The sequence below is a fragment of the Dromaius novaehollandiae genome, chromosome 8 (assembly GCF_036370855.1).
Source record: "Dromaius novaehollandiae isolate bDroNov1 chromosome 8, bDroNov1.hap1, whole genome shotgun sequence".
NCBI lineage: Eukaryota > Metazoa > Chordata > Aves > Casuariiformes > Dromaiidae > Dromaius > Dromaius novaehollandiae.
Window position 1 is genome coordinate 7,375,660 of NC_088105.1, and position 121,896 is coordinate 7,497,555.

The 121,896-nt window shown below is 38.5% G+C and overlaps 4 protein-coding genes and 1 long non-coding RNA gene across 11 annotated transcripts; 2 read left to right on the forward strand and 3 right to left on the reverse strand.

Annotated features, from left to right (window-relative positions):
* Positions 1-15,836: 15,836 nt before the first annotated feature.
* LOC112983745 (uncharacterized) lies at positions 15,837-21,161 on the reverse strand. The gene is made up of 3 exons (XR_003259326.2): positions 21,029-21,161; positions 20,107-20,176; positions 15,837-16,096 (listed from the first exon to the last, which is right to left on the reverse strand). It is a non-coding gene; the product is annotated as an uncharacterized LOC112983745 (long non-coding RNA).
* Positions 21,162-26,816: 5,655 nt separating this feature from the next.
* On the forward strand, positions 26,817-30,128 carry PDC (phosducin). The gene is made up of 3 exons (XM_026101068.2): positions 26,817-26,878; positions 28,525-28,685; positions 29,546-30,128. Exons 1-3 carry the CDS (start codon positions 26,818-26,820, stop codon positions 30,071-30,073), a joined length of 750 nt encoding a protein of 249 aa, XP_025956853.1. The 5' UTR covers position 26,817; the 3' UTR covers positions 30,074-30,128.
* A 4,839-nt stretch (positions 30,129-34,967) lies between these two features.
* Positions 34,968-52,735, reverse strand: ODR4 (odr-4 GPCR localization factor homolog). Of its 5 annotated transcripts, none has more exons than XM_026101069.2 (14): positions 52,485-52,735; positions 51,658-51,792; positions 51,090-51,221; positions 50,603-50,698; positions 49,298-49,404; positions 48,141-48,177; positions 47,880-48,020; positions 47,116-47,211; positions 46,518-46,583; positions 45,007-45,135; positions 44,268-44,358; positions 42,520-42,705; positions 37,394-37,486; positions 34,968-36,167 (listed from the first exon to the last, which is right to left on the reverse strand). In XM_026101069.2, the coding sequence occupies exons 2-14, from the start codon at positions 51,754-51,756 to the stop codon at positions 36,100-36,102; spliced, it is 1,341 nt and encodes a 446-aa protein (XP_025956854.2). In that variant the 5' UTR covers positions 51,757-51,792; positions 52,485-52,735; the 3' UTR covers positions 34,968-36,099. The 5 variants fall into 5 exon arrangements, with proteins under 5 accessions (XP_025956854.2, XP_025956856.2, XP_025956857.2 ...); XM_026101071.2 differs by having other exon boundaries at positions 52,480-52,735; XM_026101072.2 differs by having other exon boundaries at positions 52,475-52,735.
* Positions 52,736-52,825: 90 nt separating this feature from the next.
* Positions 52,826-95,675, forward strand: TPR (translocated promoter region, nuclear basket protein). 3 transcript variants are annotated; one of them, XM_026101015.2, is made up of 51 exons: positions 52,826-53,198; positions 54,375-54,479; positions 54,958-55,031; positions 56,419-56,515; positions 56,868-56,971; positions 57,678-57,842; positions 58,624-58,716; positions 58,835-58,915; positions 60,320-60,407; positions 60,942-61,082; positions 62,090-62,181; positions 62,940-63,137; positions 63,775-63,882; positions 64,414-64,640; positions 65,500-65,663; positions 66,128-66,267; positions 66,353-66,501; positions 66,821-66,983; positions 67,441-67,575; positions 68,278-68,418; positions 68,588-68,756; positions 69,653-69,819; positions 70,519-70,671; positions 71,391-71,507; positions 72,569-72,772; positions 72,857-73,041; positions 73,455-73,602; positions 74,007-74,144; positions 74,838-74,969; positions 75,262-75,392; positions 75,727-75,937; positions 76,291-76,437; positions 76,796-76,994; positions 77,645-77,850; positions 78,449-78,510; positions 79,445-79,653; positions 79,987-80,259; positions 81,049-81,197; positions 82,078-82,161; positions 83,538-83,738; positions 84,443-84,574; positions 85,145-85,235; positions 85,729-85,913; positions 87,480-87,548; positions 88,616-88,725; positions 89,398-89,504; positions 90,325-90,420; positions 90,624-90,780; positions 92,319-92,437; positions 92,999-93,097; positions 94,039-95,675. In XM_026101015.2, exons 1-51 carry the CDS (start codon positions 52,841-52,843, stop codon positions 94,092-94,094), a joined length of 7,329 nt encoding a protein of 2,442 aa, XP_025956800.2. In that variant the 5' UTR covers positions 52,826-52,840; the 3' UTR covers positions 94,095-95,675. The 3 variants fall into 3 exon arrangements, with proteins under 3 accessions (XP_025956800.2, XP_025956801.2, XP_025956802.2); XM_026101016.2 differs by having other exon boundaries at positions 88,631-88,725; XM_026101017.2 differs by having other exon boundaries at positions 88,634-88,725.
* Positions 94,208-113,791, reverse strand: PRG4 (proteoglycan 4). The gene is made up of 11 exons (XM_064515553.1): positions 113,777-113,791; positions 113,080-113,178; positions 107,140-107,259; positions 103,741-103,863; positions 98,554-102,444; positions 97,515-97,604; positions 97,269-97,408; positions 96,707-96,863; positions 95,668-95,844; positions 95,344-95,469; positions 94,208-94,395 (listed from the first exon to the last, which is right to left on the reverse strand). The coding sequence occupies exons 2-11, from the start codon at positions 113,171-113,173 to the stop codon at positions 94,295-94,297; spliced, it is 5,019 nt and encodes a 1,672-aa protein (XP_064371623.1). The 5' UTR covers positions 113,174-113,178; positions 113,777-113,791; the 3' UTR covers positions 94,208-94,294.
* Positions 113,792-121,896: the final 8,105 nt, after the last annotated feature.

The following is a 121,896-nucleotide window of genomic DNA, read 5'->3' on the forward strand; positions in this document are numbered from 1 at the left end:
GTCAGGTCCATTTATAAAAATCTATAAAACATTCTTGATATGCATGACCTTAGATTTTTTTAAAAAATTAGGTAACCAAGGCAATATTTAGAAATTTACTTCAAATCACTTTCTTTCCTTGAGTTCAGCATGCCACAATTCACCTAAATAAGATGTCTTGATATATTCTGTAGCTGAAAACAGGCTGCTGCAATGACACAGAGGAGGATTTCTGAGCAGAGGAACGTGCAACTCCCTCTGCTCAGGGAAGAGCACTCTGCGAGAGATATTCACAAATATTGTCACATAGAAAAGCTAACTGCTATAAGCTTCCTCCACAGCCAGTGAAAAGAAAGTAGCTATTTTTTGTACTATTGTTGCACAGAAGTTTTTAGAACTGCCATATGATAAGACATAATTTGGGTTTAGCTGACTAGCAGTAGAGAAGCCGACAGGTTAGATAGGCAGATAGTAAGACCAGACCAACTAGAGAGTTGCCATCATAGCCGTCATAGCCAAGACAAAGCAAAAAAAAAAAAAAAAAAAAACACCACAAACCAAAACAAACTGCCCACCACCCACCACCCAGCCTTAAGACATAGTTTCGATTAGGCTACAATATCAGGATAGAAAAGATCCAAAACAAACTCTTAGGGTTTGTTTCATCAAAAGAAAAGAGCCTTCAGCACAGCTATATTAACATCATATAAACAAAGCAAGAGTCAGAGCCAACACAAGTAGGATTTAAGAAATGTATTACTTAAAATAACAGAGAAAGTAAAAGCCTGAGGACACAGAGAAAGGACCCTCTTTCACTTAAAATTTGGAAACTGCCAGATTATACTGCTTTTGGGCTAAATGCCATTAACACCACGCCAGACAGTGATTGGCAGTTTTAACAAAGCAAGTCTTTCAAAAGTTAAATGAGGTAATATCAATTCCCAAAGGGATCAGGAAGGACCAGAGTATTTATAGCCAGTCCGTATCTAAGTCTGTGAATCTGTCATACCAGTGAGTCAAGGTCAGTTAGTCCACTACTTTAGCTGTACCTGAGCAAAGCCAAAGTCAGTGCTGACACTGCTTGGACCGATCAAAATCTTAGTGTTATCTCTTCATCGTTATTGTACTTTGTACCAAGAACCAAGCATTTTGAATTCCCAGAGCAAAGTTAATTATGAATATCTCCCCTCCTGTTCTTTTAGATCAAAAACAATACATTTCTACAAGATAACATCCAGCATTTCTGATCGCTCTGCCAAACCCAGGCAGATAGTAAGACCATGCCAAGAACGAGACAGTTGCCATCATAGCCAAGCCAAATCCTCGGAGAAAGCTAGAGATACCTGGGTGCCACACAGCAAAGCTTATTAGCCAAAGTCTCTCTTCCATCTCCAGTTCCACCATTAGACCAAACCTTAGCAGATGGGAAGAGCTCCCTTGGATGGTAGAATGGGAATTTGGACCCTCATGGGCCACAGGAAGGGAGAAAATAGAACATAAATGAAGGAAATATGCCCGAAGCTTAAATTTACACCACGGATCCATCTGACCTGCCGTTACAAAGCAAAGTTAGCACATCACCTCACTCCAGACTATCTTTCTACTGTCATGTCTTGAGCCACAGCTACTTTTAAGCCTCACTCTTACAGGATCTCTACACCTGTAGGAGGGCTCAAGTAGACATGCCAGAGATAACAACCAAGAAACTAAAGAATATCTTCTTCTGCAAAGAGATGAAATGCTACATAAACAAAACAAACTTAGTGGTGCAGGCAGAGAATTCTCATTAACACTGATATTACCTAGACAATTAATTGCTAAGATTATAAGAAACAGTCTCATACCATCCTCATAGTAGCTGAGCCTGTCCTGTGAATGAGGTTGAGAGGGCTGCAGAGGCCCCATAATACTGTAACACAGCACTATCCCATTTGCAGCTTAAAGCTGCAAGACTCAAAACTCAATATAGCCTAAAATGAAGAGGTGCAAGGCAATGTAAGAACGAACAGGGTTAGCAATTCCTATTTCATAACATGGCTTAGATTCAATAAGATAGTCATGAAAAGTCCTCTCCTGTCCCCCAGTCTTTACACAGAAAAAAATATATTTGAACACGGTTAGTCGGAGACTTTTTCACGGTGATGCTTGGGGAGGATGCTTGGTTGGAATGCCTTGTGTATCTTTTTTCTGTTTCTTTTCATAGAAAAAGAACTGTACTAGAATCAGAAGATTTGTTTATTCAAATGCATGCACAAAAGTGAAATTTGAATCTCAAGTATCCAAAGCATACTGTTCACAAAGGACCTAAAAGCTCAAAAATTTGCAAATTTTTATCAAGGTACAGACATGAAAAAGACATAATATTTTTCAGATAACTCACTAAACCAAAAAGGCAAATATTCACTGGAAAAGTCATTCTTAACTAAGTTTCTACTGTACTTTTCCATTCCTCCAAGGAAACAGAAATAACTCAAGAACTCATTTGGCATTTAAACATATGTGGAAATACGAACATACCCAGGTGACACATATGACAACATGTAACAACATTCACAGCTGAGCTAGAGAATCTTTAGTAAAAAGCTAAGACAGAAAAACACACAACTCAGACAGAATTTCAGCTCCCAGAGAACATTATTCTGGACTTCTGGTCAGGAAAGAAAACTACAATTTTACTTATCCATTGGATATATTTAGGTGGAAGCTACTGAGATGCAATAAATGTGGAGCTCCAATTACGCTATTTTTAACTGTCATTTTCCAGGGTTTACCAACATTACACTGCAATGCTTTTATTTCTGAGAGGTGGACAGTGCAGCAAACTGCCAAGAAATATCGTTGCTGGACATAATCACTACTTGGCATGATCACAGGAGAAGTGGCTTAGCATAAACAAACTCTTCCATGACGCAGGGGAATAGACCTGATGACCGATGAAGGGTTCCTTCCAACATGTTTCTGTGATTATATACTGATTAAATACCTGTGTGTATTGCCAGCTTATTTTCCCAGTTTGCTCAAAATTCATCAGGCAGACTTGGCTCTGAATCACTTCATGACGTACAGTATTATATCAGGACCTATGAATAACTGCCCACCTCCTTTGTATGTCTGCCCCGGTCGCTTCTGCTATTTTCCTTCCCCCTTGTTTTATAATAATTTACTCTCTCCGTGTCTTAACCATATCCCGTGTCCACAAAGCCTCCCACCTAATTCCCGCACGCAGAGAGCCGGCACGAGCCCTCTGAAATTCCCATGACACATTCCCCAAAGCACTGCCAACGAGATGCCCTCCGCAACTCGCAAAACGCAAGATTATCACAGGCAATTAGGAGCCGACCGTAAAGGATCTGAGCCAGGCTTTGCTACTGCCCGTGACATTCAACTTTAAACAAATTCAGTAAGAATAACTAGCTGAGAATATGCTTAAAGAGAGCAGCAAGCACTGCACTTCCCTCCCCCTTAGAGATGGTTTGTCTGGATTTTCTTCAAAAGAGGCAAATAGAACAGAGGTCCAAAAGGTCTTTTGGGGGTGTCAGTGAGGAGGGGACGCAGCAGGGGAATTACCTTACAGCCAGTGTGGCTTATTACGTGCAATGAACTGTCATCTTAACAATCGTCTCCGGGGCAAATCAATAGCTACATGAGATTACGTGCCCTACTCTGGCTCTGTTAGGCAAGGTCCTAAGGGAAAACAGCTCTTACTTGCTTTTAAAGTCTTCACTGAACAATGCATGGGGCACTGCTTAATCCTTGGGAAGGAAAACAAATGCATACGGGTAGCCTGTACTTGGCTACGGGAAGCATTTGAATCAGGTGATTTATGGGTCAATTTACTCAATCCAGTTTTCAAATGACCCTTTTCTCCAGGAAAGTATTTTTAATGTGTTATACTTGTTCACAACCGATTTCTGTAATGCATTCTTTACATTCACTTGTAAATGCAGAGGGACTCCCAGGATGGTAACATCTAGCAGATGTTACCATCATACTGAGGAAAGACAGTGTGAGGGGTATATATCATGCTCTGGAAAACTTAGCAAACCTCTAAGAGAGGTTAAAAGTAGATTCCTTCATCTTCCACCTGACTACCGTGCTATTTAGCAGGCAACACACTCACTATTAATGAGAGGGGTAGAAATGTCTTATAAAGCGGCAATACTAAGGGAGCCTGTAGGTGCATCATCAAACGATTACCAGGCTTAGCCTTTACCCACTGTAAGCTGATTTGCTACCTACACCAAATCAGCAGAAACTATCTAATGGATGAGGGGAACGTTACTTTGCCTTAGGGAAGGGTGCTCCCTCCTGGCTAGAGTTCTGAGACAAAATGATGTAGATGCAAATTCGGAAAATCTTGCATCATAATGTCCTAAGAACTGAATTTAAAAAAAAAGAAAAAAGAAAAAGAAAAAAACCCACCACCAAGGGTAGGGGACACACACTCAGATGCAAACAGAGCATCTCCACACTGTCAGAATCCCTCACCTATTCCAGCTAACTTCACTAATGTTAGGAGATAAAAACACCGTTTAAAGAGGGGAGAAAGGATGTGACAACAGATGAGTAAGCACTTTCAGTTGAACGTTCCCATTAATACGTTTCCAAAAGCACTAGTTATACCGCGCTTTCTGCCAACATTTTATTAATGATATATCATTTGTGTAAAGTGCACAATGAATGGAATAACAAATATTACCAGATTAAATGAATTGCTTTTTGTCGAAAAATAGTCACTGTTCAAAGCAGGATTTGGCCAATTTAAAGGGACACACAAAACTATTAATAGCAGCTTTTCTTCTATCAACAGGTTTAAAACACAACAGTTCAGACCACTTTGTGGCTAGTCAAACCACCCAAAATTATTTCCAATCACCACATCTGATTAAGCTTTTTAAGCAATGTTCATGTTATTGAGCAGAAAATTTTTGCTTCTAGATATAATAATCCAAGATTTTTATCCAATCAGTAACTTCATTTAATATTTCCACTTACAAACCATTTAGATAGCTGAACTGCAATACATAGTCTAGGGAGAGTTTACCAATGAGAAAATAACTAAAGGTGGTGGAATCCACAGATTCTTACCTCACTTTCTGTGCAAAAGCACACAGAACCTAGTACAAAGTAATACTTCTTAACAAAATGCATTTACACAAAACTAGCCATGGTTCATTTGAAAAACATTTGAGAAGACAGTCCTCACAAAATATAATCTGCATTCATTGTTTCTTTGAGTGCTTTAAAACTTTCCTGACCAGTCCAAGCACTCTCTCAGGACTACTCTACAGACTTCATTTCCCAAAATATCTTCCATCAACCCCGACAAGTGTTCATGTAATTACTCGCACAGTCTGCATACTCTTACAGCCATAAATATTACTACAATTGACAATTAATGTTCAGAGGTCCCTAGGTTACTAGGTCTGAAAAATGGTTCACAGGTATGAAAGAGAGAGGGATGGTTTTGTTCTACAAGCACATCGTTGAAAACACTCCATGGCATCAGACAGCAAATGACTACATACAATATACTTAACAGGATAACTGTATACGAGAGAGGTTCTCATACCAAATGGTGTTTTGTGTTCCTCTCGAAGATAGATATGCAAACATTTTATGAAATATCAAGAATTTCATCATTGCATTTCAGTTATAACTTTATATATATAAAAACATACACACACACAAGGTCTGATATTTTAAAATGTTAAAAATACGAAAACCTAATCATGTATCAAAATACATACTACCATTTTCCTTTCCAGTCACATCTTTAGAACTTTGAAAGGGACAAACAGAACTTTATTAACCCAGGGGAATTGGAGGAAATGAATGTGAAAGCCAGCAGCATATTACATGACAGACACTGCAGTTCTTCAGTCATACGATTCTGTTCCTTTCCGAAGGCAAAGGCTGACCTCTATGGGCAATGCATGTAACGGCGCAAAATACAGACATTTCTGAAGAAAGGCCAAATGAGTTTCCAAAAATTAAAAAAAGAAAATTAAAAGATTGTGCACCACTGTCCAAAGCTAAGCTAATAAACTGAAGTAGGATAAGTATCCTTTCTCTGGATGCAATGACAAACTTTAGAAGCAATTATGTCCCTTGTCAAAATGGGTCTCATCTGTTTTGTCCGGTGCCTCGCTGAAACCGGTTTTGCCTGTAAACAGACATAATTCAACAGAAAAAACCACTATCAATACTCAGGGAGTGATTCACAAAAGCAATACGCCAAGTATTTGAGCCACACCTGCTTATACAAATTGCAGCCTCACAGACTCCAGGTGGTACCGAGGCCTTAGGAAGGACAGGCAACAAATGTCTCAACTGCAGGCCAGTGTGGGCGATGCTGCCTGCCACGCAGAGGATGGGGATCCAGCCCCAGGATCACGTGCAGGACGCGCCTCGGGCGACCATGCCGAAAGGTCGGATGGCAAAGTGCCGGGGGATGACCGCTTGGGAACGTGGCTGCTCGTGGTCCTCTTCAAACGCGGCACCGCTATGAGCTGCGGAGCCGGCTGCAACATAGCAGACAGCTTCTCTGGCACAGGACTGCCTGCAGGAGACTTGGGCCAAACTAAGAAAAAGTCAAAGTATCACACGGCAAAAACGTGAAACAACGGCACGGCTGGGCAGTGGGAAGCAGGGAATCTCATCCTGACAATGTGGGGACAGCCAGGTCTGGGCTATTCCCATTGCGCCGTTCGCACCAGCTCCGTGTTGCAGGAGGGTGATTCTGACGTGGGCCTGTGCCCAGATTTTAAAGGCTTGCTAAGCTCAGAGCTGCACTAGAACAGGACACTGCAGCTTCAGCATCAGCTGCACACAAGAAATGCACTGTTCTTCCTGTTCTTTTTTTCATCTTAAGTTAATAACATGGACTTGAACAAATGTGAGTTTTCCTGATTGGTTTAGTATCAGTTTCCATACCAAGCTTTAATCCACCTTTTTGCAGTGCAGGACTATTTAGGCCAATGATGAACAACTATAATTTGGTAAATATTATTGCAAGTAGGAATTATTCATGATTAGATATAAAACTATCAAGAAATATCATTGGAAATCAATTTTTTAAATGGGTTTGTTTCAGAAATCACGGCACATACCCCACATATTGCTAGCAACAAAAATGCAATTTTACATTAAAGACATTAAGGGTATGTTTTAGCCTAAAAATTTAAAGGTGAAATCTCAAAAATAAGGAAAACAACTGCAACACCTCAAAATTTAAGCAAACTTACCAGATGGAGAAGCTGTTTCTAAATGGCCACTTTTTAGGCCACACAAAGCTTTTTGGCTGTGCTAAACATAAAAAGCTACCTCCACATGACATACTGGGAATACAAATGTTCCTGTGACTCGCAGTAGGGAGAAGCTAGAAGAGAATAGAGTTAAGAATGAGGTTGTCATATCCAGGCTTTGTACTAAGAGAACACTGTCACAGGGAAGGAAATGAATTCCCAGTCTCAAGTTATAAAAATGGATAAAACAGCTAAAAGTGCACGGTCAAATGTTTAGAAGTGATGATATTAACCCAAATACAAAGCACTCTCAAATCTAACACAACCTTCTGCCTTCAAAGAGAAGAACTGGAAGTTCTCATTCTAAAAATGAGTTCAGGGTTCCCAGGCCAGTGCAGCAACATGAATTTCTGCTATTCAGGAGAGTAACAGAAGCAGAAAAAGCCAAGCATGTGGTAGCTGAGCATTCAGTGTCTATAACCCAATTCCATGGTTCAGTCACAAAAAGGCAAATTCAAGGATGTATCAAAGAAAGTACTACCAGGACATGGAAAACAATGAAGCCAGGCAATAAGAAAAGGGAGGAAGAAAGCGTGTGACACAAGCCTACTGCTTCAAGGATTCTTTAATACATACACTTATAAATACAAAAATACACATATACACAATCTTCCTCCAGCTGGGCCTTGGGAAAAGCCCTGTCAACTGCTACATTTTTTAAAATAAAAACACAAACAAAAATACTCCAAAAAAGAGCAAGAGTATCTACACTGAAGAGAGTTCTGGCATACGTGTCTTGTTTAAAAGGATATCCACTTTCTTTCCTTCATACTTCTAAGAAGTAAAAATTCCTGGTTTTCTCCAGGAACGACTTGGGACTATGGCTAGTATCAACAGCCAGGTTACTTTTAAATCATAGGATTTTACTACAGACAGACAAAGCAGTAATGCTCCTAAGTAATTTGCTGCTAAGTTGAATTCTGCCTATATCCTACTTTCTGAAAAAAGTGATATTACATGTTTTCCTAAGATATGAAAACTGCTGTTTTAGCAATTGCCTTGCTTCTGCCCTTTGGAATAGAGCTAGTACTCACTAGCTCTTCCGAATTTAATAGGATCTTCAGTTAAAAAATAACAACCGTCTCATCAAAAACAATTAAATATTGCATAAGAAAGTGAAAGAAATGATGCATCTGGAATCTCTGAAAGCTAACGCATATTAGGTAGGAAATAGCACAGAGCAGTATTATCAAATAGAGACATAACCAAGCAAGAAACAAAAATAGGCAAGTAGACAAAGAACAAATGTATATAAGCTGGTACACAAATGCTAGAAATTGGGGAAAAACAGGTCAATGAACTGGAACATCTGAGAGATATTGCCCTTTAGGCTTCTCAAAACTGTGTGGATACTGTAACACTGGGGCACAATGCATATACAAATGAATAAGTGCGTAAGGTCACTGGAGAAATTGCACATGAATGAGCTTGGAGGCCACTGAGATAAATTAGCTGAAATGTATTGAGTACCTCAGAACTCCACTAAGGCAATGCTTAATCCTAAAGAAAGAAATGACATAAAAATAAAGAAGCCCTTTGGAAGGAAAGAGAAAAGAATAGGCAAAGAGGTAAAGTGTTTTAAGCTGCATGATGGCTGAACCTCCTATCTTTACCATGGTCTGTTAAGGCACTCTCTTCCGGACTTAAGATACCATCTGACAAATTCTTTGGCATCCCAAGAAAACTGTCTACCTTTCTATATACCACCATCAGCGCAGAGTACCAACGACAGATTGGCTTGCTACTGCCACCCACTTCTTTCCATACCAACTTATCCAAGAGCGACTTGCCTTCTGGCTGAAGTCCTCTTCATCTCTCCCACATCCACTGAAGCCTGATACTCTCTGCCTTTTCCTACTGTTTCAGCTGACATGGTACCATATTTGGATCCATCCTGCTTCTTTGGATAGTGCTCCTAGTTTGGGCAGTGACAGACAGGCAGGTCATCCTAGCTCTGTACAAACTCTCCAGCTTGGATAACCGTGCCCCTTGCTACCACACCTGCTGCTGTCCACGATAACATCCCATCAAACCTTGGTTAGGAGCCCTGGCTTGATGGCATTTCCTCATGGACAATATTCCAGTATTTTTCACCATGCCAGATACTCCAGATGCAGAGTCACTATTTCAACTTTCTGAAACTTGAGACATGGAAAAACCTACAACAATGCCTAGCTTTGTTCTCCTATGCGATAATCTCAGTGAAAGATTTTGGCAGGTCCGTGATACACTTAAAACATAGTTTCTATAGATGAAGCAATCTTTAGGATCAAATTCAGTTTAAAGATATTTTTAAGAAAATAGTGACATCATTTTTAATTATTTGCTATTGATCCTTAATTTCCTTATACGCAACTGTTAGATTGTTAAAACCCAAAATATTAAGGGTTAATAGTTCTTTGGCAAACTCTATTTTATCAAGGATCATTGCTGGGTGGATGAAAGCAAGACTGAAATTTGATCATTACTTTAATGCTGACATCAGTCACAAATTACACAAAATCGCTATTAACTCAATTTACCAGATGGCCACTCCAACAACCCCTTCAGAAGAGGGTTTCTGAAAGCTCTTCGCATCCTGCAAGTCATGGGCACTATCTGCGTAGGACAATAATCCCCACCTTGCACCTATTTGCCATGTTCTGTTTTTTGTTGTATTTTTTTAATATATTATTTTATTGCTGGGTCAAATTTGCTGCTGCATTTTGGTTTAACAATAAATTATTCCCATCACTGCTGCACAAGCACCTTGAATTACTTGCAAGCAGCTTAGATAGGTTTTGGCCAGTTTACAGTTCCTTTTCTTTTGGGTTATTCTGATTTATAACACCGCTACCATACAATTCGAGTTGTTAATCTTTTGTCTGTATAGGCATTTTCACGACCACCAGTTTTGTAAAGCAACCAATAAACAACATCTCCTCACAACAGTGTAGCTCAGTGTACCTGTTTATTTATTTAACCAGGCCAGAAATAAATGGGATGAAAGTCTTGTCTAAAAAGGGGTGAGAGTAGTAAGGCAGGAAGTTTGGCTCGTTCCTTTAGACAAACCTTTCCTTACCGCTTCCCTACAACTGACATAAAGATATCATGATCACTGATATCAATCTGGCCCCTTGGATTCACTCACTGAATGGGTGGGAATAGCAGGGAACATAGCGAGTGCTACAAACGTGAACCCCATTGCTAACGCTGGTGCTTGCATACGATCACTGCTCTCGCAGAACAGTAATTTATAGCCCTGTGGTTTTAAAGAAAACGAGGGCAGCTAGAAACAGAGGAAGGAGGTGGAAGCAGTGTGGTGTGGGAAAGCACGAGAGCATGCCTGCCCCTGACAACGGGGAAGGAACTGGAGGATGAAGAGTAGCACTCTGGGTGTCTGTGCTCGATGGGCTAAGTGGAGTCAATAGACTGAAACTGCGCTGACCATAACAGGAATTCTGTCCGCGTTAATTCTTTGCGTAAGCTTTACCCAACAGCCGCTATCAAAATTTTAGCGGGATAAACTCACCAGCTAATTCAGGGTATCAGCAGAGGAAGAACTCTAAAAATACAAGTGTTTCACATGATAGATACGACAGAGCGAACAGTGTTTCAAAGAGCTTAATACACAGCAGTCCCCGATTAAGTTAGCAACCTTTGCCTGCCTCATTAACCTCGAAGACTGCAGAGGAACACAAACCTACGCACACAGAACAAAGCCAGAGCCATGTGTGTTTTACCACTCATTCAGAAGAAAAGATTAGGGAGGCCCATGTAAACAAGCAACTCAAAGCAAAGCACTGCAGTTTACGGTAAAGTTTCTACATGGTATTGTAGGCCTCATTCTTCCAAACACAGTTCACACTCTTTCTTCTTTGAACTTTAAAAGACTTATTGCAGTATGCTTTCAGATAGAGTAATATGGAATATACTTACCATTTACCGAGGAGAGCTTGGTAGGTGACAGCCTTCCGGATACCCGGGTTGCCCCAAGTGCTACAGTTGCCCTTTATCGTACGGCTAAAGGGATGCATGAGCCCAAGGAGAGGCGGACTCTTAAGGCACAGTATTGCACAGGGTTCGTTTCTACGCTGCCTGCTCCAGGAGGCAGATGAAAGCCTGGGAACAGGGTCTCCGTCTCCTTCCCCCCCTCTCCTCCCACACATTACACAGGGACAACACTCCTGCTTGGCTGAGCAACGCTACGGGCGAGAGCCGAGAAGTGCTTGGTGCAACACATACTACTACGCGTCAGAGCCACAATTCCAGATTTTTAAATAAAAGCCTTCCATTTAAAGCTGTTCTGAACTTCACTGTTTCATAATGCCACCTAAGACATCATGCTTCTAGTTTTCCACAGAAGCAAATTCTCTCCCCATTTCTTTCCTTTGCACTCTATAAGCGCTTCCTTTTTTAAACTAATAGGTAGGTAGGTAGGATGGATTATTTATTTAGACATTAGTATGATTTGTGCAAATAGTTTTATCCTTCTTTTTATAAACAGGAGTCCTAGCACAATTCAGAAATATTTAAAAGGCAATCAGGGCTGTAAAGGTAGCCTTTCTGTGTACAGTAATGCATTCTTACACTGTGCTTATAATCCATCTGTATATCTTGAGCACTTCTAACACACCTTGCTCTGCAATACCAAGGTGCCATCTGTACCTCCTCTTTAGGCTGAGTTGTTTTTCTCCCTTCCCAATTATATCCATGCAATAAATCCTTTAAATCTCTATCCAGTCTGCAACTTCATTGGCTCCAACTAACGAGCAGGATTTTCTAATTCCCTTACGACAATCCTATTATCTGTCCAGAGTTATTTCTGCAAGGATCATCATTATACAGAGATGTAAATCTGAGACCAGATCCATCTATGTTCAGTTGTAATCCAGCTCCTCTCCTGGAACCCACCAAGGACGCTTGTCAGCACTTGAGCGTTGCTCAAGTGGAGCTGAGCAACTGAGCCTCTCAGGTACAGTGATTTAATATGTTGATTGCCTTTAGAGTGTCATTTTAGTAAAGGAATAAAATACTGTATTTCAAAGTTTGCCATAGCTGTGAAAATTTATTAGCAGTATATTAAGCATTCTAATTGATAAACTTAACTGGTATTGTCTCTCAGAACTTCAGCTTTGGCATCAGACTGAAAACGTAACTATTGAAATAAAAACTAATGCCAGATTTTTAGTAATTTTTGGCAGGCCATTTTCAATAAGCTGAGAATGAAAAGCTACAACAGCTGTCATTATTCATGCTTTAAATAAATACTGGCTTTACTATAGCACAGAAGTAAAGAGATATTTTACTCCAGATAGAGTAAATTTGGCAAAGAGGAAATCTATTACATCTGACCCTTGATCTGTTGACTTTGCCCAGACCCTCTGAGCAACTCTAAATTCTACCAACTTGAAAATAAACCCTCCTGATTCAGGTAGCTAATTTCAGGCATTGAAGCCTCTGCTCAGAATTGTTTGGTTCCAAAAGAATGTTTCAGTGTTTTCGTAAATACAAATATTGGTGTAAAAAAAAAAAAAAAAAAAAAAAAAAGAAAGAAAGAAATTGGACAAGAAATTTTACTATGCAGCTAGCGTGATGTCATTAATTTTAAGCGGGTTGCAAGGATGTAACTAAAGGCATCAGTGACAAGCAACACGAAAGGATGAAGAAAATGCCCGCTGTAGCTGCTGAGGCTATCCACTTTGAGGCCATTCTGTCATTGACAGCAATGGAAAAAATCACCAGGTCCGCAGTTCAGTGGAGATGCAGAGACCACTTTATTTCCAAATCAGTGTTTTGCCATTTTCAATGGTACATCTTTGTCTTTGATAATTTGTACTCAGATTTCGATTTGGCAGAGGACATAGCAAAACAAGAATAGACATTTTATATAAAATATCCATCCTTAAAAAATAACAATATCATGAGCAAATAAAAGTATATGTAACAGTTCATTAAGTCCCCATTTTTGATACTAAGAGACTGTTTTCTACAGATCAGATCCCTGGAACATGAGCATGTTGTGAATTGATATAGTTCTAAGTGGTGAAGAAACCTCAGGGCAAAATTAGCTTTGTTGGATTCTTGTTTCAATCTGCTCACATGCTTACACAAACATGATCTTCACAATCAACAGTTTTAAAAGTTTTGTGCAAGTACTTGAAAACATTGTGGTAGGAGGGAGCAGTGTGAACATAGTGACTCTCCAGCAGCTGATATCTGCCAGATTGCTAGAATTATACGTGACTACTACACATCCCATTTCAGAATAGGATTTTAAGCTGATCTCTGTTATTAATATTAATGTCTAATCCTAGCAATTCTAATTACAGCCCTGCTAAAATCATGGGGAACACATTAGGGTATGAAAGATGGTGCTCAAAATAACACCATTTAAAAGCAGAGTGCATGGCTAAAGATGATTGCTGTATGCCAGTGCTATATGCTGGACTTCGGTAATAAAGGGAATAAATCACCAGCACCAATGGATCTGGAAGCCACTAGAGGGTTCCCTGCCTTAATGTTGTAAAGGACTGAGTAATTTACTTATTCCTAATTTACAAAGTGGCTGCAAAAACCTTAACGGTATTTTATATCTTCGAAATGCTCATGATTCCATGTGTTCAGTCTGCATCTCAGCTGCAAAGTGTCTTCCTGGGTGAACCACATTAAAGGATACCCCCCGCCTCCACCCCTGAAAATAGAACAGACAGCATTAATTCAGAAAAAACGGCCTGACTGATATAGTTAGTAGCCCTACCTCGGTGGTAAAATAACTTTCAATAAACATTGCACCTGACAGTAAAACAGATTAAATGGATTAGTCAGCCTAGTTGTGCAGGTAACTGCAGTTACAGGAGACTAATTCTCACTAGATGCAGAAGCTGTGCAATTTCAGAACAGTTTTAAATGGGGAATATTTACCATGAAAAGTCTACATCGTCCTTAAATTTCCAGCCTCTCTTTTTGACCTATTCTCTTCTTAGACCACTTTCAGATAGCGAACTGCATTAAACCAGAATAATAAACCCATAATCCACAAGCCACTTCTGGAGAGAAAGCCATCTGGAGACGATACAGCAGCCTGGTTTGATACTTGGGAGCAAAGGAAGGAAAGAAAAATCAGGTTGCCTCCATGACATGATTTGTTTAATGTGGAAAATATGACCCAGTGAACTCAGCTAGAGAGTCCAGTAACTAGCCTTTCACTGCTATCCCATCTTAAACTACAAAATATGCTTTATTTTAAGGCTTACAGGAAGTCACACTTGGAGACCGAACTATAACCTTAATTTTGACTTCCTTGAAAGAGCACAAAAATTTAATCCAAGTCCTAATACAGTGAATTGACTCTGATTAAAATGTAATTATAGCTCCAATGAGCATACACCAAAGTTTTTGCCTTTAAATATTAATGTTCAACACCTACAGAGTTCAAGTGAAAGCTGTAGAGCAATTTTCACCTAAGTAAGTACATAGCAATTCCTATTTTGCTGCCTATCGGAAGGAAGAGGTCCAAGAATTATGAGCAGAAGAATATAAAATGAATTGGAGAAACAGGGTCTACCTGATGCTATATATGAGTAGAGTCAGCCAGTTAGGGGAATAACATTTCTTAGGTAAAAGAACAAAAATCAAAACCAAAAATAATCCCTGCCAACTAATTCAAGCGAACGACTTTGTGAATTCATGTCAACCCTTAAAAAACAAAAAAAATTAATTTGAAAGGAAACATTTCAATTTTTCATTAGCACTTTCATTTCAAATAGACATGCAAGACAGGGGCAACGACAAGTAGAGGAAGCATGATAATTCTTAAGAATAATTCCATATGGCTGTCTGCCATAACAAGAAAGTACATTTGATGACCCAGAATCTTTTCCACTCTAACTTCTAATAGATAAGAGGAGAGAAAGAAGGAAAAAGCAAGAAATCACATTAAACAAATACCACATAGACTTTCTTCTTGCATTTAGTCAAAAGAAGGGATGGCAACATTGTGGGAACGGCAATTCCTAAGCTACTGTTGAATGAGCTAGCTCAGTTGCTCCTGGCATATACCTGATGCAGCGTGAAACTCCACATGCTCCCAAAGCCCTTCCAGGAAATCCTCTGAATACTGATCGTTACCTAAGCCAGTTTTCCAAATAAGTCCCTATAAACTGTAACAGCAGTGACTTCAGAGTAAACACAACCATGCTGTATGGCAGAGCACATGAAAACTCAGTTCTTGGTTTTTGTCAGCCTCATACAAAATTGTTGGCTAACAAGTCTTGCAGAAAGTCAGTTGAAAATAGGTTATCAAAATAGCTCATCAAAATAGCTCTTAAGAAATACTATTTCACTGAAATTTCTGTTCTTCAGTTGTCTCAGGATCAATGAGAATTTCCACAAAAACAATGTCCTTGTTTTGAAAATATTAAAGTAATAAATTCAAATGTAATCTTGAAATTAAATTTATGTATATTCACATATTCTTGCTATTGCAGTAATATGATAGTAATTTACAATATGACATCATTAAAATATTGTTAATTGATTCTATTTATGCAATACTTTAAGGACAGTTGCTTTGCATGGAATTAACTATTTTATCTTAATTTGAGATGAACACATGTTAGAATAGTCTTGATATGCCGACACAAAGTATCAAATAAAATAATTTCTGTTGAGTCTTACCCTTCATAACTGATGAAGGTCTATTAAGATATCTGTGCCTCCACCAGTATCTGAAGATAACCACAGATTCCCATTTCTCCTTACAGCAGGGATGCTGTCTATGCTTCCAAGCAGTGACGATATCCCTTTTCTCCGAAATTTCTTAGGAAGGCCTATGAAATTTTTAAAATAAAGCTAATTGAGACTAAAAGAAAGAAATGATGAGATTAGGCCTTGCATCTCACCTCTTGAATGCATACAGTGATGACATGCCTTCACTGACCATTTTTAAAGACAAGCATATCAATATTAGTGATCATTAGGTTTAGTAGCCTTGTCCATGGATCCCTAATAACACACAAAACCAGTCTCAAGTAGACTTCACTTCTTTCTTGAGAAAAAAAATCCCAGAAGGTAACATTTGACAATTGCTCACCTTCACTTTCTTGTATGTATGATGCTGTCTAGGTTTATTTTATTAGATATCACGTTTAGTTTCCAGCCATGTCCATTGAAAACAAAACCAAGCTAAAGATAACCTTGCTAAGATTTAAGCCAAATGAGATGAAAGGAACCATCACAGGAAGAGTTATCAGAGGTCAGACTATATAAAATAAGGAAACAAGACAGCCATTTATCATTCAAGCTCTAAATATAGTCTAATTAGACCTTGGGGATTTCCTTAATGCCCATGCTACTACCATGGCACTTTTTGCTTTTCTGTACGACACCTTTCCCAATAGATGCAAAATTTTGTTACCATTATCCACGCCTGTATCCTCTCAAGATTAGTTATTGTTAAGTTCTGTGTAAAAAGAGTAAATTTCGTCCAGAAAAGATTTCAGGCCACTGAACCACCAAATTGTCTTGGAGATATCAGTAACCTACAACCTACATTAAACAAAATACTAGAATGCCTTTCTTCAAATCTTACTTAAATGACTTAATAAATCACTTTAGAAAATGGCTGTTTATTTAAAAAACACTAGTGATCATTTTGGGGTATTTATAATTTGGTGATAATTGTTTCATTTAGTATAAATGTGGATGTGTCAATGACTCTTCTATAATACAATATTTAAAATATAAGGATTGAGAAAAGCATACTGGCCTACTGACCAACCTACTGTTTAGCAACTGTTATATAATTACATGAATTATCATTTCATTTTCTTCTGAGAGCTTGTTATAACACATCTGTAATGAAGCTCTTACAAACTGATTCATATTTGTCTGTTACATCATTAACGGTCCCAGTAGAACAGATCATTTATCATGCAAAACCAAATAATTGATGTAATGGTAATCTGAAATAGCATGTTTCTTCTCTTATTTATGATACGATATACGTTTTTGTATCCGCATCTGATTCTCCCGAAGGGACAGTGCTCTGGCATACTTCTACATCTTTTTTTTCCAATGCCAGGGAATCCTCAAATAGAGCCTTTCCGAAACCTGAACCAACAGCAAAAAGCTTTTAGACACCAAAAGCATCAGAAAAAAATCCTGGAAAACCGGATTTCATTACTTCTAGCGCTCACAGAATTCCTCTCCTTTCACAAATACAGTACTCGGTACATATGGCTGCTGTTCTGTCAGCTTCCCATGTCTGCTACAACTAATTTCAAAGCTGCAGAGTCAGGTTCCTACAGTGGCTCAGGTTTAGCTGAGTGTTATACTCTGCTGCATAATCAAATCTGGAGGGAGGAGAAAAACCATCACTGGAACACCTTGACTATCTCCTGGTCTACATGACCAGTTGCTGAAACCAGATGTTTGGACCTGGCTCATCTTCTCCCTTTGGTCACAATAGCAAAGAGATGGAGCTGCTCTGACTCTCTGCAGGAAGTACTTAAATTCTGTAACAAGTTCCTACAATAGCTGCACCACACCCCTACGTAATGCTGTCGGCAAAGCTAGTTGCGGATGCAGCACAAGATGCCAGGATATGCGTTCAGACACTCGCCTTTCACTTACTGTCTTACCCACTAGAAACTTGTGCTGTTGACTATACTTTCAGTCCACCCTTGAGAATAGCACTGAAGAACCACCAAAGGAATTCACATGTCTGCACAACCTAAGGCTGCTGCATCCGTGACACCTATTTCTTTGGTTTTGGATAAGCAGCATTTCTCTTCACATCATGCAGGTCACAGTAACGCTGCACTTGGGTTTTGCTCCAAATCCTGTCACTAGAAGGTAAATTGGCATTCTGCTACTGTACTGGCATACGCACTGTGCTAGTGTGGCACAACAGAAGGGCATGAAATAAATCAAGGACATTTACAGCAAGATTTTTTCAGATAAGATCTTTTCATTCTCTCCATTTTTCTTTTCCCCATTCCTTTCTTTTCTTCCACTCTCTCCCAAGCAGATAAACATCCTGGTATCTTATGCTTCCTGTTACAACAAACCCTTTGCTTTTGCATTCAGATGAATGCTGGAAACCTTGAAGAAAGGATCACTACCAGATCACTGCAACAGGACTGGCTTACTGAAAGATGATAGTAACTCCAACCTGACCATGGAGTTACTATCCATTAAATTGCTTGGAATTTACTTCATGACAGATCAGTGGCAGTTCCTGTGAAGGGGTCTCAGAAACAATTATTTCTACACAGAAAGTCTGGCCTAGAATTTACGCTCTAGTTTCTATGCAAATAGGAGCAAATCACAGGAAAAGGATTTACTATGCTGTATATCTGAGCTATGTTTTTGGAGTAGGACATGTTTTAAGTCATTGCCCTTTTCTCCAAGCTGTGAAAGTTATTTACATGTTCAGAGAAACTTGGGTAAACACATTAGTTGCTATATAACTACAATCCTAGTTTTCTTAATTTTGTTCTGAAAAGGAAGAACAAACGTTAACCTCAATCTCTTGCAGTTTTACAAGCCACATATAGAGCTGTTTACAGTTTAGCTGGTGGAAGTTTAGCATCTATACTTAAGAGTCCATTACAGGATCCAAAAAAAAATGTGAAGCCGCTGGAAGGATACCAATGGTGTAAGAGTTTTCTACAAGAACAGGGTAAACCAGGAAGCAATGGCTTCCTGGAATATAGGAAGTATAAGTCTTTGGGGTTCTGCTTGGCCACCTGATATTGTTTGCTTTGGCTTTTATCTTCTAATTAATAAAGATATCATGAGAAATACTATTATTGCATTTATTTCATGCAGCTGTAGTTGCAACAGAGATGTCAGGATCATTCAGTCAAGAAGAGATTATTCCTGACATTGCAAGTAAGAGGGCCAGGCAATCCTGCAGTACACACTGTAAAGCAGCAGCTGGTTGGAATGGGACTTGCACATACATCATTTGATTTATTACTTTCTAAACTGTTACTACATTTGTCAGTAAATGGTCAAGTAAACAAAAAAAATATTGTTGTATCACATTCAGCTGGTGACAGCTTTACAGTTGAACAAAGGAAACTTTTTTTATTTTGGATATGCTGACCATAAGCCCTACTCAAAGGGTCTTTTCTGCATCCTTTGACAAACACAGGATATACCAGTTTTACATGTAAATCTTATTTAAAATGAACATGAAAGTTAATTCCCAAACTAGCAAGTTTCACATTTTGCTCCGTAGATGGAAAACAATTCTGCTTCCAATACTTACAGAAGTAGCTATTGTATTAGTGGAAGCATAAAGACAGAGGACTTGCACATTTTTTCGTTCTTACTTCTGCAAGTATAATGGACTGTTGGGAGGGTACATATACCATAGAGCCATCCTACCTTTAGGTAGTGGCTCTCTTCATATTAATTGAATGATGGAAAGCTATTAATGCAGAATGCATAGCTGCTTGATAACATAACAGCAAAGAAGGTGGGAGATTCACATGAGGCTAACTTGAACCCCTGCATCAGAAGGCTAGTCCTTGCAGGTTCTTAGAAGAGTCCACAAGACAGAAAGGCACATCAAAAAGGCAATTCAGACTCCTTTTCTGTACAGCCATCTGGAGAGCTTATCCCTACACACTGAGCAGATAAAGCTTAGAAAAACTAGCTTACCATTGTCGGTGCCTTAATTTAGGTGCTTGGACTACAGTGTGAACCACCACTGACTCTGTCAGCTCTTCTAGAACATGAGGATGTACTCAGTGGAGTCAAAGGACACTTACCAGCTTAATTTGTTTACCAAAAGGACAAAAAAAAGGAATGAAAGAATAGCAAGTACCTGACAATTACAAGTGAGCCTCATTTGCTTGGTTCTGCCAGTCCGAAATGAACAGTTCCAAGGCAGCATGCTGGAGGACACAATAAGAGCTTCTTGAACGAACAGGTCAAAGACACGTCCTTCATCAATATCCCTCTCCTTACTATAGAATAGTCTCAGCCGGTCTGCCCTGACTTACGTTAATCCGGAATCATCACCACAAGATACATAAGCTAATAAAACTGCCAAAAAGTTAAGAAATATTTCCTATCAAAAACTACTGTCCTAGCTTGCCCCAAGTCTTAGATGCTGCACTCTGATTTTTCTTTCTCACAGGGGTGTCCAACTGGGATAAGCAAGTCCAGCTGCAGAGAAAGGTACTATTCAGTCAGAACTGGAATCTAATACTTTTCAAATAATGGAAAAGCATCACACATCTCAGAGAATCCATGTTAACAGTCAGAAAAAGCCAGGAATAAGTAATGTGTGAATTTGGCAGTTCTGTTAAATTGCCTAATTATCAAATTTGAGAGAAAAACTGCTTAGGTAGAATCTGCATTCATACTGAGCCCAATGGCTAGATCAAACCTGTTTTACTGTTTACTGCACACAGTTCTTTTTGTAGATACAGAGCCTTAGCAGGCATTTGCTGTCAAACTCAATACCCAAAACAGACTGTGGACTGTCTCCCAACCTTACAAGTTCTGATTTCCCCTCTGCCTCAGCAGGCCTTTGTTAACTATAGCAGGAAACGCGGACCAGAACTCTAGCAGGCATACAGGTGTGTACTTAGAGTTCAGAAATTAAATATATATTTAAACATCAACTGAAAACTCTGGCCTGACTTTCAGAATACCATGATGAAGATGCTCAATCCATCTGACAAATCAGGTCAGACACCAAGGATAAACATAGATTGAGGTTCTTGTCTTCAAATACCTACATTCGAAAGTGGTGGCTCTTCTACTTCAAATGGGCATTTTCTTGGCATCCAACCATTCTCCTCTTCCGTCCTTTTTGCTACACTCCAAATTTTCTAAAAAGAGGAAGAAAAAATAGCTTCCCTGACAGGATCAAAAAAAAAAAAAAAAACCCACACCACCATGCTCATCACCATAGTAACAAATATTTAACTGTACAGGCTCCAAAAATTCAACTCCTGAGTTTTAAAAGACATTCATTGCTTAATACACAAAATTAAGCTTTTTGAAACAGGAATTCTGATTACGTTAACAGAGATTTGACACTACTGTTAATTAGTACTTTTTCTGAAATAGAAAGTCTTGTTTTTAAATACCCAGATTCTGCTGTTGCATCCAAAACATAGTAGTACTGTGGCAGAAGCGAGGTTATTTGATATGAAAGAAGTCAAGCTAATTCTACATTTCAGAGGGAAACTCAGAAATAAAATACTGAAATAATACAAACAGAATCAGAGTTCGCATTCATATAGGTGAACAATGAATGTGTAATCCATAAAACATGAATAATTTCTGGTGCATAATTATAGGTCAAATTTTGAAGGCCTTCTCCACTAACCAAAAAAGAAAGAAAAAAATAACAACAGAAAACCGAAAAAGTGAGGCATAATCTTTTTTTAATCATTTGATTTTTAAACCTAACAGAGAGCCCTGAAGCCAGGGGTAGTCACGTAGGGAAGTTCCTAATTGGCAAAGCTTTAAGGATAAATGAAACATTGAATTACATCTATTTAAAGTGTTTCCATTTCACAAATAAAGAACAGCGTAACTCTCCTAAAGCGGATAGAACAAATAATCCAATAACCCTCTCAATCATGGTGATCTGCAGTGAAGCTGACAGCTTTCTACGTCAACCCATCGTGGTTTGTATTTTCTTCCTATCGTATGATGTCTTCTACAAGCTAACAAAGTCCTCTCTTCCAGTGTTTTGCAATGTTTTCAAACATAGTGATGTAATCTCCATGATATACCAACACTGGTGCAAATGATCAAATAAGGCAAATGAGTTTCTGAAGGTAGGCTCTTAGTTCTGCTTCTAGCCATCCTAATGTAAGTGACCTGATTGCCACCGCATGTAGAGTGAGCTGCAGGTACTCAGCACTTTTAACTAGCAACTATCTGGTTAGGTGCCTAACATTAATCATCCAGATTATTAAAGATGCTTAAGGCTTTCAGTTCCCTGCGCAATGCCCTGGTAATCGGTCTGAAATTTTGACCTCAGACCTTGACATTGATTTTGCTTATGCAGTGGTGTTAATGCCACCTGCAAATCTAACTGCAAATACCACTGAGGATGGATATTGTCTCCTTTTGAGGATGGATACTGTCTGCCTTATTTTTTTAAATTACAGAGTGGCCAAAAAGCTCTTGGTTCGTATGATGTGCTTACTTCCCCCCCCCCCCCCACCCCAAGTCTCTTATTCAAACACATGCGTTTTGACTAGCAGCAAGAACTACAGAACACAGAGAACAAGGGACAAAAATGGAAGAGTCTGCTGCAACCTGTTAGTGCCTTGCAGAGTAGCTACGAGACAGATCATGCCCAGGGCTGAAGTAGATGCATCTTAACTGAGAAAACCATGCAAATACATGTTCAACTTCAAACATGCAGTCTGCGCTCAACACTGCAGATCACGCCCTGTGAGTCTTATCCTAAGTGCACTGAATTTACTGAAAAGATTTGCATGATATGGATGAGCTTTGGATCAGACTCCTCAGAAATTTGTCACTGTTGCTAATACAGAAGGATGCCTACTGCCTCCTCCTCAACGGTAGGCGCAGAGGGCCTCATACATAGCGCAGTCTCTCAATTCTGCTATACTGGAAATTTTCTGCTTCTTATATATGGGTGATGCCTTGCAGAGTTCAGTCCTAATCAGGATCTTGTTCGAAGCATCGTCTGGGAGCAAGGTTTGAAAAGAGTTTAAAATAGGAATTTGGCACTTCGCTGCTGGATCAGACAGAATCTAATGGGAACGGAGTCCTTCAGATCCAACAACTCTACTTTTTTTTTACTGCTTTATCTGCCCCTCCACTGCTCTCTCGTGAACAAAGCCCAGAGGAAATGAAAACACGAAAACTTGTATTAAAATGTGTATTGACATCAGAAACTTAAAATTAGAAAATGATAGTGTTCTTACAGTAACATTCTGTTACCGCTTTTCAAAAGCGTTTGTTAGTATCATATGATATTGTGTGCATGCTATCACTGTTTTAAAATACTAGTCCGAGTATATCTTTTTTAACCCAATTCCCCCAAATTCCAGCAACCTGAACATTTAAATCCGTAACTACTCCTTCTCTTGACTTGCTTGATGGATCCAGCTGTTCCTAAACTGCTAAGCTTCCAATGCAGTGGCCATTATCATTTGACAGAGAGGACAAGTCTCACAGGTATGAAATTCTACCAACAGAAGCCAGGAAAAATGGGCAGAGAAGTCAGACTCAAGTTAGTGCCCAGATAGCAAAAAAAAGCTGTTAACATTCAGTCCAAGAGGCAAGAGCCGACTGGACAGGCAGTGTGCACATAGCTGCTAAACAATCAGCCCACATGTAGCTAGAAACATAAATGTGCAATCACATCTGGTTGAGGAAGATCCCTGTGAGACATTGTTTACTTTTCATGTTTCCATTTCGTACATGCAGCCAATTCCTGCCACCTCCAGCCTCAGCAGTAGACCAGGTCCCTGGGTTGACGCAGGTTTAAGGGGGTTCCACTAACAGATGATCTTAAGCAATGAATTTCTGAAAGACAGCACAGCCAGGCAACTAGTTAGGATCCACTTGCAGCTGGGGGTGCAAACAGGAATGCCATGTGGTCTGCCCACGCCATCGCAGGGCACAGCCCACTCTTAAGCAAGCAGCTGTCTTGCACAGAAAGTGGCTTTAGCTGTGCCTACTCTTGGGCACCCCAAATTTCAATGCACCAGTAAAACAGGGATGCTGATAACTTTAGATCCAAGACACCCTGTGACAGGTTGTTACCAACAGCTCTTTTGTATGATTTGCTTTACTGCCTCAGTGTTATGTGTACTTTATGTTTTAAAACTTTGTTCAAGTTAATGGTTGGGCACGTATCCACATGGAGGCACTTCCACAGCATGCTCCAGAGCTGGTAGCACCAACATCTCCCCAGATACTAGGAACCTAGTTTTTTCTTCGGGAACTGTTATACATCCAGCATTTTAGGGGGCGAAAAAAAATCTCAACCCCTCACTTAATATACGTGAGAAATTTCCACCCTGGTGATTGCCTGTGTGCCTGTACTCACACCACAGTAAATGCAATAGCTTACACCTTCTTCACTGCACTTTCTTCAAAGGAAGTACATGTACATCAGACCAGCCAGCTCATGCAGTAACTGAGCTTCCCACAGCTCACCTTGCAGCTACATGTTCATAAGCCCTTGTCCTCAGGTGCCTAATTGGGAAACACCTGGCTTGGACAGCCTACTTCTTACAGTGCCAAGTTAAGAACTGTAAATATTTTTACCTCTATTGAAAGGAAAGGACTAAGATTTGCGTGACTTGCTCCAGGCTCACAGCTTGAGTCAGTAGCAGGGGCTGGATTAGATTTCAGGAGTTGCCCGCTCCCAGCTCTACGGTCAGTTTACCAGTCTCTATTATAAGGATTATTGCCTCATGCCACACTTCAGAAGAGTGCGGAAATGCAATTTTCCTGTGTTATTATGATTCAACTAATCTTCTGAGATTCATCAGGTACAACACAGCAGTAACGAGCATTTTAAGGAGCGCTTTCGTTTGTTACGCAATCAGTTTCCACCTCGAGCATTTCACCTAAAACTGGTCAATGTTCTCTGGCTCAAGCCTGCAACAGACCGCTTAATTATTCCTTTCCACATCCTGTGTCCTTTTACTGCATTTCAGGGCTAAAAGCTATGGAAGAGCAAAGCATACACACAGAGCATTAAACCCTCTCTTCCCCCCCATGGAATAAAAAATTCTCAGCATCAACAGTCCCTAGAGTATTTTGTAAATATTAATATTAGTCATGGCAATGACTTACAGGCCCCTGACCCAGCAGATCCACCTAGCAGTCCATCACTAACATGACAGAGATTTTCAGGTTTGCATATGTGAGATGGAATTCGCTTAATCTATTTCAGAACTGACTGAATACAGCCAGATCTCACACAAAACTGGATATGAATACAGCTCTACAGACAGAATTACTACGAATAAAATGTATTTTTCACAATCTGCTTCTCTTCCAAAAGAATTCAGAACACTTCCTACATGTTTTGATTACTTACCGCAAATCTTTCTGCAGAAAAACTTATTCTCACATTTACTAATTAGCTTTTCCCATACACACAAGAATTGGGTTACTCGCATCTTGCTCAGCCATTCCTCCACTTCCCCCCTTGATCCTGACATGTAAGTAGTCGAGCAGGTGAACGTGCCATTTCCTTTTGTACACACATGCTATGAAATGAATGTCACTCAAATCTAACTTACCATCAGCTTTTAAATCTGGCATTCATTACATAACAACATCTTAATATTGGCTCCAAGACAGGATTTTCTGCAAAGCCTACTTTAACAGCTGAAGTGCTAAAACTAGATGAAACTAGGCTAGACTAAACAGGAACTCTTGCTTCAAAGTGTCTGCCTTAAGACTTCTGTCCAAAGTGGCACTTTAGCACACTGGAATTACAATTTCTGACTAAAAACGAAACTTCTGACTGAGATGTAACATGAGAAAAGATTCATGAATGTGTTGTGGCAGAGCTCTGATACAGACACATATGTAGATATCTATCAACAGTAGAGCAAAAACGTATTTGAAGAACTGGTATGTTTTCCACGCCAGTGTATCTTTTTGAAACAGATAATTGATCTGCTCATGAAAGTTGCAGAACCCCAAAAAACGTTTACAGCGACTTTCAGGAAACAGCAGAACATCAGCTTGACCAGCAGAGTTTGAGAGGTCAATGCTCTGGCCAAGTCCTGCTGCTTTGTCATGCTCTGGCACTGTCCAACTCCGCTCATCTGGTGAACTCTTTACACAAAGGAGAAGCCTTTCCTCTTCCTTAAAGGCACATGGTCCTACTTCACTCCTCAAAAGCTCTACGAGAAAGTCAAGAAAAGGGGTGTATGCCACTGTTGTACCCCAGTGCTCTGCGATTGCTGCCTGGCTCCTGGGGACACAACTGGTGGAAGAGGAATGTGATTTATACCCCCTATAATGTCTTCTGTTCTGCAACTTTGTTCAGTACATGCAGTCTAACTCCAAGGAGTTTAGAGGTCTCTCCTCCAACAGGTACAAATATTTGGCTTCATCCTCTGTACATGAAATGAGCAGTTCAGGCAATCCTTAAATATAAATACACTTACAGGACGTGGAAAATTCATCAGTTTCTGATTCAAAGGGGGAAGAAAGTGAAAATAACCACTGCACATTTCCATTGCAGAAAGTTTTACTAGCACTGTTCCACAATAGGCTGCCAATATTCTCCATGCCCAAGAAGAAATACTAAAATGAAGAAACCCTCACCCAGGTGCTTTCAGTAAGAATTTGGCCTGACACCTTTAATAAGAGACTGATCCTAATTGCTTTTAATGAGGTGATGAGAAGCTCTACAACTGTAATTTAGATTTTTACCTGCACCAATACCTCGCAGCTGCAGGAAATCACATACTGCACTGTATGTAGCTGTAAGCTTATGCCTTTTCATCCTGCTACTGTTTTCCTTTCTGGACTTGCAGTGTCTCCCGCTCCAGTTGCCAAAATGGAAGAAAACAGAAACGCCAGTTTGGAAGAAGATTTTGAAGGACAGGCTACACACACAGGCAAGAAAACAGATTACTTTTTTTTCCCCCTTAATAATAAGCTAAACTGTCTCTGTTCACTGTGGAATTCAAGTATATTCACTGGCATGGCAAACCCCTTGCATAGAGAAATACGCTCCAAAGCCAACAAGAACATATATTGGACTAATTGACACCCCTCATGTAACGGCAGGTAACACCAAAACGATCTTTGTACCAACCTTCCTCATGCCTGAAGCAAATGGCAAATGCAGAAGACATCTGAAGAGGGCACCAACAGCAATTGTCCGGTGCAGCTTTTGTTGACTTTTTGCTTCAGACATGAACAACTTCTTTTGCAGGGAGACCTGCTAATGCACTAGGACTACATTATAAGGTTTCACTACAAAGGCTGAATTATTTTTTTGTTCTTACAGAAGGAATGTTCACTGTAAAAAATGCAGCTATATACCTTTTGACAAATGCAGAATGGAATTTAAAAATCTTTAAAAGCATCCTTGCTCAGAGTCACAATTCTTTTTAGTCCAGAATCAACCACCATGGTTTATGAGCATCATTGTACTCTGTTATACAGAGCACCATGTCCTATCCTGCCAACGGTATTTAGTTCATTCCCTCTCTGTGCTCCAAAGGCTCCTTTTCCTTGTACTATAATAAATACAGCCCTTGTAATAACTGTTCTTGCGGTACTTTCCCAGACCAGTCCTGCTGCCATCAGCCAAGATATTTTTCTAGGGAATTCTGAGGCTTCTGAGTAGTTCTGGAAATCAGGCTACTGTACACTTAACCGTTATCACCATGCCAAGAATTTCACGCTAATTCCAATCTTGGAATCTCGTTCCTGGAAGTTCAGTTCACCTAACATTTCCACCCATGGGTGTGGTGTCAGGCACCTCACCTTTAGCCATCACCATAAGCTGCTGAAATTTAATGCAAAACAGACTCTTAGCAACTGGTAACACTACCTCTCTCTCACGAGACAGAGAGCTTCTTACCTAGCCTTTTCTGAATTTTCCATAAAATTAAACTTCACCTCTGAAAACATCAGTTTTCCATGTTTTTGCTTTATCAAAGGTACAGATTAAAATGTTTGAGAATACCTTTGGCATTTTGAACTGTAAAAACTAATTTAATCAGCCAGCTCTGAAGAACAAGAGCTGCATTATAATCAGAAATCATCAGTAAGCACTGCCTTAGAGATTAGTCCTTCAGTGGAACAGATATGGGTTAAAAACAAACCCACCCCACATCTTGAGTGCCCTGTACTCTTAGTTTTACCATGAATGTGAAGGACTTGTGTGGTATGTTTTCAGAGATGTTGTCTATAGGGAACTACATATATACTTGTAAGAAACACTAGTTGCGGCCATGAAGCCAGTTTAACAAGTTCCCATGCCCTCATCCTTGTTGACTACTTATGCAGTTCACCAAAATTCTTTTATTCGATCAAGATATGAACCAGACTCCCAAAATGACTGAGGATCAAAATAAGCCTTCAAAAGAAAGAAGAATAGTTCATGTAACACATTGGTTCCAAAGCTCTAGTTTCCAGCACTCCTGGAGGGTGCCCTGAAAGCAAACGGGGGTGGACAAACAAGTGACGGGCAGAAAATTCTTACAACAGCTTCATGTTGCAGCCAGTTTGTCATCTAACTTGTCTCTCGTAGGGCCCAAAGGCGTGATCAATGACTGGAGAAAGTTTAAATTAGAAAGCGAAGATGGAGAATCCTTATCCTTGAGCAAGAAAGAAATTCTTAGACAAATGTCTTCACCACACAGATCTTTCAGTAAAGATGATAAAGATACCAGAGAGAGATTCTGCCGTAAGGTAAGAGGAGAAAAGCAAAATAAATATATTTTGACATGAAACACAGTTATATAACCTAGAAACTCCTAAATTTGCCAGTCTCAATTCCTTTGCAACTTAGCAGAACTCTCATAATATGGATAGAATCAATCAGCAGTATTGACAGTAACTTTATTTTGCATTTATACCACAAATATAACATAAAGCAATCTCTTGGGCGCAGATTATATTACTTGCATTAAGTGGTATGCAGCTGCATAAGCACTGTCATTGAAGAACAGGAGAATACTCAAAGAACAAAGAATTGCTTACCATGAGAATAGCAACATCTGACCTAAAATGCACAACCAACAGTCTCTATCTAAACCTTTCTCAGGCAGAGTCTAGCTTCTGTAAAATACGTAGTATATTTCATTGAAATATATCACACAATACTGAGAGTTTGGCCTTTTCGCCCAATACCCTATCCTTGGTTAAGGCAATTGAAAAATTTTTCATGGGCTTAAAAACTCACTAGTCAGGAAAGAGCTCTAAAATGATAATGGCCACAGTAATTAACTAATTGGGAAAACAGAGCGGGGGGGGGAATTAAATCCTGACCCCACTGCAATTACTGGAAAAATTCCCACTAACTCTGGAGGACCCAGAAGTTTTTGCCAAATAGGGCAACTATCTTCAGTATCATCAATTTGACACTCCAGCGTTGAAAGCCAGGATTTGCACCCTTGTCTCTTGAAGAAACCTTAAAGAAACATTATAGGAAGTTATTCTTCTGCCTAAATGCTCTGTGCAATGTTTGCCAGACACCAACTTGTTCTCTTCAGTATCAATAGATGACCACTTATTAATATAATTTAATAACACTCTCTCAATATCCACAGATGAGTATGCAGGAGTATGAATTAATTCAGGATGAGAAAGAAGACGAAACTTGCCTACAAAAATATCGCAAACGCTGCATGCAGGATATGCACCAGAGGCTGAGTTTTGGGCCAAAATACGGCTACTTGTGCGAGCTGCAGAACGGAGAACAGTTCCTGGAAGCCATTGAGAAAGAACATAAAACTACCACTGTCATTGTTCATATTTACGAAGACGGTATCAAGGGCTGCGATGCACTGAACAACAGCTTAACCTGCCTTGCTGCAGAGTACTCCACGGTGAAGTTCTGCAAGATAAAAGCCTCCAGCACAGGGGCTGGAGACCGCTTCTCAAGTGAAGTGCTTCCCACTCTACTTGTCTATAAGGGTGGGGAGCTTCTGAGCAATTTCATTAGCGTTTCCGAACAATTCAATGAGGAATTTTTTGCTGTGGATGTGGAGTCTTTCCTAAATGAGTATGGGCTGCTACCTGAAAGGGAGCTTCCAGCACTGGAAAATGGCAACATGGATGAGCAAGATGTTGAATAAGTAGAGGACCATAGTCCTCACTGTCTCCCATTTCTCTTCTGTATGCTGTAATCAATCTCAGTAAAACCCATCTCATTTAGAGAAGGCCGTCTTTGCTTACTAAACTTATTTGTAAGAGACATGTTTCTTAACTGTTAATTTGTGAATTTTACTTAGAACCCATACAACAGCAAGTCCTGTACATACTTATTTTTATGCAAAGTGCAAGTAATGCAATGAACAGAGGACAATACTGGTTTTCTCTAAGGAACTAGGGACACACAAAATTACAGATTGAGGCCCCATGTATGTGTCCACTAAGCACAAAGAACCTGATTTCAGTAGCAACAGAATCGATCCACCCCTCTGCATACATAAAAGAGCAATCTCCGTATTATGGAATTATTCCATACTATACAATCATGAGAAGACTCTTAACTTCACAGAGTAAATTTGTTCCTACTGAAGTCAGTAGAAAAAATTCCATCCAGCAGTTTTAAGGACAAAGAAATAGCCTGAGGTCTTTGCATTATTATATCCTATGCACTAGATATTTAGCACATTTTATGTTTCTGCATTTACTTTTCAATAATTGTGAAAATATGAAGTTAGCTCACTGCTTCTACAAGTTATTCATCCAAACAGCTAACAGACTAATCCTCAGTTAATTTCAGTTTATTGCTGCTCCACGTTTTTGAACTGTAATATTTAAAATATTTGCAAGTTACTGAAAAGGTATATTGTGTTTATGTAATAACTATGAATAAAGCTTAAAAACCCTGAAGAAAAAAACCCCCTGCCATCAGAAGTGTGAAATGCATTGGTAATATATAACCTTAAAGACATCTTATACATACATATATAATCTTAAAAACATATGAAATATTAGTAAGAACTCATTAGACACATTTACTAAACTCAAAGGTTTACCGTTAGCAAAAGAGATGCTGTTGAGAGCTACAACTTAAAAATGTATTTGAGAGGAAGACACACAGTGCATTCGTAACAGACATAGCTCTCTCTGTATGTGTAAAGAGACCAGTTCCGAGAAAGAAGTAAAGAAAGAAAGAAAGAGAAAGAGAGAACGAGAATATTCAATGACCTGAAAGTCAATTCTGATACACATGCATACTATTTCAATCATTTCATTTGCACACTAGCAAAGCTGGAAGCTAAATTTTACTCTGAAGATAGAAATACGAATGTCTTAGCCACATACGCTTTTGCTGATAACATCCGAGATCATCAAAATCTTAAAGATTTTTTTCTCTACCTATCTAATTCACTTATCAGTTTTTGAGTGATTTGCTAATTTCACATTTTACTCAGTTTCAGTTTTGCTTCAGGTCAGGATCCAACCACGCAAGTGTCACCATGTGAAATTCTAAACATGGATCAGCGAGAATTCTGAATTGAGCAACCAGTCTTAAAGAACTACTGCTGCAGTAATATAACCATTATAACTGAACTTTCATGGGCACACTAAAAGCAGGTTCTTTATTTATCTTTCAGACACATCTTTTCCACCTTTAAATCCTGTGGGAAAATTCACTGTGGTAACTGAAAGTAACCCTGTAAAAGACTCCTGTAAGACACACACAATACTCTTTCAAACAAAATTTTTAAAACACAACTTACACTTTGTTAAAAAAAGCCAAAATATCCATTTGTTGACTCTTAACTATCAAAACACTACTGAACAACTAAATTCTACTTTTAATATGCATTAGTATTTTAACAGAGCATCAGAAGTCTTACTTCATGTAAACTAAGCAGTACAAATGAAGTGACCCACTTTATCTTAACAATGAGCGATTTTTTTCGTACTGTAAATCCGTTTATGATTTTATTCCACCAAGGATTCAAATAGTATCATCTTGAAATTTTATGATTTCTGTGTGATAAACTTCTGAAAAATTAATGAATGCAAGACTCAATTTTCTCTGATGGAACAGAGAAACCCCTAAGAAACTCCCTCAGAACAGTCCTTTCTCCCTGTTACACAAGCATGACTTCTACCCCACAGCTGAAAGCCACTTCATCTTCTCTTAACATTTTCATTTGTATCAGTAGGTTGACTTTTTGGTCAGCTACCATCTGCAAAAATAAACCTATCTTTATGAAAATATTGTAATCATAAAATAGGTTATAGAGAAAATAGAGAATTATCTTCTGTCCACAAAAATAACTAGCTGCCTGAAGAGCAAGACAAGTGTTTGACTTCCAGTAGTAGAGGGGTTTTTTTGATGAGGTGTTTCTGTCCTCTACGTATGTGGAAATTTCCACATAAGTGGCAGGAACTTAACACTCTTTAGAACTCTCCTTCTGTATCAAACTTGGTTCAGAATTATTAGGAGTCACACATAAGCAGCCTGATCATGTAAGCCTCATTTCTTCTAGAAACCAGGCTGAAAGAAAACAAACAAATGAAAAACCTCACAATAACCAGCACAGAAACTGCATTTATAGCTAGCTGCAAGAAATAAGCTGACAGCCCATTTTGAGACAGATTAAACAGGCTTGAAAAGGATCCTTTAACCTGTAATTAAAAAAAAACAAAAAACAAAACAAAAAAACAAAAAACCCACACACGCGGTACAAAGCCTCAACAGAAGCTCATGACTAATAAAAGCTGCAAATAATTCTCTGATCACAGCAGTCATCCACATTTCTGCAGGAAAAAAAAATAGGAACCAAAGCAAAAAGCAAAAGAGATTTAACCCAAACGTTGTACTGCTGTATGGAAGATTCTTTAACAGGAAATATTTTAATGAGCACATGGAACCAGACTTCCTGTTCCCCTCAACTACAGCGGTTCTTCCATTTGACTCAGAGATGTGGAAGGTTCCTGACAGTCTTCAGATATACAGATGCAGACAAGAGCGAAGGGGCAGGACTACATCACTGGTGTCACTGCTGATCAGAGTACTAATGAAAGCTCTGGAAGAGGGACATCAGCTACCGACATGCCCAGTGCTGCCCCTCAGATGCCAAGAATGATGAACCTCATTGTCCATGAGGCCACTGGGCTTTTTACAAACTACATTTCAGTCAGGAGGTGGCTTATTCCACTCACTGGCTCACAGGTACATCATAACGGATTTAAACTGGGTTTAACAAAGCAAGGCTTCTAGATCTAAACACAGCAAACATCTCTATGCATGGAAGGGACCAGCACAGAAAATATAAGATTTATGTAAAATTATTCCAAAAGTTCAACTTTAGAACTATACTTACAGCAGTAGCTGGATTTTCTAGACATGGAACTCCCAACAGCTCCTCTAAAACCTTATATATTAAAAATAAACTCTATTTGTACTTCTTTTCCTTAAAGAACTCATTTTCTTAGGTTATCGGTGGCCATGGATAGGAAGCAAGACAACAGTAGAAACCCCTTTGTTGTCTTCTATATTCACTATTTCCTCATGGCAGGATGACGGAAAGGCTCAGTCTGAACACGGAAGTCAAATTTCTTCCCCCCCCTCCGGAGACAGTTAATTTGTTTTGTTTCCACAAAAATGAAATGGTTAAAGAAAAAAAATCCTTAATGAAATCTCCTGTGTTAAAATACACATCTCATCTGAGACTATTTTTCTTATTTTTTTTGACTTTTCCTAAACTCAAACTGAAGAATTTTACTTCCACAGATCCACAATACCTAGTTAGTTACAAGGAGAAGGATTCATTTGACAGTCTATGGCAAGTGCCATAAAGACAGACAGATGAGCTACTAAATATTGAATAAGTTGGCAAGAAAATAAATATATTCTTTACTAGGGTTCCATGGAATAACATCTCTAAGCAAGCTCTAATTTTACACCACAGCTGGCAATCAAACCAAGGGGCGATTGACAGAGTGTTTCATGAGAAAGCGGGCTCTTGAATCAAATACAATTTTTCTCTATGGCATAACAGTTATTGCCACAAGTGATGCACTTCACCTCTCTCTATGGACGAGTTTCAAATAATATGCAACTCAAGGATAACTGTTTTGTATATTTACCTCCAAAAGCATACATTAACAAGCACGCATGCACAGCTGCGGAGCATTTTGAAATTGTTTCTTTTTACAGAGAAGTTAGACTGTTTGAGACTGAAGTAAAGAACTGAAAAAGTATTTCAGATGCAGCCAATTTCTTTGGTTTCTTTCACGATGCTGCAAACACAGAAACTGCAAGCAAGCGAGGATGGGAGAGTAGTAAGAGCTTAAGCAAGAATAAGTGAGAGTTGCAGTTTAGTGAGCTGTCTGTTGTTGCTGAGAATAAAAAGATCACACTTTTTTCTAAGCTCATACAGAATGGCTTAAATGTTAAATAAGCCATGCAACACTCACACTTAGTCAAGAAAATGCCAAATGGATACAAGATAAAAAACATGCTTCTTCAATAAAGCGAAGGGGAACCTGTATCAAAACAAGCCCAATTACCAGGTCCTCTTGAGAAGTGGATAACAAAAAGGCAAACAGATGTACACGTTCAAAAGAATAAGGCAAAGGACTGAAGCTTTTTTCTTCCCATTACTTCCCCACCCCCCATCATTCCTTACTTCTAACGGAGACTATAGTGGAACAATTTTTATAACAACTATATTTTGAAATGTATTGGTAAATTCATCTTATTTTCCAGATAGCACTCAAATTCCTCCAAAGAAATGCCTGCATCAACTGCTTTTGCATAATACCATTTTGCCTACTGATGCCATACATTTGCATGGAAAATAACACGCATCTGGAAAATGCAGCAGCTGAAGGACTTACCTGAAAACAGTGTTTCCATTGTAGCATTCATTTTCCTGAGAAGCTCTACTGGAGCAATAGCTAGTACAAAAGATCAACACTGTGTTCCACAATAGTTACAGTACTAAAAGCAGAGTAGTATTCCAAAGGTGTAAAAAACAGAATACACAGACAATGGAATGGTATATAAAGACAGCTTTCTCATAGTTGCCTTTTATTAGAATTATTCCAATACATACTTGATTATGCAGTAGAACCTAAGGGTTTATTTTTTTGAGTGTTCCAGTGCTTTTACACTAAAAAATTTGTGGTGGCATTAAAATCCCCTAGAATCTGGAACTATATTCTATTGTAATACAGATCCAAACAACTCATTTAATACATGCATTATCTTTGTTAACGTTATCAGAATACTTCCCTCCTTCCCCTCTCCTCACTGCAAGAGGACAACAATGTTACCTCCTAACATACATTTCCATTATGAGATATTCTCCTGGGCATCTTGTTTATATTCTAGAAATTCTGATTAACAACTTTGAAAACTTCCAGTAATGGTAAATAGTCTACTAGAACTGCCTAGACATAGCTGTTGCTGAAATATTTAGTATTCTAAGAGAAAGATGATGATTGAATCAGAGGTGGACAGAGAAATCCTTATCAAAAGTTAATCTGAGTAAAGTTTACACATTTTATTGATTTCTGGGTTCTCCAGCTCTTGAACCAAGGTTTTTACAGTCTGAATTGGTCTAAAGAGAATCTTGAAACTACTAGAAACTATTTGTATACCTATTATGCCAGCTAATCAATATTACCTTAAACAATCTATATGGTGAAATGTTGGCATTGTAAGGTCTAATTTTTTTCACCAATTAACTTCAATGAGATGAGATTTCTGTTAGTTAAATTAACAATTCAGCAAAGAAATCCCTAAAGCAAGAACTGTCATACTAGGTAACTCTACTAGTCTTAGTAATAGCCTGAAAAAAAACAGTAGTAGCATTTTACATTAAAATAATGTGTAGGAAGAAAATGGAAGTTCTATATTGATTTAAGGGCTCTTACTGGAATATAATACTATTTTGCCGTCATTTGCACAAATGACAAGAGTTAATTTCTTGTAAACTTGATTCACCTACAATAACTGCATGCTGGAACAAGGTAACTGGATGTATCATTATAATTTATATTGCACACCTAACTGGTGATATTTAGGCAACAATTCTTAATTACTAATATATTAAACCCAGATGTTTCCATCTTGTATAAGCGTGATTACTGGTCAATGTTTCCATGAGGCTCCTTTGGCTTGAGTTTAGTCACTGAAGTAGTTAAAAGAGAAGATTGATGCAAAGACTGCGACTGCAGCTGCTATTACCACACCTAAAAATGACAAAGGAAATGCATTCAGTGAGTGGCAAGGGCAGCACAGTCATCAGTGGCTAGGGTGTGGAGGGCAGGGTCAGGGTGAATGAAATGCAGGAATAGAAACAATAAGAGCCACCCCAAAAAGCTGTGTAGCACTGCTAAGCCTAAATCTAAAGCTATGATACAACATAATTACATTATACAAGCCCCACAAGAAATTTCTAATCAGAGCAGGATTCTTCCAAACTCCAGCTGACTGTGTTCTTCAGTAATAACTCAGCAATGTCATGGCCTGTAAAATAACAGCACTGACTCTGCACCACTGCTTAATTCTAGAAGTCAGACCAGCAGAAATAACTAACAAAAACTTTAAACAGAAACAAGAATTATGTTTTCTTTTTTGCATGGTACTACACCTACTCCTCAAGTCTCTGAAACAATCTTTATATCATACCACTCATTTTCCTAGTAACAAGTTAATTACGGATGAACTTGAGTACAAGATACTGGGGGGCTGTGAGGTGGGGAGGGAAGACTGATGATTCAAGGAGAAGTGCTGCTACATCCAAAACAGATTCATTTACTATTACTCTTCTTTAATCTTCTAGTCACTGTGTTTTACTTTCAAGAATAAACAGAAAACAAAATGTTACTGTTTTGTTGACTACAGTATAACTGAAAGTGCATTCTTGATACTGTATTTTAATACGAAAAGACAGTCAAAGCTCAGAGGACAGAACTGTGCTAAGTGCAGACAGATGCATGCAACCTGGATGAATCAGCATCAAGAAGTTGAATTTGGGAGGAAAGTTCTGTGACTGCCGTTCCCTAAATTATTGAGGCTGAGGCTAAAACTCAAGCCCATATGTATGTAAGCTTTAGAAGAAACTTCACGACTCGCTAGCCAATTTAAGGATGCCTACTTGACAGAGCGATTCAACTATGCTCCTTCTCCACATACAGAATTACAGAAGTGATGGCTCCTCAAAGAAAGCAAGCAAGCTACATGAGCAGACCGGTTTTGTCAAAACTGTAGGCTATGGTTCTTGTTTTCCAAGAAACACCCTGTACCTATAACTCTCAAGTAGGGACACATTTTAGAAAAGCTATTGTATGAAGTCACCAGCAGGAAAGATTAAGATTTTCCACTAATCACACAAAAATGCTGTGGGAACGAACGGTACTGAAAAGCCGCACTATAATTTCTGGATTACCATAGCAGAATCAGGGAGGTAACATACCCATATTTTGTTGAAGTTTCAACAGCAATGTTGCTTTTGTCAGTTGTTTCTGTTCTGTGTCATCCTTGTTGTCAGTAACTGGACAAACATCAACTGCGTGGATATCAAGTGAACAAATAAATACCAGGTAACATTTGCGTTTTACGGTTGAATTAATGCAAAAGGACATGAAGTTCTCAACAACTTTATAAAGCATATATATGGCAGAAAGATCAATTTATTGCATTAGTAATGGTACAGCAGCAACAGCATGACACAAAGTTATTCTATGTAACTGGAAGAGAGTAAGAGGAAAAAGAAAAAAAACACCTCAGGAAGGAAGGAGTTTCACTTTCAAAACTCATTTTTCTACAATCTGTCCCCTAGTTACATACCCAACCCCCTTTATATAACCTGGGGAGATCCTGACACCTCAGACAGGGAACCAAAATTAACCACCAAGTATCTTCCAAGATCAAAGTTTTCCCTTCAAAGCCACATCTGTCCAGAGCCCAAGCTACAAGAAATACCATTGCCACTGAAAGAGCGAGCCCAGCATTGTTTCCCTGCCTCACAGTTATAAATGCTTTTTAAAGATCCTTTATAAATAGGCTTTCAAGACAGGAATAGAGGATACATTTCCCTTTTGAAACAATTACTAAATTCTTAGAATGCTCAGCCAGGATGTGAGAGAGCTTGACTCTATTCCTAGACTGATGGGATTGAAACCTGTATCTATTGCCTTTCTGAAGATTTCTCTAATCACTTGGCTATATCCAGATTGCTGGAGGGGGCGAGAGAGAGGGCGAGAGAGAGGGCGAGAGAGAGGGCGAGAGAGAGGGCGAGAGAGAGGGCGAGAGAGAGGGCGAGAGAGAGGGCGAGAGAGAGGGCGAGAGAGAGGGCGAGAGAGAGGGCGAGAGAGAGGGCGAGAGAGAGGGCGAGAGAGAGAGAGAAGGGGATTAGTCTCAAGTCCTCTAGCTGAACTTGTTCCAGTTTGTTCCATGCAGAGCAAGCATGCTTTGGATTACACAGTTTAGTGGTAAGGCCACTTGGTGGTGGCGGGCCGAAGGTCTTAGATTTCCATTCCTGTTTCTAGACCAGCCTGTTACACAGCTTCACCTCTCAAAAGTTCTGATTACAGTTAAGTAATTTCTATTTCAGCTATATTCTGGAGAAGTAAAAAGGGAAATAAAGTGTTTGCGCTACTGCAGTGAGATCTGGATTTCTTCGGAAAGAACAGAATGAATAGGCTGAGATATGCAAGACAGGTCTTTCTGTCCAGAAGATAAAGCAAAAACCCACAGCAGCACCAGATACAAAGATTTAAAAGTCCATGGAAAATTGATCTGAATAAAAATGGATCTTTCATTACCTGAGTGGGGTTGTCAGCCAGCTAAAGATTACAAATTACACAGCTAAGTAATACAAGGCACATCCCTCATATGATTCATATGAAAATGATTCAGAGAAGTACTTTCTCTATCATATTATGAGCCATATGAGAACACACATATCTGTGATCAGAGAGGTGGTGCCTGTCATCTTAGATGAGTCATGTGTATGATTGGCTTTAAAGATTTCCTAAGTCAAAAAAAACTTAAGTTAAACCATAGTACTTGATTTGACTAGCCATTTGGGACTTGTCTTTAGCCATGTATCCTCTTGCCTTTAGCCTCAGAATCTACTGACTTTGTACAGGATGTACTGCAGCATAGCAGTTAACAACTGTCCAACATGAAATTTAATGGGAGAGTGAGATTCATATACTAAGAACAGAGCTTCGAGATCTCCCAGAAAGTTGCACACATATTTAAAATAAAAATAAGGACATTAAATTTGAATGTGAGGAGTGTTTTTGTTTTTCCAAGGTTTCATACCTCCAAGGCTTACATGTCTACAATAAGCCTATTACTTTATTAATATTTTTCTTCAAAAAGGAAAAAAAAACACCCTTATCTGGCTAAAGCACGAGCTGAAATCTGCAACTGCAGAATAGTACATGAACAATTAACAGCTGCAAGAGAGTTAAGGTATAAGAAAGTATAAAAAAAGCTAGCAAGCCAAAAGCACCACATTCTTTTCAAACTTCTTTAAAGAAGTTCTCAATTCCCTAAAATAGAATCTTTCTTTTAGAAAAGCTGACCACATTTCTGTCAACTCTGAAGACCAGATCCAGCAGGTTTCTTTCCGTTTTGGTTTTGAGGAGGAAGTAGGGCAGTTTGTGTCCTGACCTTATATGGTTTTGCAGCTTTATAGGAAAAGCTGTACTTTCCAGGAGGTAACTTTTGAAGCTATATGTCAAGGCAGCAACGCTCATCCGTTCAGAAAACAAACCCTCCCCTCCTTCCCCCCTCCAAACCCCAACCCTGAGCCAGTTAGATACCAAAAGGCATTTATGCCATTAGGTTATGGAAGACCTATATCTGAAACAGCTTTAGTATAAATGACGTGAAGAGTTTTCAAAAGCAGACACTTTCTGCTACCAATTATAAGAATCCTTACTTTTTCATCAACTCTTAAATTTGCTAACAAAGATGGGCAAGAGATTACCACTACTGAAATCTTATTTATGCTTATCTACTCAGTGTATTTAACAGCCCCCCCCAACCAAGGAGCAGCAGGGATTTAGCAAATCCAATCATAAATGCAGAGCTTTCAATTGCTTGAACTAAAGCACTAAATACCTTGAAACTACAGTCTTAGAGCTATTTATATCTTTTAATCATAATAGGTCAGTTTTTACTTTCTTTTTTCCATGAACAATTTTAAAGCACGACCTTCAAGTGACCTCACTGGAAAGCTGAAAGGAATCATGAGAGTAAGGAGATAGCAGCAGCATATCCTAAATACACAAAAATTGAGAAGGATAGTTTTGTTTCATATGTTTTGACTAGAAGCTGCCTAAAAAAATAAAACTGCGTTCTATTGATCAAATCTTTTCAGGTGCTTAGAGCATCAAAAAGACACTATTGCAAAAGCCTGCTCAAACTTTTGAATTTTAAACTGGTCTTTTTTTTTTTTTTTAAATAAGCAAGCCTTCAAGAACTTCATAATGCATAGCATTTTCATAGTTATTTCAAGGACGGACTTCAAAAATCACTACATTACTGAATACTATATATTAATAAAGATATTTCTAAGGTTTGAGAAACAGATGCTACTCATATTAGAACGATGCCTTGGAAAAGCCTTTACACAAGGGAAACCCCAAACTGTCGTTAAGTGCTAGAATCATGGTTCTAGCAATGCTTAGATATTTCATATCTAAGTATCGATAAATCCAAACTGCTAAATTAATCCTGTCTTTTCAGTGCAGAATACTTTCTACATAGTTGACAGGTCTAATTTCTAGAATGACTTATCAGGATTAATAAAAGTGAAGAGGCACTTTAATAAGTCCCAAGTTAATAATTCCATAACAACAATTATCAGAATCAAATAGCATTGAGCTGATAGCATATTACTAGCATCACTGTTAACAAAATCTACTCTAGGGAGAAACTTCTTGGTGCAAAGCCAGGCTCATTTTTTTCTAAAATCCTTAGTATATTTACTTTAATTTATGCAAAAAGTTTAAAAATACCCCCCCATAACTAATTCTATAGGCAGTAAGTTACAAGAACATACAAATTCATTTTGTGAGGTACCTAGACCTCATTTTACATGGGCTTGTGGCATCAAATCTTTGTGATGTGTTACTGTTAGTCTAAATCATGCTCTCCTCCCACCTACAATATTATACATCTTTACATAAGTTATAAAGCTGTAAACTGAATCATCATCCCTCTCCAAGCATATCTTCAATGCTATAACAATATTAATTTATTTACTTCCCTAAGTGATACTAATTCCTTAAAGCACAGTAATACTTAGCTTTAAGAATATTAAAATTATTCTTAAATTACAGGCGATATTTTTATTGGTTAGATATAAGAATTTATGGTTAGCTCTGAAATTAAAAAACTCAAGAAACTTGCCACATAAACAAGAGGGTCAAGCAGAACATTACTAATCACAATTTCTTACACAGAAAGCCCATGGCAAAATTTTCCATTTTCCCTCCCCAAATTCCAACATCAAGAGGTGTTTACTGCTCCTATCTGAAAAATAGTGTTAATTTTTGCACTTATGATATAAAACCGTAGCCTGCAAACCATAGCCATATTGATAGGAAAAAAGGGAGGGGGAAAAAAAAAGAAAAAGACTCACTTGCAGAAGACCATAGGAAGCATTATGAGGTGCATTTCAGTTACAGATTTGACTTCTACATTGAAGTCAAACTTGTATGCAAAGAAAAAAAAGCAAGCCAGATCACTCAGAAAAAGAAAGTAATAACCTGTTTATGACAAATACCTGTATTTGGAGGAATATAACAGTCTCATACTGAGATCATAAACTTAAAAGACATTCAGCAGAAAATGAAAAGCTCTCTCAATTTTCTTTCCATTTTCGGTGAACAACACTTCAGTTTTGTGCACTGTATTTGACATACAGATTAAAACACTCAGAACAAGGAAGGGTACTTTGGCTCTGGTGGGGGGAGAAGAGTCAGGTTTTACCAAGAAAACTTCCTGGAAAACACACTAGCATACATTTATTTCTTACTAACAAAATTTTTTAATATTTCCTGAGAAATCAGTAGATGTGACTGAAACATTCAACTTCATGTTCTAACTTAAAATATTAGAACAACTACTCAACTGTTGAGCTGGCAAACTTGAATTACTGGAAAAGTAAGTGGTACATAAAGCTGTATAGGTTTTTATTACAGCCTATTTGCAGAGTAAGATCATCCCTAATTCACATGCAGAATTAAGTATGCAAACTTTAGCTATATATTTATGTACCTACTGCAGCTCATGAGCTGCAACCATGGTTGCACAGATAATACAATCGATGAAAGAACAAAATATTTGAGAGACAGTCAGTTCTGTTACAAGCCAAACACAGAAACTGCAAGAACCCTAATCATTTTTCACAAACACAGTTAAAGTGTAATTAGATTGACATAACCAAGCTCTAACATATGAAATAAACTAAATTAAAACTTAACTTCATTCAGATACGGAATGTATTAAGTTATGCGTTGGTCAACATTTTCATAATCTGTGATGCAGTTTAATCTGGTTCTCAGATACTGTATTTACCTGTGTTAGCTTCCTCTGCTATATGTATATCTTCAGCTTGCACAGCTTGATCCAACAGCTCAACAAAACGTTCTTGAATTTCTCCAGCGGCCTCATCACGAAACTTATAATCACTGAGCATCACACTGGATCCAGCAACAGGGACAAATAGTCTTTGAGGTAAAACACGATATTCCCTCTCAAAATCTAGAAGAAAAGTGGGGAAAAAAAATACCATCTAAATAAAGACCTTGCTAGTTACGATAAGATTCCTCATTAATCTCTGCCATCAGACAAAGCTGTTCCAAAAGAACTGCTCAAGGTTTTCCATGTAATACGCCTGATTTCAGACATGGCTTGTTTACTTGTTACTGTTTCATGAAAGTTTTGGCTGCTATCATACTGATTTATGCTTTTACATTACTCTCTCCAGAATTAGCCAAGAGACCTCCAAAACAGACCATGAAACGTTAAACAGATCTTCTATCATGTTTAGAATGACTAGGAAAAGACTCTGGGAAAGACTGCAGATAGGGGTACACACAGAATAGCCTGTTAGTTCAGCACCACAAAGGACTGCAATCAGTGGGCTGTTCTTTGCCACACTTGCAGCCGTGGACTACGGGTGCCATCTAAAGAGGAAAATGAAAACTGCATGCAATTGAAAACATCAAGATCATGATTTAATCGTGGAGTTTGGACAAAGTCAGCAAAAACCAGTATTTAGAATGCTTTTATATTACACTGTATATTCAACACCATAATGAACTGTGTTATCCTAAAGCAAACAAAGATTCCGAACATGAATCATTGTTCCTTATACAATCAACCTGCTTCCATTTCTTTTCTATTTTTACCGAAATCATTATGAAAGACCATGCCTTTCAAAAAGCTCTCCTTTATGTAAGGCATACAAATTGATATTTAACTAATTACACACACACACACACACACACACACTTCCCCTCTAGTTTTTAATATGATCAAGATAGGAAGTTTTATTTTCATGAGATCAATTTGCATTGCGTTCTGGCCTTTGTACAGTCCTCTGTTAAATTCAAACTAACACAGTCCAGCAATTCATGATGCTGAAAGTGTCATATGATCTATTACTTTAAATGACAGCAGACCTGTAAAATGAAATGTGATGAAATGAAATCAGGAGAGAGAGACAACACAGATGATATACTTGTACAGCTAGTTAGAAAAAAAAGAATCAGATTACTTGTTCATGCCATAATCACCACATACAGTGCTTTATTTAATGTAGATGAATTATTAAATCTCAGAGTTTGTGAACTAGCATTCATAACACAGCTGACAAATAAGACTATCCAAAGTCCTGTTCAACTGGTTCTTTTAATCTTGCCAAGTTTTAGCACATCTTTCATTTGAGTATTAGTAGGAACACGATAAGAGTGATTTTTTTTTTTAAATATGTTAAGTTACAGGTAGGAGTTCAGCAACAAGATTTTGATTAGAATTAAAAAAAAAAAAAAATCACAGTCAGTGAGAAATAAGGTGAAACTACACTTTGTGGTCATGGAATTCTGAACACAGACTTTGTAGGAAAACTGTGATACCAAGGAACATAATCTGAACTTGACTAAACTTCTCCTGAACCAAAAAGGTCAGGACCAACAAACAAAAATTGTGCTATTTGCTTTTTATTCTATTCTGTGGTGAGATTTCATTATGTTAGCAGAATTTCCTGCAAGAACCAAAATTCACTGCATATATGATAACTTGCTTTCTCTTCAAGTTCCTACTTTTTTTGCCAAGTCCTTCATTTATAATGAGGTCTTCAAACAATATTTCACAACGATCGCTCAATGTGTTTATTATATCTCTTTTCAAAGCCTGCAAAGACAAAAGCAAAAACATAAGCAGTATAAAAACCATTCACAAAGCTTCTGACTGTTAAAAAAACCCAACAAAAGTAGTCCCCCGTAGGCTTAACCCATTTTCAAAGAATAGTTATTCAGAAAAAACCCTAAAGACAATAAAGTGACAAAAAGAAACTAATATCAAAAGGATTAAAATAAAGACAACAACAAAAAACCCAAAACACCAGAGGAAATTTTTACTATTGTTAGAGTAACAACTGATAACATCTGGACATTACTATAAAAAAAAATCACAAGGCATTGACTCAGTAAGGAACAAAGTCGTTCAATAAATAAAACTGCCTTATGTACAAAAATATGTAGTTCGCAGGATTTTCTTAATTTTAAGATGATTTGTATCACCCTAATCACTTTGATGGTTGTGCAAAGATTCACCAGATAATAACCTTAACAATAGGAGACAGTATCTGCTAAAGATGAAAAAAGGAACTGAACCCGTCACATACACACACACAAATGGATTCTAAAACAATCCTTATGTTCAAGGGAGAGAATATTTTGACCCCCACTTAGACCATGCCATTCTGTCAAAGAAAAACTAGTATGACAACTTTCCATTTTCAGGAAAACATCTCCAATGAATTTAATAACTTTTCTCTACCTGAATAGCTTCTTTAACTTTTGGCTTGTTGTTATGAATGTAGGCTCTGCATTTCACAGCACCTTTAAGATTTATGGAACCACTGCAGACCTGGACTGTAGCTGTTGATCTACGATTTGAACCCTGGGACTGAAAAATAGGCATGTTTCAGTTTATCTTGTTACCTAGGCACTTGCAGCATGGCTAACAAGCAGCAGCACTAAAATTTATATCATATCTTAAGATGTTTACATGTAATCTCATAATATATACCGCTGACTTTTTAGTTAAGATTGAAAATCTCTCTCTTTTTTCATTATGTAAAACACATTTATTTTTCTAGACACTCCATTTCTAGTGATTTAAATATTTCTGTCTGTAGGAGTTCTGAAATTTTTCAGCCAAGTGGCCAGTCACTAGTATCAGTATTACAATCCGGCAACCTTTAAGATCTTTGTTTTAAATTATGGAGTTCATATGCTTACTATATAATGTATAACCTAGGATATCTTGAGGGTCATCCATCAGTCACGACTAAATTCTAAATTTGGTCATATTTAGAACTAATTACCAAAATGAACAGTACATTGGACGTAGTGCTCTAAGACAACATCTTGAAATGTGGGGATTTTTGTGTAGCAAAGATGATGAGATTCACAAACCAAGCTAGAATTCCAGTATGGAAGGGATATTTTTAAGTGTTAACAACAGGGAAAAACAAAACACTTAATTTTAAAGCTAAAGAGAATTATTGGTTTACACCATTTTAATCAGAAGGAAAACAGGCATGACTTCTGCAAGAAATGCACAAACTACTTAATCTAACATAAAAAGCTTTCCTTTCTCTGTGAGGCAATTAACTATTGGAACAATGCAACAACAGAAGTAACAAGCTGCTCCTCAAGTTTTAAAGGTATTTCATGTATTTTTAAAAGGTAAAAGTTGTTGCTCAATACAAATTTAGAGAATCCAGAAACAACCTGACAAACTGGAATGGCCTGTGTTGCATAGGAAGCCTAGAAACCAATGGCTAGACACATTTTGACTTTAAGACCTAGACTGGGGCACCTAATTCAGGGGCTGAATCTCCATAACCTCTCTTGCTATTAAAGAAACTCCTGACACAGACCAGACAGCTCCAGATTATGATTCAGCCCACAAGATCCGTATGTTAGTCCAAAACTAGTGACTGAGCTTCTAATGAAAGTATCCAGGTAAGTGTCCATAGCTAGCCATGACAAATCAAGGCACGGGGTTCATGAACTTCACCATCATGACTTATCACTGATTGAAATCAATGTACCCAGGTAGGTTCAGGTGTCCTGCTGTCAAAGCAGTTAAATCTACTCTACTATAAGAATTCCCAAAGACATGAAACACATGGAGCTGTCCACAGTCAACATCTGGAGGTAAAACCTCTTAGAATAAAGTACATTAGATTTCTAGACAATAGTTTAGAATATTCTTTTATTTTCTTACTCTATTTTAATCAGATAGTAGTTTTTAAACTAACCTCTATGCTAAATACTTACCAGCTGTGTCAGAACCTTGACATCAGAAAACTGAGTGCTGGACTGAATATTTCCTCTTAACTTTTTCTGAGAGAAAAGAAATAAATGTGTCATATGAAACAGGAAAATCTGTCCAAACCAACCATGCCAAGCTATTTTATAGTCATCCTAGTATAAAATGTGCCCTAAGTTCTTGTTTTTAAGGGAGAAAAATGACATATGGAAAGCACCCATGAGAATATAAGTAGCAACGCTAAAAACAGAGATGAATGTAGCAGTCAAACAAGGTTTCTCCACTTTCTTAGATGTTTAGATGTCTTAGAAATCTCAACGTCTACATTTAATCCTGAGTCTTCAATGAAGTAGTAAAGCTGGAGACAATATAAAGAAAAAACGTAGTCAGTCTTCACCTATAATTACTGCTTTCACGTTGCTCAAGAAAGAAGAGAGGATTTCCAGTAAGACGGGAAAATGGAGAGTCCTGTGCATCAGTTATTTGAAATAGGCCGATTAGATCTACAGATATTGTACAGAAGACCTTTCAATCACTGTATTATCACACTGAAGATTTTGAATTGCACATTTATTAAAATTCAATTCCTTGTTGCATGGCACTCACCAGACCTTCCAGTAGTTCTGTATCATTATCTTTAACTTGTCCATTGATCAGAAAAACACTGTCCTCTATCTGTTTCGACCACCGGTTTAATCCATTCTTTAAGAAAAGCAAAAAGACAAAAATCTCATTAAAAAGAGAGGAAGAAGAAAAGAGTTTCACTAGAAGAGTTATACAATATCAAGCTGAAAACCATAGAAATACATGTTTCAGTAACTACTCCAATAGGGTTTAAGAGTCTCTGAAAAATCTGAATGGGACAATAATTGACTTATGTCTGGCAGACTGTACATTTTTCATAAGCCAAGTCTTGAGACCAATGTGTTCAGAACAAAGTGCCACACCAGGGATGCAACACGGGATTTCACTTTTGTGGAGCTGGATGGGGCCTATCAAAAGTTAATTTGTATTAAAAGCTTTCTATAACCCTGTTCTAATTGGACATGACCTTTCCCCAGGTGAAGCAGAGTTTCAAGACTTTAGCTGGGATAATCATGATAACTGCTAATTATTTTGAGCCCAGGAAACTCCCAACACTGAGCACAGCAGAAGAAAAGCTCTCAGTATTTTTAATATAAGGCATGTTTCACTGTAACTTCAAACAACATTTAAAAGAGGAACAGCTGACAAACACCCTCTGTTAATTGGTCCTACTCCAGTACTCATACTGTATATTCAAAACCATTATCTTTCATTTAATTTTCAACAGAAAAAAAATAGCATAGAGAAAAATCACAAAACTTATACTGTTGCAGCTAGTTAGTTACCTTGGTATTCTTCTCCAAGTCATGGTTGGGTGAAGTAGCAAGAAGTGGAATGTGAATATTAACATTCACTGTGCAGTCCAGAGTTAGCCAGCAAGCAGACAGAGCACTCTGGTATTTCCAATCTGCTGGTTTAGCTGAACTCTAGAAGTAGAAATAAGCAATAGAGTGTCTAAATAAAACACTACACTGTTCACAGAAATGTTTTTGAAACATTACTCATAATGCATAAAAACCTGCATATGACATGCAGTATAAGCTTACCTTTGGATCTTGTACATCATAGGTTCGGCAAACTATTCTTTGCTACTTAAAGAAAAAGATTCAGTGAAAAGCAAAAAAAACCAAATAAGAACATTTTGTAATTATTTTGTCCCTTCAGTATTAACAACTTTTGAGCTAATTTATGCTCAGAAGAAAGTTCTCACCTTTCATTAGTGTAAAAAAGTAGAAAAAAAATTGGCTGTAAACTCCAACTATCATAGTGATGTTGTCTCATCTCTTACACATACATTAAGATCAATAGGTATGCACAGGAAGAACCACCACTGCACTAATATGCCTCATGTCCTGGTTTTTCTCACCCTTCTAAGAAAAACCTTACTTTCTCCCCTGTATTATCCCATTCTCAACAGTCAAGATTCTTCTGTTGCACTAGAACAGATCTCACATGCCTGCGACTTCCCCAATTCCATGACTATCATTGGTAACCGCAAGTTCAAGAAGTTATCCAACATTTTAGATGTTTTCCTTATTTTAGGCAAATCAAAACCAACCGGGTAAAGCACAGTGAAAAAATACCATACACAAATCTAACAGTAAAAACATATGGAAGTTGTGGAGGGATAAGAGGGCCGATAGTCTATTCACGGCTAATCAGAAAACTCCCCAATTTCAATTTACTGATCTATGCCTATCTGAACTCAAACAACTTCCTCCTCCTCCCCGCTTCATCTACCAGCCCAAAACTTTGGTCCATATTCCAATTCTGAAGACAGACAGACAGAAAAGCCACATGTGTCTATTGATAATGAAAGACTGCTCATATACATTTGTCATCTGGCAGCTTCTACGTTAAAGTTACTGCCAAATGAGGTACAGCCATTCATTTTAATCCACAGAAGACTCACTTCTAATATATGCAGTCTGATACCATATTGTAGCTATTTATACATATGATACAAAAAAAAATTAATACAAACTACATAAGCCATACCAATCATTATGTTTGAATAATGGTTACGATAAGCAGAGACGAGCTGTGAAACAGACTCAGCAAACCAGCAGAGACACCGCTTTTTAAGGTTTGCGCGGCAATCTAACCCCAGCAATCTTAACACAACCTTTTACTCAGAAAAAAAATACAGAAACTAGATTGGGGATAGCAGCCCCAATCAATCAAGCTTCCTGATAAAGGATACTTCTTTGTAGCAGAACAAACTTGAAGAGCTGCTCTATCCGAGATCTCCTCCTCCGCAGGTTTCCAGAGCCGCCTTTTAGTCACAGACTTTTCCACTGAGAAGATTAGCTAAAGATGAAAGAAGCATTATGGATTTTTCCACACAAATAATGTGTTACAATTCCTCAAAAACAGTCTTGCACTAAAGTTCTAAAGCTGAATGATATAGTAATTATGGATGAACCGGAAATACAGCTTATACATCAAAATTAAGACATTAAAAGAACTTTTAACATAGATTCAAAGGCAAGTACTCTAGGGCAAAGTTGCCTGTGCGACCTTAATTCAGCCTCTTTATAAACTGAAGCAAACAATATACATTCACATATTCACCTTGTACATTTCAAATGAGGCTTTTTACTTTGCAAAATATTACAACTTTATGCTTAAAAGTTGAGGATCAGGAAAGAGACTTGTGCAAAAAAAAAAAAAGGAACTATTATAGTTCAAAAAATAGGAACAAATCTGAATTCAGCAACTGCTCACCTTTTCTCATTGGCAAGTAGCTTCAGTAATCACAACTGAGACTCGATTATACTGTACTAGAAATGTATCCTAGTGCTGAAATTGAATCTTGGGCCTAAGACTTCAAATAGTACTTGTGTTAAAATTACTTACTATGCTTATCTCATAAAATAGATAAAATGAACCTGTATCTATAGAATAGAAACTTTTTTTTAAAAAAAAGCCACCATGTGGCACGAGACTCCCCTACATCAAAAATGCATTTTAATCCTACCAGACAGTAGCATGTTTGAAGTAGTTTTTAAACATAATCCCAAACACTTAAGGCAAATACTACTTCTATATAGAATATTCCTTTTCAAGAAATCAAAAATAAAGATTTCTCAACATTCTAAAACCACTAGTCTAAACAATTCAGTCAATCAAAAAGCTATCATGGTATCATCATCATTAACAACTCTGCCTCAAGGCTTAGTACGAGCAACGTTAAAGATATTTTCCTTAAGCCATAGTATCACATTTTTAGTACAACTGTAATAAGACAATGTTTGAGGAACTGCTATTGCAGTAGCAAACACCACAAGAAACAGAAAGCCAGTTAATCCAGGCTGTGGTACAGTTCCAAAGGATACAGATTACTGAGGCTTCAGAGTACCTCAGAATTATAAGTCAAACCAGAATGTTTTTGCTGCTTTAATTCTAAAGCCAAAGGAGCATATAAAGCCAAGACAACGATGATAGAAAAATCACTCCGCTACAGACATAAAAATATCCTTTTCTTTACTCTAGAAAGCCCACTTACCTTGCGCAAAGCATTATGACTATCTTTTGCCAGTTCTGGAGCTGCAATAATAAATACACCAAGAACTAACAAGCCTCCAGGAAGCATTCTAGAAACCTTAAAAATAGAAATGCATATGTATTAATAGGAATCAGAGATCTAGGAACTGTGTGACTTGATGCACCATGACTTTCCAATGAAACAATTATGCATGCAGAACAAATGAAATAAGCATGACTGTTTTTCACTTACACATTTCTCTGAAATAGAGGAATAGAATATCTTGCAAATTTTATTGCTTAAGTCTATTAAGTCCTCTGTTTCAACATAAAGCTTAAGAACAAGAAATACTAATATTTTGGTTTAATTAATATATGAACAGAGAGTGAATAAGAAGGTGCCTTTACTTTGAGGATAAGGCTAGAGATTACAGAAGGGATGATGACTGCTGCATCTCTTATTTACTTTCTGTTCTTCCCATCCCCTTCATTAATTCATATTGCGATACCTGGCTGGCGTGTGCAGTTACCCATTCTTCATCAATGGATGCCAGTTTTGAAGGATTTACGTTGATTTCATTTTGCTCTTCCTTTGGAGGTGTTCGAACAGCCCGAATTACATAGTCTCTTTGTGAGGAACACTTTAAAACGCACCAATATAAACAAACATAACATAAGGTTGATATCAAGTTAGAGAATATACCGTATAATACAGAGTAACTGTAAGGGCTCTTTTACAGAACGCATAGTTAAATTCTATAATAATCTGTTCCAAAAACACTTCCTTCACAAATATCTTTTCTTTGCCTTAAAAGTCTTGCAAGAGGCAAGTTTAATCTTTAAAATTTTCATTTTAATTTTTTGTGTCATGTCTTTTAAAAAAAGACTTTAGAAGAATTTCGAATTATCAGAGGATACCGCAAAGCATTTATAGAAGTCCCCTCCGGAGAGAGTACCTCTCTCCTGCTTCATACAAGCTCAGTGTGAGGCTAACAGACTTAACCCAAATGATAAAAGCCAGTGTAGCTGTCTCCTATTACTATGAATGGAACAAACTTCACAATAACACACACTTACCTGTCCTATTAACAAGCCTGTGACATAAGGCTTTAATTTTGTGCTGAGGTCTGAAAGATATTGCCCAACAGCTTCCTCGACAATGTAAGTTCTACCCATTACTGCAGGTTTAGAGTTAGGTATTGTAGTTTCAACCTAAAAAACAAATAATTTATAAAGTCAAAGAAAGTACATGCACTACACTGACTCCCCAAAAATAAAAGTCTCAGAAGAAGATCCCAAATATATTAATATGATTTTAACTGTCATCAAAGGGTTGATTAGTTAAGTAGCTTTAAGACCTGCAAGATATTTTCAAAAAGAAAATAGTCTTGTTCTATACTATACAAAGTTCATTTTGGCCTAACTTGAAAGAAAAAGTTTAAACACCTGTCACTGAAAGGACACAGCAAGTCAAACAAGCAAAGGCTAAGAAAAACATGTTTCCAAGCAAGAACTTTTTGCTACATCACGTTTCATCAGAAGACAGAACATAAATTGTTCGCTTTTGCATTCAGCCTCCTCTTCGACAGACTTGCCACATTTCGCATTTCCATTTACACAGACTGCACCCAAATTCCAAGGCCGTTCTTGAGCCGCTGGGAGGAAAGCGCCTGCGTGCTCTCCCAAGGGCCGCCCTTACAACCGCCTTCAGGGGCCGCACGAACCCAGAAGCCGGGCAGCGCCACAGCCTCCCCTCCCGGCACACCAACTCCCCGAAAACGGCTTCACGCGTTTGATCTAAGATTTTCACAACGATTAACGGGCGAAACGCTCGAGTCAAAGAGCCCGGGCCGGGGGGAGGGGGCGTCACCCACCTCACCTCACCTCACCTCACCTCACCTCACCTCAGCCTGCGCCGGGCCGCGCAGCTCCCCGCCCGAGCCGTAACGGCAACACCAGCAGGCGCCGCCTCAGGTAGCCGCACGCCGAGGCGACCCCGGCGCGACGTCACCAGCGCGCGCAGCTCCCCCGCCGTCCAACGGCCTCCGCAGCCGAGCGCGGGAAAAGGGCGCGCAGCCCCGGCGTCAGCGCCGGCAGCGCCACGCTTTGTGTGGCGGAAGCCGTAGTGCTTTTCTACCGCACCTCCCCGACGCGCAGGGCACCTCGGAAGACCGACGGGCTTCACGGCAAAGCCTCTGACACGTCTTTCTCGACTTCAGCGGCTCCTACACGTCAACTAGCAGCGAAAGCCTCACTCAAAATGGCGGAAAGAGGTGCACTACCGGCAACGGAAGTGCTTGATAGCGCCTCTCCCGGCGGCCTGGAGAACTACAGTTCCCATAGTTCCACCGCAGCCGGCCCGCCTGCTTGCGCATGCGACGGGTTCGCGCGTGCGCGGTTCCTGCGTTGCGCCCGGTTGCGGCCAGGCCGGAAAGCAGTAGCCGCGGTTGCGGGGGTTGCTTCCAAGATGGCGGCGGTGCTGCAGCAGGTCCTGGAGCGGGCCGAGCTGAGCAAGCTGCCCAAGCCGGTGCAGGGCAAGCTGGAGCGCTTCCTGGCCGACCAGCAGAGCGAGATCGACGGGCTGCGAGCCCGGCATGAGCGCTTCAAGGTGGACAGCGGTGAGTGCTGGGCGGGGGGCGGCTGGGAAGGCGCAGGACGGGAGCAGGGGGCGGCGGCGGGCCCGGCACCGGGGCTGAAAGAACAGCTTATTTCCGAAAGACTTGTAATGAGCAGGGGTACGCTTCAGTCTGCTTTGGTCCTAGTCAGGGAGGGGAAATCAGGATGTGCCCACCCCGCTCTGAGGTGCTCTTAGGGTCACAGTTTTTCTGTCAGATTGCGTTTTGGAAAAATGGACCTTTCCAGATAGCCCGATGCTGATGGAGGTGAAGCCTCTGTATTGGTTTGGAGATTACTTGATCACAGGAAAGGCGATGCCAGCAGGGAGCTGGAGTAGAGGTGGGAGAAGAGTGTAGATGAACATGCTGGGTAGGGCTGTGGATGTGAGTTACTTTATCAGGTAGGTGACACGCTTGTGCTTTAAACTTTCCCTCCACCTTTCCCTCAACCTTTCTGTCCTTGTTTTGTGATAAAAACCTTGCTCAGATAAACTGACGGATTGCCTTAATTTACACTAGGATTTATTAATTTAAGTAGGCTAGTCTCTTTTGTCTTTCTGCTTCTCAAATGTAGCAGGAGGGGTAGCATTATTTAAAATTGTAAGATACTACTAAGAAGCGTAAAATATGTAAAAATCCCTCAGTGCTTTTCTAGAAGTCCAGTATGCCTGATAGAAAAGTTAGCTCTGGTTTTGCCAAGCATTTACAGTTAAGCTCTATGACACGGAGGAGTTCTGTTTCAGAAGTGTTTGTTAAACGCTTTCCAGATTTTATCTTGTGATACCTAGGCTTACGTGGTCTTTTTTATACCTGTGTAGAAATACTCCATGAGAAATTTTAAGTTGATGTAACAGAGCCCACACTACGTGGTTGTGCTAATAAAACTGACTCTAGCTAAATCAAAAATATTAAGTATAAAAATTAATTAGATTTTTATTTTATGGCTCACGTTCAGAAACATTCGTTTTTGCATGTTAACAAAGTATATTAAGAAGTGTTAATCCAATGTAGAAAAATCTCTTTTGGCTTCAAAAAGACAGGTTTTCTTCTTTGAGTTCTACTATAGTATTATTATTTTTAGGTATTTTCTTGATAAGTGCTGTTTTTTAATATAGTTGTTGATAAAGATGAGAAAAGTTGTTTTTTAGGCAGAGTCGACCTATCGTTGTTGTTTTGCAGAACAACAATACTTTGAAGTAGAAAAGCGTCTGGCTCAAAGTCAGGAGAGGCTGGTAAATGAGACGCAAGAATGTCAAACTCTCCGCGAGGAGCTTAAAAAACTTCGTAAGTGTAACTGCACATTCTTAAGACGGGACAAAATTTTTCATTCTGTAATCCAATGTTATATTGAAATGCTTAAAGCTTTAAGGAGGAGTTTAAAACCAGCTCATCAGCAACATTTGTTATTTCTGCAAATAAAGTGAGGTTTTGCTTTTTCGTTAAAGTTTTTTTATTTTTAATTGAAATTTCTGTTTAATGGGGGGAAAAAAAACTTGTATTTGCTTTCTGATTTTGGAATGATGTAAGATGATGGTCTTTATATTGATCTTGGCAATAAATGCCACTGCCCTTAAGGGCTGCTTTAGTTTGCCACAATACTGCTCAGGACATCCAGTCCATTCATTGGATTTTTGTTTAGTGTAGTCTTGAATTCTTCCCTCTCTTTTCAATGTTGATAAGGGAAATGATGAATTAATTGCATCTGGAGAATGGGTTCTGTTGCAGTGGAGATACCTCACTACTACTGCTTCTCATTCAACAGATGACCAGTTGAAGTCACTGAATGAGAAAAATAAAGAACTTGAAGCTGCTCAAGATCGTAACACAGCCATACAGGTACTGGAGGAACTAGGCAATAAGTTGAAAGACTGGTTCACCTCTCTGACTGCAACAAAGAATACAATGAAATTCCAAAGTAGACTGTAGTTACATCAGTACAAATATAGTTACGTTTGTTCAGGAAGGTTGTGTGCTTTTTGGATAAAATTCAGTTTTAACAAACTGAATTACGATGTACTTATGGCAGCACAGATACTGTTATTTCAGTTTGAGTAGACTGTTTCATCTTAGTTGAAACCTGTTCCAAGGTTACTTAAGCTGACCCTTAAATCAAACAGTCGAAGCTGTGCTTCATATTGCAGCTTATCTAATGTTAAGCTGTAAATTAAAGAGGAGATCTTTCTTCCCCATCCTTTTGCACACACTGGCACAGATTTCCTTGTGTTATGACTGAAAGTCACTTCAGCTGACCAATCCAGCAGGATTCTGGAGCAGGAAGGGAAAATATTAGATTGATTTGTCCACCACGAGAAGATGTATCTGATGTTTCCCCAGAGAGGCTTACGTGGGCCCCTGAAGTGGTTTATATTTCCACTTTAGAAGACAAAGGCAGTAGTAAAGCCTATAAATTGCCCAAGACTACTGATTTTTGTTTTATTTTATTTTGGTTTTGCATTTTGCACTTGTTTGTTTTCCTTGTTTCTTGCTTATTCTGTTACTGTTTGTTTAACACAAGTGTTTCAATGAACTTATAAACTAATTAACAAAATGGTCTTTCAAAGAACATTATAATTAGATGCAACTTTAAACAGTTATTGTTTGCTTTGGAGTTCTCTTAGGCCTTCAGTTCATTTCATCTGCTCTACATTCAAAGGTTTTCCTTCTGGTCTTCAGTCCAATACAGTGTCTTGCTATAACCAGAGAGAGCCTTGTTGCAGTCTGGACATCCCTATGCCAGTTAAAGAAAGGCATAGAGACTAGCTTTTCGGCATACAGGTCTTCTAAGCTGAATGATAATTCTCTCTTTTCTTTGCTACGTAATCTTATGCAATACTGGCATTTCACATGTAAGCACAAAGGGACAGCTGGGCATTAGTGTCAAAATGGTTTATGAAAAAATAGTTTAAGCTCACTGTTGGACATGGAAACTTGAAGGCACTAGAAGAAAGTGGTGTGTTAACCTGCATTTGTTCGAATTATATATACTAATGTGATAGAAACAATGAAAGCAGCTACACTTTTATACTGTGTAGCTTTATACTGTGACTGGATTCAGTTTCCCACTGCTGAACCATCTTATACCAGCTGCCAGTCGCTCTAGTTGGCTGGGATAACTTGCTGTTATTTAGCACAAGTCTCTGTGATGTTAAATGTAAATGATGACTATACACTGTCAAAGGAAGGTGATTACATTTCTTTAGTGCTCTTTTGCAATTTTTTTCAGAGCCATTTAAGTAGAGAAAAAGAAGAACTGGAAGCTGAAAAGAGAGATTTGGTTCGAACAAGTGAAAGACGATCTCAGGAAGTTGAACATTTAAATGGTATAGTCAAGAATAAATTAACAAAATAGTTCACATCCGTATTTTAAAAGATTTGCTTGAAGAATTGGGCTGGTATGGAGTATCCAGTTTGTGTAGGCAGCTCCCAATAATGGACTAGCAGAAAACAGAATTTAGTCTGGGGAGAAGAAATGAGGCAGGAAGTTACGTGCACGTTGTAGAAAAATGCAGTGTTTTGATAAATGGTGCTTGGCTTTGCAGACAGAAAATCATACCAAAATTGCCAATGTTCTCATCATAAGTTATCAGTCTTCATTCTTTACCTAGTTAATAGGTAAAACTAATACTTTCACCATTCATTCATTTACATTGGTTTCTCTCCTCCCTCCCCCAGAGGATGTTAAACGCTTAAACGAAAAACTTACAGAAGCAAACACAGAAAAGGTGAAACTTCAGTTAAAGTTAGATGAACTTCAAACGTCAGATGTTTCTGTGAAGGTGAGTAGTATTTTGTATCTGCTGTCCTTGTTAATGTGATAATGCTATCAAATAAGTTATTTACATATGATGTAATCATTGTTTTGTCATTACTAACTTTGAAAGTAGGTCAAACCATTTAAATGGTTCTTCTGTCATTTATGACGAAAGGTCTTATTATAAAATTGATGGCAGGATTTGGAAGTCAGAGGCATATATAGAGCAGGCAATATTTAGAGCTAATATTTAGAGCGCATCAGTTTGGGCAAGCATGGCCAAGTCTCAACAGTGGCAGTAGTAGCTGCTCCTACCCACTGGGAAGAAGGGCTGCAGGTCCCTGAAGCCAGGTAGAAAGGAGAAAAAAGTCTGTTTCTGAATATGCACCACTTCTATGTTGGCATAGTAAACTCCATGAAGAAGTGTAAAGGGAGGAAGAAGGTAATGGTTTGATATCTTAATTCGTTTTCTTTGACTAGAAGAAAATCTTTATGTTCCTGTCTGTTGTAAAAAAACAAACTTTGAGGAAACTAACTCGTGTCAAGAAGTTCTTTTTAGCCTGAGACAGATAAGTTAGTATTACCAGTGTAATAAGGAGCACCACCTCTCATTGGGTGCTATTTTCCAAATTACAGTGTTATTTTTACTTCTGCTCTGATGATAGTACTTTGATTAGATTCTTTATTTTCTATGGGACTGATACGATTACGTTGTGCAATTTTATTTTTAGTATCGTGAGAAAAGGTTGGAGCAAGAAAAAGAATTACTACAGAGCCAAAACACTTGGCTGAACACTGAGTTGAAAGCCAAAACAGATGAACTTCTACATACTGCCAGAGAAAAAGGCAATGAGATTTTGGAGCTTAAATGTAATTTGGAGAACAAGAAAGAGGAGGTAATAGAATTCCTGATTGTTGTGGTCATTTCGTATAAATAATACCGCATGATTAATTGAATCATTAACTGAATTAATACAATTATAGCACTTGATTTTATTTAAAGAAAAAATCAGTGTGTGTTTTGCAACTGTTGAGGAGTTGTGCTTTCTTTTAGCTTGTGATTTACAAGGAATATGTATGGTTACCGTTATCTAAAGTAGAAGAGTTTTTAATTATAAATGAGATATAAATTCATCTCATTTTAATTATAACCTAGAAACCAGAAATTTTGGAGTCCCTGAGAACACAAGGATATAATGGTATAATGCTGTTAAAATGTGCAGAAATACGGTTCTTACTTGGGGAAGGGGCAGATGAGTCTGACTTAGCATTCTTTAGATTGTACGGGTGTGATGATATTTTTGTTTTCCTGCAGCAAAACACGTGGCAGGATCAATGGCCATATTTTGAAAATACTGAGCTTCAGTGAGCTTCTGTTTAGGTACCTCGGCAGTTGTTTTTACAACTATTTGAACTGGTCAGGTTCTCTGTGGTGCTCAGCTTGTTTGAGAGCCCCCATTGAGAGAGACTACTTAGATGTATATAATTTTAACAATTTGGGGAAACTTGCTGTTTGATTTAGCTATATGCACAGGAGCAAAGACCATTAGAAATGTAACCTTTAATGCTATTTCTGGAACTCTTTTTTAAGTAGAAAACAGGGAGATGTGTATTTTCCGAAATGGTGGAAAGCGAAAAAAAATTTATACGTGATACTCTCATTTACTATTTGAACAGGTTTCCAGAATGGAGGAACAGGTAAACAGCTTAAAACAATCAAACGAAAATCTTCAGAAACATGTGGAAGACCTTTTGAGTAAATTGAAGGAGGTAAGAGAATTTGAAGTATGTGTGCGATGGGATTACGGTTGCTTCTACAATAAAAAAAAAAAGTGTGTGAAATAGAGATAATGGAGTGCTCCCCTGCCCTACCTCTTTAATTCACTAGGCAAAAGAACAACAAGCCAGTATGGAGGAAAGATTCCACAATGAACTGAATGCCCACATCAAATTATCCAACTTGTATAAGGTAAATCTAATGATCATTGTAGGTTGGTATTATTCTTGGGTCTAAATCTTGGGCTTAACTGTAATGCAGATCATTTTTTTGTATCTTTGTTTGGGTAACCGATATGACTAGGTACCTGAAATACTGTCTGTTTTGCTGATTATGATGATGTGTTAGGCAATGTTTGTAGTCTTACATTGCTTAGATCATTCTATTGATTAAACAAAACTCTGTTTGGAATAGTAATATTGTGCTCTCAACTTTGAGGCTTCATGTTGTGTGAATGTAGTTACATCTTAAAACATTGTAGCAGGGAATAGGGGGTCTTATATAAAGGATGACTGTGCAAGTGGTTTTTTATGCATGGTTAGCAGATGTTTGTTGAAATGAGCACTGCAAGTGTTAGTGATCTGATGAGAAGTGACTGAATGTCATGTGTCACTTGATTCAAGCATAATTTAAACAAGAAGTTTTTGTTGATTATTATTTTGTCAGCTTGTGGAGTGAAAGCCTTTTCCTGTAGTTTACTAAGACCAAATCTGCTAAAGAGGAGAACTGAATATTCTTCAGTTTATACATATGTATTGTACTCACCTAGGATTAAGTGGGTGGAATCTTTGAATTCTACATTAATATTAATATTTGTACAATAAAAAGAATTCCCTTCAATTAACAGCAAGCCACCAGCTAAGTTTTCTTGAGTATACTGGATTATCATTTACCTTTTCTTTTTTTTTTTTTTTTTTTTTTTTTACCTTTCTCCTATTTATCCTTTGCATTTATTATAGAAACATTGGTTTGAAGGGGGTTGAAGGTTTGCCTTTTGCCTAACATACAGTTCACTGTGTAAGTTTAATTGCTGATACAAAATATTAAAAGTATCGAGATTCAGTGCTGTCCCATTAGAGCCTACTCTGAACCTTCTGCTTAGCAGGAGTTCCATCAACTTTGTTTGCATTGTTTTCTCTGCTTGTTCAGTTGTTGTCTTTAACGGAATTCCAGAATTACTTAGGTATTGTACAGTCTTGCACTTGTGAGATCTTTTAACTGAGAGCAAAAAAATTAGTGTTGATATATCAGTCCCTAAAAATCTCAAATTTTTAAGAATGAACAAAACTGAATACTTAAATTTCTCCAAACTATTTTTTTTCAGTAAAGGAAAAAACAGCACTCTATAAAACAGCTAAAGGGCGTACAAACGTACGCGTTAGTTGGCCTTGTCATGTCAAATCAATGCCTGACACTTTTTTTTTTTTTTTTAAACTGTCACGTGGGAAGTTTTTATCTAAGTGAGAATTAAACTAAGTGGAAACAGAATTGTCCGGTTTAGGTGACTCTTGTACGCAAAAACAGTTTGGGCTTTCTAGTAAAGATATATTTGCTATTGCTAAATAATGAAATGTTAAATAAAATGCTTGTATGTAGAGTGCTGCTGATGATTCAGAGGCAAAGAGCAATGAACTGACAGGAGCAGTAGAAGAATTGCACAAGCTTCTGAAGGAAGCAGGTGAAGGTAAGCTGTGTGAGAGAAATGGCAAATGTGAAAAAACTGTTAGTTTGTGTTCCTTTGGAACAAAATTGACATTTTGAAAAACAGTTATGGAGTGTTTATGAAGGGAAATAATTAGACCTTTTTTTTTTTTTTTGGATGGAGGAAACATCAATCATTTGTTAAGAGAAATTTTACACAAATATTTGAATTTATTTGGGTGTGAGAGGGTGTTCAGTGTACCTGGGGCTTTTACTTTGGGCTTTGATTAGAAGACCCAGTTTCGCCAGATATCTCTTCATTTGAGTTTCTCACTTTAGATTTCTTTTCATTGATAAAAGGGCAATTCATATTTTTATATGAATTTATATATACTCTTCTCTTCTAAGCAAAAGTGATAAGCACGAGTGCATGCTTCTGTCCTGCCAGTGGTTTATTCTTATCAACACGGGCTTCTGCAGACCATATGAAAATAAAGTGAAATTTAAGGTGTTTTTGCAAACTTTGGCCTTTATAAAGGAAAAAAACCCCAAACCTTGTTGTCTGATTTAATTTTAGCTAATAAAGCAACCCAGGAGCATTTAGCTGAAGTGGAAGAATCAAAAGCTGCAATGGAAAAAGAACTGAGAGAAAAGATCAGTAAGCTGGAAAAAGAGCTAGAGAATGCAAATGACCTGCTGTCTGCTACAAAACGTAAAGGTAAGGGTAGCATTAGGATACAAAGCCTGAGACTTCATGTACTTCAGTTCCTAAATAGTCTTTCATGAAATTACTGTGCTAGAATTTCCAAATGAAGTAAGTGCATTAATCTTAATTCATCTTTCGTCATCTCTAATCATGCATTTTCGAAGCTTTTATACAAATATATGTATAGATTCTATCAGAAAATGCATTTCTAACAAAAAAACTTCAGAAAACTTCTTGATAATTTGACATATTTTTTCAAAGAAGAGGGAGAGAGATGTTTCCTTAAGGCTGAATTATCCTGCTTTTATTTATTTGTTTGTTTTTTGAGAGGGTAGTGGGGAGGTTAAAATATTCTTGCTGTCTCTTAAAAAAAAAAAAAAAGAAGAAAAGAAAAAAACCCTTTGTCCTTAAATTTTTGTTTAACATTAAATTATACTCAATGTCTGCTGGTTTAGTTCTGTCAGTGTGAAATCTTTTGTGTTTTCTGTTGGGAAGAAAAATCTGCTGCTGTTTAAGCTTGTTTGTAGCTAATATATGCAGGCAAAAGGATAGTGAAGGAGCAGAGAAGCACTAACTATACTTGCTATCTCTGTATGTAAATTTAATGAAAGTGAACAAGTACTCTGCCACTCTAAGCCTCCTGCAAAGCTTGCTAAGAAATCTGGTGTTAAACTTTGCTATCTTGCTTGTTTTTAGCACTTGCTATTTCAATTATTTGCATTTTGGAATGATCTAAATTTGAAGAGTCTAACAGTAAAAGTTTTTGTGATTTCAAAGAACTTGAGAATATATGACATTGGAATATAATGCATAATACGAGTGAATTACACGTGTATATATAATTTAGATTACAGACAAATTTTTAACCCAGTAACTTTACGGACTTGAAATATAGTTGTTTAAAGTATGATAGCTATAAAATGCAAAGGTATTTGAAGATTTGTTCTTTGTTTTATTAACAAATATTTATAGTGAGAATTATAGCAGCTTTTTAATGGTATTTGGGATTATGTTTTCAGGAGCCATACTGTCTGAGGAGGAACTAGCAGCTATGTCTCCTACTGCTGCAGCAGTTGCTAAAGTAGTCAAACCTGGAATGAAATTAACTGAGGTAAGTGAGACACTCTTCAAGTTTCAAGGCCTGTGAAAAGCCAACAGCAAGACTTGCTTGCCTCATTATTAATATAAGAATAGAGACTTTTATTCATTTTCTGGGATTTGTTACAATAAGTGACCGAAGTCACAATCTTCTCACATGCTTGAGGCAGATTTTGCCAGGTAAACTACTGAATTACTGGGATTTTTATGCAATATACCATATAGTTTTCTTCAATGTAATATCAAAGAATTTGTTGCTGTTGCTGTTTTTTGCCCCCTGAAGTACATTTTATTTGTGTATATCAACTTTTTTTTAAAGAAACTATTCTGCTGTGTCTTATGCTTGCAGAAAAAAATGAACATAATGATAAATCATACATAGTTTAGGGTTTTTTTCACTTCCATGCAATGGTCGAGTATTTTCTTTTTGTTTGTTTTTTGCTTCTGTCTAGCCATTAAATTGTCTTCTTTCACTGTTTGTTGCTTTCTAATGGGATACTAATCTCTATACTTTATTGTCTTAAACTTGCATAAGATTTGCTCCCTTTACGTTTATTACAATTGGACTGTAAATGATTGCAGTTTTTAAGTTAATATGGATAACTGCTTTTCCATGATATAAGTCATGAGCAAACATTAAAAAAAAAAGTCCAGTTTTTTTCTTTAATTAGTTTAGAGTTGTATAAAATTATACTGCCCAAAGGTATGACTTGTTGAATTACTGGTGATTCTTTGATACATCTGGACAGACTTCAAATTTTTTTGTTGCAGCTGTACAATGCATATGTAGAAACTCAGGATCAGTTGCTTTTGGAAAAGCTGGAGAATAAGAGAATTAATAAATATTTGGATGAAATAGTGCAGGAAGTGGAAGCCAAAGCACCAATCTTAAAACGGCAGCGTGAAGAATTTGAGCGCTCCCAGAAAGCTGTTGCTAGTCTGTCTGCAAAGCTTGAACAAGCTATGAAGGTCAGTATAAAAGAAAGGGGAAATAGTATGTAAAGGATATGGAAGCAATGGATTTTGGTAATTACTTAATCTTGTGAGTTACTAGTAAATATATAAAATGGATTTTTTAGTCAGCCATTATTGTGGGAAAATGTCTGTTGAACTTCTTAGCTTGAGATTTATAGACTATACATAGTATTCTTTGGACATAGTGTTTTTCAGAGTTTACATTACATTGAAGGCTTAAACGCAGTAACTTTTAACCTCTGACTTTCTATGCGAGTTGAATTCTTTATGTAAACAAAAATTTTGTATCTGTCTGTCCAAAGAAATAAAACTGGACTTTGCCCAGTTCCTGTTTCTTTTAAAAAAAGTATGGACATTCAGCACTAATGTAGCATTAAACATGGCTTTTGATTCTAAAATATGCAGAGTTTAACCTCTGTAGTGTAATTTAAAGTAATCAAGCTTTGGAGTTGCACATTTTAATTGAAGAAAGAGAACTAATGGTTGGTCTTCAAGAAGCAAATAAGTAGATAATTAAAGTTAGAGCTATTGTGCAGTTTAATTCACAAGGCCATGTTTGACTTCATCTCTTTGGGAAGAAGTGCGTCTTAACTGAGTTGATGTGTATTCCTTAATGTTTGTGTACTTGAAGGAAATCCAGCGATTACAGGAGGATGCTGATAAAGCCAATAAGCATGCCTCTATGCTTGAAAGAGAAAACCAGAGACTGGAAATACAAGTAAAAGACCTTTCACAGCAGGTAGAACAAATGTTATGTTTTTAAAATGTACTATTTACAATTTACTTATTAATATGGTGCTGCATTTTTCTTGTTAACTTGGGAGTTGTATTCAGCCATTCAGGTAGACTTTGGTTGTCACAAGAGCCTTTGTGATATTAAAAGCATATGTGTGCTTTTTCACATTTCTGCTTATGAAATTATAATAAGTTTAGCTGGATAAAAGTGGTGCTGTTTAGGACAGTTCAAGATCTGTCATGGGAAACAGCAGTATAACTTTCTTTGTGTTTGTTTAATTGGCATGTGCTGTGATCTGTTCGCAGAACTGAAAACCAAGAATACCCACTTCTAATTTTGACATGGTTTCCCTTTCTTGAACTGTCTTTTCTATACTCTAGTTATCTTACATGGATTTATTGATGTAATAGTGCAAGTGTTGTAGATGTATGAGGGAAGAAAAAACTTGCTTTCAACTATTTTCCTTCTATATTGTTTTTCACAGTCAGCTGTTAAAGCTGTGTGCAATTCTTACACTAGAATGTTCTCTTTCAGATTCGTGTGCTCTTAATGGAACTTGAAGAAGCTAGAGGCAATCATGTGATTCGTGATGAAGAAGTGAGCTCTGCTGACATCAGTAGCTCTTCTGAAGTAATATCTCAACATCTAGTCTCTTACAGAAATATTGAAGAACTTCAGCAGCAGAATCAGCGTCTCTTGGTGGCTCTTCGGGAGCTAGGAGAGGCCAGGGAAAAGGAGGAGCAAGAAACAACATCATCCAAGTAAGCTCTTTGTTCATTCTAATAAGGAGTTCACACCAAGTAGTAACAGGGCTTTATTTAAACAGTTCTTTCAAATTTTTTTGGTTTTATTGTTATTAATTATGTGTATATATACATGTGCATATGTGTGTACACTCATGAGCAGACATGCAATTCAAATCAAGGCAAATTGTTATTAAGCAGCATTGTCTTAGTTTCAGATTAAAACCCTGTGTAGTTGTATATTGTCATTCCTTTTCATCGCTTTTTATTTAGCTAATGTAAAAAACGTTGCTCTTCCAAAATTTCTTCCTAAAAACTTTTCCTAACCCACAGATGCACAGCAGTATGAGAACATACACTGAAATTCAAGCCTTTCATAATAGTAGAATTGTGTGTACAATCTTTTAGACTTGTAACATTCAGAACAGAGAAATATTAGTCTTTCAGTGAATGGGATTTCAAACGGTAGTGTTATCTTTCAAAAAAGAAGAGTTGATTTTAAGTTTTCAGTCCTGTTAGCTGAGGAAAATACTTAATATATGTGTATCTGATTCACTAGCTATAAAGCCCAACAGAGACTCCGTTCTGTGTTTTAAGTTCTTAGCCTGATTCTCTGTTTATGATGCTGTTGTGTGAAGTCGTTCACGTGAATATAATTACATCTATTCTGCTCTTCATGGAAGAGGTCACCTTTCTTTGTCATCTATAAAATAAAACGTCCAAAGGCCAAATCTTCCTGTAAATTTGGTCAAAAATTTCAGTGGTGCTTAACTTTCAAAGATAGAATAAATGTTGACTGAAAGACAGAATGAAAGAATTGTGTTACCTTGGTATACCTTGCTGTGTAAGTTACTAAAACAACTGTTCTTGGTTTCAGAATTTCTGAGCTTCAGAGTCAACTTGAAGAAGCTCTCAATGAGCTAGAGAAGCTGCGTGAATCACGTCATCACCAGTTGCAGCTTGTTGAGTCTATAGTTCGTCAGCGTGACATGTTCCGCATACTGCTGGCGCAGACCACAGGAGCTATCATTCCTTTGCAAGGTGGGCTTCACATTTCTGCGCCCTTCAAAAAAATAACATTGTTATTTGTTACAAGCTTTCAGAAATGGTGCTAGTAACTCTCTGTTAATATGGTATTCATTTTTTACCCTTAGTCACTGGAAAATCCACAAATTTGGATTCAGGTACATGGTTGTAGTTTTATAGCGTGATGAATTACCACATATTGACTGAGCTTTAGCAGTAACTACATGTGTTCTGCTAGCCTGCTGTAGGTATTAAGCAGAACATGTAGGCATATGCTTCCTTTTCTGATGTTGAAGTTAATTGTTTCACCCTGTGTTTTGGTATTTGCTAGAAAAAATGGACAATCACTTGGTTAGGAGAGCCCAAGAGTTTCCAAATAACAGTGCTATTCGTAGCCACATTTAAATGTGGTTATACGATCTTCTGCTTTGGCAAGTGTTCTTTTAGTTGTCTTTAAAATCCTCTTTATCTTTATTTAGCTTCGGGTATATTACCGGAGGAGGTTTCTCTTACATCCACTCCAAAACGCTCAGCTATACCTCAAGCCATGTCAACTCCTGCTCCAGTATCAATGACTGAGTCAGTGGAGACTGTGGAGGCTAAGGCTGCACTTAAGCAGGTATGTTTTTCAGTAAGCACTGCAGAAAGTTATCGTTATTTCTTTTTACTTATGTAAGTACTTCTGTGTCTGTTCTTTGATGTAGTTGCAGGAAGTTTTTGAGAACTATAAAAAAGAAAAGGCAGAGAATGACAAGTTGCTGAATGAACAAAACGAAAAACTTCAGGAGCAAGTCACAGACTTGAGGTCACAAAATGCAAAGATATCCACACAGCTGGAGTTTGCCTCCAAACGGTAAATCAGCTATTTAATTGCATTTCCTTATTTGTGTAGCCTTTGTCAATAGAATCATGCTGCATGCTTTGTGTTAAACTACAGTTTGCTCAGGAAGAATTGCCATAAAGCACTAATATTGTCTACTGAGCTAAAGACAAAAAATAATGAAAGTGGGATCAAGAATATACTGTCTAGTTGCATGAGCCCCTTAGAAGGCTACCTGAAAACTAGCATGTGTGAACATGAAACATATAGCTGTGTGTGTGTATCTCCTACAATTAAATTCAAACAATTTAACTTGAGGAATATATACTTCGCTTTGTTGTTCCATGTGAAGTTATGAAATGCTTCAGGATAACGTGGAAGGGTATCGTCGAGAAATAACATCTTTGCATGAGAGAAACCAGAAACTCACAGCTACAACTCAGAAGCAAGAGCAGATAATTAACACTATGACTCAGGACCTGAGGGGAGCTAATGAAAAACTGGCAGTGGCAGAAGTGAGTAACACAATACATTATACTCCCAGATATTCTGAGTTAGTACAAGAGTTTTTCTTATGACTATTTTCAGGGCTGTCAGAACTCTTTTTGGCTGTTAAATTTGTCATAGCTTGTGTGGATGTGTGTTGAGATATTTTGTGGAATGTTACAAATGAATATGTTAAATATATCAAGTACTGAGGGAAGACGAAACATCTTGGGAGTGTTGTTCCAATACCCATATTTAAAGAGAAAACAAAATGTGATTTATCAAACAGTTAACGCTCTTATAGTTTTGGGCTTATTTGCATAAATGTGATTTTTACAAATCTGTAATCTTAAATCAAGAGCTGCTTATTTTTTTCTTAATTAGGAGTGCTAACATCATAAAAGTAAGAAAGATTGTCCAAATTAAAATTAATGCACCAATTCGGGATTGATAGCAAGTAGCAACATGAACTTTGTTATCTTAAAGGTGAGAGCAGAAAACTTAAAAAAAGAGAAAGATATCTTGAAGATGTCAGATGTGCGCTTGACTCAGCAACGTGAATCTTTATTAGTTGAACAAAGAGGACAGAACTTACTGCTTACTAATTTACGAACTATTCAGGTATGTGATATTATTTATATTCTAGTCTGGTCAGTCTTTCAGTCAATACCCATTGAAATTGCTTTCAACAGTGATTGGATTGAGTCTTAAAGAGGAGCTTTTGTTACAAATTTTTGTTACAAATTGACACACAAATTCCTTGAGTGACTTGTGTAAACAAATTTGTCATTCTTGTACTAAATTATGATGATCGGTTATTTACGTGGGCAAATTCTTGAGAATTTTGAGTCAATGAGAAGGATTTTCACATTAAACTGGGAACAAAATGCATAAAATAAAAATTGAAAGGAAAAAACTGTTATGTTAACTTTGATAGTAGTAAAATTTACTATTGCCTGCCTTGGCAATTTATTTTCCTGTTTTTTAGATATATTGAATACTTTTGCAACATTTGTCATGTGACTGATATTTCTGTAGTAATCTTTTTTTTATTTTAATCCCTGGAATTAGACCATATAGATTTTCTTCTAGTAATATTTATTGTATTAGTATTATTAAAGAGTTTTTCAAAGCAAAGTCAAACGTTGTAAGTGCTACTTTTCAAAATATTCTGTATGTCTACCTATTATTACTTGCTCGATGCAGTAATTATTTTGTAGATAGAAGTGTTGTAAACAATATCTCTGTAAGAAGTGCTATAATAATTCGGAAGAAAATTATTCAAATGTATTGTAAGCATAGTGCATTTTTGCTCTTTATCAGGGAATACTGGAGAGGTCTGAGACAGAAACCAAACAAAGACTCAATAATCAGATAGAAAAGCTAGAGCGTGAGATATCTCAGCTGAAGAAGAAACTAGAAAGCGAGGTGGAACAAAGGCATGCCCTTACCAAAAATCAAGAGGTAAGTATATTTATAAACTTGTTAAACTTATTTTAGTGAAAATAAAAGCACAGTTGCATGGTTTCTGCCAGTTTACAATGCTGTATTTGTCATATGTGAAATTTCTAAATGTACTGGGTGTTTGTGCTGTGTGTGAATAATTACAAATGTAAAAACATTGTCTTAACAGGTTCATATCCTGGATCTGAAGAGGCAACTTGAGACTGAGACAAACCGTCATGTTAACACCAAGGAACTTCTGAAAAATGCCCAAAAAGAAACTGCAGTTTTGAAACAGCAGCTGAATAATACAGAGGCTCAGTTAGCATCTCAGTCCTCACAGAGGGCTCCAGGGAAAGGTAAAAAAAAATTCAGTGCAGGAAAAAATCTTATGTTAAGCACTGCTATATGCAAATTTGGTAAAATTCATCCTCATTTAGAATTAGGAAAATACACTAAAGAATAAGTCTTTATTATTATTACTGCAGTCACAAGGTTAACCAGGGTGAGCTTTTTGTGATTTTGGTTTTTTTTGTTTATTTGTTTTGAGCAGCAGAGTTGGTTTCATGTCACTACTGTTTATTTTAAAAAGTTCTTTCAGTACTGTTTTGTATATTTAACATTGGAGGTTTCAAGGCACTGCTTAAAAAACACTTCTTAATTCCTATCAGAAGTGTGAGGTTTCTACTGCTGCATGTGTAACAATTGTGTAGCAATATTTATAGCTAGGAATGTACTTAAATTGTCAGACAATTCTGCAGAGGGTGTGTGTGTGGGTGTGTGTGTTTTACGTTGAAACCTGAAAAGATTTCAGGTTTTCAATGGAATAGTAGTTTAAAGAACAGTGATTTCAGTAGAGCGGTGTTTTAACTTAGCTGCGCTTAGCCTGTGTTTCCAGATTCTCAAATTTAGCAGTCTCAAAGCATATATTATTACTTTGACTGGACTTACCTGAGGTGATTTCAGAAACATTCCAGTCAAGTGACTGCAAAATAAGAATACGTGTATTTCTGAGTGTGTTTATTTGGAATAGAAAAATGTACAGAAAATCTTTCTTTCATGTATTACTTTTTCAGCACCTTATAAATGCAACAAGTTCTTTGAGGGCTATTGCTATTGAAATTTATTTGGCTGTGTAAAAATTGTGACGTAAATAAACGAGCTACTTCCCTTATCCCCAAGTGACTTTTGTATCATCTGCATGTAAAAACTGAACTAGACTTGTACGGTTAATGAATATGTTCTAATATTATAGGTCAGCCAAATACAAATGAAGATGTGGATGATCTCATAAGTCGACTAAGACAAGCTGAGGAACAAGTTAATGACCTGAGAGAGAGACTCAAGACTAGTTCTAGTAATGTGGAACAGTACCGGGCTATGGTTCTTAGTCTAGAGGAATCTCTTAATAAGGAAAAACAAGTAAGTAGATAACAATTAATTAGCCTTGTCTATTAGAGCAAAACAGAAACAAGATGAACAGTATTTATTTTTTATTATTTATACTGTAATCTGTCGGCTCATGGGAAGAATCATAAAGAAACTAAAGTTAGTCTAGAAGGCATTACAAAATAGTCTAGTAAGACCATATATTAGAGAACTTGATTAAAAACACTTTTAGTGATGGGAATGTTAAACTTTTTTGTAGCAGACTTTTAAAACATAAATTTGACTCGAGGCTGGACTCTGCCAATGTCTTCCTTCAAAAGGAGAAGTGTGTTTAAGAACTCTTCCTATAATCCTGTGATTATTGATAACAAAAACATTAATTAGCATTCAATCAAAAGCATTTACTCTTTGATGAAGAAGGTGTGAATTTAAGGTCTTTAGTCAGTCTCTTACTTTAACTGTATTGCAGACTTAATGTGTAATAAACAACTTATATTGGTTGTTGCATACTTGAATGAAGTCATCTAAAACTTTTTCAGATATGCTTCATGAGGTATTGCAGTTTTGGAACATTTGTATTAATGTTTTCAATGGTATTTGGATTTTGTGTTCTAAATGAGATGCTGAGAATACCTATTCTGGCTTAAAATCATTACTAAAATACGGGTTTCGCATCAGAATACCATATTTGAAGCAAAATATTAATTGGATTTCTTATGGAATTTGATGAAGGTGACAGAGGAAGTTCGTGCAACAGTTGAAACTCGTCTGAAGGAATCATCAGAGTATCAAGCGCAGCTAGAAAAGAAGCTGATGGAGGCAGAGAAAGAAAAGCAAGAACTTCAAGAGGAGAAGCGTAAAGCTGTGGAGAGTATGGAACAACAGGTTTGCACTGAATGCTCACCCCTTAACTCCTTTGTAAAGAGTATGCTGGCATGTGCTTCCAAGTAATTCTGTAAACATAAATTTGTTTTCATTTCCCTCTGTAGCGGGAATGCAGTGTAGTACTGTCCAAAACCAAATCTTCCCAAACAGATATAGAAAAGCCTTATTAAATTTGACAGGTTGATAAACATGAGTGATAGGTTAAGCTTATCACTTTATGAAGGTGGTGGTGTATTTAAAACCATCTGTATCCTCTTGAACTTTGAGCACAGTTTGCAGAAAAACATGACTAGAAGCCCGTGAGAAAGATTTCAGAAAAAACTTTTTGGAACACAAACCAAAAACGAATTTGTAGTATGGACATATACTAAAAACAGAATGGCCTGTGCCCTTTGCTCTGTTTTATGTTTGGGCCCTTATTGGGGCCGAAAGTAATAAGACAACTGCAACTAGCATTACTGCAAACCTGACTCTGAAAGAACAGTAATATATTTCTGCCAGAAACAACTCTGAATGTTAGTAAGTCAGAGTCTTGATGGTATTTCTCCTTAGACTAAAACTATTATAATATATATAGTCTTATAAACTAATAATAATATAATCATGCTTAGGTTCTAGATTATTCACGACTGTCTTCATTCAACACTCTGTAAAATACTTTGTTGTTTACAGTTATTTTATTTATTTTTTTTTCCTATGGTCTTTTCCTGTTGGTCTAGCTGTCAGAACTGAAGAAAAGTCTGTCAACTGTGCAATCGGAAGTTCAGGAAGCTCTTCAGAGAGCCGGAACAGCTCTAAATAATGAACAGCAAGCCAGACGTGACTGCCAGGAGCAAGTATGTTTGCAGTATTTGCCTATTTTAGCCAGAGGTGGTCAATTAATGTTAGTTTGCAATTGTTTTTCGCTTGAGCTCGAAAACATTTTTTTTGGTTAGTGTGGCTAGTCAGAGTTATTGGAGATGGAAAAAGCACTATAAGAGCATTTCCTCCGTTTTGTAACACAGCTGCTTCATTGTTTTACCTTATCAAACTTTGAACTAATATCAACTATACTGACTTTAAATATAAAATTATGCTGCAAATACAGTGTGTCCTATTTTAAAAACAGCAATAGAAGATGTGATGGATTACTGTGTCTAAGGTCTGTCCCATTACGTAAGAAATTGATTGTGGAATGTAATTAACTGTTTGTAATGAATTTCTATTTTCTTGGGGAGAAAAAAAAGGGAGAAAGAAAAACTGAACTCTTACAGTTAGACAGTGGGGTACCCCATATAAGCCAAAACAGGATGCATGTTCTCTAAAACTGTAGAGCAATATAATATTTAGCAGTACCTGGTAAGAATGTTGTCTTGTTACTGTCTGTTTTGCAGTGAATCTGCTTTTCTTCAGGAGAGAATTTTAACAACGCTGACTGGTTTGAAGGATCAAGGAGAACTTTTGGCTGTTGTTTAATCCAACCTAAAATCTAACTGAAAGGCTTTTCCATGTGTCAACTAATACTATAACCAAATTAGCCTGTCTTTAATTTTTACCCTCATGTAGTAAATATGCCTGCCCATTCACGTCTGGAAGTAGACAATCTTTAGACAAATTCCTGTCTTTTATCCACACAGAATCTACAGCAAGAGGATTGATTGCAGTATCTAGAGAGTGCTTCCTCCTTCTATGCAGTCTTCAAATAAAATGATTGCAAATTATTTTTTTCTTATAAATAATCATTTCTTTTAAGGAACCCTTCTAACATATCCATTTCTTCAGTACTTGAGAATAATAAAGGTTCTTTTAGCCAGAGGTTTTCTTTAGGATTAGTGGTCGCTATTCTTATTGAGCATCTTTTTGTACCTATCAAACACATAACATTAAACATAATGGAATCTATTGTTGTTTTCTGCAGGCAAAGATAGCTTCTGAAGCTCAAAACAAATACGAACGGGAATTAATGCTTCATGCTGCCGATGTTGAAGCATTGCAGGCTATTAAAGAACAGGTTGCCAAGAATGCAGCAGTAAGGCAGCAGCTAGAGGAAGCTACTCAGAAAGCAGAGTCTGAATTGTTAGAGTGCAAAGCCTCCTGGGAAGAGAGAGAGAGAATGATCAAGGTATGATTGTTTTTATGGTTCTGGTGTAGGGTTTTTGTAGTTACTAGCCTAGACAGAATTCAGTCATCAGTTTTGTTGTTGTAGGATGAAGCTTCAACACTTGCATCCCGCTGTGAAGACTTGGAAAAACAAAATCGATTATTACACGAACAACTGGAAAGTCTCAGTAACAAGATGGTGACCTCTATGAAAGAAGCCATGCCAAGTGCATTGAATGTTTCTCTCAATGAGGAAGGCAAATCTCAGGAACAAATCTTAGAAATTCTTAGGTAAATTTAGCTCCCTCTCTTGCTGGTTATAAATTCAGTTGCCAAATAAGATAGTTCTGTCTCAATTTATATTTCAGGGATAATGTATAAAATTTAAATACTTCTTGGCTAGATTAGAGGCTGTTTCCCTACATCAGTAAGTAATAGAGGAGATTTCGTTCTACCCCTAGGAAAAATTTTGAGTGGATTCTGACTAATGCAGTTCTTAGTGAATATGGTCAGCAAGAAGGTTTCATAGGGACCATTTTCTCATTGTGTTTTTTATGTTCATTTATATATATTTGGATTTTCTTTTCAATCTTTCTGAACTAGTTTCTGTACTCAAGAGTCCTTCAGATATAAGAAGCTTCGATTTAAAATGCCTTGTCTTGCCTTTTTGTTGACATGGTGCTTTGTGCCTTTTATTATTGCAGATTTATACGTCGAGAAAAGGAGATTGCAGAAACTAGGTTTGAGGTGGCTCAGGTGGAGAGTCTGCGTTACCGTCAGAGAGTGGAGCACTTGGAAAGAGAGCTCCAGGAGCTCCAGGACAGTCTCAATGCTGAGAGAGAGAAAGTGCAGGTATGGTTGGATATTATTGCTTATGATTTCAGTAAGTAGAGTGCTGATCTGTGCTCTAGTGTCTCTTTGCTGCCTGTGCCCTGAAATGAAGAGTTTTGGAAGAATCAGTAGCTTCTGAACTGAGGCAGTATTTAGCCAAATGGAGGGTCTTTGTTCCGAGTCCTGTGAAGCAGTGTGGCAATTCCAAAAAAACAAACGAAAAAAGGATAAAGAGGGAAAATTGAAGATATTTTATGTCACTTACATTTCTGCCCCCTCCTTTTTCTTAAGCAGAATTTATTTTTTTACATATATGTGAGTTAATGAATGCCGTGACAGCTTTCCAAGATGGTGTTATGCCAGGTGGAGATAAGTATGTATGTGTGTGCAGGTAAAACAAACGATTAGTTAAATCTTTTCAACAGATAACAGCAAAAACCATTGCTCAGCATGAAGAATTAATGAAAAAAACTGAGACTATGAACGTACTGATAGAAACCAACAAGATGCTGAGAGAAGAGAAAGAGAGGCTAGAACAAGAGCTACAACAAATGCAGGCAAAGGTTAGTACTGATATTCAAGATATTCAAGTTTCAGATACTCAAGTGACCTAACATCTGAATATAACATTGCTAATTACAATAAATACATGGTGTAGTAGTTATTCTCTGACATCATACACAAATGAGGAAACTTTCCCTTTAGGTACTTGAAGCACATTGGTGCACTTAAGTTCAGACTTTTCTAAGTAAAAATGAAAATTGGCATTTGCCCTTGACTTAAGATATACCAGTAACTAGGATATTACTGGCAGATAGATGAGAAATGGTACAGAAATAGCTATAAAGTAGACTACAACTTTATTTAGAATTTAAAAGGGAACTGTGTGCCTCTTCCTACCTCTAAGCACCAGTCATTTTAATGGAATCCAGGGCAGTGTTCTTTGTCTTCTAATACGTAATTAATAATCCTTTTTCTGCAAAAAGGTACTAAGAGAGCCTGAGATTGTTAAGTCATACCTCTGTTTTTCTCTGTAGGATCATCCCCCATTCTTACTTCTCTTCCCTCTCCCTTACCCCCACTGTCCAGTGAGAGGCAGAGTTGGAATAAGAGAAGCTTTATCTTGACTTTTTAACGGTTTTTTTTTTTTTCCTCTCCTGTTTACCATCACTGTTCTAGGCCTACTAAATTCCATGTCCTGCAGTCCTAGAAGATCCAGAGTTAGTGTGTTTTTAATCCCCAGTTACGTTTTTCAGGTACGCAAGCTTGAGGCAGACATTCTGCCTCTACAGGAGTCTAATGCCGAGCTGAGCGAGAAAAGTGGAATGTTGCAAGCAGAGAAAAAGCTGTTGGAAGAAGATGTCAAACGCTGGAAAGCCCGGACCCAGGTGGGAAATGCATCTTTTCAGAGATGTTCTAAAAGAAAGAATTTGAATACAACAAAGAGTTAAGCTGTTCCCTGAAAAGTGACGGAAATCTGGGAAATGCGTTTGAATTATGAAGCACTGGTGTCTGTGCAGCTTTAAAACCTGCGTTCATGAATGTAAAATGGGCTAGCCTCATCTCACATGTGGTCCATATCAAAGTGCAAAAACAGTAGTCTCCAACTCAGAAAGACTTTTCTGTATGTAACTGTGTAATCATCTCATGAAAATGCAAACTGTTTTCTAAATCTTCCAGCATTTATTGAGTCAACAGAAGGACACTGATCTTGAAGAATATCGGAAGCTACTTTCAGAGAAAGAGGCAAATACCAAGCGAATACAACAAATGAGTGAAGAAACAGGCAGGCTTAAAGCAGAAATAGCCAGGTATGGTAGAAGCAAATCAGTAAAAAGTTGTGTGCAAGGCACCGTATTTAAAATAAAGTTGCATCTAGAAATGTAACTTCTAAACTCTCCCCATGTAAGTGTGAAGTCTTAGGTATTTTTACTCTAGCTTAATAATATACACAGAAAATGACATGAGAAATATTTTGGAAACTGTCTCTTAGTTGAACTTCTTTTAAAATGTATTGCAAAGTGCTAGAAAACATAATTCGCTGTAGATGTTGCCTGTGATACTAGATAAATGAGTAATATTGAGATGTTTGAGGTGATGATAATACATTTCATTTGCATGTTCCTCCCATCTCTTGGTATTTAGAGCTAATGCCTCCTTGACTACAAGCCAGAATCTTGTTCAGAACCTGAAGGACGAAGCAACAAAAATAAGAACAGAAAAGGACACTCTGCAGAAAGAACTAGATGCTAAAGTGGCTGACATACAAGAAAAAGTGAAAACTATAACACAGGTCAAGAAAATTGGGCGCAGATACAAGACTCAGTATGAGGAGCTGAAGGCACAGCATGATAAGGTAGAAGTATCTCTTGTTCGCAAGCAAATTCGACTGTATGTTTTCATCTAGACTCATGTTAATGATTTTCACGTTCCTTAATATAATGTTATATGGATACATACTTGCCCAAGAGAGAAGCAGAAAATAACACCACTTTTTCTGCTGTTAGCTTAGAAACTGCCACAAAGCATGAGCTGCATATCGTTCAATAGTTTGCAGCATTCTTAACAGAACATTAGAATTCACTAGAATTTTCTGCTTTGCCCAGAACTTTTTAAATGATGGGTTTGTGTGCAAAAAGTGACTTGTGATAGGGATGACATTGTAATCTGATACTACCCTTTCTGCTGATACCACTTGGTGTGTTTCAGATGGTTGCCGAGGCATCAACTCAGTCTTTTGTAGAACAACAAGAAGAGCAAGTTTCTGCCCAGGAAGTACAAGAGCTGAAAGACTCTCTCAGTCAAGCTGAAGGGAAGATAAAGGCTTTGGAGAGTCAGGTTGAAAGTTTACAAAAGGTAAGAATGCAGCAGGCAATTTCAGAGTATTGTGCTCTACTATGATCTTAAATGCATCACCACAGAGTGTGTGTGTGTGTGTGTGCATCTACATGCAGAAATATGTGAGGTGACCCAGCTGTACCTCTACCTGGTCAGGAAAGGTCACACATTAAAATTGTTTTTAATCCTGTATTTAGTATATCACATGTTGTTTCTTAGAAGAAGTAAGTGAGAAGGAGAATGTTCTGCACTCCACTGTTGCATTCAGAGAGGAGTGGACCCCTTTATTATATAATACTAGGTTCTTGAAGCTCATTAGGCCGTTTGTTGAAATAGTTGATTGTGGCCAATAGCTGTGTTATGTCACTGTCTTTAGACTATAACAGAGAAGGAAACCGAAGCTAGAAATCTTCAGGAGCAGATATCACAGCTGCAGTCAGAACTTGCTCGTTTCCATCAAGATCTGCAGGAGAAGACTACACAGGAGGAACAGCTCAGGCAGCAGATCACTGAGAAGGAAGAGAAAACTAGGAAGACTCTGCTTGCGGCCAAGCAGAAAATTGCACAGTTAGCTGGTATTATACATATATATGTTTTGGGGTTCTTTTTTGTTTTCAGTCCTTAAATTTTTTTCTTCTGTTTCAGTTTTTGATTATTCATATGGAAGTGCATCCAGGATGAAAGTTTCTCAGATAGGATTCTTGGGAAAACTTGGCCTACTTTATATTTTACTTAAAAGCTTTTTTTAAATTAAGTATTCATGAAAATGTTCTAAAACTAGCTGTACATTGGGGGAAGCAAAGTTTTGATCAGTGTTTGGCCAGTCAAAGCGATAATCCGTACTTTTTGGTCCTTTGGTTAGAGGAGATTCGCCCTACTAACACTCAGGTATTTCTCCCTTTCCCTCTTACCTTTCCAGAGTGTACAAGTGCAAAACACATTACTTCCTCTACTTTTAATTGGCGTTGATAGGAATGATGGTACAAGAACCTGCTGAAAACATCTTGCTCTTTTTTGGTTATGTGACTTCTTTATACATTTAATCGCAATTAAATTAAGAATTTGCACATGGAAGTTAAAATGATCTCTAAGAGCTATTCCTGTAGCTTAACTTTTGTAGGATTTTCAGAATACTTCAGTAACCTATAAAAGAGAAAGGCATTGAACATGCAGAGACTTAGGCAGTTTTACAGTGACAAGATTGAATTCTTTCCTACTCAATTAGGTACAAAAGAGCAGCTAACAAAAGAAAATGAAGAGTGGAAGCAAAAGAGCAGTTCATTAGAAGAGCAGAAGACTGAATTGGAGGTGCGGATGAGTGCACTCAAATCACAGTATGAAGGTCGAATCTGCCGCCTGGAAAGAGAGCTTAGAGAGCAGCAAGAGCGACACCATGAACAGCGAGATGAGCCACCTGAATCTACAAATAAGGTACAATATCCTTTTTGCTAGCTATATGAGAGGAAATAAACAGCTTGTGTGTGTCTTATGGCTGAACTGGAAGAACTACAGTACTAGCAGCACTATCCTACTTTTTTTGGTTTTGGTATGCAGTAATTAATTACTCAGGACTATTTTACATGAAGTTGGTTTTAGTTAAACATCCTAAATAACAGATGGAAATTCCTGTCACAGGACTTCTAGCCTTTAAAAAAAATGTAGCAATGAGCCCAACTGTGTTACTTGATTTCTACTCATTTCGGAAAGACAAATTGACTTCAGTAAGGATTCAGAAATTAATTTAAAATTTGTTTCCTGCCATGTTCAAATTTCCCACTGTTAACTAATTGTAATAACTTAAGCACTTAACTGGTTTAAATACTTGGTGTGACTAGTCTTTTTTAAGAATTTACAGTAACCGTGGAGTCTGACTAGGTATGCTGACAAAATTATTATAGAAACAATTGTAAATGAAGAGATGAATCTGCTGAAGTATTTTTCCAAATTTCTTACTTAAATTCATGTCACAGAATTATGTGACATGATGCTTGTTACGGAATATGTTTCTTATACGCTTCTTACTCTTTAGGTTCCAGAACAGCAGAGGCAAATCTCACTCAAATCTACTCCAGCTTCAGGTGAAAGAGGAATGTGAGTTGAAGAGTTTCGGGTTTTTGAAGAGTGTCTGGGATTTTTTTTTTTTTTTTTGGTTTTGTCTTACACCTAGATGATGTTCTTTTACTAAAGTACTAGCCTTTTCATAAATTTTTCTTAAGCGACTTTGAAGATACTGACTGACATAATATTGTCATATTAACTACCAGGAACATGATACCTGGGAATTTAAAAAATGCTTTCAGACACTTGAATTCCTTAAGTTATACATTTTCCATTGTTACCTTTAACATTTTGGGGGAAGGAGGAAAATCAACCTTCCTTCCACCCTTCCTTCCACCCTTCCAGTTCAAACATGAGAAATGGACTGAATAGATGGTAAAACTAACTATAACTAAAATACAGTCAAATGAAAAACCAACCAAACTCTAAAATGGCGAGTATATATTACGATGTTTAGAGAACCAACTCTTCTTAATTTTTATGACAACATCCCTTTAAAGCAAGCAAGGCTGTGATCTTAAAAAGTTTCTTTTAAAATGCACTAGGCTGATCCAGGTCTCAAACAAGAGATCGTGTCACTGTGTTGAGTGGAACAGTTAACTTTAAGATGTATCCTTTTATTCATTAATATTACTGCCTGTAATTAAGAGCCAGCGCAACTAATGGAATGAGGTAGGCTCTGCTCCTTTTATGATAGTCAATAGATCTCTTCACAGATTTCTAGTTGATTACCTTTTAATAAACCCATCAAAATTCTAAGCTGGGCAAAATGTTACTGATGGCATAATGGGTTGGTTTTTTACTATATGCATATCCTGGAAGACAGCTGTTTGTTGTGCTGTTGACAGGTTTTTAAATATGAAACCTTTAAAAATTAGTGTCTGAGGCTATGGTAAAACAGTTAAATGTGATATTTAACAAATTTGCTTTTTGCGCTAGCATAATGAAAGTAGTGTCCTGTTTTCAGTGCTAGCACTTCAGATCCACCAACAGCAAATATTAAACCAACTCCTGTTGTGTCAACTCCAAGTAAAGTGACTGCAGCTGCAATAGCTGGGAATAAGTCTACTCCAAGAGCCAGTATCCGTCCAATGGTTACTCCTGCTACAGTTACTAATCCTACCACTACTCCAACTGCCACAGTTATGCCTACAACACAGGTGGAGACCCAGGAAGGTGAGCATTTTAGTATTGTACAGGGATCTACTGTAATCAGAATTACTACCTTTCCCTTGAAATCTCACTTCTCAGTATTTCACTTATCAGTAGTTAAAAACTATTTCAGGTAATTCTGTTGTCCCTGAATCTCTGAGTATTGCACTTCTATGAGAACTTCTTTTGCCACGAAGTTCTTTATTCTTCAACTGAAGACGGGGTTAAGCCAAAGGGGATATGTTAGCTGAATCTGAGAAACACTGAATCTGCCTGTTTAGGGCATTCTGAAATGGAGGATGTGAACTGTGCTAGATAACTTGAAGACAGTTGAATGTTTTACTGTTTGTCTTTCAGCTATGCAATCAGAAGGACCTGTGGAGCATGTTCCAGTCTTCGGAAGCACTAGTGGGTCTGTGCGTTCCACCAGTCCCAATGTTCAGACATCTCTCTCTCAGCCCATCTTGACTGTTCAGCAGCAAACTCAAGCAACTGCTTTTGTACAGCCCACTCAGCAAAGTCATGCTCAGATTGAGCCGGCTAATCAGGAGCCTTCACCTGCCATTGTAGAAGTTGTACAGAGCTCTCAAATAGAGAGGCCCTCCACTTCCACAGCAGTGTTTGGCACAGGTTGGTTTTACTTTATAGGCCTGCCTTTCTGAGTAGTTACTTTTGAGTAGCTCCCTTTGGACGCTTGTCAAATCAGGCCTAACTGCACATTAGCAAAGGAATTTACTCATGTGAATTAATTTACTTCACATCTTTCAAATTTTTAAGAGTAGGCTTTTTTCTTGAACCCTCAAAAGTACTAGCCTTGAAATGCCGTTGGCATTGTGTTCCTTAAAGTAGGAAATGAAAACAAATGGATATTTGTTTATTCAGAGCACCTTTGGGGTTTAATTCATTAAACCGTGGTGCTCCTTCTTCCATGATACTGTTGGAGCAAGGTTAAGTTTCAGTTAAGAGTCATGACTAAGCTACTTCAGAGTATAAAGTACAGAGAAAAATACTAAAGCTACTCTGTGTGATGCATTGCTCCACGTTTGCCCCGCATAATGTAGATTTTAATTTAGAACATTTGTTCCCCAAAATACACTTGCGTTAACTGCTTGTTTCCCAGTTGATACTCTAATTCTTAGGTGCACTTATCAGAAGCAAGATGTTGGGAAATGTACTTTAATTGTACCCAGAAGCTTGCAGTTGGGTTTGATTAGTTAGTAAATCTAGGTCCAAGAATGTAAGACTTTGTACCAAAGGGACAGATGTTTTCTTGTCTCTAGGAAGCAGCACAAGGTTACGCTTCATTTGTCATCATTGAATGCAGAAAAAGAGGCAGTCTACCAGAGTAAAATTACAATGCAGCAAATCAAAAGTTTTGGAAATTTGTACTTCTCAAAATAACTGAGAGGCTTTTTCAAGTTTCAGCTACCCCAAGTTCTTCACTGTCTAAACGTCCACGGGAGGAAGAGGAGGATAACACTGTAGAAAACTCAGACCAAATTTCAGAGGAAACGGTGGATGTACCTCTTCCAAAGAAACTTAGAAGCATACAGAGAGTTGGACCTGAGGTTTGTAAGAATATAAAATGCTATTACTTAACCTGTCTCTTTGGAAGATTTTAATTGGAAAAGAGAGCGTGCTATTTCAGAGCAGATCACTTTAATTTTTATCGTGAATCTTTAATGTACCTGGGAGGAAGTAAGTAAGTTTGGGTATCAGAAGGGCAGAAATTATACTAGTTGTGCTGAGCAATGCATATCTTAGTGAGCTTAGTGTGGATGGAAGAGAGGGCCATATCCTGACCTTGTGGAGGAAAAGGTTAAAATATTTTAGGGATGGTCTGGAAGGTCGTATCTACAGTGATTCTGGAGTAAAATACAGTGTTTTTGAAGACATGCCAAGAAAGCAAAGATGTGATGTTTCATGCAAGAGCTTAAAGGAGAGGCATGTGAAATACTGGTGTGAGGGAATTGTTGAGGTATCCCTGGAAAAAAGATTGAACTCGAGACAGGGCCTCACAGCAGAGAACTCACGAAAAAATGTTAAGGAGATCAAAGATGTCTTAACTGTGGAAGGAGAGGGAAGACACCTAAGACGAAGGAAGGGGACCAGATTGCAAGATGATTTCACTTAGTTAGTGGGAAAATAGAGATAGAATGGGAAACCTTGAGGTTTTTTTGTCCTGAAAAGATGTAGAGACACTGAGGAGAGTAGTTCCAGTGGACTGGAAATGTGGAAATTGTATTTCTCAAGGACAGAGAAATTTGAGTTACATTGGAGATGGGTTAAATAAAAGCAGAGCTAAGGAATAATAGTAAAGGGAGAGCAAAATGTTATCTGTGACCTTTGTGGGAAAAGGGGATTTTTAAAAAAAATCTCAAATGTTTTACAAAAATCAAACTTTAGGACCAATAATATGTCTTAAATAAGAAAAGCATGCTCTTTCAGGAGGAAGTGGCAGCAGAAGAGAGCACTGATGGTGAAGTAGAAGCTCAAACGTACAACCAAGATTCACAAGACTCCATTGGAGAAGTAAGCAGACTTAGAAGGAAAAAAATCTTAATCTTAACCATCATCCTTCTTTTTTTTTTTTCCAAACTTTTAAATTTGTTGGAAGTGAAATTTCAGATCTAAACTTGTAGATTTTTCAATGGAAAGCATTTGTAACTTAGGGTTATTATAGGCTTAGACTTGCTATGTTCAAGGATAGGTACTCAGTTTTTACTGAACTCTGCACATACCTATGTAAATAATATTCATCGTGTTTATGAAGCTTTGCATTTTTGACAATTCAATGTGTTGTTTTAGACATCTGTAATGTCATTAACTCCAGTTGCATATTGTGAAACGGAGATGTAGAGGTTAACTGAGTCACATTCGTAAAATGAAATTGGAGACTTTGGTTCTTCGCTTTTGTTTTTTGGAAAGGTTTGACAAATCCTTGAGTAGCCTTTGTGCTATATAGGTAATGGTGTAAGATAAGTGAAGGAAAGGTTTTTCTAGTTCTGTAAACTGCCCTTTGTAGCTGTTTTAGGAAAGCCAGATGTTTGACCTGTTAAATGAAATAAGTGAGAAACCTGCATTTAATTTCCTTTCACCTCAGAAACCAGTAAAAGTTGTATTATGTCTCTAACTTGGCAAAACCTCATACTGCGTCATGGAGTCTGTTTTCTCTAAGCAGTGGTGGGTACTGAGTCTTTGGTCTGTCATTTTTCCCCTCATAATGTTTACATATTTGAAAGGTATTTAAAAGATGTTTATCCCCCATTAAATGCTAGCTGGATGCCTTCTATTCCACAGGTGTCTTTAAACTTTCTTTAGTTAACTGCTCTAGAACTCAGTGTGATTTATTTATTCATTTATTTATTTTTAAGTCTAGTTGGTTCTGCTGCTAGACAACTATTAGTGACATTCAGGTGACTTGTTCAGAAAACAACAGAACCTAGCTGTCTTTTCTAAACCAAGTCTTGAGTGCTACAAAATATAAGTGATAGAATCCTGATTTAAAAAGCCTAAGCTGTCAGTGATACTCCGTGTATCTGTATATGTTTATTGTACAGGTGTTGGTGATAGTTCATTGGTTATCCCAAAGAGGTGGAAAAATATTCAGATAACGGTTTTCTATAGGTGTGCATTCAAATATATCATATATGTAGACAGCATCCCTCTCTTGAGTGTGATGGCATCTATCTCAAATCAGAGATGGAAGTGAAGCACAAAAAAATAGGAGTACTTGTGTTATAGAGCAGGCTTGGAGAGCCTCCATTTGATCAAGGTTTAGAGCCAGGAGTGGAAACAAGAAGGTCTTAGAAGTACGATGAAAATCACTTTCATGATGACCATTTTTAGAAGTGTATATGCTGCATTTCACTTTGTTTCCTTTGCTAATTCATTTTTATCTTTTACAGGGTGTTACGCAGGGAGAGTATGCTCCCATGGAGGATAGTGAAGAAACTTCTCAGTCTATCCCAATAGATCTTGGACCTCTTCAGTCAGATCAACAAAATACTTCTTCGTCTCAGGATGGTCAGTCCAAGAGAGATGATGTCATTGTAATTGATAGTGATGATGAAGATGACGATGATGACGAAAATGAAGGCGAGCAAGAAGTATGTATATCATGGAATTACTTTGTTTTATAAACTTTATATATCTTTGATCAGATGTACAGCTCACCTTGCAGGACTAGCATTTTTTGAAATTATCTCTCTGACTGTATAAATACTGTCTGTATTTGTGTGGCCTGGACTTCTAGTGTTTTAAAGATACTTGCTAATTCAGCTTGGTTTTGAACAATCATAAAATTCTACAACTCCTCTAGTCCATTTAGGATTATTCAACATATAAGTTTAAAAAAAAAGAAAAAAAAGCTTTAAGAAAATGAAGGGTTTTTTTAAGATTAACCAAAAATATTATTCAGCATATTTTATATTGCCATTAAATATCTTAAGTTCTGCAACCATCAATAACTTGGCTATATTCTTACAATGGTCCTATGTTCTCATCAGTATCCTAAGCACTTCATGCTTACCAGTGTGAAGCAAGCATGTTTTAAATCATTGCTATGTAACCTTTTCTATGCCAAAGTCTTGTCAATGTACATCAATCCAGGTGACAACCACAACTTGAACCTTACACCTAGCGCTAGATTTGTACCATTAGGAATCTAAAAATACATATGCCCACTCAATAATAAATAGTGAATGTCTTCAGAAAGAGATCCACAGACAAAGGTGATCTTTGTACCATACTGTGAAGTGATTTCACTGCCCTTTGAGGACTTACTTAAGGCCATGATATGGTATTTTCATAGGACTATGAGGATGAGGAAGAGGAAGACGAGGATGATGATGAAGACACAGGGATGGGAGATGAAGGTGATGACAGTAACGAAGGAACTGGCAGTGCTGACGGTAATGATGGATATGAAGCAGATGATGCTGAGGTGAGATTTGTACCTTTTTTTAGCTTGTTATATTTCTCTGAAAAAATTGGGGTGGTAATGCATCTGTAAATATTTGCTTACTGGAATATCTTAGTATGAACTCATCCCAGAAAATTGAGGATGCTGGTATGTAACAGTAGTTTGTGTTATAGCTGGTGTTTTTACAAGAAAAATCAACTGTGAATATGTAAGAGGACTGAATAAAAATGCAAAGTATAGAAGCCAGCATGAAATGTAGAAGTTAAAAAGCTAGTAAGGCAGTTTCTACAAAAGCTGGATATTCCATTAAGAACTGCCTATTATTATTAAGTGATGATAACTACATTGTTCAGATTTATGGATGTACACACACACACACACACACACACACACACACACACACACACACACACACTTTCTGAAAATTCATACAGTTGTCTACACTGACATAACTTGGTAGATATTTATACAAATATCTTATGATTGCATATATTTGGTTACTTTTTGAATACTTGTTTACTAGTTTTATATTCTCATTTCAGCCTAAGAGGTGTTTGGTGCTGAATCACAGTATATTTATATGATTTCTAGGGGGCTGATGGTACAGATCCTGGAACAGAAACTGAGGAGAGCATGGGAGGAGGCGACAGCAACCAGAGGGCAGCAGATTCTCAGAACAGTGGTATGGTTAATTTGTGTTTCTTCAAAGTCTATATCTGTAAAGGGGAAAATGTACAAGCTGCTTTGCATTTATTAAAAGATACACTTAGTAATAAGAATTTAAGGTGAAATTTTAATGACCGTTTTAACCTGACCATAGATTCTTTTGAGATGTGTTGTACTGAATTTCCCTGGATATATTCTGCATTCATTTGAAAGCCCTAAAACCTCTGGCTGCTATGAAAGTTGCTGTTGATGGTTCAGTATATTAATCTCTCCTCTCTGAATCAGTGCTTGAATAATCAGTAGCCTGTTTTGGTGCTGGTGTTGAATAACTGGCACAAACTCTCTTTCAGATGATTTTAAGTAACAGTACTGAGCTGTCCCCACTTTTGCAAGGTTAAAAATGTCTGTTTGAATATGGTATCTAAATTTGAGGATTTGCCTTCATGTTTTCAACTCAGTAATATTTTGGAGGGCATAGACTTATTGCTCTATACTTTCTTATGTTTTAGGTGAAGGGAGTACAAGTGCTGCAGAGTCCACTTTTCCTCATGAAAGTTCAAGAGAACAGCAGCCATCGTCTGCCTCGGAGCGGCAGGCCCCTCGACCTCCGCAGTCACCACGCAGACCACCGCATCCGTTGCCTCCACGACTGACTATTCATGCTCCTCCGCAAGAACTGGGTCCCCCAGTACAGGTATAAAATATCTCTAGCAATTCAGAAGGCTTTAAAAAAAACATACTACATGGTTTCTTCTAAATAACAAGACTCTAGTTTAAGTACCCTGCATCTTGTAAAAAAGGTAATCACTTCTATTTAGCATCCTAAAAAATGGAAGCTGAGCATATTGACTTAGCATGTCTCATTCTTCAGATTATAGCTATACAAGTGAAAGAAATATTAAAAGCAATAAAGCACTCATGACGAATGTGTATCTTGAAATGATTGATTAAAACAACACTCATATAATGTGTCGGTATTTCCACTATAATGACTCTTCTTGAACAGGTTGTAACTCAGGCAGGTTAGCAAGGATTTTTATTAATCTCTGCCCAGAAGCAGATTTGGCAAAGGAATGTGGCTACTCATTTTCTAAGCTGAACCTTTCATGATCGGTGCCTCACCCATGGTTATGCCTTGATGTAAACCTGCACATTTGTAAATGGAATCTTCATAGCCTGAATTTTGCAAAAATATTCTGTCTGTGAGATTATACTTTATTGTTAACTGTTCTGAGGCCTGGGGCCTCTGCTTAAGTTTTCTATCCTCGGTAGAAAATTGAGTAAAATAGTAATGTTAATTACACTTACCCAGAATTTAAACCAACATGGTTATCTTTCATGGTTACGCCTGGCAGCAGATACAAGATGTGGCGTAGCTGCTCTCATGATCATACTTTTGAATGGTATGCTGATGTGCTGAGCAGTATTGTACACCTCCCTTGACTTATCAGCACGCGAACCTACATGAAGCAAGGGAGAGAAGAAAGGAAGTTTTTTGTCTTTCCTGTAAGCTGGAGAGTTGTTGTGGCTGTTACTTGACAGACAATATCTACTTCCTTATTGCTACACACTTTCCATGGGCCAGCTGATTTCCCCTTTCCCCCACCTCGTCTGCTGCCATGTGCCAGAACGTTGAAGAGAGTATGAAACCCGCAGATGAAAGGAAGAGCAAAGCCTCTGTATAGAAAAAGGCATAAGTTTCAAGTTGATTCTACCACTTGAGTGAGAGTAGGGAATTTGTGAAGGTGAACTTAATGTGATATTAATAACTTATCCCAGTTATAATAACCACTGGCATCTTGTTATTTTTTTGCAAGAATACAATTAATAAAAATGTGCTTGTTTTCTAAAGATCCCTTTATGTGTTATGAAATACATCCAAATTCAGTAGTCTTTGCATACAGTTAAACTGTTTAAGTAAACTGCTTTAAAATGGATTTTGATAAATGAACCATTTAAATAAATTAATTAAAATATCTGTTAATGTTTACATATTCTCTCTCCTCTTTATCTGGAAGCAGTGTCTAAATAACACACTATTTCCCTCTTTTCTTTTTCTTCATTGTACTGCTAGATTTTTGTAAAATAACATTTTCCAACTTACTTGAGATGACTTAAATATAGGAATGAAGGGCACACTGAAATATAACTGTTATGGTTTTCTTCATTTAGCTTCTATACTTGTCTCTATTTAAAAAATTATGTTATTAAAACTCCAGAGAAGCGTTTATACTACTACATTTTTTCTTTTACTATAAAGAGAATCCAGATGACTCGAAGACAGTCAGTGGGACGTGGACTTCAGCTAACCCCTGGTATAGGTGGGATGGTAAGTATATGAAAGCCTGCTACTAAAAACCTGCATTGAGAGAGCAATTATGACTCTTGGGTTTTGTTTTATTTTGTTTTTGGTTTTGTGTGGTGTGGGTTTTTTGGTTTTGGGTTTTTTTCAAATAAGGCTAGTGGATAACTTCAGGAGTAGGGAGTGGGTATATAAAGTGGATATATTATCCAAAAAAAAAAAAAAGTTTCAACCTGATCTTAAGGTAACATGGTTAATTCAGTTATGCTTTCTGTCCGCCTCCTTCAACTAATTCTGAACCCTTCATCCAGTTTCAACCGAATTTGGCAGAAACAAATTGGTGGATGGACAAACAAGGGGAGAGAGAGGGAGACTAACTAAAAATATCCTGTCTAACATCAAAGGCATCATCTCAGTATTTTTTGGTTCTGCTCGGCTGACATATACCTGCCATTCAATTTCTGCTTGGATGTGGCCTTAATTCCCACAGCTTCTTGCCCAGGCAATAACTGAGCACATGGGTATTTTGAACATAGGGGTATTTTGAAGAGAAAGATTTGAAAGATATGGGGAAGGGAGATAAAGCAAATGCCTCATTGAAGATGAGGGAAGAGGGAGCTGAGCTTTATTGCTTTGTAGGCAATGTGGGAACAAAGGACCCAAGTCTATAGGGAACAGATAATTTGATTCACTTTGTGGAAAAATTCCACATTGTAGGTACGTTACAGCAGTCCAAGTTAAAAGAGGTGATTCCTATCTATATATGAATCAGTCACCCTAAGATTCCTTTGTAGTCAACAGGGAAATGTGGCACTTCCATGATACAGTCATCTCAGCACAGAGCAGATGTCTAAAAATCCATTAGACATCTTGTACCCTGCAATGTGTTTTTTTTCATTGCCTGTAAGGGCAGTCTCTACAACTAGCTCAGATTTAGATGTCTGAAGTTAGGGAAGAATTTGTTTAAAATTAAATATGTCTATTTATTTACTTACTTATTTATTTATTTATTTGCTAGAGGATTGGGAAAAAGCAAACCAACCTTTAAGTCAACATAGTAGGAACTCGAAGTACATCGTAGCCTCTCATCTCAGTCTTTTTTTTTCCAGCAGCAACACTTCTTTGATGATGAGGATAGAACAGTTCCAAGCACACCAACTCTTGTAGTACCACATCGTACAGATGGGTTTGCAGAAGCAATTCAGTAAGTACTTATAAAAAATAATAATAATAATAAAGTTCTGGCATTTTGACTTTCTGTTTTCAGTGGAATGAAGGTAAATTCAGATGAAATGAACTTCTGATTGGAGTAATGTGCTAAATAGTATTACATCTGATAGATCACTGCATCCACAAGTCAGTTAAAATTGTTTGAGTTGTGTATCATAAAACTTACCAACAAATTAGGTGGGAAATCATCTCCGTTGTATTGTAACTTAAGGAGATTGTAATTTAACTAAGAAGAGATTAAGCAAAAAAATAAGGTGGTTTTATTCCCCCCCCCCCCATATTAATATTCTAACAGTTTGCAACAAAAGGATAGGTTTTGCAATACTGGTTCTGCTGGACCAGTTAAAGTAGGAGAAATTCATCTCTGTTTTTGGCTGTTAGGAGAGTTCTGGGACATGTTCTGCAATCCACTTAAAACTGAGAATTCACAGAATGAATAATAAATAATTTTCCTCAGAACCATTTTACTGTTTACCGATGCAGTACAAATAAGTTTGAGAAACTAATTGCTATTTAAGTAGTAATAGCTTAGCTTTTGTAGTCATTATTAATTCATTTTGTCTGTAACTTGTTCTCTTGTTTCAGTTGGGAAGTTATCCTATCCATCAGAAAAATTGCAGAATTACTTAAGTCTTTATTTTGATAGTTCCCCCCAGGTAGCTGGAGTGCCTAGATTCAGATTTGGACCCCCTGAAGATATGCCACAGACTAGTTCCAGCCACTCTGATCTTGGTCAGCTTGCATCACAAGGAGGTAAGCATGTTCCATACCCCCTTTTCCATGGTCATTAGAGTAACAACAAAAAATTTTTGTCAAGAGGAGGTAACTCAGTTTTGGAGACTTGTCACATTGTGTGAACCTGCTTAACTAACTGCTGTGACTTCTGAATAATTGTCAGCACAGAAAGAAACTAATGGAAAGTGAAAAGGTTTTTCCTTCAGGCTGCTTGACTTCCGTTTGTAACGTGGTTTAAAATGTAGAATGCCTCTTGTGTAACTTGTGCACTGCAGGTATAGTTAGCTGAACTGGAGGTATGGAACTGTAATTAGCTGAAACTCTATACAGGGCAAATTGCCTGGTGGGCAGGAGAAAGTTCATTCAAGCAGAATTAAAATATTGAAGGAATAGCTTTTTACTTCAGTTTTCATGTTGGTTATAGCTTTTCCGTAGTAAAGTAATAGGGGAAAACAGGAAATGCAAATAAATCTTTGAGGTAAAGGTTTACCTGCTAAGAAAGGGCCAGGCAATACGTCTTTGTCGTCTTTGCTGTTGTCCTGAATCAATCCCTTTCCCTTGCATCCCTGTCAGCATGAAAAGGTTGGTTATTCTTTGAGGAAAGCTCACAGCACAATAATGGGGTAAGAAAAAGACTAAAAGTAAAATGAGTAGTGGTATTTTCATCAAGGGTTCACCTTACAACTTATTATAATTAGCTATGGCAGTAAGTTAAAAGCTATTAAAATAACTAAAATCTCACTATTTAAGTACAAAGCACTGGACTTCATCAAGTATATAGAAGGAAGTTTGCTTTAACTGGCTATTTTAATTGTCATTAAAACCTTGTGTATTGCAGGTTTAGGAATGTACGAAACCCCGCTCTTTCTTGCTCATGAAGAAGAATCAGGTGGTCGTAGTGTTCCAACGACACCATTGCAAGTGGCAGCACCAGGTGAGTGGAAGGAAATTTGTAGGGTGATGTAAAGATTGGAAGCCTTGATTTTTGCAGAAAAGAATTAAAATCATTATTATACTGCTTATTGATACAGCAGGAATATTCCTATTGCCCTTTCCCTGACGTGCCTAAGATTTCCATAAGTTTCCTTTAGGAAGTACAAAATAACTCCATGTTTATTAACTGTCTTGCCTGTATAGTGACAGTTTTTACTGAAAGTACATCAGCTGACGCTTCAGAGCACGCTTCCCAGTCTGTTCCAATGGTTACGACGTCTACTGGCAATCTGTCCACAACTACGGAGTCTGGAGCGGGTGACGATGGGGATGAAGTTTTTGCAGAGGCAGAATCTGAAGGGTAAACTATGACTTGATTGGTTGACTAAGACACTGTCTAAAAAACTGTCTGCTGTCTACTAAACCAGAGTTTAATAATTTTGTTAAGTAGTATAATCTTTTGACCATTTCTTCTAAAAACAAAGTTTTCTTCTGAGGATTTAATATAGCTAATATAAGGCAGCTATATTTTTTTTAACTGTTTGTTCAAACTGTCAAAGACTGTAATAGTCAAGTACTGAAGGTAAAGACCCCAATTTGAAGAACTGGTGTTTGAAGAATAAAGGCTAAAGCATTCCTTTTTGTGAATTAAGAAAAATCGCACCTTATTATAAAACAAGCATATACACTTACATCATTGAGTTAAGGCAGTGCAAGTACAAAAATGTAACACAAGAAGGGGGAAATAAGTACGCAGTTCTTAAGAATTTGATAGACAAATGATTTTGTGTCTCACTTTGCCCGTGTGATTTTTTTTCCTATATATTTGTAATAGTTTTGTATTATGATCAATTAGATTATGAATCTAAAATGGATTTGGTTGTATTTTTATGATATTTTCTATTTTTACAATTATTATTGCTTACATAATAACAAAGGTGTGTAGTTCACAATTTGCCCAAACTTCTATCTACTGATTGTAGGAATTTTAGTCATAAGTAATTGAAGTGTTACTGTTGCAAATTAAATGTGCCAAGTGGTTTTCTTGATGTAGGTGCAACATGGATTACAGTGGTCTGACTACACTGCGCTTTTGAGTAGTTAGAGCTTAGGATGAGTATTCTAATGTTAAAGCCTCAAATTTGTTTTCTTACAAAACCATCTTATCCTTAGTGGAGTAGAAGCATATTCACAGTGGAATTAAATGGTTCATGGAACAATCTGTAGTTCAAAATAGGCATTTAACTTGAAGAGAGAGTTGCTAGTGGAGTACATGTATTTCCCACAGCTTGGTATCAGTTTTAGTTACCATCTTCTAAGGGTTTTTATTTATTAATCAATGTAAACTTAATGTAAGTAATGTATAATTTTCTTTTTCTCCAGCCCTGTAATGCTCTAGTTGCCTTTTGACTCTGATATACGATATTAAAATATAGCTGTATTGTTGTCTTCTACTATTCTTTTATTGGCTTTTGAAGACCAAGAGTCCAAATAACTTAGGTATTGCACCAGTGAGTGATTTTTAGGTATAGCCCCTTGGGGTAGTCCATCCCTTATTTCATTCTTTGCCTAAGCATATAATCATTTTTCTCCCAGTTATTGTTATTAACTTGCTTCTATGACCTTCTCTGAGTGGCAAGTATTATGCTGGATATGCATCTCAAGCTGGGCTGCTTATCAAGAAAATTATATTGTTATTTTTCAAAAAAACAGATTATTCTTTAATCTCGCATAGTTGAGGTAGGGGAACAGAATAAAGGAGTAGAAAGCCTAGGGGCTTTTCTCAGGGAAAGACACTTGGATAAATATCTTTCTGCACTAAAAAAAATGCTTGTTTTGTGGGCTTTTTTGACATTATGTGAGTATACTTAGATGTATATTTTTTTTTCCCTCTTATAGAATTACTTCCGAAGCTGGCCTAGAAATTGATAGCCAACAAGAAGAAGAATCTGTTCAAGCATCTGATGAGTCAGATCTTCCTTCCACTAGTCAAGATCCTCCTTCTAGTTCATCTGCAGGTACTGGTTTGTTGCTGAAACAGGTTGTTTCCTGCTATTTGATTAAGTGTGGGAATTTTTGAACCCAGTATCATGCACTGTTGATAGCCAAGATCTACAAAATAAGATAGCAAATCTTACTTTTAGAACTTAGGGCAAGAACAGATTTAGGTGCCTTTAGTCTTAATGGCAACTTTTACTTGGACATCAGAAACTGGAGTAGGCTGTAGTAAGAACAATGCTTCCAGGAAAAAAAGTTACTTGATGCATTGATGGTTCTGTCCACTGTTATTTTTGATATCAAACTCAAAAATACTTTTTCATTTGATTAAGTTGTCAAAGAACAGTAAGTAAATCACTGTTCAGTTACTGATTTACCAGTAAGCATAGATATGAAAGAAATGCCAAACTTATTCAGTTTGAGGCTTTTATTTATTATCAGATGTCAATGAACTATGATGCACCTTCCTAATTTTAAAGTAAATTCAAGAGCACAGATGTGTATCAAGTCACGTAAACATGAACAGTGATAAGGCGTACCAGAGGTTAGACATTCTCTCCTATGTTTCCCCTTCCTCACAGACACAAGTAGTAATCAGCCTAAGCCATTTCGACGTGTCAGACTTCAGCCACCAACATTAAGAACTGGTGTTCGTGGTCGTCAGTTCAACAGACAGAGGGGTAAGCATTTGTCATTGCTCACATTAAGACTTTTTTCTTTCAAATCAATTTTTAATAGTTTCTTCCTTTGGTGACCATATATGCGGTACTGCTTTAAGTGTTTGTGATCACTTGTAAGACGTTGAATAATAAAGCATCGCTGCCCTAGCTTTCAATATGTTACCCTAAGAATTCGGTAGGATTCATGTTGGTATGTTAGCCTGAGCAGCACTTCTTTCTTACCACTGGAAAGAAAGAGAATGCCAGCAGATCTTAAGTGTAACAAAATTAAAAAAAAAAACAAAACTCAAAAAATAATGTTAGGACATAACTTTAGAACCCAGTATGTAAGATTAGAGCTCAGTTTCCCATGTGGTAATACATAAGGGTTCCAGTTGTTATATCACTAAGTCTTACTGTGATTAAAAAAAAATACAGATTTTTTTTTATAGTAATATAGAGTTAAGCAGGAAAATAAATTTTTGTTTAACTTCTGTTTTAAGAAAAATCCTCAGATGAAATGTATTCAGCTTGGCATTATTTTAACAACAAAGACAGCTTGGTATTAACATTGAAATACATGAATCTAGTTTTTCTTTGAAAAAAAAATGAGGAAGAGCTAGCATAGATATCTTTTATAGTCTGTCACCATTTCTTTATTAACCAAAAGGAGGAGCTAATTGCTTTCAGTTATGATTAAGAATGGTATACTGTTTTTTTGGCACAGGGCCTGAGGCAGTTAAGGATCACAAGTCAGCAGTGTTCTCTTAGATGGCAAAACAATAATGTATCTATACCACAGGGCTAAGGGGAGGAAGAGAGAGACTAAATTTTACTGGAAAGGAAATGTTCCTTTGCATTAGTACTTTCTTAGAGAAGAATAAAGTAGCATGTATACCAATGTTTGATTAAAGGGGTGAAAAGGACTTCTATTAATTCATTTGTTTTCTTTCCCAACACAGGTGTAACTCATGCAATGGGAGGCAGAGGAGGCCTGAACAGAGGCAATATTAGTTAAATGATCTGTAAAGTCATTACAGCTGTGTATAAAAAGTGCCAGTTTGCCTGTGGTTGCTTTAGTGTAATGAAAGCAGAGCTTAAAGCAGCATTTTATACTTAGATTTGTGTGCACACGATTCAATGTCTTTATTAATAAAATTAGACAAACTGTCAACATTAAAATGGCATATTTTTTTAAAAAGAATCCTGTGGTATGCATCACTTAGGACAGTTGTACCAGTCCTTGGATACCGTCTTTCCAGTGAGATAAGTAACAGATGTTGCTGTTTTGCTGCCCACATCCAAACTGTAGTACTGATCTGAAATGAAGAAATGCGGGAATTAAATTCCAGAAACTACATTTAGTACATGAAAAGATTTCTACATCTTGAAATTAAAGCTTTCCTTTTAATTTTATCTTGGCATGACTAGTAGATTATCATTCCTCATATTTGAAGCTGAGAGAGGCTCTAAGGATCAATTTTTAGCCTAGCATTTGATTTTTTGAGATGTATTTCTTTGTGTTTAGCAAAGATTTTTCAGTACTGCTAATAATTAAACCTTGCCCAAGAACAGAGATCTTCAAGAGCAGGGAGTAGGAAAGAATACACTTATACTGCTAGAACACAGTAGTAGTTTGTAGAATTTAGAAATCAAACAAGCTAGAAATAAAACAATCCTGAACTGACTGTGAGAGTGGGACTTCTGTGGTCACAAAGTGCAAATTAGCCTACCTTTTCTAAGGTTAGGAATTGCATTGATTCTGGCTAGAAGGAAAGAATACTCAATCCGTAATCAGACATTATTTTTTCCTCTGAAGTTAAAAGGTCCATGTCCCTCCTAATTTTTTGCCAGAAATACAGTTCGATTGAAGCCCCTGACAAAGCTATTAATGTAATGGTCCAAGGATTTCAGTCTATCATAAATATAATTCTGCATTTAAGTGTCTTCCTGCCTGCCCCCCCCATAAAGCCTTTTTTCCATAAGCCTTAACTCCTATGGCAAGGCATGCTGCAGCTGGCTAGTTTGAATCATTGTACCTCAGTACTACTAGCTGTCTTTTAATGACTGATTTGTAATAGAAACATCTCTCAATTACAGGCAACATTTTAGTTCTTGTTGCTTTTTTATGGTTCTTGTTTAAGATTAGTCTTGCAGAATCACAAGTGGTAACTGCACTCTTCAACAGCTCAGAGATATGTGGGCTTCTTTCTTCCCCATCCCTTTAGTCTTTTGAGCTATGGTAACTTGCATTAGCTTTAACTTACTGTTGGAGAAGGCGTAATAATCATAGCCATCTGGTTTATTGTAGTTTGGTACTGATAGGGTTGAGTGAATTACTTTTGGGAGTCCTCTCCAGTAGGCAGTGATTTTAACTTCCTTACGTAAAATTTCTGCAAGCAGAAGAAAGCTAAATTAGGAGGTGTCACAGTGTGTCTGCTATAAGCTATCATTTGCTTGTGTAATGTACAGCAAGAGAAAACTATAAGACTGAAAAATTTTAAAGTATTAAAAAATGGAACAATGTTGTGTTTCAGAAACCACCAAGATTAAAACAGTTGTATAAAAGAAACTTAATAAACATAAGTTACCAGATGGATATGGATTGATTCTGACAGTCTGAAAAGCCTGCAATCTCACTGCACGTTGAAAGCGTCTCCTTATTACAAGTCTTGGGACAAAGGCTGGGTATTTTATGGTAACCCGGGCTTTCTTTTTGCATTTCTTGGCTGGTTCTTGTTTGTATATGTATTGCTGTATTTTGCCACCTTAAAAAACAAAACAAAACAAAACAAAAACTAAATCAGAAGTGAAAATATCATCAATAGCCATATCACAGGCAGGAAGACAAAAGCATCATTTTAATGCCTCTACCGCTGTCTAAATGCTGTTACAGCTTTCCCTATCCATTCCGGCATTTTGAAGTCTAAAAGCCTTGCTCTGACAAGCACTTCTAGCAGTAGTGGTGATTTCTGCGGTCTCACTGAAGTTGTTGTAGTAAGCACAGTTCTGGCAGAGCTGCCTCTATCAGTCAGCTTTCTGCTGCCATCGTTCCCATCCGCCAAAGGGAGGGTAAGACCATCCCTTGTATCAAAGGGAAAGGCTGTTGTCCAGGAAAGTGCCATAGTACTTAGCATTTCTTTAACCTCAACTTTTTTTAAATTCAGATAACAATTCTTATGTTGGCAGTACTTCATTCATATATGACAAAGAAATTGCTTTCATTTAAAACATGAAACAAAAAACAGTTTTCAACAAAGAAGTGAGGAAGACTTCTAAATACAGTTATAAACTAATAAGCTTGGTTGAAGCCTTCCACTGTCTGATTAACCTGTGGCTGAATTTTACCCCCAGATAAAACTTATTTCAGTGTTTGTGTGCTAACATGCTGGAGCCCGTCCCTTGCAGTCCTGACTCTTCTGAAAAGCAGTTAACGCTCTCAAAGCACTGACAGAAGTTTTTAGTGCCTGGGGCTATCTTTTGATCGCTTAGCAGGCTCTGTTCTCAGTTATGTTTTGGGTTTTGAAGGAAATAGGTCTGTCAGGCACAAGAAACAGTGTTTTTCTCCCTCTCCAGTGCGATTCAAGGACCTGGTGGTGGTTACATGAGCCTTTGAAACGTGAGACCTACCTGTTTTGATAAAATACACCGATTCGGGTCTGTTGTTGTATCTCGCCACGGGCAGGGCTGCTATTATTTTCCCACTTAGCCCCGCAAATCCTCTGGTGAGAGGTTTGGGATAGCCGTTATCCATCACGCTGTTCGTGAACCGCCAGTAGAGAGAATCCTGCCAATTTAAGCAAAAGTGGGATTTCAGAGGAAATTCCTCGTTGGTAGCTGAGCTTTGATACAACTGCGAAAAATAATCGTTATTATTTTGATAACTACAGTGTGAAGCTGGCGGAAACCTTTCATTCCACATCCATAAGAATGGAAAATTACAGCTTCTTACTCATAAATACTCAATATCTGCTGTAATCGTTAACACTGTCTTTGAGTAGGTGAATAATATCTTAGATGAACATGACTAAATGAAGCACTTTACTCTCTAAATCTATAGATTTTAGCAGGCAGGAAAAGCTGCTCAGAAGTCCAGGACTGGGGCGTAGTGTTTTTAATCAGGTGCCTCATTACGAGGGACAAGCTTAGGCTGCGTTTGGGTGAGGGGAAGCACCTGGGAAGCTCTCCCCACCTTGATGAAGAAGGTTTTGCCGTCGCAGTTGCACCTGGAGAAGACGGTGTTGATGGGGGAAGGGATGCCCCAGCCGTCGATGATGCGACGCGGCTCGGTCGTGGGCGGGCTCCGGCCGTTGAGCAGCCAGTAGTAGTGACCTGCGGAGACACGGCAGCGGCGGCCCTGAAGCACCGAGGTGTCGCCGGCGCGGCCCGGAGGCGCCGGGTGGCCTCCATCAGGCGAGGTGCCCGGGAGGCCGCTTACCTCGGAAGACGGCCAGCGTCCCGTTGGGCAGAGCCACCATGCCGTCCGCCGGCTTCCCGTTGCACAGGTTCTTCTCCTCTGCTATATGTGCTACAAAATAGCGTGGTTTTATTTTTTTCTTTCTTTTTTAACAAAAGATACACCATTTACCCCCCCACACACACTGCACGTTCAGTTAAATGTGGCTCCTTGTGTGCGAAAATATTCCTAGTTTCGGCTTCCGATTCAGGCCTCCGTCTGATCCTTGTCATACAAATAGTTTAATTGCTCATTTGAGAGAAATTCTTGAAAAGTTCAACATCCTAGGAGTATAAAAACGGGTGTTTCTATAGCTGGGCACAAATATTGCCATTTATGAGCAGTTTGCCTCAGTACCTGTGCTTCAGAAAAAGGTAGGCCTATAAATGTATTATGTGCTGTTTTTCCATATTTAATTTCTTTATGCTTCATGGTACTATGTGTGATTTTTTCATATTTAATTTTTTCATGCTTTAAGGTATTATGTGCTATTTTTCATATTTAATTTTTTCACGCTTAATGATGTTTACCTGATGTTTCTCCAAGCTGCCCTGGTGGGTTCCCCTACCCCTTATTTCTTAAAAATGCATTTACATTTACTTCCAGTTAAATATGAAGGAAGGATGAATGTTTTGATCAAAAATACGTGTTTTTTTCTTTTTTCTAAAACATAAAAGACTACTTTCTTCACAAAGTACCTGTCAATATATGCTTGAAAAAGAACCTGGGGGCTATATTGTATTAAAATAAATAGTGAGGGTATGTGTAATGGCAAAAAGCACAGAGAAAAGAAAATACAAGGAAAAGATTTCTTGTTTTTCTTATGCATGTGGCTATAAAGTGCCAGATTAGGTATATGTAAGATGTGAAAGTTTACATTCTCTTTTTCTCCTTGCCTTTTTTGTTTGTATTACCGTAGTGCTTACAGCAAACGTTTTTCATCAGGGCCGATTATTGAAATAAGATCACGCTCTAAACAACCTGAAAATTTAGATAACAGCGCAATTAAAAGTTAATATACCAACGGTGACGATGCCAGGAGCGGCAGCCCCGCGGTGACGGTCGGGCGCCGGGGCGGGAGCGCCGCTGTCTCCCGGCGCGGGCTGGAAAGGCCTCGCGGGGGCTTGGCCTGCTGACCCTCTTCCAGGGCTGCTCTCCGGGGGGGTCCTCGGTGCCTCGGTGCCTCCCGGGACGCAACTGCCTTGCGTGGCTCCCGTCAAAGCTGGCGAGTCCCCAGTCTGTATTAAAGGCTTAACGTTTCTTTGAGGCTCCTCTTTTACTGGCAGAGGTTGGGGGCTGGAGGTCAGAGGCTCGTCTCTTGTGTCCGTGGTCGCCCGCGAAACCACAGCTGGCTTGGCTGTCCCTTTAGAAACGATCAACATTTCTTTTACCGTGACCCTCTTACCTGCTGTGGTTGTGGCATCTTCCAGTTTGTTTTCAGTCGTGGCAGTAGTTTTTTTGGTGGTTGTCTCTCTTTTGTTAGCCGTCGTCGTCCCTTTACTGGTGGCAGCGGCTGTACCTTTGCTGAGAGTCGTCGTTTCTTTGTCCATAACGGTGCTCTCCTCAACCGGAGCGGCGGCTGTGGGGCCCTTTGCTGCAGCTCTTGTGGTGGTTGTCGGAGTCCCCACGGTTTGGGGAGCTGTGGTCAACGCAATGGGCTTAGGCATGGGAGTCGTATGCTTTTTAGCCACCGTTGTTGTTACAGTCGCTGTGTCCACTGGATGCTTTTCTTTTTTAGCTGTTGATGTCAACGTCTCTTTTGGCGTGGGTGTTTTATCTTGTCTAGCTGTGGCTGTTTCTTTTCCTTTAGCTGTTGTTACAATCTTCTTGCCCACTGTAGTTGCTTCTACTGTAGCTGGCGTGGTTACAGCTTCTTTGGCTGCAGGAGTTGTATCTGGAGTATTGCCTTTACTTGCAGGAGATTCATCTGGTTTGGCCGTCATCACCACAGACTCTTTAACTGCAGTGGTTTTGTCTTTCTTAGCTGTTGTTGCTATCTCTTTGCTCGCTGTGGTGGTTTCTTTTTTCCTTGTTGTCTGTGTGGTTACTGGACTCCTAACTGTTTTAGCTGTTGTACTGGCTTTTTTATCTGTTACTGTTACAATCTCTTTGTCTGTAGTAGTTGTGTCTGGTTTAACTGTCGTTATTGTCTCTTTGGCTCTTGTGGTGGTGTCTTTACCGGTGGTAGTTGCTGTTGTGGTGGTCATTATGCTTTCTTCATCTGCAGTGGTTGCTGTGTCTGCCTTGTCAGAAATTATGGGCTCTTTAGATACAGTAGTTTTAGCTGTTGTTGTCACTGTCTTTTGTCCTGCTGTGGTCATGTCATCTTCAGGTGTGGTGGTCGCCACTTTTGCTGCAAGAGTTGTAACTTTTTTAGTTGCCTCAGTGGCCGCTGGAGTAGTTTCTTTGTCTTTAGGGGTGGTGGGAGCATCTGCCTGGGTCGTGGCTGCCTCGGTCGCCGCTGGAGTAGACTCTTTGTCTTTAGGGGTGATGGGAGCATCTGCCTTGGTTGTGGCCGCCTCAGTGGCCGCTGGAGTAGTCCCTTTGTCTTTAGGGGTGGTGGCAGCATCTGCCTTGGTCATGGCTGCCTCTGTGGCCGCTGGAGTAGTCTCTTTGTCTGTAGGGGTGGTGGGAGCATCTGCCTTGGTCGTGGCTGCCTCAGTGGCCGCTGGAGTAGTCTCTTTGTCTGTAGGGGTGGTGGGAGCATCTGCCTTGGTCGTGGCTGCCTCAGTGGCCGCTGGAGTAGTTTCTTTATCTTTAGGGGTGGTGGGAGCATCTGCCTTGGTCGTGGCCGCTGGAGTAGTCTCTTTGTCCTTAGGGGTGGTGGGAGCATCTGCCTTGGTCGTGGCTGCCTCTGTGGCTGCAGGAGTAGTTTCTTTATTTTTAGGGGTGGTGGGAGCATCTGCCTTGGTCGTGGCTGCCTCTGTGGCTGCAGGAGTAGTTTCTTTGTCTGTAGGGGTGGTGGCAGCATCTGCCTTGGTCGTGGCCTCTGGAGTAGTTTCTTTATCTTTAGGGGTGGTGGGAGCATCTGCCTTGGTCGTGGCTGCCTCGCTGGCTGCAGGAGTAGTTTCTTTGTCTTTAGGAGTGGTGGGAGCATCTGCCTTGGTCGTGGCTGCCTCAGTGGCCGCTGGAGTAGTTTCTTTGTCTTTAGGGGTGGTGGGAGCATCTGCCTTGGTCGTGGCCGCCTCGGTGGCCGCTGGAGTAGTCTCTTTGTCTTTTGGGGTGGTGGGAGCATCTGCCTTGGTCGTGGCCGCCTCGGTGGCTGCTGGAGTAGTCTCTTTGTCTTTAGGGGTGGTGGGAGCATCTGCCTTGGTCGTGGCTGCCTCTGTGGTTGCAGGAGTAGTTTCTTTATCTTTAGGGGTGGTGGGAGCATCTGCCTTGGTCGTGGCCGCCTCGGTGGCTGCTGGAGTAGTCTCTTTGTCTTTAGGGGTGATGGGAGCATCTGCCTTGGTCGTGGCTGCCTCGGTGGCTGCAGGAGTAGTTTCTTTATCTTTAGGGGTGGTGGGAGCATCTGCCTTGGTTGTGGCCCCTGGAGTAGTTTCTTTATCTTTAGGGGTGGTGGGAGCATCTGCCTTGGTCGTGGCTGCCTCGGTGGCTGCAGGAGTAGTTTCTTTGTCTTTTGGGGTGGTGGGAGCATCTGCCTTGGTCGCGGCCGCCTCGGTGGCCGCTGGAGTAGTCTCTTTGTCTGTAGGGGTGGTGGGAGCATCTGCCTCGGTCGTGGCTGCCTCGGTGGCCGCTGGAGTAGTCTCTTTGTCCTTAGGGGTGGTGGGAGCATCTGCCTTGGTCGTGGCCGCCTCGGTGGCCGCTGGAGTAGTTTCTTTGTCTTTAGGGGTGGTGGGAGCATCTGCCTTGGTCGTGGCCGCCTCGGTGGCCGCTGGAGTAGTCTCTTTGTCTGTAGGGGTGGTGGGAGCATCTGCCTTGGTCATGGCTGCCTCAGTGGCCGCTGGAGTAGTCTCTTTGTCTGTAGGGGTGGTGGGAGCATCTGCCTGGGTCGTGGCCGCTGGAGTAGTCTCTTTGTCTTTAGGGGTGGTGGGAGCATCTGCCTTGGTCGTGGCCGCCTCGGTGGCCCCTGGAGTAGTTTCTTTGTCTTTAGGGGTGGTGGGAGCATCTGCCTTGGTCGTGGCCACCTCGGTGGCCGCTGGAGTAGTTTCTTTATCTTTAGGGGTGGTGGGAGCATCTGCCTTGGTCGTGGCTGCCTCTGTGGTTGCAGGAGTAGTTTCTTCATTTTCAGGGGTGGTGGGAGCATCTGCCTTGGTCGTGGCCCCTGGAGTAGTCTCTTTGTCTTTAGGGGTGGTGGGAGCATCTGCCTCGGTTGTTGCTTCCTCGGTGGCCACAGCAGTAGTCTCTTCATTTTCGGGGGCAGCGGAAAAGTCTTCCTCTGTCGTTACTTCCTCTGTTGCTGCAGTAGTCTCTTCGTTTTCCAGAGTGGTTGGAGGTTCTGCCTCAGTTGTTGCTTCCTCGGTGGCTGCAGGAGTAGTCTTTTCATTTTGGGGGGTTGTGGGAGGCTCAGTCATGGCTGCAGAGGTTGTCTCTTCTTTTTTAGGGGTGGTGGGAGGCTCGCTCGTGGTCGTGGCTGCTGGGGTTGTCTCTTCTTTTTTGGGAGTGGTGGGAGGCTCTGTTGTGGTTGTGGCTGCAGGAGATGTCTCTTCTTTTTTAGGGGTGGTGGGAGGCTCGGTCGTGGTTGTGGCTGCTGGGGTTGTCTCTTTCTTAGGGGTGGTGGGAGGCTCTGTTGTGGTCATGGCTGCAGAAGTGGTCGTGGCTGCAGGAGTTGTCTCTTCTTTTTTAGGGGTGGTGGGAGGCTCAGTCGTGGTTGATGCAGCCTCGGTGGCCTCAGGGGTAGTCTTCTCTTGTTTAGGGGTGGTTGGCGTATCAGTTGTGGTCGTGGCTGCCTCGGTGGCTGCAGGGGTTGTCTCTTGGGGAGAGTGGGAGAGAGTTAGGGAGAGAGGTGAGAAATGAACCTCCTGAGTACAAATACTTGACTTCAGCTCCTACTATGTCTTTGTATCCTGGGTATTTTTCCTTTTTACGGTTTTTGTTTTAAGCCTATCTTTTACATTTATGGGTACATTGACTTAAGTCAAATTATTCCTGCAGCTCTATTAAGCAGAAACTAACAGTAAACGTTTCTACATTTTAATCTCTTGCTAAATGTTATCTCCATGATGTTTTGCAGTTTGGTTCTGTTTTCACATAGCAGGAATCATAGGAAAAAAACCTGTGTTACAACTGAATTGACATTCGTGGTTCTTGAAAACCTGAAGAAAACCCAGGGCAGCATTGTGTGATTTGCATCAGTGCTGTTCAGCTTTTGAACAAAGCTTCTAAAATCTTAAAAGATCTGAGCTATTGCTAACAGTCGTGCCCTGATGCGAGGTCTCTCTCAGCTAGTTATTGCAGATATATTGCATGCAGAACAGCTCATAACAGAGTAGGTTTCTTTTTTTTTTCCTACTCGATGTGTCTGAAATACCATAGTTCAAGTGGAATCCGTTAACAGTTATTTGTATTTCTTTAATTTTGTTTCCTTTGACCCACTATACTGATCTTGTAATAGGAAATTGCCGCAGCAGAAAGGCAAGTACTTCAAGTTCCAGAAGTGATTTTTAAGGGTTAAAAAAATTGGGGAAAATGGACTTCTAGTCTGACTTCTTTGTTGTTACTCCACGGTTCAAGTGCAAACCAACCTCCCAAGCTATCATTTGAAATGCTGGAACAGAGTATCAAAGAACATGGGAAAGCAACGTGTTTTCCACTCAGAAAAAAATAAATTATGGGTGTTTTCTGAAGCTGCATGAAGCCTGGCTTGATTAAAACTAGAGAAACCTGCTAGGAGATCTTCCTGTCTTGGTTCTGTCAATTTGTCACTGTCCCAAAATAACACACCCTTCCTGTTGCAGCCATGGACTTTGTCCAAAACTGACAATCATCTGTAACTTTTTTTTTTTTTTTAAGATAGGCATGAAAATGCAATAGAGACGCAGGAGACATCACCGCACTTCTAACATCTGTGTTAAGTGAACTCTCCGAAATCAGCAGAGTCTTTTCTGAGGCTTGGGTGAGGTAATCAGTTTATAAACTGAGTGCTTCCAAGCTTGGTAACTGTCTGGTAATGTCTCGCATTGGCTTCCTATATCCAGAACAGAAAAAATGGTCTTTCATATTCATTCAGGTAACACCCATATCCTGTTTCATTCATATTCTGTCCTACCTTCCAGAACTTCAGGGGGTTGTGTCACTTTCTCTGGCTTCTCTTCCTCATTTTTGGATGACCGCTTAGATGTTGATTTGTTTCCTGGAGGAGGAATCCCGGGTGGTGGCTCTGTTGCCAGCGCTGAAAGAAATAAAATCATCTGTTAGTGGGAGTGCTTTTCCCTACACATGCTTGGGGTCAACTGTATAATACGAATGTGATATAGAACTTCAATGACCCTTTCCCATATCAATCTAATTTTCTTCCAGTCCCTAAGATTCTTCAAAATATTTTTGGAAAAAAAGAGAACACGCGCTTAAAAATACCCTTTGGATCTCTAACTTAATCAAAGGCTGGAGAAATATTTTTCCCAGAAGTTTGCTAATGGGAATTTTGAGGTGGGAAAAAGATGAATTCTGAGTGGAATTCTGTATTCTGAAAATTTGCCCAACTTTTTTTTTTTTTTTTTTTTTGCTGACAGTTTATTTTTTTAACCGTGGATGATTTAGGGCTAACTTGCAAGTGCTTTTTGTAGGGGATCTGAGAGCTACTATATTAGCCACGCATTTACTTTGATAATCCCCTGAAGACTTAGTTATATTGTAGTTTTTCACATATCTAATTCTGCACATACATGATAACACTTCTTAAAAAATACTTTCCTTGGAAGAGACAGGAGCCACCACTTATGCATGGATCAAAGAAGCAATGCAAGCTCTAAATATTAAGCTAACTTCTAGCAGGTTGAGTTTTAGGAGAAACTGAGGGTTTGTGTTCAGATATCCAGCTCTGAGGATTTCATGGGGTTTCATCTGCATCCAGTAAGAGCCAGAAAATAATTTTGACTTCAGCCCTGGGTCAGATTGTACATATGGAAGTGAGACCCTGTTATTTATCTCGCTCTCTTCCCACAAGTGTAGCCTTGTACAAGGCTACATTAGTCATGAAAACACATGGTCGATCTCAGGGGACTTGCAGGATCTTTGTGATGCATCCAAGGGAGCTGCTAAATCCCACAACTATGTGTAATCATTTTGGCACAAAACGAATGGTGCTTTTGTTTTGTAGGTAATGACCATGAAATCAAAAGATTTACTTCTGTAGCAAGCTAGTGCTCGGTGAGTAAGGTTGGGTGGTGGAATATACCCTGAAGCTTTTAGTGAGAAAGAAAGAGAAATCGTAATTGTTGAATGAAAGCGCTCGGGGCTGAATCAACTTCCAGAGAAGTCGGGGATGAGGGGGAGTGTTTAATTGGTCCTTAATTTCCTTGGGGATTTGGGGCTTTTGGAGGAACGGAAAGAGAAAAAGCATCTCCAGACATACACTGTAAACTTATTCTTTCGATTTTGTGGGCCTGATTCCTACACTGGAAAATGTTTTACTATGCTGTAACTGAAGAAAGAAATTTTAAAGTTGTTACAGGATTGGATGTATTTAATTCCACTTGTCACCCTTTTAAATCCCAGCCTGTATACCACAAAGGATTGCAGATGTCAGGACGTGTGCTAATATACCCAAAAAGGGAGCGCTGCTGTGAGTCGGAGCTCGTCAGACATTAGTTAGATGTCAGGATCGTGTGGCTAGAACGTCAAAGAGGCGAGATGCGCACTGTCACTTGCTGTGAAAACATACTAAAATGAAATATCCATGGAAAAACCTTTATAGATGATTGTAAAATGAGATGGAAGGTTTTTACAGGGCATAAATCTGAGGAAGAATGAGTTTTAAATCTGGCTTTTTTTCCCCCTGATCTTTTATTAATAAAAAAGTATAATCTTAAGCAGTAAACAAAATGAGAGATTGTCATAGACTGGATCTTTCAGGAAAAAAAAAAAGACAGAGACCCAAGTCTGTGTCTCTTCCTAAACTTTAATTAGTGTTAAGAAATCATAAACAACCTTAGTACCATGCTACAGAGCAGAATACTGGCTATTTCCCCACTGGTATCATGAAGGGGTTTTTTTGTTTTCTTTGGAGAAAATTAGTAGCAAAACTAAGTAACTAAAATACTAGAAGAAACCCTCTAAGATTAGGAGCAGTTGCTTAATCTTTGGTTGTGTTTGGACTGAAGAACAAGTAAAACAGTTAACTATCCTATGAGGGTGTTCATGTTTGCTGCACTTCTGAGTTTCAGCACTGGCGACCCCGTGGCCTTGGAGGGCCCCTGCGTGGTGGCAGAGCGCCCGTCAGAGGAACGAGTCCATCGGCCGCCCCGCGCTCCTGCCGGGATCGCGGCGGAGAGGAGCCCGCTTCCCTGCTGCTGGCGCCACGCAGAAGGTAACGCGCGAACCGCGGGTTGACAGGGCGCCGGCGGAGGGTGGCACGTGGAAGATGGTTGAAAGACCTATCGTCTTCTACGCATATAGGAAAAAATGCTGAATATAGTCCATATAAATTACTGTGCAATTGCGTAGTAAAACCAAGCAGCCACGCCAGCCCTTGGGGATTGGGAGTGGTTGGTCATGTGAACCAGATAATTGGAAACGCTCATGTTGTTGGTTAAATGCGCACTCTGAAACCTGGCTGCCTCGGAGATGGCCTGCTCTGTGAATGCCAGCCGCATTAGGTCCTTAAGTATCGGAAAGGTTGAGGATGTGATCAAATTCAACATAGTCTGTGGTGTTTTCTAGACTAGAACTGAATTGCTGGTGTCACTAAAGCTAAGTGAAGGCATAACAGCTCCACCAGATCTGTACCTTAGCGCCCTGGAGAAGTAGATTTTTGTAGAGATCAGACCTGCTTTTTGCATTTTGAGGAAGAGCAAGATAAGTAACAATTGTAGTCTGAAAGGAACAATGTGTAAACGTGAGGAAGGACTTCATCACACTTGCTTCATATCTTAGCCTCTCTAGGGCCAGTCTGGCCTCACGTATATTATTCTGGGTCATGGTTCTGGCAGCAAATTCAAGTATGGAGACTGCTGAGGAAGGCTGAGACAAAACAGAAGTTTTCCCTCAGAATTTGTATTTTGGTGGTGGTTTCCAGTGTATCTACCCGTATGATTCAGTAAAAGCCTCACTCTTGAGGAAACTGGCAATTTACTTCTGAAATTAGGTTTTGTGATTGTTACTCAATAGCTAACTTGTCTTATCTTAAGGCTCTTGTAAGCTGCCAGCAGGTCCTGGTGCTGAGTGCTGGTGATTTAGAGACTGAGAAGACCAGCAAGTAGTGCAGAGCGTCTATGATATTCTGCAAACATTTATGTAGTCTCTGCCTCCTAGTTCCTGGTTATTGGGTTGTCACACTATGGATGTATTAGCAAAAAATAAGATTGATTAAATTTTATGGCAAATGGATTTCAGAATTCATGTGAGTGCTATCAAGAACTGAGTCCGCACAGTTAATACATTGCAATGTCAAAATATTTATATTTAAATGTATCTAGGAAAAATACACAAATAAAGGAGTGTTTCTTACCCTCTTTACAATGACCTGCGTAGTCTGGGCAGCACTTGCCATATCTTTCACAGTCGGCATCGCAATCACACACTCTTCCTCTTTCGAAGGTTTCAAAGCAACGTCCTCTACAGGAGAGTGCTGCATGAGGCACAACATGCGGGTTAGTGCTTGTGTTTGGTTCATGTTTAACACTGGGACCTTTCTAAAGTGAAGTCCTCGGCTCAAGCTGGTCTAAAGAACAGCTTCATAAAAGTAGGTGGGTTTTTTTGGTCTGGTCTAGTCTGTTTATGTAACTGGGTTTTGGGTCAGACCATGTAATCAGAGCTGAACTTTGAGCATTGCAGTGTATTGAAACCATTCACAATTTATAGCGGGAGAAAAATGTCACCTCCGAGTTCACTTTAGGTAGGTCCCATCGTAGATGATTTTCATTTCCCTAATCAAATAGCAGTTATCTGAAGAGTAGAATTTAAATTCAACAAGAAAGTAATTCTGGGCTGGGTTTTGGAAAAGATCTTCATCCAGGTACCACTGTGCATCAGCAGTGATTTGTCTACCAAAGCATTTATGAAAAAGAATTTGCCCAAATAGGTCATGACTTAGTGTACCCGATGTGCCCAAGCAAAGGCTGCAGCTGAACTGTGTGAATGGCTATACAAAGTTAAAGTGACTCTTCTTGAAATTTTATCCCTATTTAGTACAGCTCTTGAATTATTAATATTGGAGGAGTACCTGCTATATTTTGACATGAAACTTGTAACTACACGCTTTTAATATTTCACTAGTGGTTAACTTCTAGTAACTTCAGTGGCTACAATGCTTCTGTTTTATATTATATTTTTATTAATATATACACATATATATATAATATGACCAAATTTTTGGAAAGCGTGTGCACAACCAGCTTCAGCAAAACATGCTCGCTGTATTTCAAGGACAAAATTTGACTCTAAATGTTTACATTATGTTACATTACAAGCTAGTATTTATTGACATTCAATAATACCTTGAATAGGTATTTATTAGAGGTATGTTAAACTGATGTGATTACACTAGGTCTGAAGTTGATTTTTTTTGAGGATGCTTCATATCTCATGGAATTGCACTAAGAATTAACTACTCCTTGGTATGTCCAGAATTTTATGATCAGTTATTCTTGCCCTGTATCTTTTCTGTGCATGAATCTCATATTGAAGTATTCATTTTGGTGGTATTCAGAACTTAAAATCACACTTTACAGTTAAATAATTATCTAGTGAAATTAGGATTACTGTTTAGGCAGGTCCTGAACACCTTTTGAGCAGTGTAAATGCAGAGTGGATCCAAGTGCACAGATGAGAATAATTTTTATTTTATAATGTTGAGGCAGTTTGCATTCAGAAATGATATCTGACATATCTATGATTCCCGTAATGTCAGCATCAATCACACACAGACTGGAAAACAGTCCTTAATCAGCCCGCTTCCATGCTTTAAGCGAGGTGTCTATCATGCTTGGCTTAATTCAGCGATTTAGAGTAGAACAGAGGAGATTTCTCTAGCCCTGAAGATTTTGTTAAGATGTTACATAGATGCCAGAGTAACTTCAGAATCTGGTCCACAATAATTTTTAAAAAAAAGGCTACATAATTAAAATGCCTCAGAATGTACTTTCACTTATGAAAAATGAAAAAATATTGAAGCTGTGCTGCAAATCAAGATCATGACTGAGAAGACCGAAGTACAGGTGTTTGACCCAGGGGGCAGAATTAACATTAAAGGTATTGCTGCATCTATGTTTTAAGCAATACTCAGCCTGCATTGCTAGATCTAAGGAGTCTTGTCCTAGGCCTTTAAGTTTACTGGAAGTACAGGGCAGTGTAACAAACAGTAGTTATCCGAGTCACTAATATTTTTGACACTGCTAATTCATAATAAGATGCACTGGATAAATTCTCTACTAAAACAGTTTGAAATATCCATATTTATTTACAACATGTAGTTTTAACTTGCATATAAATAAAGCATATAAAATAGTACTTGTCCTACCAGCTTCTCCATCAAACCCTGTTGCATGAATTTTAACTATCCTCATGAATTTTAGCACCAAAATTTTTTAGTTTTCCGGGTTTCCTTTTGTTTTGTTTTCCAGTCACTGGGCAGGCAGGAGTGCACGCAGTCACACATTGAACTAGCAATCTATTGGCAGTTTTACCTATTATATCGATAAATGATTTTGGTTCCAGAACTGATGTGGATCTGATTCGGAGCTGGTTTCTGCCAATGGAAAGACTGCGTTTGACTCCCTCTGGCCCTGGGTCAGACCCCACCACCTCCACAGTTCTCAAAAGCTTGGATGGGACTGTCCCAGAATTTCTCCCTGGAAAACCCTGATACTTGGATTTTTACCCCAATTTGCTTTGAACAGGTTTTTCGTACAGAGGACAGACAGACAAAGTACGAATGTCCTGAGGAGGAGCAGATGGGAAGTAGGTAAGCTGTTCTCCCCCTCCTGCCCTGCTCTGCCCCTCGGAAAAGCACAGTCCTTTCCATGGCGATAGCCTGCGGATACAGCGCTTTCTACGTGAACGGCTCGTGCGAGGTTATCGCCGACGTTTTGAGGGGGAGAACAACACGTGTGAGAGGAGAACAAGGACGCGGTGAAACACAAGCAACACTTAAGCGAGAGAGACACCGGCACCACGGGGCGTTGAAGCAGAGGGGCAGAGCGGTCTTGGCGGCAGGCGCGGGCTGCGCTGGGGCACTTACCCGGGGTGCAGGCCTTCCCGAAGTCGGGGCAGCACTCCTTGAAGTGTTGACAGCTATAGTCACACTGGCAGTCATTCTCTCTAGAAAACCCTTCCCCACATCTCCCTGCACAGCTCGATAAATCTAAAATCACACAACACCAGTGTAAACATGGCCAGGATGGCGCGTGCGGAAACATTGAATGGCACAGCAGTACGATTGGTCTTTTTTCCTGAAGAATTACATTTATTCAGTCAATGTCGCAGAAACTACGGGCCTGGTTCAACCCCTCCCGAGGCCGGGCAGGCAGGTCAGGGTTTTTCTGTCTTCAGTGGGGGTGGGACTGGCCCTTATTTTGGGGGGCTGAATATGATCAGGCAGTCAAAAGAAAAAGTTTCTGGTTGAAAACGTGGATGCCTTCAAAGCTTTCATGTACTAATCTCAACTGAGCCCCGCTATGGCTTGTAGAAGATATTTTTCCAGCGTTTGAGAATAAAGAGGAAAATGTTCCCCTGCTCCAGCTGAAGTCAGAGGTCATTTATCACTGACTTGTTTAGGGGGGGAGTTAGGCCGAGTGTTCAGCTTGCGCGGGAAGCGCCTGGGGCCAGTGCTGAACGCGCAGACCTAGAGCGGTGGCCAAAGGCCACTGCAAATCTCCTGGATAAAATCAGAGGGGCCTGAGCTTGACCATGGGGAGGCACAGGCTGGGGAGACCTGGAGGTTTCAGCAGGGTGCTGCATCTAAAATAAATTCAAAGCTTTTCTTACTCTTTTTTTTTTTTCCTTTTCCATTAGTGAGTGAACGACTTCTAAGGAGAGCGGCATCACCTTGCTTGTGTTGTGAAGCACGGATGCACGCGTGTGAGTACACACGCTGTGCAAGGGTTGGGTCCTTCACCGTGACTTTTCAATTTTTGTTATTTGATTGTGAGTAAAAACACTAAACAAAAGGTCTGTTTAATATGACTTCGTAGCATGTATATTTTGTAGTCCATCATCTTTTTATGCTGCCTAGGTATCCAGTAAAACTCATATTTCTCGTCTTACCTCTACACTGATGCTGATAATATAAACAAATTCTTGGCCTCAACAGAAAGCTTAACATTGTCAGAACATTTTGCAGAACTTTAACACTATATATATGACATTATGGATTTCTGCTTTCTGTTTTGATAAATTCCAGAAAAAAGAAAACATGTCTGTGATTATAGAGAGAAATACTTTCTAGCTGGCCTTGCTCATAAGCTCTGGCTTAAATCTGAATGGCAAATTGGTCCTGATTGATCAGAATTAGCTTGGGCAACGTGTCAGCCAGGCACTGTAATGTTTTACAAACTTGTTCTCAATCTTAATTTATCTTGAATATGTTTGCAGAACTGTAGCTGCACCAGTATACCTGTTAGACTCACTAAGTCTGTCTGGTTTTTATTTTTGGTAATGTTCTTTGTGCTGCCCAAATGAAAATAGTTTAGCCTGCAAACTGGTGAGCGTTGTCTTAATAAATGCAGGTACCCTGGGGCCATTTTTAGAGGCAGTTTTCAGACTCTGCTCTTTAACCTCAGGGGAAAAAAATTAATGTATTCTTGGTATCAGTCCTGAGGTTGGATTTTGGGTTCCAGTCCTGCAGCAGTCTCTAAAGCACTTTCCACTTGTCCGTGAGGACGTTGTTCACTGGTCGAGCGGCATAAATGCTTGTCTGACCATGGTTTTACTGCTAGACTTCTGCAACGTTGCAAAATCCTAGATGATGGTAGCCAAGATGCCAGAAGATCTGCCTTCACGCTGAAAGCAGCCACGTTTCTGACGGCACTTTCTTACTTTCTATTGCTAGAGCAAACATCCAGCTCGGCACGACTCTCCCTATTATACGACATCTCTGCTGGCATCCTAACAGCTTCTCCTGCTGGAGGTGAAACCTGCAGGACCCCGAGTGAAGCCTCCCCAAGTACAAACAAAGATGCTGAACAATCAGCAAGCTAAAAAAGAGTTCAGATAATCAGCTGAAACACTGAGCAACAACAACAACAACAACAACAAATAACATGTAACACAACACCAAAGACACAATAATTTCTCACAGTGCACACTGTGTTCAGGAAGGGAGACCAGGGGGTAACAAACAATTTAACCTGAGAATGTGGCTTCCAGCAGCTACTTATATTTTTCTTTTTACTAGCTCTTTACAAGTAGTGAATAAATGTTACCCTGAAGGTAATGGACTTGAGTTAACAGGCTCTTAATAGGAGAGCTGAAAAGAAAAGCTACATGTCCTCCTTCCTGGATATGTGCTCAGTATATTGCACCCTTCTTGCCTTATGGGAAGAAAAAATAGATAAACCCAGAAAATAAATGTTTTTCATTCGTTTGTTTGCTTTAAGTTTGACTTGTAGGTTACAAAGCTACTTCTAAGGGAAATGCCTAAATGACTGCAGCGGCTTTGCTCTTGATAAGAGCCCGATTTCTGTCGAAAATAGTGGAAAGGCTCCTGTCAAATGCCAAGATCACAGGGCAGACTGCTGCGCCCTGCTGCTAAAATCTGACATCTGCTGTGCTGCAAGGAGCTGCCCAGATGTCCAAATTTGGTTTTCCACTATCAAGTAATAGTAAATTGTGTTCTACCAGCAGGTACTATACAACATTGTCATTATAATAACGTCAGAGTTACTTGAGAGCTTTGACAGTAAAGGACTTGCCACACTGCAGGTCCCTCCACGTGTTCATAAAGGTGCTACAAGTCAATCACAGTGTTTTGAGAATAAATAAGAATCTGTAGTATTAGAGAAACAATTGCCAAAATCAGCCTCGGTGGTGGTCATAACAGTATATTTAATGGCAAGGAACGTATTTAGCAGGGTGTGTCCGTTCCTTGCCCTGAGCCCATTATATTTAAGTATTTCTAACCAAATTGGATGATTATTGTAATTTCGGATACTTCTTTAATACATATTGGCAATTACTCGGCTTAAATATGTCAGCCTGAGGACAGAAGGATCTGTAGAATACATCTACAGAAAAAGAAGTAGTAGATTCACATGCATTTTGCATGACATTTATATATTCTTCCACCAAAAAGAGGACCAAAATGTATTTAAGAAGGTATTCCATGATTACAAAACTGAATCATGTCCGAGGGAACTACAGAATTATGGAATTTAGTATTTTTGTGAAGATGAATTTTAAGCATTCCTGCTATGTGGCTGAGATCCTTGGCAAGGTTTGTATGCTACAGTACCTTCAGAAGACACTTCTTGCACCAAGGCCACCGAAAGGATCAGCAAGGGTAGGCAAAGCACGTTCCAGGGGATCACTGCTTTCAGGTACGACATCCTCCCTGGAAAGAAAGTCTCATATCACTACCTGCAATTCAATCAATCAGTTCACAGTTTTCAAAAAATAATGAAATGCCTATCTTAATACATAACAACAGTCTGGTAATAGCCTAAACTTCATCTTGAAACTATTTAAAGAGAAGCTGCTAATTTAGAATTACTCCATGAATGTTCTCTTTCTTATTAGTTGATTAGCTATTAAATTTTGTAACAAGACTAAGAAAATTCATTATTGCCAAATAATGAGAGTATTTTTTTCCAGGATTCTGTTAGGTGAAATCTACAGTCAATATATATAATTTTTTTAACATAACTTCAGTACAACAGTTTCTAAGGTTGTATTATTGATAAATATAACTCTGAGAATTAAAAAATTTACTATCAGAACAGTAGTTAAGCAACATAATCTATAAACCATAGTCTGTCACCTAAATATTAGTGTCTAACTGTTTAAACTTGTCCAGTGGAAGTGTAGGATAAAAGCAAGTCTCCTTTCAAAAGCAAAACTTGTCTGTTTTTTCTGTTGTAGTCCATCATCGTCCTTTGGAAAAAGAGCGCTTTGATCAAAACAGTCTGAGCAGAGGTAGGTACTGCACTTACCTAAAAAAGGATGTGTCTGCTGTCAGTGCTGTTTCCGATGCCTTATATATTGCTTTACAACTGTGCTGGGGTTAATTAATGAAATCGCTTGTCAGACAAGACCGCCAGTGACAACTTATGACAGCAAACTTTCCACATGAGTTGGAAGAGGTCCCAGATGACTAGACTGACACAACATCTGGAAAATACTCCCATTAAGAAAAATGATTACAGAAAAAACTAAATAGAGGCTTACTAGTCAAAACACATTTTAATTTCTGAGTGAAACGAACAAATTGTCCCAAATGCTAAGTGCATCTGGAAGGCATTAGATATTGCATAGCAAAAAAATATATCATTATTGGCAAACGTGGAGTATATTTTCTTTCCTGCCAAATGAAGCTTAGGAGACAGTAGCCTAAAATTATGCAGTAATATCTGCTACTGATAGCATTTCTTCTCCAAAAGCTTTTAAGATTTAATTCATGCAATCAAAATAATTCACCGGTTCTAGGCTGAACGTGTGTGACTTTCCACGGAACTGAAGGGAAATTTTGCCAAGGTATTGGCTAAAAGTCAAGGAGTTTGGTCCTGTCTCAAAGTTATAAAATCTGTTATATATGTAAAGCATCAGAAATGAATGGAAGAGACTGAAATTATTTTAGAAGTCTCTGTGTTTGTCTGTCCTGGAACATTACTAGTAACCTTCTCAGAGCTATAGGCGGCTACCAGGGGATTGCTTTGAAACTTTTAATGGTCCTGACTTTGATCTTTATTCAGAAAGTAACTTAGAGGGCAGGGAACTTGGCTACGTCTGTCTCATGACATTGCTTAAATCCTAAAGTAATTCCGTTTTCCCAAAATAATAAATAGGGTACCAAACACAGTGATCTCAATGAAGGAAAGCACTTCAGCATGAGCTTAAGTCTCTTAAGGAAAAAGTGTAGGCATCTCTGAAAAGGAATGGCTTTAGACCTATGCTTGAATGTTTTCCTCACTTGGACCAGTGTCTTTTGCATAGCTTTAGTATTTTTATGCTAAAGTATCTTTGTAATGTATATATTGTCACCATACAGGCAGTTTCATTTAAGCTTTCTGCCTTGTGGTCACTTTGAATTGCTTCTGTGTCACAAACACACTCCAGTCAATTGACCCCAGTGAAAAATAGTGCTTTTCCATTAGTGCAGGAACACCTGCAATCTTTGTAAAAGCTTTTAGAGTTATTTAGACCAGAGTTAAACAGAAGCACTCATACAGTATTGGTTTGCTATTCCAAGCTCTCTGTGCCCTACCAGCACTGTCCTCTGCAGGGAAGGAAACAGAGATTTTAGGGAATTTATGCAGGGCAAAGGCATATTTGTATGTTTTATTTGTATTTGTGTATTACCTTTCTTATAACAATAGCTTCAATTCATGTTTTAGTGGAGTTGACTCTCAGCTTGGTAAAGAAACAGCATATTTTGAGAGGAAAAAAGGTTACCCATCTGTGGATACTTAAAAACTTGGAAAGAGAGGAAGGTAGGGTGGTTAAATAGGGTCAACCTGATGCAGCTGGTTTTCTAGAAAAGTAATAGAATCCGCATAACTCACATAACTTAAAATAAGATTGAGCAAAGCGTTTAAGATTATATGACTGAGCACATCCTTTCTTTGGTTCTTTGGTATCTGTGATACAGAAGAGATTTGATGACTCTTCCAGCATTTCACAGTCAGTGCAACTGCGAGCGCCAATTAGCTCCTTGGGTAGCTCCCTGAGGCAATATATGTATTTATTTTTATATATATATATATTTATGTATGTATGTATACACACATATATATATGCACACACACACACATGTATATGTGTGTGTATATACATATGTATGTGTACATATATATTAACAAAAATAACAAGCTTAAAATGGTTATCTTCGCTTTTTTAACATGTTATTACTTAATTAAATCGTTAGCTGCATACACAACTTGAAAATATGGGTAGTTGTGATTGGCTGCTCCATTTATTGTCATTTGGACGTGCTCATTTTGGTAGGATTGTATCGTTTTGCTCTCCTTGTGCATTAAGCTTTTGGATTGTCGGAGGTGACACAGGGCTTGCAAAATAGGAGCGTGGAGATGATTTCGCAACCAAAGTCTGCCAGTATGCTGTTTTTTTGCCAAAGTGACTTACTGTTTGGCCAAGGAAGGAGAATGAGGTAGAGGAGGCAAAAGTCCTCATGTAGGGGTATGGGTATGGGGGAGTGACGCTTCATTTCTCTGGAACATCTGATAATTGCCCAAAGGAAACTTCCCAGCTTTGCCTCCTGCGATCAGTCACATCCCTCCCTGCCAGAACTGTCTGCATTGTATTTGCAGATTACAGCAAAAAAGTATTAGTTTTGAAGAGCCCTTAAATACACTGGCTTTCAGGGCAGAGAAATGTGAATGCCATTGCTTTCTGTGAATTATGAAATTAGTAGTAGTAACGCAATGACTTCTGCTGTACGAAGCAGCAGATGGAAGAAATCTTTCGGAGATGTCTGGCTGAACAGGACCTGACTACATCAGAAATATTCAGCTTTCGTGTCTCTCCCAGTAAATGAATTATTCCCCCCTAATTTGGGTCTAGTGAAATGGTTATAAATTTGGATCCATCTGCTTTCAGAGAGACTGGTTAAAAAGTGACTACTGCCTAAGAAAAATGTATCATAAAATGCATTATATACCATGCTGTCTCTAATAGACCAATTCCCCCCCTGAATAATAGCAGGAAGAAACCAGGAGGCTGAAGTAGAGGAAGAAAAGATTTTCACATCGGATTTGATTAATATGAAGGATGCCATATGAGGATAAGAATAAAGAAAAGGGACAGAAGAAAGACAAGGTGCACATGATAGGAGAAAGATGTAAATCTAGGAGCCTAAGATGTTTATACATGTCTGCATAGAACGTAAGAGTAATTCTTGGTAGAGAAATTCTGTTGAACACTTAAAGAAGGAATTCTCCCTTTAAAAAGCTGAATTAGTGCTGGCTACTGGTTAACTTGTGAATGAAAGATGCAGCAGATCCCTTCAGGCTGCAGTTATTTCATTGCCACCTGCAGCACAGCGAATGAAGTTTCCCAGAAAGAAGCACCGCTTTTTAAATGATTGAAAAGTAACACCCTTGCTTTGGCAAAGGATCGGTGAAAAAGGGCGAGACAGTATTGAGTCTTTATTTTATTTGCAGGCTTGGTATGAAGCAACTTTCTTGTAATGTGAGGAATCATCTTTCTTAGACATCACATATACGCTACTATAAATAATCATTTCTTATCTTTTCTCAAACTTTCTCCTCTATCACATAGTCAAATTAAAATGGTCTGTTTGAAGGTGTATATTCAAGGGGAAAGAATAGCTGGATCAGCATAAGTGTGCACAAGTGAAGAAACAAGTTGTTGTTAATTTGTACTACTTTGAGAAGATTTTTCTTGTTTGGAACTTTGTTCCTGCTGTTCAACTTCAGAGTCAGAAATGCATAGTAACAGTTCTGATGTGCATTATTCAACAGGAAGGTCTTCAAGGACAAATAGTGATTTCCTGTATAAGCTACTCCCTTGGCAGTACTGAATACTGTACATTGATATTGAGAAGATAAAGCTATCGTTAAAGCTGCCAGAGACTTAGGTAAGTTGCCTTTTTTCTTCTCTATTGTAAACACCTGGTTTTGATCATTGATAGCTTTAAAAAGTCTGCATTACTCATCTGAAATTTTCAGTACTTAGCTTCTGCCGGTCACTCAATTTTGTCTGGGAAGAAAAATGTTTTTTTTCCCCACTCTTCAATTTTGAATCACTCTTGTAATTCCATGTGGCCTATTAAAAATGATGCCAAGGACACTACTTGTGAAGTTTATGTAGAATGAGACAGAGTTCCCCATCAAATATAGGAATAAATTTGATGGACTGGGAATTTTTCCAAGCAAAAAAAAATATACCACAGGATACAAGAAACAACATGGGCTAGAATAAGGAGGCTTCTGAGATAGTGTGTTGTGGTGGGACCACTTTATATGGGTGGATCGTTAGTAAATTAGCAAATCTGGTGTCTGTATGCTTTAATCAAAGAGCTTGAGCTGGAAGCCATGAAATAAGAAATTATCCCACAAGAAAAATTGTAGTAGAACGTGATTTATGAAATCGAGTAACAGGCTTAAGGATGATTTAGCAACTCGAGATGTTGCGAAACAGCTTGAAGTGTAGCACAAGCTGGAGGAGACCTTAATGTTTTTGGAGGGAAATGATAACGTAAGTATTGACAGATGCCACCTTAACACAGAGAAAGGAATAACCAGGAGCAAAGGCAAGATTCCTAACCTGAGCTGCTCAGGCAAAAACAGGGCAAAAGGAAGAAAATAACATGATGTAGTTGTTTAGATTCCAAGTTGCTTTCTGGGATATCAGGGATTTTCCATAGAGATTGGTTTTGGTTTGCCTATAATTAAATCCGAGGTTAGAACTGAAATAAGTATTAGGCTTTAGAAATCTAAAACCTAATTGCCTGTTTCTCAAGGCCACAGATAACTGGGAGCACGAATGGTCCTGAGAGGGAGTTAATTCTTTACCTCCCCTAAACAATCCTTTTCCACTATAGGGTTTGCTGTAATTAAGGAGGTGGATTTGGGGATCTAAATGTTCAAGGCTCGATTGCTTCTCTGGATTTCGGAGAGTGCTGGGAATCGGAAAGACGGATAGTGTCAGCAGGAATTCAGGCGTATGTTTTATGTTATTGTCCAGATTAGTCTCCATATCCTTCCTCAGATATAAGTAAGCTTAAGGTTGAGGTTGGGGTCAAGCTTTGGAGTGATGAATCTTCAAGAGCTGTCGGATTTTAAAAGCCCTGAAGAGGGCTGGCAGTAACGGGATTAGGCATGTGTTTTCTTCTGTTGTAGTGATTCATACCCCTTCTAGACTTCAAGCTAAGGTTATGGTTTCAATTAAGGTTAGATTATAAGACTCCCCAGTGATTCCACCTCATGGCCTTCAGTTTTAGGGAGGTGTCTGGTAGGGCCCACTTCTTCCCATCTACAGTAGGAACTGATCCAGTTAAAACAATATATAGTTGGGCTTGGAGTCAGGGCTTTGGTTTTTGAATCTCAAGGGCTAGGTGAAAAGGAGGGCTGGGGGCTGATGAAGGCTAGAAACTGATATTCAAAGTAAAATTTGGATTTGGGGGGTTTGTGCTCTTAAGCCCTTAATTTATGACTAGATTCAGTATATGCTCAGTAATAAGGTTCAGAATGTTCCAGCAGTGTTTGAGGTGTGTTTTGGTTTCAATATATATTTTCAGATATTTGCAAGTTTCAGTTACTTCCTATGTCACTTACTGCAAAGACTGGCCTCATTAATTGAGGTTAGCATAAGGATGCGGGCTGGGGTTAATATTTAGGAATTCAGTTTCAAGATCTAGTAAGCATGGGCAGACATGCGCTGCAGCCATGTGTTTTATTTTTACACATTGATCTCTGGCTGTAATGAAGGTTGGTTCAGGTTTCAAGGATCTGACAGTTGAAGCCATCAACATACGCATCATCTGGGGCCTTCAGAGGTAATAAGTCATGGCACTACTGATCTTCGATGTTCCCTTTTATTGTAAGGATGCACAAACCAAGTATACTTCAGATAGGGGTAGAGTTGGGGGAATCTAAGAAATCAAAGCTCTGATGTCATTCTGGGTTCTGTGGGCTGTGGGAGTTGGAGAAAGGTTTCAGAAACCAAATCTTCAGAGCATGTACTGTTGCAGGGATCTTCCGAAGCAGGCTGCTACCAGTAAGAGCCAGCATCTTGTATTCGCTTTCATCGTTTGGATCAGTCCCATAAGAATAACTGAGTTACAGTGAGCTAGGGCTCAAATATGAAAAATTTCAAAGGCCCATTTTATCTGTGGATACAACATATTTTTAGAAGTGATCTAGTGTCAATGCCAGTGTTTCATTTTGCTTTTTAGCTTAATTTCCTATTTATAATTAAATTTGGGATAATTTATAATTAAATAGAGTTTGGGATAAGATTATACTTGTGTTAGGGATTATTTCCATTTTTAAAGACCTTAGCTCCTTGCTATATTCCTCAGGGACTGTACACCTAAGAATTGGACTGAGTTAACATTTAATGTTTGGGGCTTTGGGTTTCCCTCCCTCCCCCCCATATACAAATCCAAATAATTTCAGTTAGGAGTTGGAAACCCAAAGGCCAGAAATCTGTGGGCCTTGTACAGTCCAATGCCGTAAAGAGGACAATTTAGCATCAGAAGGACTAGGGTCTAATATGTCAGTTTAGTATAGAAATAACACTTTGTTTTAGGTTACTGTGGGCTTAGAGTTACACTAGGGTTTAGGAAACCAAAACCCCAGGAATTTTATTTACTGTTGGGTTGGGCAGGGTAAGTAGAGTTGATGTAAGTAGGGGTAATATAGAGGCAAGTAGTCTTTAACTGAATAGATGAATCTGGTATTAAGCTCAGGGTTACAGGTCTGAGTTGAGAGTATGAAATTTGGAGTAGGTATTCCTCTGAGATATAGAACCTGGGGATGGAATTTGCAGATTTTTGACTGTCTGCATGTCTGTCCCTTAGTTTTAGTTGGGGCCAGGGTTGGTGTTTGGAGTCTGAAGTTGCAGAAACCTACTTAGTTTGCTCTACAGAGCTGTGATTTGGGCTGGTGTCGTTCATTGGCTGTAAATACTTCATACTGGTTCTTACTGAGTAGATGAGTGCATTACTTTCATTTGGGTTTAGCACTTAGGAAAGCACAACTTCAGAAGCCCATTTAATTTATTGTTATTATTGGTATTAATAATATTTATATTCCCCAGTGTTTATCCTAAACCCATCCCAACATGTAGCCTTAACAGCCATGGAGCAAATCCCTGCAAGAGGGAAGAGACAGTAAAAGCGCTAGCAGATATTGATATGAATATTTCCATCCCCACTAATTCTGGTGGCCTTGTAGAATATATGAAAATGGTCCTTAACTCCTTAGCTAGGCTATGAAGGTACTCGGTGATTCCCTTTCTGGTGTAGACTGTGGGGGAGGATTTTCCTTTTTTTCCCTCAAATTTAAAATAGGTTTTGGGGCCTCTTAAGCAAGGATGAAGGTGCGTTTGGAACTGGGACTTAGAAGAGGATACACAAGGGTAGTAGCATGTCATTCTTCTAAGCTGCTGCCCTCCCAGAGAAAATCTCATCTGTGGCACTCATTCCTTTGCTAGCATGTTCCTCTGCAGGCTCTCCTCCACCAGCCGCTCTAAGTGGCCATCTGTTTTCATAATACTCAAAATATGCTAGGTGCTTTTCAGAACAAACAAGGAAAAGCCCTCACCCTGTGCATCTAACAACCTAATTTTAGTACATCATGCAAGATGTGTCTGGAGGGACGGGACTGCAGGCAGCCAGTTTTCTTTTATACTTTTCAGAGTGAGTCATATGTTTTTGCGAGTAAAGCAACTGGTTTGAAAACTAAAACGATAAATAATGCACCACCCTCAGAGCAGTTGTATTCCAGAAAGATCAGGCTAAGTGAATTGTCAGCATCCTGTGCCGAAAGTTAGTTTTCAGAAACCGAAAGAAAATTCTAGGGATGTTGGTAAAGAATATTTCTTGACATGAGAATATTCTTCTGAGAAAACATCATATATCCTTTGTTGTGGATGATATCCCTGAGAAAGAAATACGTAAAGACTAAATCCAGTAGTTTGCGTAACCAAAATAATGCTTATGCTGCTTAAAAGCATGGTTTTCCTGAAATCTTGTCAGCAACTTTTTTTTTAATTCTTTCTGCTTCTGCCAAGGAGTGAAAACCTAGAGCATGAACTGTAGGTGTATGTGCTGAAATACTGACAACCTTAAATTGTAGTCACTACTCAGCCTATATTGCAATAAATGATTCAAACCAAATATTGCTACTCTTAAGTCCAAAACATGAGAAACGAACAGGATGGACAAACAGATTTTACAGGAAAGATTTTTAATCCAACATGATGCCAAAACAATTCCTGCATGAGATCACTGACTATATAATGATGTGAAAAAACAGTAGAAACTACCTCTGAGATGTATTTGGGTGCAACATGAAGAATAGCAACCCAAAGGAGGATGCTACGATGGTCGTCTCTTGAGAACCGGGAA

Excerpts from the sequence above, each read along its gene's own strand:
- PDC (XM_026101068.2), top strand. The coding sequence starts at position 26,818 with ATGGAAGAAAACAGAAACGCCAGTTTGGAAGAAGATTTTGAAGGACAG. Across the intron at positions 26,879-28,524 it reads AGGACAGGCTACACACACAG|GGCCCAAAGGCGTGATCAAT; the intron begins GCAAGAAAACAG and ends TGTCTCTCGTAG. Across the intron at positions 28,686-29,545 it reads GAGAGAGATTCTGCCGTAAG|ATGAGTATGCAGGAGTATGA; the intron begins GTAAGAGGAGAA and ends CAATATCCACAG.
- ODR4 (XM_026101069.2), bottom strand. The coding sequence starts at position 51,756 with ATGGGTAGAACTTACATTGTCGAGGAAGCTGTTGGGCAATATCTTTCA. Across the intron at positions 48,021-48,140 it reads ATGATGTACAAGATCCAAAG|AGTTCAGCTAAACCAGCAGA; the intron begins GTAAGCTTATAC and ends TTCTACTTCTAG. Across the intron at positions 44,359-45,006 it reads AAGTTAAAGAAGCTATTCAG|GCTTTGAAAAGAGATATAAT; the intron begins GTAGAGAAAAGT and ends TTGTCTTTGCAG.
- TPR (XM_026101015.2), top strand. The coding sequence starts at position 52,841 with ATGGCGGAAAGAGGTGCACTACCGGCAACGGAAGTGCTTGATAGCGCC. Across the intron at positions 54,480-54,957 it reads CGAGGAGCTTAAAAAACTTC|ATGACCAGTTGAAGTCACTG; the intron begins GTAAGTGTAACT and ends CTCATTCAACAG. Across the intron at positions 63,883-64,413 it reads TAAAAGACCTTTCACAGCAG|ATTCGTGTGCTCTTAATGGA; the intron begins GTAGAACAAATG and ends GTTCTCTTTCAG.
- PRG4 (XM_064515553.1), bottom strand. The coding sequence starts at position 113,173 with ATGTCGTACCTGAAAGCAGTGATCCCCTGGAACGTGCTTTGCCTACCC. Across the intron at positions 103,864-107,139 it reads CGCAGGTCATTGTAAAGAGG|CGCTGGCAACAGAGCCACCA; the intron begins GTAAGAAACACT and ends TATTTCTTTCAG. Across the intron at positions 102,445-103,740 it reads ACCCCCTGAAGTTCTGGAAG|AGACAACCCCTGCAGCCACC; the intron begins GTAGGACAGAAT and ends ACTCTCCCCAAG.